The sequence below is a fragment of the Rhinolophus ferrumequinum genome, chromosome 6 (assembly GCF_004115265.2).
Source record: "Rhinolophus ferrumequinum isolate MPI-CBG mRhiFer1 chromosome 6, mRhiFer1_v1.p, whole genome shotgun sequence".
Taxonomy (NCBI): Eukaryota; Metazoa; Chordata; class Mammalia; order Chiroptera; family Rhinolophidae; genus Rhinolophus; species Rhinolophus ferrumequinum.
Window position 1 is genome coordinate 62,509,525 of NC_046289.1, and position 110,553 is coordinate 62,620,077.

At 41.8% G+C, this 110,553-nt stretch overlaps 5 protein-coding genes across 13 annotated transcripts in view; 3 read left to right on the forward strand and 2 right to left on the reverse strand.

Annotated features, from left to right (window-relative positions):
- Window positions 1-1,394, forward strand: part of TGM7 (transglutaminase 7) — a 21,302-nt gene extending 19,908 nt beyond the window's left edge. The window contains exons 12-13 of the mRNA XM_033107626.1: window positions 855-988; window positions 1,232-1,394. Coding sequence (XP_032963517.1) covers window positions 855-988; window positions 1,232-1,391 — 294 coding nt within the window. The 3' untranslated portion in view covers window positions 1,392-1,394. The remainder of the gene's footprint in view (window positions 1-854; window positions 989-1,231) is intronic.
- Window positions 1,395-4,983: 3,589 nt separating this feature from the next.
- On the forward strand, window positions 4,984-28,938 carry TGM5 (transglutaminase 5). The gene is made up of 13 exons (XM_033108148.1): window positions 4,984-5,131; window positions 9,420-9,614; window positions 9,718-9,963; window positions 11,108-11,226; window positions 13,432-13,560; window positions 14,159-14,336; window positions 21,150-21,285; window positions 21,923-22,026; window positions 22,132-22,371; window positions 24,823-25,188; window positions 25,670-25,830; window positions 26,959-27,092; window positions 27,283-28,938. Exons 1-13 carry the CDS (start codon window positions 5,122-5,124, stop codon window positions 27,434-27,436), a joined length of 2,172 nt encoding a protein of 723 aa, XP_032964039.1. The 5' UTR covers window positions 4,984-5,121; the 3' UTR covers window positions 27,437-28,938.
- A 660-nt stretch (window positions 28,939-29,598) lies between these two features.
- EPB42 (erythrocyte membrane protein band 4.2) lies at window positions 29,599-51,907 on the forward strand. Of its 3 annotated transcripts, none has more exons than XM_033108151.1 (13): window positions 29,599-29,737; window positions 35,653-35,838; window positions 36,453-36,686; window positions 39,623-39,741; window positions 40,644-40,748; window positions 41,716-41,893; window positions 42,477-42,615; window positions 42,899-43,002; window positions 43,755-43,997; window positions 45,112-45,411; window positions 46,558-46,718; window positions 47,865-47,998; window positions 50,755-51,907. In XM_033108151.1, the coding sequence occupies exons 3-13, from the start codon at window positions 36,533-36,535 to the stop codon at window positions 50,915-50,917; spliced, it is 1,800 nt and encodes a 599-aa protein (XP_032964042.1). In that variant the 5' UTR covers window positions 29,599-29,737; window positions 35,653-35,838; window positions 36,453-36,532; the 3' UTR covers window positions 50,918-51,907. The 3 variants fall into 3 exon arrangements, with proteins under 3 accessions (XP_032964042.1, XP_032964041.1, XP_032964040.1); XM_033108149.1 differs by lacking the exon at window positions 29,599-29,737 and adding an exon at window positions 32,915-33,172; XM_033108150.1 differs by lacking the exons at window positions 29,599-29,737; window positions 43,755-43,997 and adding an exon at window positions 32,909-33,172.
- Window positions 51,908-52,489: 582 nt separating this feature from the next.
- On the reverse strand, window positions 52,490-61,690 carry CCNDBP1 (cyclin D1 binding protein 1). The gene is made up of 11 exons (XM_033108152.1): window positions 61,476-61,690; window positions 61,249-61,308; window positions 60,888-60,973; window positions 58,037-58,118; window positions 57,102-57,198; window positions 56,854-56,927; window positions 56,195-56,271; window positions 55,596-55,864; window positions 54,493-54,553; window positions 53,214-53,260; window positions 52,490-52,962 (listed from the first exon to the last, which is right to left on the reverse strand). The coding sequence occupies exons 1-11, from the start codon at window positions 61,582-61,584 to the stop codon at window positions 52,848-52,850; spliced, it is 1,077 nt and encodes a 358-aa protein (XP_032964043.1). The 5' UTR covers window positions 61,585-61,690; the 3' UTR covers window positions 52,490-52,847.
- Window positions 61,691-61,841: 151 nt separating this feature from the next.
- TMEM62 (transmembrane protein 62) lies at window positions 61,842-92,926 on the reverse strand. 7 transcript variants are annotated; one of them, XM_033106882.1, is made up of 15 exons: window positions 92,500-92,926; window positions 92,119-92,230; window positions 90,855-90,992; window positions 87,740-87,785; window positions 84,212-84,353; window positions 81,528-81,652; window positions 81,259-81,381; window positions 78,899-79,054; window positions 76,292-76,451; window positions 72,279-72,392; window positions 69,631-69,715; window positions 67,177-67,281; window positions 65,221-65,339; window positions 64,556-64,578; window positions 62,490-62,649 (listed from the first exon to the last, which is right to left on the reverse strand). In XM_033106882.1, the coding sequence occupies exons 1-15, from the start codon at window positions 92,677-92,679 to the stop codon at window positions 62,625-62,627; spliced, it is 1,653 nt and encodes a 550-aa protein (XP_032962773.1). In that variant the 5' UTR covers window positions 92,680-92,926; the 3' UTR covers window positions 62,490-62,624. The 7 variants fall into 7 exon arrangements, with proteins under 7 accessions (XP_032962772.1, XP_032962777.1, XP_032962776.1 ...); XM_033106883.1 differs by having other exon boundaries at window positions 62,533-62,649; window positions 64,531-64,578; window positions 92,500-92,829; XM_033106881.1 differs by lacking the exon at window positions 64,556-64,578 and having other exon boundaries at window positions 61,842-62,649; window positions 92,500-92,821.
- Between the last annotated feature and the right edge of the window lie 17,627 nt (window positions 92,927-110,553).

A 110,553-nucleotide genomic window follows, 5' to 3' on the forward strand; every position in this document is an offset into this window, starting at 1 on the left:
ATATTTTGTTTGAGTTCCAGAGAAGTCAGGAGGTGTTCTTCCTTCTTGATTCTCTGGTTGAGCCAGAACATAACCATAATAGGATCTGGGTGGTCAGAGCTCATTTCATTTCCACATGTGTTTACCAAATATCCATCATTTGGCTGGCAGTACCCTGGGCACCAGGCTCTAGAAGTGAGTAGAATCTCTGCCGCCCACTCACAGGCCAAGGTCATGCTGCCTGTGACACAGACCTCACACGTGATCCATTGAACCCACGTGGAAAAATTCAGAGTGTGTCTGCTGATGTATATGAAGACAGAGCAGCATGGGAGGAAGATCCTGGCTGGGGTCTGGGACATCTGGGTCAGGTCTCGGCTCTGCCACGAATATGTCCTGTGACCTTGGCCTCAGAATGACATCACTGATAGCAAGTGGATGGCACACATGACACCATTTCCTAATCCCATGCCTGTGTCGGACGCTCCTAATCAATGACTCTCCCACTGACTCTGGATTTGTCCCAGGATCCTTGTTAGCACAACTTATTAGCCACGAGCGATGGATCGGAACTAGCACTGACATTGAAATCTAATGCCATCCTGAACTAGCAGCTGGAAAGGGAAATAGATTTCAACTTGGTACCAATTCCCAGTTGTTGGTGGCTTCTTGAAGCAATGTGACCTCCTAAGACAGGCCAGGACACGTGTTAACCTTGAGTACTCTCAGCTCATATTCTTTTCCCCCAACGTAGTGTCTTACTTCTAAATAAAGAGTCCCTGGTGGTCCACAGAAGGATGGGGAGTGAGGTTCCTGAATGGGAGTGCAGAAATGAGGCCAGCTGCCCACGATATCCCTGTTGTCTCTCCGCACAGGTGTCTGAGAGGGCTGAGGTGGGCAAGGCACTGAGCGTCCACATCACCCTCACCAACACCCGGACGGTGGCTCTGAGTCACTGCACAATGGTGCTAGAGGGAAGTGGCCTCATTCATGGGCAGATAGCTAACGAGTAAGTGTGATCACCATTCACCTGTCACATGCTGGTCTCTGATACGTGGTACCTCGTGGGGCACAGGATGGTCCTGAGTGTCCTGGATGGGGCCTCCTTGGACCCACTTTTCCACCCTCTTCGGGGTAGGTAGGCTCTGTAGTGTTGGGAGGTGGGAGGTGCTTACCAACCGAGAAGGGAAACCAGATCACCCACCCCAGCACTTACTCCTTGAGGCTCTCACAGGCTCTTTGTGACTTTCAGCCTTGGGACTCTGGCGGCCGGAAACACCATCCAAATTCACCTGGACCTCTACCCCTTCAAAGCTGGACACCGCCAGCTGCAAGTACTCATCAGCAGCAACGAAGTCAAGGAGATCAAGGGCTATAAGGCCATCTTCGTATCTGCAGCCAGGGCTTCCTGAGCCCACCCCCACTCTCCTCAGGCCCTCCCTGTCCCCCAGCCCTTCCCTTGGCCCCTCACTCTTCTGATGTCCTGCTAGTGCCCCCCAAGCCCTCCCTGAGTCCCACCCTGCCCTCCTGATGCCTTCCCCGTACCCTCAGCCCCTACCCATGCCCCCCCAGCCCCTCCCTGCCTTACCTTATTCCTAAAGGTGCGGTGTTATCTTTGCTCCTTCTGTCCTCTTCCCGGCCTGCCTGGGGCTGAATGAAGCTCCGTTAGAACCACTGTGCTTCTTGGGAAGAGACAATAAAGATGTCTTTATTGGTCACTGGTGTTGCCTCTTCTGTGTGAACAAGATACATATTGTTTCTGGCTGGTCCTCTTGGCTTGGCTGTCTGTTGTGTGGCTGGGCCCTTCCTGCTCTTCCTGTCTTTTCTCTCCTTTAAGGGCCCATGCACAAAATAAGCCTAACATGATCCCTCTAAATCAGCCTCTCTGGAATCAAGAATCACCATCTCTCCATCTAAACTGCCTTAGCCCGCAGGCAGAGGCTGGAGGCAGGTGTGGGGAGGAAGCTTGGATGTGCTGGGAGGACATTCCCTGCGGTGCTATGGAGACCAGCCAGAAGCTGCCCAGCAGACTTCTCTGCTGCTGGCCTGAGAGCATAGGGACAGCTGGGCCAGCCCCACTCAGGGTGACCCTCAGGATAACTGGGAAGCACTTTGTAGCTGGCTGCTCCCCAAAACAGCCCCTCGGTTTCCCTGACCCCATCTTTCCCTCTCTTACTCCCCCTAGTCTTTCAACCTCTCCAAGTCACCCTAACTGACCCCAGCCTCTCTTCCTTTGCATTGTTTGTTTTTGTTCTTTTAAAGACAGAGAGCTACTCTTTTGTATTTTCTGCCTGTGGTTCTCAGGATCATTTATGCTCATTCTAGATAATTTGGAAAGAACAGAAAAAGTGAAAAGAAACAAAAGAAAAATCACTGATAGTTCCCCCATCCCAGAAGAAATCTCTGCTAACATTTTGCCATATATTTTTCTGGGCTTCCCCTCGACTCCCTTCATTGTGTTTTTTAAAGTTATCATTACATGGCTATCATCAAAAAGACAAGAGATAACAAGTGTTGGTAAGGATGTGGAGCAAAAGGAACCCTTGTGCACTGTTGTTGGGAATGTGTATTTGTTCAGCCATTATAGAAAACAGTATGGAGGTTCCTCAAAAAGTTAAAAATAGAGCTACCATATGATCCAGCAATTCCACTTCTGGGCATTTATCCAAAGGAAACAAAATCACTATCTCAAAGAGATATTTGCATCCCCATGTTCATCGCAGCATTATTAACAACAGTTAAGATATGGAAACAACCGAAGTGCCAACGGATTAACGGACACAGAAGATGTAATACGTACACAAAGGAATATTATGCAGCTGTGAGAAAGAAGCAAGTCCTGTCATTTGCTACCACATGGATGGACATTGAGGGCATTATGCTAAGTGAAAAGTCAGACAGAGAAAGAAAAATACTGTATGATCTCACTTATACAGGTATACCTTGAGGATATTGTGGGTTATGTTCCAGACCAGCGCAATAGTGCAAGTCTTATCTTTTTTGCTGGTGGAAGGTCTTGCATTCACTTTGTAAAAAATGCAACGTCTGTGAAGCTCAATAAAATAAAACACAATAAAATGAGGTATGCCTGTATGCGGAACCTAAAAAAGCTGACCTCCTAGAAACAGAGAGTAGAGTGGTGGTCACCATGGGCTGGGGATGGGGGAAATGGGGTGATTTTGGTTAAAGGATATAAAATTCCACTTAGAAAAACAGTAAGTTCTAGAGCTCTAATGCACCGTGTTGTGATTATAGTTAACAATACTGTATTATGTATTTCAAAGTTGCTAAGAGAACGGAGCTTAAATATTCTCACCACAAAAAAGAAATAATTATTTGACCGGATGAAGGTGCTAGCTAGTGGTGGTAATCATATTGCAATATACAAATGTATCAGATCAATATGTTGTACACCTTAAATTTACACAATGTTATATGTCAATTATATCTCAATAAAAAAATAAAAAATGAAGTTATTACAAATTGACACCTCTCCATCCTGGAAAATTTAGAGGATCCAGAAACGCAGAGAAGGAGCATGTCCTCCCGTGGGTTCTCAGGTGTGGCCCTCGTCCTCTGTTCCTCACCTGCTCAGTGACTACACGTTCACTCTGTTCCTCTCACGAGCCTCGCCTCTTCCTTTTCCGCCTCCTCTTTGTTCTGTATTTATTTTGCTTTCGCAGGAAAGGCAGGAGTCTGCACACCCGCACTCCACCCTGTGTGCCAGGTACACCCGTACCCATTAAGTGGTATGGGCATTTCTGTGTGGCTCTGTCACTGCTTTGTCACTGCTGTGTTCCGGGTGGCTCCCTGTCCACCCACTGGAGACCTGGTTCCTGGGCTGGCTCCTGCAGAAATCTGAAACCTTGTTCCATTTGCAGAGTGCCCGGTCCTCCTTTGTTTAGTCATTGCCCCTACTGTCTGGTGGCGCAAAACTGCCTGGCTGTGTCACTTGTGTCACTGGAGGAGGACAGTGGGCAGGCTTTCTGCTGGGCCTCCCAGAGGCATGAGGATATTAGCTATCTCTAATTTTCCAGTTGACGTTTCAAATATCTCCTCTCGCCAACTAAAAAAATGGCTTCAAAAAAAACAGGAAACAAGAGGGTGAGGGTGTGTAAAGTAGTGAATTCTATATGTGCATGTATACACACACTTTAAAATCTGACTGGAGACAGAGAGATTTGAAAAGACAGGAGGGAGGATGGAAGCTGGTGACTGATATTCCTGAGTAAAGAGGATAAGGGACCCAGGAGGCAGGGAGAAACAGAAAATGTCCCACAGCAGGGAAAAGCAGGGTAGGTGTGACTGAGGGTCCTTTAGAGTGTCCCACCTACTCCCTATGAATAGCCTTTCCCTTTTCTTTCTCTCTCTCTTCTCCCATCTGTTCCTTTCTCCCTTACACACTCATTCCAAGGACTTGTACTTTTCTTACTAGAATCAAGGTCACTCACTGGCATCCCAACCCTCTCACCTATTTCCAAAACTCCTCCATGAATCTTCCCAAGTTTTCTTCCTTTAGTGCTTTAATTTGAGAGTCGCCTGGGACCTGGCAGGTCTCACCCAAGACAATACCTCCACCAAAAAATAAATACCAAAAAATCATATCAAGGTGATCCTGAGTGGGCTCTGTTTGCATTTGATATCCAGGAAGTGACTTTCCAGGATCAAAGAGAGGGCTCAGGTGCTGAGCAGCGTTCTAGGCTTAAAAGGCTTTCTCAGCTGTGAGCTGAAGTCTTGGGATTCTGACATTCCTCCCTGCAGGGGTGCAGCCCCTCTCCATCCCCCTAGAGGCCCCATGGCTCATCTCTCCCACATGGCCCCCCACTACAGCACAGCACCTGGCAGTGAATGCCCCATCGCCCAAAAGCTATCAGAGGCCCCCACGGTGCAAGGCCCTGACAGTTCATTGGGCCACACTTCATCAGATGAGCAACACTGCCAAGAAAAACCTGAGGGCAAGTAAGAAAACCAGTTGTGATCTGCCCAGTAAGCAGGTGGCAGTGCTGTAGCCAGCCCCACCTTCGGTGTCTCCTGGAGTCTTGGGGATGGAAAGGGAAACAGACGCTCCAGGACCAGTTTCCTGAAGCTCCAGGCTATCCAGGTGTTCTGTGGGGAGCAGCCCAGGAACCAGAGGCAGACACCATGGCTCAAGGTAGGGGAGGCCCATGGCGCTGCTGATGGTTAGGGACAAGAAAGACAGACTGACTGTGCGATGTCAAGAGAGGGTGGATTTAGAGGAAGAGAGGAGTAAATAAAGAATGGAGGTAGAAAAAGGAGAAACCCCAGGAACCTCAGAATTTGTTGGTAGCCTGAGAACCAGGAGACAAGGTAGATGCCAGCAGGTAAACAGCCAAACAGCTGCATGCCAACACGCTCGCTTCCGTAGCCTGGTCGGACAGAGCAGGGCCAGGGATGAAGGGGTCAGGGTTCCTGCCCTTCTCTTCTACTAGCTGACCCTTTGACATTGAACGAGTCACTTCTCTGGTTCCCAGCTCCTATGCCTGAAAAATGAGGGGAATTGGACCAGATAATCTTAAAGTTGTCTTCCAGCTCTAGAATTCTCTGAATCTTCATATTTTCTCTTCTTTTCCCCACTTCAGAGGCCCTGTTCCTCATCTTAGCTAATCTTCCCACCACTACCCTTCTCTCTGTATCAACTCCCCTTTTCTAGAAAGAGCTATTATGAAGATTAAAAGGTTAGTTGAAACCATTTATAGGAACGAGCTAAAACCTCTACAAATGTAACAGCCTCACCTTCATTTAATATGTTTTGTGTTTAAATTTTTATGTTTACATTTTTATAATTTTTAACTATACCAATATATAGTTGGAGTCATATAAAACAATATTTACAGATAAAGCTACAGTCCCCTTACGACCACCTCAACCCCAGTGTTATCTCCAGAGAAACCACTGTTACCAGTTTTTTGTCCACACATTTACATATATATATATATATATATATGATGAGCACTAGGGGTGGAATTGCTGGGTATACACACACACACACACACACACGCAATGTGATACATAATATTAGCATGTGTGAGTTCTTTTTTTGGGGGGTATATCTATGATATCATTGTGTTGCACATATTTTTGTACAACTTGATTTTTTTTTCACTCAGCAGTATGTCTTGGAGCTCTATTAATGCCATTCAGTACCTGTAGATTTACCTCAGTATTTTCCACATTGCATAGTATTTCATATTATGGGTGTATGTAATTTTATTTATTCAGTCCCCTATTGATGGGCATTTAAGTTGTTTCCCATTTTTCAGTTATACAAACAATGTTGCAGTGCACATTCTTATTTATGCCTCTTTGTGCTTGTGTGGGAGTGTCTCAGACAGATACTGAGATTACTTTAGAAGTACTTCCTATAATTTTCTTTCTATTTTATTGATCATTTCATCCCATTCTTCCTGTACATCAAGGAGAACAAAGATGCCCAGTACCTCTGATTTGAATGTCTGGTGTTTGGGCTGAAGAATAACCCCTGTGTGATAGGGAGAGATTAACTAGACACAGGATGCATCCAGAGGATGAGCTTTGGCCCCACTACTTGCTGTCAGGCAGATGCTGCCACTCCTGTGGAGTAGATTGGGTCACATGCCCAACCTAAATCAGGGCCAGTTAACAATCTATGTCTAGTCAATTTGTCTCCAAAAGGGATGAGCTTCTTTTACCACTACTAGGAAATAGCCAAGTGCTTTTCCAGCTTGCAGGGAGTCAGATGTCCTTTCTGAACACGAGCGAAGGCCAGCAACGGGCAGCAGCTGTTGGGTAATGGAAAGAGCACAGGACTTGGGCCAATCACCCCAGGTTTAACCTTGGGCAAGACATTTAATTTGCCCGAACCTTGGTTTTCTCAACTCCAAGTGTGGATGGCATGACATTTCATGCCTCCGCTGTTGTGGTGAGGACTCAGTAAGATAACTGTCCTAAGGTACCTAGGACAGTGCCTACCACATGGTAATCAGGCCCTTGAGAAGGTGTTCATTGAATCTGAAATAAGTACAGGGTGATTATGCAAAAGACAGAGAATTTTATTCAACCTGGCAAACATTTTTTAATACCTACAATGTGCTGACCATTATGCTTATATATCTTTTATAGGAAGCCCCGTACCCATTAGCAGTCGTGCCCCATTTCCCCCTCCTTCCAGCCCCTGGTAAACCCTAATCCACTTTCTGTCTTTATGAATCTGCCCAGTCTACATATTTCACATAAATTGAATCATATAATATGTGGCCTTTTGTGTCTGGCTTGTTTCACTCAGCATAATGTTTTCAGCTTTCATCCATATTATACTGTATTCAGCATTCCTTTTTATGGCTGAACAATGTTCCATTATATGGCTATACCACATTTATGCATACATTAATCAGTTTGAGGGACATTTGGGTCGCTTCCATTTTGGGCTATTATACACGGTGCTGCTATCAACATTCATGGACAGGTTTTGTGTGAATATGTTTTCAATCTGTTGGGTATTTCAATCTCTTGGGTATAAGAGTGAGCGCTAGGGGTGGAATTGCTGGGTCTATGGTAACTCTATGTTTAACATTTTAAGGAACTGCCAGACAGTTTTCCAAAGTAGCTGCACCACTTTACAATCCCACCAGCAATGTATAAGTGTTCCAATTTCTCTGCCTTCTCACCGACACTTGTTACCTCTTAGTGGGACCTCCTAGTGGGACCTTCAGTACAATGTTGACTAGATGGGGTGTGAGGGGACCTCCTCATCTTCTTCCTTATCTCAGAGGGGATGGCATCCAGTCTTTCACTATTACGTATGGTATTAGCTGTAGGTTTTTCATAAATACCTTTGTCAGGTTAAGGAAGTTTTCTTCTAATCTTAGTTTGTTGAGTATTTTTATCATGAAGGAATATTGGATTTTGTCAACACTTTGGTTCATATTTCTTAAATTTTAAATACAGCTGAGACAAAACAGCTAGGTCTCTATCCTCATTGGCTTACATCTAGTGATGGAAGGTAAACAAAAAAATAACTACAAAAATATCTGAACATTTCAGGCTCTCAGTAAAAGTTTGTTGATGTAAATGAACAAATGAGCATGATGTTAACTTGTGAATTAAGTGGTTAGATGCTCTGTGAGGCAGTTAAGTGCTGTAGCTCAGTTGGAAATGGGAAGAAGGGTGGGCCAACGGGACAGGCTTCATGAGGGTGGCTCTTGAATAGGCACTGGAGGACAGATGGGATTTGGTTAGGTAGTAAAGGGGCATTCTGAGTTGGGGTTATAGCAGGATCAAAATACATGGACAGGGAAGGCTGCCATTTGCTTGGGGACAGATTGGCTGGAGGAGAAGATCCATGCTGGGAGTGGTGAGAAGTGAGAATGCAAATGTAAGTTAAAGCCAGGTATAGAGGGTCATAAGTGTCAGGTTAAGGAATGTGCCGTCTGTATGGTGGGCTGTAGGGTATCTCAGAACTTTTAAAGCAAACGACAGCATGATCAAATTGTCTTGAGGAAAGATCATCTGGCAATGATAAGGGTGGGTGGTGTGGAGAGACAGGAAGCAGGAGACCTGCTGAAGGCTGTTACAATCACTAGGAGTGGGGTGAGAAGGTCAGAGTTATGTATACATGGAAAGGGACCGATGGACACCATAGACATTTGAATGGAAGGAGTGAAGAGATTTATAATACGTGAATAGATATAGACTGAGAAGGAGATGGATGAGCGAATTGTGATTTAAAAATTGTAAGCCCAGGTGCCTGGGGACCATGGCAGGACATGGTCAAACATGGAGAGGTCAAAAATGGTGCGTTCTAGGGGAGGCACACTTGGAAAACAGTGAGGTCAATCTGTGTCTTAGCAGTTGCTGCAGAAGGCTGGGTAGGAGTGGGCATTTCTTTGACTGTCCTCAGCATTCCAGCTACCAAAGCACTGGGCATTATTGTTAGTCAGAGGCCAGCAAATTGCTAAAAGCACAGCACGTAACCCAGTAACAGTTAGCCTAGGGGCAGCTGACCCCAGGACTTGCTTCTAGATCTGGAGGCTTGTACAGAGGCAAGTGAAACTCTTAACTTGTGTCCAAGAAAGTGGGTGCTGGCATGAATCTGAGGACAAGCTAGACTGAAGGGAACAATCAAACTTGGCCAGGCCTCCAGAAAGAGCTGGACAGAGAGAAAAAAACCCATGCACCTCCAGGAGGGTGTAAGGGAAGAAGGAACAGAAGGTCAGAGAAGCAGGGAAAGAAGGGATGAAAGAAGTCAGAAAGAGGCACTTGTATGCACAGAGTCTCATTTAATCCTCATATCAACTCTGTAAGGCTGGTATTATGGATTCTCTTTTAGCAACTTGGAAACTGAGGCTCAGAGAGGCTAAGCTTCTTTCCCAAGTTTGTACAACTAGTAAGTGGTGGTCAGGATCAGCCCAGGCTCCATAACCCTGCTCTTCCATCTGCCCCAGGCGGCGCCGTGGCAGGGTTGGAGTTGTCCGCCACAGACTTCCAGAGCTCCTGGAACAACAGGTGGCACCACACGGAGGAGATCAGCTCGGAGCGCCTCCTCGTTCGCCGGGGCCAGGCTTTCTATATCACTCTGTACTTCAGGAACCGGGGCTTCCAACCTGGCCTGGACAACATTATCTTTGTGGTTGAGACTGGTGAGGATCCCTGCTGGCACACAGGGCTGTGTGTACGTGTTGGGGGTAAATCTTGGGGGCTGGGAGATCACCTCAGGGAGCCTCAGCTCTGCTTCCTTCCTAGGACTGCTGCCAGACCTGGCTAAGGGGACTCGGGCTGTGTTCAGCATGGCAGGTGGTGGCGGTCCCAGCCTTTGGAAGGCCTCGCTGGAGACCAACAGGGCCGCCTCCCTGGACGTGAGCCTGTGTGCTCCTCCCATGGCAGCCGTGGGGCGGTACCTCTTGAAGGTTCACATTGACTCCTTCCAGGGGTCTGTCACAGCCTACCAGCTCGGGGAGTTCATTCTGCTCTTCAATCCATGGTGCCCAGGTAAGGCAGGGATTCTAGGTGGGAGTCCCTTACATCTGCCCCTTTGTCCATGCCACAGAGAGCCAAGCTCAGGGACTTCTAGAACCTCCTCCCTGGAAACCCACAAACCTCCCCAATCCCATGCATTCAGCATCTACTCCCAACCACCATCAGAGCAGGGAGAACTTGCTGTTTATTTATTTATTTATCTAGAATTTTAAAATTATCTTTACTTAATAGGAAAACTATTGCAATTAAATTTGACCACTGTTAACATTAACCTTCACCCTGCCTTTTAAAGTTAACTCAAGTTTCTTCATTGTAAAAGTATTAAGTACATTGTGAAATGGAATAAAGGGCAAAACCAAAAAAAAAGAAAGAAAGACAGTATAAGGTGAAAAGTAAAACCTATCCTAATCTCCAAGTTCCATACTCCAGAGGAAATCCTGTTAGCATTTTCTTGGGTAACCTTACAAAAATGTTTTATGCTTAATCAAATATGTATTTATGCATATACACATACATGTGTGTGATTATATGAAATTTCTATGTTTACATATACAATTTTACATCTTATATGAATAGTGAACAGACTTCCGTGGGGGAGATAACTATTTACCCGGTCCCCAAGAGTGGGGCATTTAGGTTGTCTCCAGCTTTTCAGTGTTATAAACAGCACTCAGATGGACAGCTTAGTACCTAAATCTTTGTGTACTTCCTGAATACTTTCCCTTAGATTAAATTCCTACAAAAGGAACGACGAGGTCAATGCCAACCCCTAAATTCTGGTTTGCTTTTTTCCAACAAGGATTAGTTGAGTACGGCAGAAAGAGCACAGACCTGGAGCCATGTGGGCTCTGTGTTCACATTTCACTCCGTACTTACGTGTGATTTGGGCAAGTTACTTATTACTCTGAGTCTGTTTCCTCAACCTCACCATGGGGCGAGGGTGTAAATGTGCTTTGCAAACCAAGAAATTCCCCCAAAGAGAACTTTTTACTGTCCCACCTCATGTTCACACTGAGCCTGCTGCTGCCCCTCACGCTGTTGCCCGGTGCCCTCCTCGGAGCTCACTTTCCGTGGGACTGAGCCTTCTGGGGATGCGAATGGGGCGGGCAGGGCAAGATGCCTGTCCTGCTTTGTGTCCTCCCACTTGGGTTCCTAGGGGACGCCGTCTACTTGGACAGTGAGCCCCAGAGGCAGGAGTACGTCATGAATGATTATGGCTTCATCTACCAAGGGAACAAGACCTGGGTGCGCCCTTGCCCCTGGAACTACGGGCAGGTACGTCTCGGCCCCACTCACGGCCCATCCAGGGGGGACGGTGGGTGGATGCCCTTCGTGCAAGGTTCACCCAGAACCGCTGACAAATGGGGACTAAACGGCACCAGGAAGAGGTGAGATGTGACCCCAGAGAGCTAGAGGAGCAGTCACAGAAAGTTGGAAGCTGTTCTTCGCTGATCATGTCTGATTTGGACAACAGAAGTAGAAAGGGAAGAGACGCGAAAAGTACACCCTCTCCCCCTACCCCCAGGAATTCCACAGAGTATGAGGGTGAGAATGAAGGGACAACAGTGACAGCAGCCATGATTTTTTTGGTTTGTTAACTGTGTTTCCAGTGCGGTATATGTTCCTCTACCTTTTGTTTTCCACACATGTGGAAACATGTGGTTTTATTTGTAAAAATAGCATCATATTAACCGCAAAACTCTGCAACTCCTACCTTGCTAAAAGCCCACCTCCCATGTAAAGCTCAGCCTACAGCAGTTGCTCCAAGGAGTCCAGAACCGGTCCAGGGAAGAGGGTTCTCGAGGCTGAGCCCCGGCACTGGAACCTTCAGGGGAAGAGGACCAGCCCTGGCTACCCAGAAGGGGTGTCAGCTGGGAAATCCTGGGGGTGCTTGTGAAGTCTTGTATCAGTTTGATATGGGTTCCTCTCCTGGACTTGTCCAATACTTGTGACCTTAGGCCCAGCCTAGGCCCCCCAGGAGGGTATAGTCTAGATGAGACACAGCAGCCTCACTCAGCATAGGCAGATGGGAGGCCTAGAGAGTGCCCAGACAGGGGTTTGTTGTCTTCTGTGAGAAACAGAAGTGACCTGTTGCTGCTTTCTGAGCCCTGGGTCCTCCCCGACTCTCTTATTCAGCGAACATATACTGAATGCCTACTCAGTGCCAGGCAGGGCTCTAGGTGCTAGAGATAGAAACATGAATTAAATACTGTCCCTGAGCCCACAGTGTAGTGGGGACTCAGTCACATAAGCAGGTCGCTTATCATGCAGTGGGATGTGTAAAGATTGCCAGGTAAGCGCAGGTTGCTCTGGGAGCCTGGAGGAAGAGCATTTGGTTGGGCATGGGTCTGTCAGGGAAGCTTCCTGGAAGAGGAGATGCTTGAACTGAGTTAGCCAAGTGAAAGAAGGCAGGAAAAATATCCCAGGCAGAGGGAAGGATGAGCAAAGACACAAAGGTGAGAAACAGTTTGGCCTGCCGCAGGGGTTACAAGGAACCTGGTGTCGCTGGAGGAAAACTGGTGAGGCAGAGGGTATGGAGACAGGGGACGAGAGAGGTAGAAAGGGGCCAGATCAGGGAGGGTCTTACGTGCCTTGTAGAGGAGGTTAGAGTTTTGATTCTGTAGGCCACAGGGGCCTTTGAACATTTTAAAGTAGAAAAGTGAACTGATCTAACTGTCCCCTGAGGAAAATGGATCAGAGAAGCTTCCTAACCCCGTTTTTTGCCCAGTGTTACATGGAATCACTGCATTCATTTACTCTCATTCAACAAAGATGCACAGAGTCCCTGCTATGTGCTGAGCACTGTGCCAGGTCTGAGGTGTATGATGGTGAGAAAACCTGGAGAAAGACAGAGCATACACTCAGGCAGGGAGGACAAACCTTGGCTACATCATTATAACTGAGTCTGAGGAGAGACATAGCCAGGGCTAAACCAGGCTCAGGCTCAGGGAAGGCCTCCGAAGCAGCATTCATACCCAGCCTGACGGACAGGAGTCAGCCTGCCTTGGGTGGGAAGTTCCCGTAACTCATATGCTATTAGTCAGTCCACAGGCACTGTGGCAAGTTGGTGTCATCACCTCAGCAGTAGCTGACAATGATGAGCTGGGTCAGCAGGTGGGGGTAGAAGGAGAAGCAATGTGCTTTTAGCAAGAACAACCCAAGAGCAACAAGCGTGTGGGGATTGAGGAGAGAAGAGGAAGAAACAGATTTTTCAGCCAGTCAGACACATTGGAAAAAACTCCAGGGATTTTATATTCAAGACATACAAACTGGGTGAGTTGTGACCACAGAGCTTGGAGACCCTGCACCTGCCCAGGAGGCAGTTCATAGCTGTGCTACTGGACACAGTTGCCTTCGAAATGGATTTGCATTCCACAAATACACACCATTGGAGAGCTGGGCGGGCTGGTTCATGTATTTCTTTCCATATCTACATGTGCCAAGCATGGGTGTCTTGCCTCTCTGCATTAACCCTTCCAGTTTGAAGAGAATATCATAGACATCTGCCTGGAGCTGCTAGACAAGAGCCTGAATTTCCAGGTTGACCCAGCCACGGACTGTGCCCTACGGGGAAGCCCCGTCTACATCAGCAGAGTGGTATCCGCCATGGTGAGCTTGAGTCTGGCTTTGTCCACCCAGGGTGTGTCCAGGGAGGGAGGAAGCTATGCCAGGGGAGCCCAGCCCATTCACAGCTGCCCCCTGCAATGAGGAAATGAAGAGTTGAGAGGAACAAGCCCTCTTGCAAAGCCATTTTGGATAAGGCTTGATAAAAGAATGTGGCTAACAGGTTTTCTCAACTGAGCTCTGAAATAGCTGGGTGTGGGCCATCACCTCTATTAATTCCAAATTGCATGTTTTGGGAAACGCTGAATGTAGCTCTGGTTTGTGAAATGGTCTTATTGTTTCTGAATTTCTTTTGTTCTGAAGTATTTTCAAAAGCTCTCAGAGCCCCGCTCTAGCTTTGCAGGGGATGGGGAAATGAGGGTTAAGGGTGTGTGTAGAAATAGAATAATAAAATAATTAACAGTGGAGCATAAATCAGAATAGCCAGCTTCCACTCTGACCCTTTCTCCAGCAGGTCTGGAAGTTCCCAGGTCAAATGAGATCTAAGCCTCCTCTGTGTCTCAGGCCCATGGGCCTTGCAAGGCAGCCCACACTTCACATCTTGTTGAGGAAAAGGATTCTTCTATATATGGCTTTTTTTCAGATCAACAGCAATGATGACAGTGGGGTGCTCAATGGAAAATGGAGTGAGGATTACTTAGATGGCATCAACCCTGCAGAGTGGACCGGCAGTGTGGCCATCCTGAGGCAGTGGCACGCCACGGGCTGCCAGCCAGTGTGCTACGGGCAGTGCTGGGTCTTTGCAGCCGTCATGTGCACAGGTAAGGAGTAGAAAGGTCCCCATGAACATCCCAAAAAGTGCAATGGCTCATGTATTAGCCCTCCAAATAACTCTTGTCCTAATCTCACACAGTTTCCACCAAAGGACGTTTGGAAGGAAGCCCTTTCCAGCAAAAATGTCTCATTACTAACCTCAGGCTTATTTCCGAGTATGGTTCTGAGGCAGAAATCGCACACTTCCCAGAACATGGCATCCTTCCCTTCTTCTGAGTGTGAACAATCTAACAGAATATTCCTAAGAACCTGGCTAAATATTGTCCGGTGCAAGATAGGAATGAGAAGAGAGGCCAAGTCATCAGAAAACTTACCAACTAACTAGCATAGAGAATGGTCTTAATGAAGATGTTCTAATGAGAGGAAAATGTGCATCTGAGCAGTGGTATGTGGCCAGAGCAAGATGGCAGCCAAAGTGTGGTGACCTTGAATTCGGAGTTGTCACAACTTCAGAGGACCTGGAGGCCTGGCTCAAGCCAGAGAATTAGGGGTGGTGGGAGATCAGCTTTTCAGATAGGGAGTAGATGGAACCTTAGAGGAGAAAAGCTAAAATATAGGTACAGGGGAAGGAAGGCAAAGGGAATTTGGTTTGCATGTGGCAAGAGGAGTAAGTAGAAGGAAGTGGCAGGTGAATCTTGAGAAAACTGAAACCTGGAAATGAGTCACACACTGGAGGTAGCAGGAGGAGGCCTTCTGCCTCACCCAGGACCAAACTCTTGCTCCTGGACCTCACCCTCACCCTGCCACCATGCCTAGGCCAGCTCTCAGCCTCTCAGCACGCGTATCTGTATACCTAACTTGGGTCACAATCAGGAAGTTGTTATTGTTACCTGGGGAAATAGGCCAAGTATGGCTTTTGCTCACAGTACTCTCTAGTCCGATCCAGGGAGGCAGATCAGCTCACAACTTGCTGTTTATGAAGAACTGGGGTCTTTTGCGTAGAAATTCCCTGTAAGGAAAAGCCTGGTGTACTCTGTGTGCGGGGCCCAGCTTCGGGCTCTTAGAACAAGCCTAGAGAGCCCTGGGCCACTGAGCAAAGGCCAGACCTCTCTCCAAGGGCACACGGAGGCTTTTGTCAACAACCACAGAGCGTGAGCATGGGTTAGTGAGGAGGAAGTCCTGAGCTGCTCGGGCCCTGCAGCTGCACCGCCCCATCTTGAGTTCGATGCTTTGATTGCTCAAAGAATTTCTGTTTTTCTATTTTGTTTTTGTTGTTGTTGTTGTTTTTATCTGAAATCTGGAATTTGACAGCGTTGACACCCAGAGTCATGGACATTTGAGTGAACTGGGGTGGCTGAGTCATCCAGGGAGGAGGCGTAAGATTGACAGAGAATGGATTGATCTTATGAATGATAGAGAGGGAACCTTCCTGTTCATGGAAAAGCCTAGTCTAATGGGCCAGGTGTATGTGTGTGTAGGAGAGGGCCAGGGGTTTGGGTGTGGTTGTCTGGATGTTTGGTGATGACAGAGGTGGAGCCAGTGAATGCAGATTATGTAACGAGAGCAGATCAATTAAAATGTTTATGAGAGTCATGGCCTTTTAGTAACCTGGAAAGCAAAGGGTTGGGCAAAGTGGGTCAAATGTGGGCTGGTCTCTCTGCAGCTCAGCCAGCACCGGACTTCCCCAAAAGGGCTACCATTATTGTATATTAATAAATATATGAATTTGAAAAATTCATTCATTCATCCAACAACACTTATTGAGTCTTTATGCTAGGCACTGTGTTTCAAATACTTTTGGATACAAAGATGGGTAAGACCCAGTCTCTAGCCTCCACTAAAAGTTAGGGATTTATCAAATTCCTTAACCCAATTCATCTGTCAAAGCATGTTTATTATTATTATTATTTCATAATCACAATAAGTGATGTTTTTCGAGAACTTCCTTTGTGCCAGGAATTGTGTTGAAAGCTTGACAGCTTAGAGTAATGGTGAAGCATGTGGGCTCTGCCTGGGTTCCAACATCAGCACTCCCCTATCATTAGTTGGCTGAGTAACCTCGAGTAAGTCACTTAACACGTGCCTCAGTTTCCTCAGCTGTATGATGAGGAAAATAATAGTACCTACCTCACAGGATTATTGAAAGGATTTGTATGAGTGTATACATGGAGAATGCCTAGAATAGAGTCTAGCTATAGTGAGTGTTCAGTATTAGCTGGGATCGCCCGAAATGACCTTATGAGGTAGGTTCTATCATCATCTCAATTTTGCAGGTGAGGAAATTGAGTGGTGCAGCTAATCTCTCATCCAGGTCTGGCTGGCTCTAACCACTAGTCTACACGCTGCACAAACATTACTAGCAGCTGCCATTTATCCAGCACCCCCCATACCTCCGTTCTTCCGGCACACACTGGGCATTTTCACTCTTTCTAATGCTCACAACCACCTGCAGAGTATATGTCATTACCATCACTTCGTGGGTGAGAAAACTGAGGCTTAAAGTAACCAAGTGTCTCTTGTCTGACTCAGAAGTACCTTCTCCCCCAAGTAGCTCTGCCTCCTGGTATTACCTTTTAATGTCAAACATATTGACTTCAACTTCTTAAAGAAAAATCACAAAAAATGAGACTTTGGATGCATCAAAGAATGTGTTACAATTTTTGGATGGGTCGTTTCCTTGACATCTATTTAGTTGGCTAGTACGAATTAATTGATTCCCCTCCCCCCATTTATCTCATAACCCGTTTGAGAATTTCGGAGAAATCCCTGGCTTACCTCTCCTATGCTCAGGGCCAGCTGTCTCACAGCTCTCAGTCATTGGGCTTTTCCTGTTCTGGCTGTCCACAACTTGTGACAAGGTCAGGACCCTCAGCCCTTTGCTGAAGTCTGTGAAGTAGTCTGGACGGCTTATATGTAACAAGGGAACAGAGGGGACAGAGATGTCCTCTTGCCTGAAAATTCTCCCCAAAGCCAGGTGTCCAAAAGCCACTTACTGTTTGATTCCATATATGTGAAATGCCCAGGCAAATTCATAGAGACAGAGAGTGGATTAGTGGTTGCCTAGGGCTGGGGGGAGGGAAGAATGGAAAGTGACTGCTAGTGGCATGGAGTGTCTTTTTGAGGTGATGAAAGGTTCTAGGATTAGATAAAGGGGACTGTTGTACAACCTGTGAATATACTACCAACCACTGAATTGTACACTCTAAAAGGGTGAATTTTACGGTGTGTGAATTATCTCAATAGAGTTGTTTTTTTAAAAAAGCCAGGCGTCCTGGGAATGTGCCTCGTCCTGGTCAGCTCCTGCCCACAGCTGCATGGGGTGGGTGTGGGGGCAGAAGTGAGAGGCCGAGGGTCGGAAGACTCGAACTTGTGGCCGTGAGTAGGTCTACGGGGCATTATTCCCTCCGCTGTAAAGTAGGGCCCTGGGCTGGGCGTCGTGGTGGGAAATGGCGTGGAGATGAAGAGGCTGAGTGCTTGGCGCTGGGCCCTCCTCTCTTCACCCGAAACTAATCTAAGATTTCTTCTCACTTGCTTGTATAAAGGCCTCCAAAAAGTACCTCATTATCTTCATTTTAATACAATAACTCTTGTCGTTGTTTTTACTGAGCCCTTTCCTTCCAGCCAAGGCCCTGGTGTGTTATTTTGCCTCAACCTATGGTTTAAACACAAATCAACCATTATTCTCCATTGATTAATGAGACATCAAGGATTATACGGAATGTTCCCTCACAGGGTTGTGAGTTAATATATGGCAAACACTTAGAAAAATGCCTGGCACATGATTAGTTTTACGTAAGTGTTAACTATTATAATTAGTCTGATACTGTTTTAATCTCTGACTCTTAGGCTCCAAAGGTCTTGCTGGCTCTTGTTTACAAGCTGTTTCTAGCTGTCCCCCAAACTACAGTTCCCTATCCTCTCTACCACTTTTTTACTTTATTTCCTTCCTTTCCTTCCTTTTTTTCTTGGAATGTTTAGAATTAAATTAATCATACTCCTCATGTCATGGTATTTATCATAATAGGTCGGCTTCAGGCCACTCTTTTTTAAAAAATAATTAACTAATTAATTGATTTTCTCCCATTTCTCTGCTAACCCATTTCTACTCATCTCCCCCCATGACAGGGAAACATTTTGATGTGTTTAATATGTAGCATTGTATTTGAATGTGTTCTCACAAAAAAGTATATTATTATATTTGTGTAATATTTTGTCCAGTATGTTTTTGTTTTATAGAATGTATTTTTCACCTTTAAAAGTTCCATTGGACCTTTTTTCTATCTTCCATTTTTCTTATTATATTCATGTTTTCCTTGTCTTCCTCTTCAGCATATTTATGGGATTTAAAATAGCTGTTTTAAGGTCCTTGCCAGCTAATTCCATTATCTGTCATTTCTGGATCTAGTTCTATTGATTGACAGTTTTCCTAATTATGGGTCATATTTTCCCACTTCTTTACATGCCTGTAATTTTTTTAAGTAGGTTTTATTTTTTAGAGCGGCTTTAGGTTTCATTGTCATTGCAGACAAGAGAAAATAGTTCAAATATGACCTTGTGATGACAAGTCTGAAAAAAACAAAGTAATATAAACATCTTGTTATAGGGGACAATTAAAGACATGGGAGGAAGAGCAGGAAGTGATGCTTTTACCACTTGGAAGCTTAGTGCATCTAGGGGTACACTAGGGAGAATGAAAAGATGTTAAAAATCATCACATTTAAATGCAATTCCTTTGACTCTATTAGCTGGGATTTGACCGTGTTCTTCAGCATAAACCATGGAAGTGTGGTAGCAAATGAATCTCAATAAATGAATTTCGATAAATAAATAAATTGAACTCTACTTTTCCACTAATTTCGCATAAAAATGGAGCTACATTTCCACATGAGGAGGCAGGGGTGGTGGTGGTGGGGAAGAACTGGTTAGAAGCCTTCATGGCCAGTCCTGAAACAGACTCCCTGTTTTAATACACCATCAGGACAGTGTCTACCACCAGTCAGAAATGAAGCTGCACTCCTTGAGAATAGATGTCTTTCATTTTTGTGTAGTCTCCATCTAACGCACTGCCTGGTTCATCAAAGGGGCTTGATACTTGTCACTGAATAAGTGCTAAATGGCGAAGTGAAGAGACATAATAATTCATGCTGGGAGTGTGGTGTTGTGTAATATACCTTGGGAACTCTTCAGCTCTTTCTCAACTCTGAGATCTCGTCTGCCTTTGTCCAAGCATCATCCTGTGAGTGTGCATGCCTGTGTGTGCACATGCACAAACATACCCCATATAAGTTTCTCTTTTACGAGGGACTCAGCTTTCACAAAATTACCAGTGAAAGAGTCAACGGAGTCTCATGTCAAACTGTGACATCAGGAGTGATAGCCTGCAGAAACCTTGTTCACAGGTTAAAGGTAACTCACTTCAACACAAATTTAATGAGCATCTATTCTGTGCCCACCCGGCCATGTTGAGCAGGAGTTGACACCACTGATACTTCAAGTGGCCGTTCCTGAATTCATCCATCAGATTGAAGAACAGAGTCTTGCTCTGTACTATCCCTGCCCACCCCTCCTTGGCACGTTCTCTTATTATTATAAGTGTTATCCACCCTCCTGACTGTAATCTTAGCATAAATCCTAGCCTGTGTGATGCTCTTGAGTCACTTGAATGCTCTTGCCTCACTCTTGTCTCTCTACTGAAGGTAGTGGCAACTCTTAACCTGTACCCTCCCCTCTGAGGCTGTCCTGTGTCACCTCCACCTACAACTCGCTTGTCAGTTCTGCTTACTCTCTCCCTTCATTCCTTGGCCTTATGCAGACCTACCATTCCAAGGAGAACTCCAGGTTCCCCTTTGGCCTTCTCTCCTCCCTGTCCTGGGCTACATCTAGGGGTGTGTCCACACCCTGGCCTGGAGAGAGCCTTTGTGCCAAAGTACAAAAAGGAGCCTAAACTAAAATCTATAAGCAATTAAATGTTTAATATAAATAGATACATAGTATTTAAACTAAAATGCATGAACATTTTAAAAAATGACAATGTATGTAAAGCAACACCATGCCCGCTGATTGATGATGATGATGGTTGAATTGGGTTGGCCATCACTGTTGGACTTGAGGGGACAGGGATTCCCAGGGCATCGGTGGTGGGATGGGTTGGGGGATACTGCTGTTCTTAAAAGAGTGCAGAGGGGGAGAAACATGGCAGAGGACAAAGAAAAGTTTGCTGGCACAGGGAAGGAATGCTTCTTCAGGAATAAAGACAACATTCTACCTCCTTCCCAGAATTTCTCCACCAGGTACAGACTCATTTTTCTAGGCTTATATCACAGTTTCCTTCCCTTCCTGGCTGAATTTGTGATGCTTTCCTTGAGAAGATTCCAAGATAATACACCCATGGAGAAAGGGGACTCCAAGCCACAGATCTCTTTGCTTAAGAATCTGATGTTCTTAGCCAACACTCCTTACCACAGGAAGGAAAACATTCCAGCTATTTGGCTTGAGGATGGAGATTTATAACCAAAAGAGAAGAGAGACTCAGTCAGGCTACTGATTCTTGCCAAAGGAGGTGTGCCTTTTCTGCCCTGCTGGCCCAAGCAAGGGAACCCTTGACTTGCTAGACTTCTGTTGGCCCTGGCAATGCTTGTCAGAGCAACTAGCAGCCTTTGCAGGGAGTCTCTTCTGCGAGCTCCAGGGAGAGGAGCTCAGGAAGGTGGGGAGGGAGGATGTCAGTGTCACCAACCCAGTACCCCAAACAGTTCCTTCTTGGTCCTGACGGTGACAAATGAATGATTTCCTTGGGCCCAGGGCCCTAAGTTCAGGAATCCAGGAATCCACAACCCACAAAAGATTTTCTGCCCTTTTTGCAGTGATGAGGTGCCTGGGGATCCCCACCCGCGTGATCACCAACTTTGACTCTGGCCATGACACAGACGGAAACCTAATCATAGATGAGTATTATGACAACACGGGCAGGATTTTGGAGAATAAGAAGGATGCTGTGTGGTGAGAGACAACCTTTCAGATCTTTCTAGGGCAAACCCCCACCAACAGAAAGTAGGGTGGGACTGTGCCCATGGGCCTCCTACCCTCTCATGCCTCCTACCCCCCCTTTTACCAGCCCCAGGGCTCAGTAATCCCACCCCTAAGGCTGGGACACAGCAGGATCCAAAAACAATTTTGAGTTTAGAATTCTCATATCACAAGAGCTCTTTGCCCTGGGTAAGGTTTTCCTCTTTGTCACTTTCATTTAAATTCAGCCTGTGACCACGGGAGGGCCTGAAGTCTCACCTCCATACAAAAGGACCATGATTGCTTCTCAGTGGTCAGCAGCACACACAGGAAAGGGCCATGAGGACCTTTTTGAGAGAGAGTGAAGGACTTTTAACTTCAGCTGGCTCTGGGAGCCTTCATTCTCTATTCACAAACAGAGGAAAGTTCCTTTCAGGGCAAGTCGAGGCTCACAGGAAGAAGAGCTATCACCACTCACCCACAGAGGTTTGAAGGCCTGGGGTGCCCTGTCTGTCTTTCTATCTGGCAGTCCATCTGCTCATCATCCGTTGTCTTGCTCCAGAAGGAACAGGAGCACTATAAACTCTCCCTTAGCTTCATTTGACACTGCCTCCTCTGGCTTCTTCCTCAGGAATTTCCACGTCTGGAATGAGTGTTGGATGGCCCGAAAGGACCTCCCTCCCGGGTATGGAGGCTGGCAGGTGCTGGATGCCACACCTCAGGAGACGAGCAATGGTGAGGCTCTCCAGAAGAAAGGCGGAACCCACTTCCATGGAATCCGCCACTGCCCCTACCTGACCTGCAGCAATGGTCCATCTTGGCTCTTCTGTTCTCCTTCAGGCCTCTACTGCTGCGGCCCTGCCTCCGTCAGAGCCATCAAAGAGGGAGAGGTGGATCTGAACTATGACACGGCCTTTGTCTTTTCCATGGTGAATGCTGACTGTGTGTGCTGGCTTGTCCATGGAGGGAAAGAGCAGAGACTTTACCGGGACACGAATTCCGTTGGCAATTTTATTAGCACCAAGAGCATCCAGAGTGATGATCGGGATGACATTACAGAGAACTACAAGTACGAAGAAGGTATGACTGAGCCAGACCCCCTGAGAGCCCAAATCCTGTAGCCGCCTTCCCCCTACCCCAGGGGCCCTTCCAGCCAGCTGGGACAGGCCTCTGGGGAACCAGAGGGTGTCTGCAAGGCAGGAGCCAGGTCCACTGTCTCCTCAGTTCTTCAGTTTTAAGGTCCCAGTTGAGGTGTCCCTCACTTCCTCATGCCGACCACTCCCCACGTCCCACCGGCCAGTGAGCAGCCCCCACAGATATTCACATTGCTTGTAGGGCCCTTGACAGGCATCTCACCAACAGTATATGAATCCCTTGCCCCGCCTTCCCCAAAAGTCAGCCTCCCACTGAAGATGGCGGGGATTTAGTGAACTCTCTTCTATTAATTAATTTGATTTAACTTATTGTTTAATTAATTGTGTTTTATTGCATGTTTGGAGGACAGGCCAGACCACCAGCCAGCACTGAGGCTGATGTAAGGCCAAAAGTTCACTCCCACGCCCACCCCCTGCAGAGGATGGTTCTGAGAGGTGGGAGACCTGACAGGAGCTTATTGCCCGAACCAGCACGGGCAAAGGGGCAGCTAAGCCAGTCGGGTAGGGACTAATTCCTGGCAATTGAGGAAGACCAACCACTAGGTTCAACCACCAGTGGGCCAAGCAAAAATATCCAGTCTGTGAGGACCAGAAGCAGGGGGAGGAGAAGACTCTGAGCAGGGGCAGATCAGGAACGCGTGAGGGCGGGTAAGGGGCTAGAGGAGGAATCACTGGGAATGCTGGCAAGTGGGATCTGTGGTTTGTTTCTGTGGGGAGCTCCAGAATCCAAGCCCGGGAAGGGGCTACACAGCAAGAGCCAAGCATTGAACACAACCCGGTAGTACTATCCATCACCAGCCACTCAAGGGTTATCTTGGTTGGGGCGCTCAGAAACAGATCCTGAGGCAAGGATCTACTGCAAGGAAGGAGAATGAGCGAGGGAGACGTGGAAGGGGAAGCAGTGCAGGGTGCCTGCCTCATCAAGCCTGCGGGCAGGCTGGAGCTCACCTGCTGGAGAGCTCTGCCAGGGAAAACACACAAAAAATAATGGTTTAGTCTAACCGTGTCCCCAGTTATTTGTTGTTAATTGGAAATTCAAATTAGATGGCTCTGTATTTTTATTTGCTACATCTGGCCATCCTATCAGCGAGTCGGTGTACAGTATAGAACACCACCTCAGATTTATCCCACCCAAGAGGCAAGGGGCTAGGCTGTTTATCCAACTCCTGTCAGTAAGGGGTTGAGGGCCGCCCCTAGGGAGTGTCAATTCCCTAGCACTTTTGGCCTGTCCCACACAGGGGCAGAGTCAGCTCTGATGGCAGAGAAAGCTTCAGACAAAGAGTAGCAGCAGGTGCTAGAATTTGAAATTAAAGCAGGAGGGCACTGAAATGGCAAGTGCCAAGGGGACATGGATGGGGCATTGACAGCATTTGCTACAGGGTCCATGGGGTTCCGCTGTGAAGTTGAGGGCTTCAGAGCTGTATATTGGTGAGTCTGAGTATACTGCTCAGTCAGGCAGTATTCTGTCTCCTCCCACCCAGCCTGGTAGGGTGTGGGGGTGGAACAGACCACAGATGAGCTAAATCTGATCCACATCTCCCTGGGTCCACTTTTACTGAAGCCAGTGTCTCAAGATCCCCTTATCCCCGGATCAGGGCTTAGCACGACCCACAGAACAAGGGCACAAAAGTGGTGTCTGCCTGGGGAGGTTGTGGATCCCCACAACTAAAGGAGTGGGGCTCGGCCCTGGAGACAGTAAGCGCTCAGTGAAGGCACCTGTTGTATTATTAGGGAAGCACAGAGAGTATTCCTGCATGCACATCCTGCCACAGCACCTCTCCAAGGCTGAGGTCTGGGTGCTCTGGGAACTTGGCTTGACTGAATTTCCTCTTTTTTCCCCCCACTGTGGCTTCTCAGTTTCTCAATCTCCAAGAATTAGTCTACAACTGACCAATAATTCGGTACTGGAACAGGAAATCACACCATACCCTGTTGTCTTTAAGAGGCTTGTTCTCCACATTTGTGGACCGTCTTTCCCATGGGAAGGCAAGATAGTCTAGTGGTCATGAGCACAGATTTTCAAGTTGGGTGGATTTGGTCTCCACCTGAATTCTGCCCCTTGCAAGTTGTGTGACTCGGACAACTGACATGACCTCTCTGCATGCCATTTTCTACACCTATATATGGAATAATGATAATAATAATTAATAATAATGATACATTTCTCTCATGGTTAATGTGAGGATGAAAGAAGTGAAGTGCTCAGCAGAGCCTGACACTTAGAAAGCAGCTGATGAATTGTAGGGAGTATTTGTTGTTGGAAATGAGGGTTTTCATACCTCTGCAGTGTTGGTGGGGCTATTGGGAAGGATGTTCAACTATGGCTTAACCTCTGGGTCAGCCTGGTCCACAGATGGTGCTGTCTCTGCCCTCCCAGGTTCCCCCCAGGAGAGGCAGGTGTTTCTGAAGGCTCTTCAGAAGCTGAAGATTGAAAGGTTCGAAGGCCCCTACCGAGCAAACTCACCATCTTCCAAGCCCATGCCTCTGAGCCAGAATAGGCCCCGGAGCCTACATAGGCCTTCCCTGCGGCCCAGTGATGTTATCCAGGTCTCCCTGAAATTCCAGCTGCTCGACCCGCCCAACATGGGCCAGGACATAAGGTTTGTCCTGCTGGCCCTCAACATGTCGCTCCAGTTCAAGGATCTGAAAGTGAGCCTGAGCGCTCAGTCTCTGCTGCATGATGGCAGCCCCCTGCCTCCGTTTTGGCAGGACATAGCCTTCATCACCCTCTCTCCTGAAGAAGGTATGGGCTCTGGGTACGGGCATGGGGATTCTGTGTACACAGAGTGGATTACAGAAATGCCAGTAGGGCCACCCAGCCACAAGGGTTCTGGGGCAGACCCTGTGACACCAGTGTTCCCGGTGTCCACTGCAGCACAGATTCCTCCTCTTCCCCTTCCCTAATTCCCTTGTACTCCTGTCTCTGTTTCCTCCTCCTCCCCTTCCTTTACTACCTCAAGGAAAATAGCCTGGTTTAGTGGGGGGCAATCTGAGCTTTCTAGTCATCCAATCTTGGGTTAGAGCATCAGCTCTCACATTTACCAGCAGAATGACCTTGGGCAAGCCAAATTGCTTCTCAGTCTCTCTGTCAGAAAAGCTGGTACGGGCTTCACTGAGGCTCAATAGATGTTGGCTTCTTCCTCTGTGTAAAAGGGTCTCTAGATCCAGCAGGCCCAGCTGATTTCCCCAGCTAGCCTCACCTCATCCTTGTGCTCTCTCCCTAGCAAAGACCCATCCCTGCCAAATCCCCTATTCCAAGTACAGCCAGTATCTGTCAACAGACAAGCTGATCCACATCAGTGCCCTGGGAGAAGAGAAGAGCAGTCCAGAGAAGATCCTGGTGGACAAGATCATCACCTTAACCTGTCCCGCTATCATGATTAATGTAGGCAAGAGCCCTGCAAGCGGCCTGGGGGCTCCTTGGGATCAGCTGGGAGGGGGTGGAACCCTCTGAGAGGCTGCTCAGGAGAGCACTCCTTCCTTTCCTCTGCCTCTTCTAGTACTTCCAGGTACCTCCCACCTGGATCAGGAGGTTTATCTGAAAACACTGGGTGAGGACTCCATCCTATTGCACCATTAGAGGCCTTATGTATGGACCTCGAGCAGCTGCCATGCAGAGATCACTCTTTTGTGCCACCTCTCAAGGTTGGCCTTCCCCAGGGTCAATTAAGTGTTCAAGTGAGTAGAGGGAGAGCACTGCCTGAAGGTCAGCTCAGGTTTGATTTGCCGTTTCCTGGCTGTGCATCCTTGGACAAGTCCCCGGGCCTCTGCTTCTGTCAAATGAGAGCGTTAGATTAGATGGCCTCTGAGAACACCTCCTGTTCTGACGGTCTGTGGTCCTCTGAGTGGGAGGATTTCATGGGTCCCTTCCTTTCAGTGCTGTCTCCCAAGGCGGAGCAGCCTCCTGGATTCTGCCAAGTGAGCCTGTGGGGACCCCTGCTGGGGTGCATCTGGCAAGCCCAGCCACCAGAGTCTGTTTCAGGGAGGGTTTCCAAAATGCCTCTATGTTTCCTGAGGCTACTTCCTTGTCTCTCTACAGCCTTGAATGAGCTCTTCACTAACACTGGTGTGAAAAGAAGTGAGCCAGTAATGATAAGAGGGAGGGAAGGGATGAGGTGGAATTGCAATCAGAAGAAACAAACAAAAAGTGCCAAAGAAGATTATATGTACTCAAATTATGCCTGAGAATCCTTTGGGAGCTCTTGATTATTTCACACTTGGATATAATCCTTGGAGCAGAGGAAACATCACTGGCGATTCCCAACTCATCAGACTTTTCCATATGCTAGATCAAGTGATGTAAAATATTTTACGCAAACATCCATACGTGTACTAATGAAGTAAAGATTTTACTTCAATATCTTGTGTGATATACACTGATATTTTCTTCTTTTCTATTTCATTTTTTTAAAAAACGTTAACAACAACCCATATGCCCTCCATAAAAGTGTGGTGAATTGGTGAATGAGACTAATTCTCTGCTTTTTCCTCTCCCCTGGATTTCTGTGTTTAGGTTCTAGGAGCAGCCATTGTGAATCAGCCGCTCTCCATACAGGTGATATTTTCAAACCCCCTCTCGGAGCAGGTTGAAGACTGTGTGCTAACTGTGGAAGGAAGCGGTCTCTTCAAGAAACAGCAGAGAGTCTTGTGAGTGCTAGGGGTACTCAGCCTTCACTCCTGTCTTATTCTGGGGTCAGCACTATCCTTTCTGAACACAGGCTCCCAGGCAAGGCTCTGAGAACACTGGGAAAGGGGAGACCAGCTTGCTGAGTAAAAAAGGGCTTTGGGGTGATTATAATGCCTACCGTTATTTGACATTCTCTTTTCTCTGCTGCAGGATTGGAGTCTTCAAACCCCAACACAGGGCCAGCATCACTCTAAAGACTGTCCCCTTCAAGAGTGGCCAAAGGCAGATCCAAGCTAATCTAAGGAGCAACAAGTTTAAGGACGTCAAGGGTTACAGGAACGTCTATGTTGACTTGATGTTATAAATTCTAGGACAAGGAGATAGATGCACTGATTTTAAGCTTCAGGAAAGGCAGCAAATTCAAATGCAAGCTGTATAATTCCCCACCACACCAGAGGCTTTGCAGGGCTCTTACGTGAGCAGCAGAGGAGATACCAGTGACGGATAGTCCCCTAGACCATTTGCACAGTAAACCCAGGACTCTGTTTAGGGCCCAGAGATTCTGTGGTGTCCTATCCATAAGTGTGAAATGGCACAGAGGTCCAATGACACTGGTTGGAGTTGGCCATGGCTTATTGCTCCCCAAGATGTCAAGAAACGAAGACTGGCTGAGCATTTCATGGTCATTTTGCCATTGCATAGCTAATTTCCTAATACAATAAACTCCAGTCCTGTTTTCATCTCCTTTGTGCCCATGTAATCACCATTTTCCCTACAGTAGCTCCTACTTGTTCCCTGGATGCTAGGAGTGTCCTATTGTTTCAATACCTGAACCTATTCAGTTATTCAAGAAATATTTACTGAGTGCCTAGTATGTACCAGGCACTGTTTTAAGTGTTGAAGATAAGGCAGTAAACAAAGCTCCCCGCCCCTAGGGAGCTTACATTGAGTGGGAGGGTGGGGGAAACACAGACAATAAATGTGTCAACAAATAAGGAAGGTACTTACATACTCGTATATGTATCAGTCATGATCCAGTTAGGAAAACAAAAACCTTTGTAGATGTTTCTACATACTACCTGCCATTTTGTGTCTTAGAAAAAAGCCTGGGAGATCTCTCACTTGGCCTTCATTTAAATCCCTTCCCCTATCACATCGAAGAGGAACTTGAGTTCTAACAGTTCCAGCCTTTTGGCTCCAAGTCCACCGGTGCATTGTGGTCCTGGATGGACCTGCGATGGCTGGCGTTCAGGGGATAAAGCCAATGACTAACGCAGTGAGGTCGATTTTTCAGAGGCAATGAAGTACTCTCAGATCTTTCTATTGGTTGCAGCTTATGTTTAATGGTCCTACTGAACACAAGGGAACTCCAGTCATTATCTCCTCTCGGACGCACGTGTTTCTTATGGCGCTGCAAAGTTCTGCATGGAGAAAGACATGATTCACTTGCCCACCAGGCACTGGCTATGTGACTGAGACAGCTGATTAGGGCATACATTAAATGCACACACATTAAGTAAATAAGTTAAATGCTTCTATTATATATCAACAAGAGGGTAAGCGTAGTTAATCAGAGGGAGAGAAGAGGGTGTGGTGGGAATTCCCTCCACATTGAGTGTAGAGTAGAACCCCTAGTGGATGGGCTGAGAACCAGGAGAACCCTGGCAGCAGGGAGCTGGAAGTACCTATATAGTAGTCCCTATTTATGTGTGGGGGATGCGTTCCGAGACCCCCAGTGGATGCCTAAATCGACGGATAATACCAAACCCTATATATACTATGTTTTTTCCTGTACATGCCTATGATAAAGTTTAATTTATAAATTAGGCACATGAAGAGATTAACAACACAATATAAAATAGAACAATCATGACAGTATATTGTAATTAATGTATGTGAATGTGGTCTCTCTCTCTCTCTCTCTTTCAAAATGTCTTTTGAATTGTTTCTTTCTGGAATTTTCCATTAAATATTTTTGGACTGCAGTTGACTGCAAGTAATTGAAACTGTGGAAAGTGAAACCAAGGTGGGGGTGGGAGGCTACTGTAATTATTTCATTCTGTAATTATTGCCTGACAGTCATGAAAAATGGCTTAAGGCAAACATCGTGGAGGGGACATCTTATAGAGACATGACCTTCAGAGTCCTTGGAATATTTCAGCTCCCACACCCTCGAACTCTTTCATGAATCCTGATTTTAAGACCACATTCATTAACTCTTTCACTCAACAAATATTCACTGAGTTTCTACTAGGGGCCAGGCCCTGAGCGAGGCACCAAGGATACAAGAAGGACCAGGGCCTGCTCTCAAGGAGCTCAAGTCTAAGCATGTGGTGAAGACAAAATAAACAGGAGGTTATAACACAGAGCCCCGAGAACCACCATTGGGGTACGTAAGTGCAGGGTGTTGTGGGAGCACTAGGAGGGGCAACTAGTCCCGTCTTGGGGTTATGGATCCAGCAAGGCTTCTAGGAGGGAGTGGCATTTAAGCTGAAAGATAAGCACTAGGAGTCCCCCCACACAGACTCCAGGTCGGAGGCTACAAGTCATGCAGATGGCTAGAGATCAGAGCAGGAGGGAACAAGGACCAGGAAACAAATGAGGCAAGCACTCGGGGATACAAGGTTTCAGATGGCAGTCTAAGGAGTTTGGACCACATTTTCAGGTATCTGTTTCCTCAAAGTCTTGGATCACAGTCATTGCCTGTAATGTCAGTGTTTAAAGGTGATTCTATTTGACAGTAACTGGGGCACTTGCAGAACTGAACAGACTTCATGTGATTTGAGAAGCACTAAAAGTACAAAGAGTTCTCCCCTCGGAGGCCAGCTTGAGCCTGCTGCTGTTTCAGGAGTACAGCCAAAAAGAATTTCATTGCAGAGTGCTCCTAGTTGGCCTTGGACTCCATAGGTTGGGACTTGTTTTCAGACTGTACAAGAGCATGGAGCTTCCTAAGGGGAGGCAAGCCATGTGCTGGACATACCAAGAGTGTTCAGGAAATGCTTGAGCTGGGGTAATGTATATGCTTGAGCTGTGGGAATGTGAGAAAGAGCTCTGTCATCCTCACCAAGGTAGAGGGAGAAGGATCAACATTAGAAACAGACGGAGAATCAAAGATTGATTTTAGAAACACATTGCTTACATTCCATATATTTGGGGATTTTCTAGTTATCTTTTTGTACTGATTTCTAGCCTAGTTCCAATGGAGTTAGAGAATATTTTCTGTCTGATTTTTCATCCTTTGCAATTTGTTGAGACATGTAGACCAGCATATGGTCCATATTGATAGATGTTTCACATGCTTTTGAGTATTTAGTCTCTTACTGGTCCTCTCCACTTTTGCCCCCTCTAAATATTTTCCCTATCTCAATCCCTGTGGTATTTTAAAAATGCAAATCTGATTGGGTTACTCCCTTGCTTAAAATACCATTCAATAGCTTTCCAGTGTTCTGAGATAAAATTCAAAATCTTCACCTCAACTCTGCCCTCAGTAACTGGGGCACTTTCAGAACTGAACAGATTTCATGTGATTTGAGAAGCACTAAAAGTACAAATAGTTCTCCGCCCTGGAGGTAAACCCTGCCTTACCTCTCCCTATCATAATCTATGCTCCGGTTCAAGGCTTTCCTTTAGTTGCTCCCTGCCTTAGGAGTTCTGCACACACTGCTCTGTTTTCTCCCACTCCACCCCACCCCACTCCTTGCCCTATGAACCTAGCTAACTCCTATTTATCCTTCCCCTTTCTCAGCCTAAATATCCTTTCTCAGGGAGGACTCTCCTAACTTCCACACCTGGGTCCTAGAACTTGAAACTTCTCTTTTATAGCAAGTAAATAATTAACGGTATAAGCACTTAGCGCTTAGTCCTGTATTGGACTATAAACTCCTTGGTGGCAGGCACACATCTATCTAATATATTGCTGTATGTATTATCAATGCCTCATTCAGTTCCTGATGCACAATAGTGCTCAATAAATATTTGTGTCAGGAGTGAACAAATGAATCCTTTTTTGGGTACACACAGTTGAAAGTTTGCTATTCTGCCAGAGGCTGAGGAGCTGAAAGGTATGGGTGCAGTAGGAAGCAGGACAGACCTTTTTGGTCACTCCTCCCTCCATCTTCCTCACATTTCCCACTTACCTTCCCCAGCTCAACCAAAATATCTGTCTCAACATAGGCTCCCCACAAAGTGGCCCAACTGATCTACTGTTAGATCATGGGTATCTGTGACGCTCCATGGGAATTGTAGCAGGAAAGAGGGGATTCTCTTCGCTAGTATCAGAAGTGGAACAAACCTCCAACAGGGCAATCAGCAGATGATCTCCCCAGTGCCTTCCCATGGGGAGTTCACAGTGGTGAAAACAGTTCTTCCAGTCAGGCTTTTTCTTCTCTTCCAAGTTCTTTTTTTTTTTTTTTTAAATGTTAACATATAATATATGCTCATGTTACAAAAATACAAAAGGATATATATGTATGTGTATATCCATATATATATATCCATATATATATACACACACACACACACACATTTACTCCTAGTCACTGAATTTCCCTATCCAGCAGTAATAAATTTCCAGAATATTCTATATAAACACAAGTAAATTCATATATATTCTCCCCAACACTCACCTTTTATACAAAGGTAGCTTACTCTTTAGACTGTTCTATAGCTTGCTTATTCCATTTAACAATATAGCGTGGAGATTGTTCCACATCAGATTATATAGAGCTATTTCATTCTTTTTCATGCCTGTATAGTATTCTTTTCAATGCATGTCCCATAATTTATCTATCCATTACATTATTTATGGTCAGATAGGTAGTTTTCAATATTTTGCTATTATAACTACCAGTGCAATGGATATAATTGTATATATTTCATTTTACACATGTTTGGTTATCTGCATGATAGAATATCTAGAAGTAGAATGGCTGATCCAAAAGTACAGACATTTAAAGTGTTGGTAGATATTACTTAACTTCCCTTGATAAAGCTGCATTACCGTGTACTCCTACCAGCATTATAAGAGAGTAACTATTTCCCCACATCTTCACTAACTCAGAAAGTTGTCAAACTATTTTATCTTTGCCAGTCTGATAGGTGAGAAAAATGATATCCCAGGGTAGTTTTATTTTGCATTTATATTAAATGAGGCTAGACATATTTTCATGTATGTAAGAGATATTTGAATTTTATTTTCTGTAAACTGTCCATGAGACCCTCACCTATTTCTATTGATTTGTTTTTTTAATTGATTTGCAGGCACCTTCTACCTTGTGATATGAATTCCAAGCATTTCCCCTCAGTTTGTTGTATATCCTTTAACTTTGCTTATGAATTTTTCCATGTAAAAATTTTTAAGGAATCGAATTTATCAGTCTTTTCTCTATGGTTTTTGAGGTTTGCATAATATTTTAAAAGGCCTTTCCTAGGCTGACTTAAAAATAAGGCAGGCTTGGAAGAGATGGTGGGGCTCTGGCTTCCGCTTTTAGCACATTTTTTTTCACCAACAAATTCTACCTCCTTATCTCTTTCACACAGATGAATCCCAGACATACATATTCTCTCTTTACATTATCAAAAGAACCCACAAACATCTAGCAATTTGCAGCACATGATATGTTTAGGGCCTGAGATTTGAGATTGGATGTGGATCTCCTATTTGGATCATCTCTTCCAGAGTCTTCCAGTGTTGTCCACATATGTCTCTGAGGGTCTTTTGAGGGCACAGAAGCAGCAAGCTAAGAGGTTTCTCCTGGGGTTCTCCAGCTGAAAGATCTTTCCTACTCCACCCCCTACTCCAGCCTGCCAGGCATATCCCTGCCTGGGCCACCCGGCACAAGAGATAAATGAAAAAGGGTAACTCCCAGCAGCTGTTTCAAAAGATACCAGTGGGGAGGCAGTAGGGAAGATGAAACTTGTCAGGGAGCTCACAGGAGAAGCGGAAGGAAACTTCACTATTTGCAGATTCTTAAGCCAACAAAAGTACCTCTATCACTTTCTATCTGGAAGACAGATTCAAAGAGGGAGCCCAGAGCAACAGTTCAAGACAGGCATTTCCGGTGGCCAAGTGGATAAGAGCAGCCTGCAGGCATGGGACAGGGTGAGCCAAGCCAGCTCTCCAGGGGGCTTGCTGGACTGTCAGCAGCCCCTCCATCATTATGTTTTCATTAAAGGAAGTAGGATGGTGGTGGAGGTGATGGTGGTGTGACTATGGCGAGGAGTGGTGGTGGGTGCTGGTAGTGACGAAGGTGATGGTGGTGGGGCTATGGTGTGGCAATAGAGTAGTTGGTGGGGGAAAGTTGGTGGTCATAGTTGTGACGATAATGGTAAGATGGTGATAGTGGTTAACGTGGATTTATATTCTTGTCCCAGGGTCATTAAAACATGACTCTTCTCACTGCGTTGTGATACTTACGGGAGATGACTCTGGGAAAGCATGAGGGTGTCATAGCTTCAAGGCTAAATGGGAGAGAAGAGGAAGTAAGAGTCAGGGAATCCTACTAAAAGGGGCAAAGGCAAACATAACGCAAAAAACAGGCAGACCCAGAGGATGCAGAAACATCAGGGGCCACTGCCTCAGTCTGTTATTACATTTACAAGTCTCATAAATTCTCATTGTAAAATGAGAATTAGACTGTCTTAATACTCTCAGGCCCCCTTCTTGTAGAGTTTTTCTGGGCTGCATGGTGCTGTGTGTTTGGTGAGCCTTTAGGTGAAACAGCCAAGTATGATCTTGGGAGAGGTGGTTCTACTCTCTGGGCCTTACTGTTCTCATCTATAAAACAAGAGAATTGGACTTAATGATTTCAAAACCACCTCTTCAAATTATTTGACTGTGGGGGCGGCTGGTTAGCTCAGTTGGTTAGAGCGCGATGCTGGTAACACCAGGGTTGCTGGTTCGATCCCGCATGGGCCAGTGTGAGCTGCGCCCTCCATAACTACCTTGAAACAACTATTTGACTTGGAGCTGATGAGTCCTGGAAAAACACTCTTAAAATAAATAAAAGTTAAAGAAAAACAACAATTATTTGACTGTGTTCTAAGAAAAAAATGAGTAGGGGTGAGCAAGATTCTGGATTTTATTCATTGTTTTTGGATTGGGACCAGAAAAGAAGGTCCACAGTGTGAACAAGCATTGCTCTTAATAATAATAATGATGATGATAATAATAATAATAATAATAATAATAATAATAATAATAATAGTGTTTCATTTCATGGGACTTACTATGTGTCTGACACTGTGCTAAGTGTATTACAGTAATCCCCACTTAGCCATGTTTCCATTTTCCACAGTTTCAATTACCTGTGGTCAAACATGGTCCAAAAATATTAAATGGAAAATTCCAGAAGTAAACAATTCATAAGTTTTAAGTTGCATGCTGTTCTTGTAAGGGTGAAACTCAGTAGATCAATGAAATTAAACTCAGTCAGTTTACAGTTTAATTTATCCTGATATTCAGCTGTTTTGTCTTTGTTTCTCCCCTCACTAATTAACTATCTGTTAGTTCCCTTTCTCAAGGCTACCCATACCTTACTAATTAACATCCTAACCTGAAAAAAAGCAGCTTAACTCTTCAGGCGCCAAGGAATCAGGACTCTCGATCTCAACTCCACAGTGATAACTTTCCGGCTGTGGACAGTAAGATTTAAGATAACACTGAGACAGACCTAAGGCCTTGGAAGGTGCCAGGGCATGACTTCTCAGCTATCAGCCCTGAAGCCTGCTTTCCTTTGTTCTTTCCCATTTACCTGCCTATAAAACCCCTTAATCATTTTGGCGCGGGGAAGGTGGTTTTTTTAGATGTGAGTATGCCATCTTCCCTGGCTGCCGGCATCTAGAATAAAGGGCGCTTTTTCTCCTCACCAACCCTTGTCATTGTAGTGTTTTGAACTCTTCGGGCGGCAAGCGGCACTGAACCTGAGTTTGGTAACCTTTTGAGTAGCATGATGAAATCTCACGCCATGTGCTCCATCCTTCCTGGGATGTGTATCATCCCTTTGTCCGGTGTATTCATGGTGTATGTGCTACCCACCCGTTAGTCCCTTAGTAGCCATATCTATTATCAGATTGACTTTCGCAGTATCACAGTGCTTATGCTCAAATAACACTTATTTTACTTAAGAATGGCCCCTAAACCATTCACACAACTTTTATTACAGTATATTATTATAATCGTTCTATTTTATTAATACTTATTGTTGTTAATCTCCTACTGTGCCAAATTTATAAATTAAATTTTATTATATGTATGCATGACAAAACATAGCATGTATAGGGTTCTGTAGTATCCACAGCGTCAGGCATTCCCTGCAGGCCTTGGCATGTATTCCCCGCAGATAAGGCAGGACTACTGTATATGCATTACTTCATTTAATCTCCACGACCCTGCAAGAAGAGTAAAGGAAGAGGAAATTGAGGCTCAGAATAGTTAGGTTTCTTGCTTGAGGTGGCACAACTAGTAAGTAAGTAAATTGAGCCAAGGATTTTTGAACGCTCGTCTCTCTGACTCCAGGGTCTCTGCTTTTACTTAGTTTCCACACTTACCTAGACACCTTGGTTTCTCTCTTTTCCACATAGCCCTGGGGATTAAGAGCTGTGACTTTCAGGCAGCAAGAAACAATGAAGAGCACCATACCAAGGACATCAGCTCCAGGCGTCTCATTGTGAGGCGGGGGCAGCCCTTCAGCATCAGGCTGCACTTCCGGGCTCCAGTCCACACATTTCTGCCTGCGCTGAAGAAGGTGGCCCTCATTACACAAACTGGTAAGTGGGGCAGGCCTAGACCCCTTTGGCAGCAGGATGGGGGGTTCTTTCTCTAGCACCCCCTCAGGGAACTAAGGGGCAAATGGCCCACATGGCACCTGGGCCTAAAGAAGTTTTGCTCACCCAGCAGGGCTGTTATGAGGAGGAGATAATGTACATAAATGTTGCTTTTCATGATTCAGAAGTTGCTCAGCATCATTACCACTAAGGGATTTCTTCTGGTTGCAAATATAATAACAGTTTTGTAGAAAAGCCTGAAGGGGATCTAATCCAGGCTGAATATCACATGCAATTGCTACTATTTATTGAATCTGTACCACACATCAGATATTGGGCCAAACGTTTTACATGCAAAATCTCACATTGGCCCGACGAAGCGGGTATTATGACTATGTCCATTTTATAGACTATGAACCTTTTGCAGATGTAGGTCCATGGGCACTGAGAACCTGTGAGCTCACATCACCCTTTACTGCCTCCCCTTAGTGGATGGGCCTCTTTTATTCTCTTCCAAAAACAATTTTTACCTGCTCCAACTTTGTGACACTTGGCTTTATTACTCTGAGTTGTGAGCAAGATGTCTAACTGACCAATTCGCCTGTGTGTGAGTTCAGGAGAGCAGCCTTCCAAGAACAACGGAACCCAAGCCACATTCCCGATTTCCAGTCTGAGGGACCAGAAGTGGTGGAGTGCGATGGTGGAGGAGAGAGATACCCAGTCCTGGACCATCTCTGTGACCACACCCTCAGACGCTGTCATTGGCCACTATTCACTCCTGCTGCAGGTCTCAGGCAGGAAGCCACGCCTCCTGGGCCAGTTCACACTGCTTTTTAACCCCTGGGTTCGAGGTGAGTTTGGACTTGGGTCAGTCTGGGCTGCACAGGGTACTCAAGGCACAGGACCTGGGTGCAGTTCTGGCAGGGAGCGCCTGCCCCAGGACCCAGTGGACTTCCTCTAAGGGCGGCACCAGCAGTTGTTATTGTGGTGTCTGCTCCATGGATGAATGGCCTCTCAGACCCTGGGTCCTGTCTTGGTGTCACCTCTGGCAGAAGCAGCCTTTCCCACTAAAGCAAAGGCTTATCTCACCACCAAACCCTGGTGCTGGCTCAGGCTATTTGGTTACAGGAGTTGAGACTCACTGAGATGACCCTGGGAAAGCTACCTTTTACTGTAACAGTACAGGGGGTGAAAACTAGAAAGTGCTTCAGGAATGGAGGCGACTTGAGGAACGGACTTCTCTGATTCCTTCCTGGACTCGCATAGTCGATCTCCAGGTGCATTCAGGTTTTATGGGTCCTGAGGTTTATATAATTTGGGGAATTTTTTAGAGAAAATGAATACAAAACTTTGAATTGCTAAGGCCCTTTCCAGGGCCTAGGGAGGGCCCCCAAAACTTCACCTTCATCAGCTTCACAGTAAATCTACCCTGTTTCACTATCTCTGCTTCTCTCCACTTGTTTGTTTTTTTCTTACTACTACAGACTGTGGGTCCTCTGCATACTGATCTAAGTACTATCTGACTGGAGCCACAAATTAAATGGCCAGCTTCCTGTAGCTCAGCAGTCAATGGGTGGGCTTTCTTGGGATCAGGTGACCTCCTGAAGCCCCACCAGTGGCCACCTCTGGCAAGGCTCAGCCCAGGCTGTTGGGGCTATTTCATCTAGGAAAGGTTGTCATGGTTGACATGGCCCAAACAGGAGCCAACAGGGCCTCCCTTCCCATTCTGAAGACTGAGTCTATCTTTCTTTCCTTTTTTTAAAAATCTGCCACCACGTACCTTCATTCTCTGGGCTTCTTGAAGGGTTGTTTAGGGGAATAGAAAATATTTTCTCCTGGCTTTCCTGTCCTCGCTACTCCAGATAACAAGTCCATAGCCTTTTCATTTCAAGAGTTTCACTGCCAGCCTGAAGGGGCCTCATTACAAGGCAGGGCTGGGACATGAGAGGAAACGGGGAAGTAGAAGAAATCTTTCCAGGCTCCTGCAGCCCTTGTCTTTGGTCCCGAGTTCCTGACTCCCTTTCTAAATGGCACCTGAATCCCAATGAACTTCCTCTCTCTACCTTTCTTGCCCACGATGGAGCTGACCAATCCCTCAGATGGCCCTGACTGTTCTCAGTTCAAGGCTTTTTTTCAGGCTCCAAGGGGGTGGGCAGGTGGAAAAATAGATAGGAAGTAAAATCCATTCAGGCCCCTGCCTTTGTGGGTGAGTGTGGATTCAGGGCCCCTTCAGGTGGGGGAGGCCCCATGGCTATCCACATGCTGACAGACTCTCAAACCATTTCGTTCCAACACGGAGGCTTAGTGTATTCGCCTCACTGACTCTGAGCCCACATCCAGAGTTAGGCCCTGGCAGCCCGAGCAAAGACAGTTCTGGGAAAGTGCTCAGTTCAAAGGGAACCCATAGTCTTAACTCCAGGGCAGGATTTCTGCCTCCATGCTTGGCTAGTAGGAACCTGTCTAGGAACAGCCTTTATATGAGTATGTGTGGAGGTGTCTCCCTGAGCAGGAGTGAGTTATTGCCTCTGTTCAGCTAGGAGGTGATTAAGAGATTTTCAGAGATTATCTGGGACTCAGTCTCATTTTAGCATACTTGGAAATGGGGCTTTCCTAAATTCAAAAGGAAACTTTACATCCTATAATGAAAGTCAGAGTCCTAATCATAAGCAGGAACTTTATGAAAGGGGGGCTGCACCCAAGTAGAGAAGTGTGGAGGGTGGGGCCACCTGTGCTCTGACAGTGTACTTCTCAGAGCCCTGCAGAGCCTGGAGCCCAACACCTCAGTATGAAGTGATTTCCAAAGAAGCGATGTCCAGATGACTTCACAGAGAGTACTCAGGACGGAGGGGCAGGAGCCGAGGGCTCCTTGGGCACCTGGCTCTGTGATTTTAGGCCCCATGTGTTTTAGGGCTTTCTAATATCCTATCTAATATCAAATCTGTTGATTTGAATACCCTCATCCCAGCTGGATGCCTAGGGGCTTGGGGGGAGAATGGTTGGGAAAATGTTTTTTCCTTCTAGTCCCCAGGAACCAGTCTAACCACCCCCCAAACTCCACTCCCAGTACTAGATTCAGGGAGAGAGACTTGGCAAGCAGAGCAGATTCCCTCCCACCCTCCATCCCAGCTTCCTAGAGTGGTCAATGGCCTCTTTAAAGCCCCCATACTCCTCCCCAACCCAACTCTCGGATGAGGACTGTAGGACAGACACCAGGAAGAGACCTTGGGAGGCCTAGACCCACTTGGACACCCCCAGGACGAAAGCCAATGCTCTGGCTTCCACTTTGCCAGCCCCACTGCTCCCTCGGACCCTGTCTCGCTAAATGCTTCTCTTCTCTTCTGCTCACTCCTGTCAATCATTTTTTAAATTTTTTTTCTGAAATACTATTTCTTTTTTAAAACATTGAACTTGTGAGAGAGACATGACAGGCCCACGGGAAGCTCTCTGGGCTGCTGCAAAATTCTCTTAGGTTGATAGCACTCTGGATACACATGTCTTCTGGGAACCAATGGGCTTTCAAAGATTGGCTTGCTCCTGTCTGCCTGGCTATGAAGACCACCTTGGCTGACCCAGAGGGGGTCTGACCCCTTTCCCCACTCTCCATCAGAGGGGAGGCCAGGTCCCAGTGAGGACAGTGAAAAGAAGTTCTTCCTCGGTCCTCATCAGATCCCCGGAGCTGAGGGAGAGACCTGCAGCCAAACCTGACCTGGACAGGGAGGGCAGAGGCCTGGATGTGGAAGGCAGGCCTATCACCCACAGGCCCTCATCCCTGCCTGCTTCTCACCAGGGGATGCTGTGTTTCTGGAGAATGAGGCTCAGCGCAGAGAGTACGTGTTGAACCAGAACGGCCTCATCTATCTGGGTACTGCTGACTGCATCCAGGAGGAGTGCTGGGACTTTGGCCAGGTACGGGGGCCTCCGGGGAAGGTGAGGGGTTACCCCGTAACTTTCAGTGTTCAGGCCAGACAGAGCTGGCAGATCCAAAACTCCTGATCATGAGGCCATGTCTCTAAGCAATTTCAGCTCAGTGGTGCCTTTCTTTCATCAGGGCCACATCAAACCAGCCTCCAGAGTTATCTTCCTAAAGACCATACAAATTAAACCTCTGTTAAATCCCCACTGTCTACAGGGCAAAAACCAAATCCTCTGGCATGACACACAGGCCTTTCACAGCCAGGTCGCTGCTTTCCTTTCCCCAAGAGCCACCCATGCTGCAGCCCCTGGCCAGCCCCTGGCCATGCAGGCTGATTGTTCCCTCTGCCTGGAATAGCTTTCCTTCTTTATCCCCTAGGAAGCATCTACCCATCTTTTAAGACCCTCTGAAATCCATCCTCAGCCGCCAAAGGCAGAGTGAATCTCTCCACTGTGCTCTCTGCTCTGGGTTGGCATCTCTCCTAGAGTCCTGGTCATGTTGCTAAGATCTACAGTCTATGTGGTTACATGTCCCTCTCCACTCCTAACCGCGGGCTTCTCAAGAGCAGGGGCTGCCTTGATATCTTCCACACGTGTCAGTACCAGCAGGAGCAATAAGAGTGCATGAAGTGGGTAAAGATAGAAATGAAAGGAAACAACACAGCCCTGGTCTTCAAGAGCTCACACCCTATCAGGAGAGTCAGACAACAGAATAGGCAAAGGACTAGACTTCCAGGCCCAGAGACCGGGTCGGGGGGGGGCCGGAGTGGGGGTGGGGGGCAACAAAGCCAGGGCAGAAGGAGGGAAATCTGAGTCTGGGAGAAGGACCAGGTGATGGGGATTGACTGGGGGGGGGGGTGCAGACCCTTTGTCATGGCCCTGTGTGGTCCTTACAGTTCGAGGGGGATGCCATGGACCTCAGCCTGAGCCTGCTGAGCATAGACAAGCAGGTGGAGAAGTGGAGCAACCCCGTGCATGTGGCCCGAGTTTTGGGTGCCTTGGTGAGTGAGAGGAGGGGAACTGTGAGCCCTCTGACAGAGCTGCCCCCCTCTATGGCGCTGGATATCTTCAAAAACACCAATGGTTCCCTCCTCCCAGGGTACGGAGATAGTTCCTGGAGAAGGGCATGAGTGAGGAGGGGAGGACAGTAGCATCTACAGGGGCGATAGAAGCGAAGGGAGATATCATCCTTTAGGATGTAAGCCAGCGAGGACTAAAACTGGCCTGGATTTCCTCAGAGCACTCCCCTGTCCCGCTTCCTCCTCACATCCCAAACTGGAGGCCTAGATCCCCCAGGGAGAGACTAGGGTTCATCTTACTCAGGGTTTGCTGCTAAGGTGGTCAAAGGGACGTGTTTTTATTTTTAAATGTTTTCTACAAAAATGCTGACCATAAAGCTACCTTGGTGCGTTCCCCATTGTCCCTAAAAGTGCTTTCACAGGAGTAATGTGTTCCCCATTTCTTCTTGTGCCATTGGACTCCCCCCTGAAGAGGTGGTGAGAGATAGGAGCAGCCTGCGAGGAAGAGGAATCTTAGGAGGAGTGGGCCTTGAGGCCCCAGGTGCAAATGCCCTCGAAGGAGTTAGGGCCTGGCAAGTGAAGGAGCAGGGAGCCCAGCCCCCGTGAGGGGCCACGCACACTCCTCTTGTGGCTGGAGCTTTCTTTGCCAGTGTGGTCCACAAACCCCTTGCTTTCCGAGGACTTGTTAACAAGGTGGATTCCTGGACCCCACCCCTAGAGATATAACCCAATGGGCTAGGGTAGAGTCCAGGAACATGCAGGATTAACAAGTTTTAGGTGAGTCTGATGCATACGGTCTGTTCACTATGCTTGGAGATCTGTGATGGGCCCTCCTCAACCTCCATCCTTGCCCTATGCCCTGCCCCCCCACCCCGCCCACAAGTCCCTTCCACCACGGAAGCTATCCTGGGCTGGGACTCCCATAATAGCCACCCATTTGCCCAAACAGCTGCATGCTTTCAAGGAGAAGAAGGTCCTGCCCACGCTGCAGATCCAGGCCGCCCGGGAAGGGTCCTTGCTGAACAAGCACAGAGGCAGCATGCCCATCCTGCGGCAGTGGCTCAGAGGCCAAGGACGACCTGTGTATGATGATGAGGCCTGGGTGTCCGCTGCTGTTGCTTGCACAGGTACAGGTACAGAGCAGGCTTGCCTGCTGCACCCACAGGTCCCCTTGGCTACTGTACAGAGTGTCTGCCCTGCTTCTCGGCTTGCCCTGGGGTTCCATGTGGGCGGGACATCTCCCAAAGCAGGCACTTCCTCTACTCATACCTGGTTCAGGTACACCATCTGGCCAAGAACCTAGTTCCTTGTCCTGGACAGCTCCTCCTGACCATCTTCTGCTCCTTTTCCCCCTCGGCAGAGTTGGGCCCATTTGGCAAACTCTGTTCCCAAACTCACTTTCTCCCCCAAACTTGCCCTCCCCTGTCCCAGTAGAGAAGCCCCCGGTGCTTGGCTGTATCTTCTGTCAGCCTCCCCCTGCTCGATGCTCTGCCCGCTGTGTAACTTGTTTGTACCTCATTTCTCGGCTTTATAGGTCCTGTGCCAGGTGTCAGTTCTAACTTCCTGGTGCCCATACCCCTCTTTTTCTACAATGTCACCTGGCATTTAAGACAATGACTGCCCTGTGGATCACTGAAAATGCTAGCCATGCTGCTCCCCTCCCAACCTTAGGCGTCTCTGGTGCCCTCTGACTCTGCCCCTTCCACGCAGTGTTGCGGTGCCTGGGAATCCCTGCCCGAGTCGTTACCACGTTCGCCTCAGCCCAGGGCACTGGAGGGGGCCTGCTTGTGGATGAGTACTACAATGAAGAGGGGCTTCAGAATGGAGAAGGCCAGAGAGGCAGAATCTGGTGAGAAGCCTGAAGGTCACAGATTGGAAGGGCTCCAAACCTGCGTGGTATGACCCATGGGAATCCCCGCACCCAGTGCCCCAGGCACCGAGAGGAGACCTTCACGATTCTTGGAGGCAGGACACTGATGGTCAGTAGTGGCAGGCACACCCCTTCCTGGGAGTGTCACAGCCACTTTTACACAGTGTCCTTCCATCCCCCTGGCAACAATGACTGCCATTTCTAGAGCCTCTTCAGGATTCCCTTTTTTCCCCACTTAAATTGTTCCTTTTGCTACCTTCAGGATCTTCCAGACGTCCACAGAATGCTGGATGACTCGGCCTGCTTTGCCCCAGGGTTATGATGGATGGCAGATTCTGTACCCCGGTGCTCCTATAGGAGATGGAGGTAAAGCTGGGGGTAGGCCCAGGGCCACCCTGGGCTGCACAGAACTGCATGGGCTGAAGGAGTCCCTCAGAGAGGAAACAGGAGCAGCAGGTGGTCTAAAGGGGCTCTGCATCCTCTAAAAGAGGAGAAGTGGAAAAAAGGATAGTGGCTGGCAGAATGCCAGTGAGCACAAGGGGACAAACGTGTTAGTGATCTCAGCCCCAGGCTGTGGGGAGACTAGCCCCACCACAGAGCAAAAGGCAAGAGCGCTGAGTCTCAATGAAGGGCAGAGAGTCTTAAGAAAGTTGATGGATGGGCTGGGTCAAGGTCTTATAGGGTAGGACTTCTGAGGTTCTAGATATGGATGAAGAAATTACCAAGACAGGCCATAAAAGGATGGCTCTTCCTTTCCCAGGAACAGAACAGTCACAAGGCCTGGCATATAATAAGTGCTCAATAAATGTGACCTAGTCCTATCGTATCTGTAGCAAAACTGGCTTTGGAACTCCTGTGTACTATGTTCCTCTGAGGTTCTACCTGCCAGTTTCTGAGAGGGATCCTGTCACAGGCCATAACCAAAAAGTATTGCCACTAAACAGTTGTGAGTTTCATCTCTACAAGGCCCTTGTGGAAACCCTGCCCAGGGCCCACCTCTGACCTTGATCCTGGGGGAGGGAAAATAGAGTCTAGGATGGGGACTGAGGTATGCAGCTCTGACCCAAGCAGAGGTCTGGGCGTGGCTCCTCTTGCTCACTGACCTTTCTCTCCCTCAGTCCTGAGGGCCTGTGATCTGGTCCCAGTCAGAGCAGTCAAGGAGGGGACACTGGGGCTGACCCCTGCAGTATCAGACCTTTTTGCCGCAGTAAACGCCTCATGTGTGGTCTGGAAGTGCTGTGAGGATGGCTCACTGGAGCTGACCAACTCCAACACTAAGTATGTTGGCAACAACATCAGTACCAAAGGTGTGGGCAGTGACCGCTGTGAGGACATCACTCAGAATTACAAGTATCCTGAAGGTACTGGGCAGGGGAGGGCCCCAGACTTCTTAGCCCCTGAACCAACAAAGGGAAGGGAAGGGATGGGCCAGACGGATGCAGGCCATAGAGAATTGCCGTCCTTTCCCCATCATATCATATAAAACGGGGTTTCTCAACCCCCTTTGATACTATTGCCATTTGGGGCCAGGTAACTTTGTTGTGGGAGCTATGCATCATAGGACATTTAGCAGCATTCCTGGTCTCTGTCCACTAGATGCCCCACTAGCACCCCCCCCCACACACACCACCACCACCAGTTGTGACAACCAAAAACATCTCCAGACATTTCCAAATATCCTGAGGGGCAAAAATTTCCCCCGGTTGATAACCACCACTATAAAACCACCCCATGAAACTGCTCGAAGATGTTCTCCCTCTCCCCCTCTTGTCAAGCACCCCTTAATCTGTTCCTCCTCATTAGTTAATGGCACCACCATCCAGCTCTTTGTCCAAATAAGAAGGCTTGCACTCGCCTCACCTCTTCCCCGTTTACCATCCCACGTTACTCTCACACCTGTCTTCTCATCTCCTTCCCCACCGTCTATGGGTAACCGAGGGCCTCATCAGCGCTTGTCTGTAGTGTTCCAACAGCCTCCTAACTGGAGCCCCCGGCTCCAATATCTCCATCATTATTCCCTTTCCAACTTTCAGTTTCCAGATGAGCTTTCTAAGACACAAATATAATTATGTTACTCCCCTGCTCCAGAGTATTCCTTGACCCCCATTGACCTTGGAATAAGTCCAAACACCTTCATCTAGGAAGATTCAAGTCCCTGCCAAAGTGTCCTCAGAGACAGTGTGACTTGTCCAAAAGCTTGCTCTCCCAACTGTTCAAGGGGCAAACTCATAGCACTTGAAAAAGAACTTTGTCCTTGAGTGACTTAGAAGGGACATGCTTTATATGAGGTAGATCTTTCTAGCACAGATTTTTTTTTTTTTTTTTTTTTAGCTAAATACGGCCTTAGAGGTTTGCAAAGCTCTTGTGACTTTGGCATTGAGCAACAGTGGGTAAATGAATCTTAATCCTGGGCTTTTATTAGAAGGGTCTATACCTGCTGGGTAAGAGGTCTGCCTTGATTCTCCCCTTCTTCAGGATCTCTTCAAGAAAAAGAGGTGCTGGAGAGAGTCCAGAAAGAGAGACTGGAACATGAGGAAGACAGTGAAATCCATCTTCCTAGTCTTGAGACTGCCGACCCTCTGTACCTGTTTTTGGAAACGCCCGGCTCCCTACCCCAGGGAGGCGACATGCAGCTCTCTGTGACCCTGGTTAACCTCAGTGACCAAGAGAAGGAGGTGCAGCTGGCAATTGGGGTACAGGCCATGTACTACAACGGCATCCTTGCTGCCCATCTCTGGAAGAAGCAGCTGTCTTTGACACTCAGTGCCAACCTGGGTAACTCTATGGCCCCACCAGAGGCCCATACACCCAGCTCCCACCCTGGGCAGACAGTAGCTATAGGGCTCCCCTTGCAGGTCTGAATAGGTGGCTTCTAGCCCCTGGGGTCCTCTCTCCCTCAACATATATTTACTGCGCTTTGCACAGAAGAAAAACCCCACAAAAAACCCACAATTCTGATTGCAGTAACATAAGTAAATAGACCATAGCAGCAGGGTACAAAGTGTTTGATAAGGTAAACAGAGTACAGTGGTAAGGCCGTATCGCACCCAGGCTGGAGCAGGCTGCCCCCAAGTAAGTCAGACTGCACTTGTTCTTAACAGATGAATAGGAAGGACAGCGATGGACAGAAAAGTGAGTCGTGAGCATTCCAGGCAGAAGGAACAAGTGCACAGGCTCCTCCTCCCAGAAGTTCTTATTTAATTGATCTGGAATGGGGTCCAGGCACTGGTATTTTTTTAAAGCTCCCTATTATTTTAGGGTTGAAAGTCCCTGGACAAGAGCAGAACAAAGGTGCTTCAAACTTTGCTGCGATCCGAATCACCTAGGGAAGTTTGGTGCTCAGCCTGCACCCCAGACCAATTAAATCAGAAATTCCATGGTTGGAGCCAAACATCAAAAACAATTTTAATTCCTTGGGTGGTTCCAACATGCAGGCAAGAGAGAACAGTGGAACAGAGCTTGCCTACATTATTGCAAAAGCCTCCTAACCACCACTCCTCACCGCTGCCTCCAGTCTCTCCACCACGTTTCCTTTCCAAGGGGTTGGGAGGAGTGATAGGGGAGCTGATGGGGCCAGATCACGCAGGAGCTTGTGTATCACGCTAAGCAGTTTGAGTTTTGTTCTTTGGGCAATGAGGAGCTGGTGAAAATTTCTAATGAGAGAGTCAATGTGATCAGAAATTCACTGAAAAAAAAAAAAGAACTTTTGGCAGAATGGAATGGAAGGGGTCATGTTAGAGTAGTGGTTCTCAACCTTCGCTGCACACTGAATCACCTGGGAATTTTAAAAATACTGTTACCGGGGCCTCATCTTTCTGGCTTCAGTGAGGTCCCGGCGCCTGTGCATGGTGTGTGTAACTATTGCTTGTTTTGGGGTACACACACTCGGCCCTTTGCACTGACTCCACCATCACGTTTCAGTTAGGAGGATCACCACCAGCCTGTCCTACTCCAATTTTGAGCAAAGCCCACCTGAGAACAGCTTCCTCAGGCTCGCGGTCATGGCAACACACTCCAAGTCCAGCCTCAGCTGCTTTGCTCAGGAAGACATCGCCATTTGTAGACCATGCCTTGTCATCGAGGTAGGCAGCCATCTTCCCCCAAACTGCTCTCATTTGCCACTACTCAGGTCCCCATTTCAGAAGGAATCAGAGACCTTCAATCTTCAGAGCAGGTATGTGCAGCAGGATTGCCAGAAAATGCTAGGTTGAGAGATCCTTTTCTTGAAAGAGATGGTTTTTTCACATGTGCTACTTGAGTTCAAATCTTCCAACTTTAGTTGGTTAAGGAAAGGTTTCTAAAATCGGGGTCTTCCCAGTTGCTGCCTCCAGACTTATAGAGATAATAGTCTACGTTTACTTAGTACTTTATACATAGGCCAAAGTATTTTCATCTCCTTTAATTCTTTTAATACAAAAGCCCTGTGAGGTGGAACTGTCCCCATTATTCAGATGAGGAAACAGTCCTAGAGAACACCATGCCCAAGATCATAAAAATGGGACATTTTTAGAATCTTATGGCTCTTGGTCCAGTACTCTTTCCACGTCTACCCTGGCCCAAATGAATGTGATTTGGTCCTTGCCCTCGAGGAGTTTATAGTTGGGTAAGCGAGACACAACATTTGGTCATCTGTGTAAGTGCTTTAATAGAGGTACAAAGGCACTATGGGATAAGTGACGTAAAGGGGATTAATTCCATCGGGTGGATTTGAGGAAAACTTCATGGAGGAGGTGGCATTTATACTGGGCCTTGAAAAATGGGTAAGCTTTCTGTGCAGAGGTGGGAGAAAACCCTGGCAGGCAGAAGACTGAGCAAAGAGGCCCAAAGGAAGGGAACCTGAGGAGTGTGCTGGGGATGGGGAAGTACCCGATGTGGCTTGGATGTTGTTTATTCAAGGGAAGGATAGATGAAGTCGGAGAGGTGGTTGGAGTCAGACCACAAGGGCTCTGAATGCCAACTGAAGCTCAATTCCAGACATAATGGGAAACCCCCCAAGGTCTCTAAGTGAAGGAGAGGCACCATCAGAGATGGTCAGTGATGGATCAAGGATGAGAGGGAATGCAGGAAGACCAGGTAGAGGGGTAAAGAAGTCAGCTGTGATATGTGGGTCAGGGTATCAGCGGTAGGAGAGTACTTGAGGAGGGTATGGGGAGGGTGCCTAGGAGGCGAAGGAGTGACTGTGGCTCTGTGCTCTTGGCCTTTGCACCAAGTTTTGCTTCTTCCCACAGATGCCAGAGGAAGCAGAGCAATATCAACCTCTTAAGGCCTCAGTCAGCATCTGTAACTCCCTAGATGCAACCATGAAGGATTGTGTAATCTCCATTCTTGGAAGGGGGCTTATTCACAGAAAGAGGAGATACAGGTAAGAGACCACAGCTTCTAATCCCACAACACATCTCAACTGGTCAGAAAGGCAGGGACCCAAGATTAATGCCTGTCCTTTTGCTATATCCATAGACAGAGCAAATATGCTCTGAAGTAAGGGATTAGAACCTCTCTCATCCCGGGGCCACCATGTGGTTAGGCGGACAGGAGTGAGGGAGGCTGTGTGCTCCTTAAGCATCCATCTGACCCTGTTTGCTGTCCTGATCATGCAGGAAGAGCAAGCATATTGGTGGTGAACGCAGGTGAGGGGGTTAGGGCTAGGTTCTAGAGAATATCACAGGGAGGGTAGGCTGCATTCTACTAATGCCCACCACAATATTGAGTTTTATTTAAATATTCTTTTATTCTTATTCCCTACTCCCATGCCCACCATCCTTCATACTCTTTTGTTAGTATGTGTAAAATGTACTGTTGCTTCATGAACCTGTATTTTTAACTTACATAAATGATATTCTTTTTCTTACTTTTAACTCAGATCTGTTTTGAAGATTTATCCACATAAGTCAAGTCCGTTGTTTCTGCTACATAATACCCCATGGTCCCATCCCCCACTTCCTACTGCTTTGCTTCACAGTGATGGTCACCCAGAGTGCCTCCAACTCTCGGACGCCACAAATACTGTGGCAATGAACATAACCACACATGCCCCCTTATATACTTATTTGAAACTTCCATGGCCACGAATGGAATTGCTGAGTCATAGGATATGACCTGTTTTGACCAGGTTCTATCAGATTTGTTTGCAGAATTTTGCTAAATAGAACAGAAAAGTAGGAATACAGAAACTGTCGTTGACTGCTGGAGGGAGTGTTTGTACTCCCTCCAGCAGTCAACGACAGTTTCTGTATTCCTACTATTCCTCCATTCTTGGCAATACCCAGCTTTCTCTTTCTTCCAGTCTAATAGTAATAAGGTAATCTCTCATTATTGTTTTAATTTGCAACTCTTCATATGCTTATTAGGCTTGTCCATTTCCTCCTCTGCAAAGTTCTTTGCCCACCTTTCTTTCGGTGTTCCTGCTTTTTTTCCTTTTTGATTTATAGGCGTTCCCTGTATAGTCTAGGTATTAATTCCTTGTTGGTGTTAGATGTTACAAGTATCTTCTTTCATTATCTCTCCTCTGATTATGTCCACTGCATCCTTCATTGAATACGAAGTATGAGCAAACGGTGAATGTTTAAATAAAAAAGAAATTATTACAGTAAAGGACACATTGCCATTAATACCCCTCAAAGTACTCCCCCTCACTTCTAACACACTTATACCATCGTTCTCACCACTTTCTGAAGCAGTTCTGGAAGTCCTCTTTCGTGAATGTCTTTAATTGCACTGTCATGGCTGCCTCGATGCCCTGAATCATTTTGACTTTGGGGAAGAGCCAGAAGTCGCAAGGTGCCAATACGGCAGATGAAGACACACTGTAATGTTTTTATTGGACAGAAATTGCCGTATATCAGAAGTGATGTGTGACACAGAGCATTGTCATGATGGAGGATGATTTACGGCACACTTTAAAACACAATTTACAGATCAATTGTGTTTTAAAGTGTGCCGTAAATCATCCGCTTTATTCTCTCAACCGTAGCTCACACCCCACTGACTGCACTGAACAAGTTGAAACTTGTCACACACAGTTACTAAGGTTTGATGCATCGCTTCCTGTACTGAAGACCCCTGCCTTTCTGTTGGATGGCACTCGACAGCAGCATTCACTGTATTTTGTGATCACAAAGGAAAGGCTCCCCGTCACACATCGCTTATGGTATATGACAATATCTGTCAAATAAAAACATTACGGTGTGTCCTCATTCACCTTGTTCACCAAATCCGGCACTATGCGACTTCTGGCTCTTCCCCAAAGTCAAAATGACCGTGAAAGGTAACCGTTTAGAATTGAGGACATCAAGGCAGCCACGACAACGCAACTAAAGACACTCATGAAAGAGGACTTACAGAACTGCTTCAGACAGTGGCAAGAACAATGGAATCCGTGTGTTCAAAGCGAGGGGGAGTATTTTGAGGGAAATTAATGGCAATGTGTCTTTTACTGTAATACATTTTTTTAATTTAAACATTCACCGTATTATTTGATCACACCTCGTACACGGTATACAGTTTAGCATTCACAACGACTATTCCTACCATCCCTGAGGTCCCTGACAGGTTGTCTGGTTATTGAGCCACTGCCTCAGCCTCATGAAACTCAGTGAGTCATTCTTGCCAGTAAGTTGAGAGGAGGGACTGCCAATATTTAACCAGACTTTTGTGGTCTCCCGGATCAATTGTGGAGCAAAGCTCCACAAAGGAAATCTGCACCATTCCCTCAGTCACCATAAGAAGGTCCATAGGCAGGCCACAATGCAACAAACGCCAACTGTTGACACATTGACAGCCCAATATGCCTGCCATACCAACTGCATTTAGCAAAACTACAGCCTTTCCGAACATACCCCAACACTGTTACCAAGAGTAGGACCAGACTGATGTCACAGGTGATAAAAGAAACAACAGACGCAACTTGGATGCCCTTAGCATAGGACTTCTCTTCTCAAAAACGCAATTGCTCACCATGGGGAGGCTCCTGTCTTCTATCCCCTTAAAACATCCTGTTTCAACAGCAAGGTGTTTATTTCATCACAGCCTACCTCTTCAAGTAGGGAAGGATCAGAGTCACTGGGACCAGCAAAGGAATGAACCTGGGACAGAACTAGCACCTGTCTTTCTTTATTTCAGATTAAGTTCAGTGCGGCCCGGAAGTACCTTGTGCACCCAATTCCTGTTCACGCCGACGAAGGTGGGGCTCCAGCGGCTCACTGTGGAGATGGACTGCAACATGTTCCGGAACGTAACCAACTACAAAAGTGTAACTGTGGTAGCCCCTGAACTTGCGGCTTAAACTACCAGCTCTAGTGTATCACTCGCCTCAAACACACCCTTGAATCTACGATCTAAAACCAAATGTGCTGGAAAGGGAAACTTTGCTTATCAGACAAATGAAATCTCCATTCAGGTTGAGCAGAAAAGTAACTAAGAACAAAACTAGATTCCCAGAAATCATTAGAAAAGACATTCATTTTTGTCACCCCAGCTTAAGCAGCTCTGAAGACTAATTGTCTTAGAATAAAAACTACTGGGCTTGAGTGATAAAAGGAAGCCTTTGAAAAGGTACTCAGATAAGTACGTTGATATTTTTCTGGTTCAGGATTTTTCATATTACTGCTAACTAAAACATTCATTAACTCATAGGTAAGGAAAAGAACCTAACATTTAAATAATTTTTATATTTCTGATGAAGTGGGACAATTATTTGCTAAAAATGGAATTTTTAGATAATCCTAAGATTACACTGATTAGTGCTACCCCTGATCATTATACTTAAAGATCCAAGAAGACTGAAAAAAGTTATAAAATATCCAACATAGTACCTGAGAGAATGATCTTCTAGATTCAGCTATAGATAAGCTTTTATGAGCGATCTATATTCATAAAGTATTCCACAATTAATGTCTGATGTTAATGACCTGAATTTGGTCTAGTAGAGAATTATGAAAATTATTAAGTATATAGAAAATAGGCCCTATAAGAAAAAATAAAAGAATCGGATTGCTTTTGTACAAAGTTATGATTTTTTGTTGTTGTTGTTTACATTCTTTTATTGCTTTGGCACTCTCTCAGTTTGATTTTAGTTCCTTCTCTTTATGATAATTCTTAAAAATACAGAACGACACTTCGTAAAGGTAAATCAGAACTCTTCACTTAGGAATTTCAACCCCAAGTATATACTAGTTGCTCAAAAGAATGGGGGTGCAGTTGCTGAGCTTACCTAAAGAGAACATAGGGACATCAGAAGGGCAGATGTGATAAATTACACCTATACAAAGAAAAGGACTGACACTAGAGGTTGTGGAGATCTGTAGTATATACTTAAGGCCCAAGTCAGGTCACCAGAATATACATCACTACAGGTTTACCTTGTTTCCAATATACGATCTTCCAGACTGATGCAAAAATATAATTAGATGGTGATGGTTTTGCGAAAGGATTAACTGAAGAGCCCCTTAAAATTATATAAACTCTATATAAACTCTCTTATACATTTAAAATTTTTTGATTTATAAAAATTTTGTATTTATATTTGGGGACACGTAATATGTTAACAGAGAAAACAATATAGGTATATATAAAAAACAAATCTGGTTCAATGAAGTGAACAAACCTAACCGATGAGCTCAATACCACAAAGTAATTTTAGAGGCATGGAGTGACCCAGAATAATACTTAGAAGGACCTATCAATAAGAATAGTTATATAACATTTTCAAGTATTAAAAGGGATTTTAGAGTCATCTTCTATAAATAAAGTGTTTTGTTCTAAATATACTTCTGATCAGAATCAGATTTTTAGATCTATAAACCCGAATAAAAGCAATGTTCTAGTCTTGCTGATAGAAACTTTGGAAGGGTACTCATTTAACCACTGGCAGGTTAACATTTTATTGAGACTATCAACATCTTTAACAAAGAAACAACACACTTTATTGAAAATAGGGAATAAGGCAGCTTCCCCAGGAACCTCTGAGAGGTGATTCAGGAACACAAACTCATGCTATTGTATTTTGTATCTAGCACAGAAAAATATATCACACATATGGTTTATAAATAATTGCCAGTCTGGCTTAGCCAACAATCTTTAGTAATAGTGTCTCTTGATCGACAGGAACTCCCTCCCTTTCAATCCAAAAAGCATTCTAGCCCCATTTTAAAAGCAGATATCAGACCCTGGATGTAATAGTAAGAAAGGGAGAGTGGACAAATGAGCCTGAAAACTCATAACTCAAGTTCATTCTGAGTAAGTTCCTTGATTCTGTTCATGCAATGATCAATGGCATTGATGAGTAAAGGGATCAAACTATCTTCTGGCTGTGGGGTCACATGACTCGCTCTGCAAAAGGAATGGGGAAAAAGGCAAGTCAAATTTATTAGACTGTCAGGGAAAAAAACCTATCCTCAACAGGGAGCACAGAGGAAACTATAGTAAGAAAAGGCAAGTTTCTTTGCAGAAAATCAGCTGCTCCAAAACTGAAGCTGAAAGAAAACACCACACCCACTCCTTGAAATGGGCGTTTGGGAGTTGAGAATGGCTGGGTGGGTTTACTCTTAAAAAGCTCTTTGGGGAGAAGTCCTCATACTCACTTTGTAATTTCAAGTGCCTTCTTCAAAACAGACACAAGTTTTGCAGACTAGAAAAGAAACAGAGAAGTTTTATTTTTATGGGAAAGGCTCACCCTGATTATGGATTCTGTTCTATTTAGCAAAATTTTATTAATATTGTTGCTGTAACACTTTTATAAGTTTTTAAAAATATTTTTAAATTTAAAAAAACAGCAAAAGGACTATAACCTGAATTTGTCTCAATCACTGATAGCTCAGAATGTATAGTAGAAACAACTAATGTTTCTCTTCTATGTACAGAATTTTAAGAACATCAATGACAATATAACATGAGGATGTATGTATGCTACTAAAATATAGTACATATTTAAAATTTTTATTTGTGGTAATTAACAAGGCATATTGCCAAAGATATTTATTTCTTAGAAAGTCAATTTTTAAAAAGTGAATACAAATAAAAAAAGTTAATGCCCAAAAGGATTCTATTCTACTTCAAGGTGTTTGCGCATTGTGAAGATACATTTAATGAATCTACTTTCCACTATCTAATTTATCAAATATTATTAGGATTGAAACATCTGATTGTAGAATACAAGCCATTTGGCAGTTTTACTTCTCTTATCAATAACATTAGAGAAGAATTTGAGTTTATAAAAATAAGAGATTAGAACTCTCTCTAGTACAGGACCCAGGACTTGAAAGAATACAATAAAATCAGATTTTTAATGAGGGCTTGATCTTCCATGGTTAAATCACACAATGTATTTATATTAGAACAGAGTATGTTTCTGGAACATTTATTTTTGCCTACAGTAGGAATTAGAAACGTATGACTTCAGGTTGAGAGGATCTGAAAGCACTGCAATAATTAAGACTTTCTTTTCTTCTTTTCTTTTTTTTTTTAAGGGTGGGGGGCGCAGTTCATACTGGCCCATGCAGGGATCGAACTGGCAACCTTCGTGCTACCAGTACCAAGCTCTATTCAACTGAGCTAACTGGCCACCCCAAGACTTTCTTTTCAAAGCAGCATTTTCTAAGTTCTTTGGGTTTTTCTAAATGATCACCCAAGTGGTTATGGAAAAGTACTATCAGAGCTAATCATTAGAATAAGTCAAGTTCAGCAAATATTCATCAAGCAAAAACAAATGTAAGAACTAAGACATTACTGTTGTACTTACATCCAAGTGTAACAAATAAATATATTCCCGATAGCTTAAGTATAGCTTAAAGCAAATACTTTAGTATTTAGTATAGAATTAGTGAAATTCTACCAATTAGGTCTACCAATGCAGGTACTCACATTGAGTCGCACAGTCAGGTGGCACATAGGTGGATATATGCTCAGAACCAAGTCATCCACACTACAGATAGAAAGCAAAAATAACCATTAACAAAAAAAGAAACAAAGCTCAGCTAGGTGGTTTCCAGCACACAACTGAGGATGCAACTAGTAAGAAAATGACTCTCCCAGGAATGCCTATCAGTTCCTTAAATTGGGCAACCAATAAAGAATCAATTCAACAGTATTTACTCAACATCTACACACCCCATTTTCACTAGGAAATGGCGGGGGGGAACCACTTGGACTGTAGCACGGGACATGATTAATTCAGTTAAAAATGTGAGGATCTGAAACCATCAGTTTAATAACTAATACAGGTGGGGTTCATCCACACAATGCCACGAAAATGAGCACCTCTTTAACCAAGTGATCGAATTTAGTCCTACCAATAATGGGACAAACTAACATCATGCGCCTCCCCAAAATGACACAATGAGAAGCACAAAACACTTAACTGTGATATTCTTGCCAAAAAAATGTTTAACCTGAATATAATCTGTAATCATGAGAAAACAATTGTTAAATCCAGACTATTGGCTATTCTATAAGACAATTGACCTAGATTCTTTAAAAATGTCAATGTCAAATAAGACTAAAAGGGACAAGTACTGTTCTAGTTGCAAGAAACTAAAGAGATGACAACCAAATGCAGTGACACCTTCACGAGCCTGGAATTTTTTTTTAAAAAAAAGGAGCTATGAGACATTTTAGAGACAACTGGGGAAATCTGAACATTAGATAATATTATATTCAGTGTTAAATTTCTTGGATGTAATAATAAGAAATATTTAGGGGTAAAATGTCTGCAACTTACTCTCAAATGGTTCCCGGGAAAAAATGGTACAACTATCTATAGAGAAATAAAACAATATAGAAAATATTGTGAACACTAAGTGAATCTAGATGAAGGACGTGTGGGTGTTTGCTGTGATACTTTTTCACCTTCCCTGTAGGTTTGAAAAATTTCAAAATGAAAAACTGGGGAAGAAACCTTGGGATGACAGCACAAGCTGAGATCAGAATGCTGCTGCTCAGATGTTTCAAGTGGGGTTCACACTCACCTAGGGCTGATCTCATCAGAAATATCCACAATGTCATCCAGCTGGGCCACCTGATCCTTCTTCCCGTTTTCTGCCACTGAGATCTGGATTTCCTTCAGGCAGGCTTTGGATGTTCTCACCAGTGCAAGGCACGGGATCATGAGCTCTTGATCTTCCTCTGACCAATACAAGTCCTGATTGTTTGGACACCCCCACACATCACCGTGATTGTCAGAGTTGTCCTCAATGTCATTCAAGAGCCCATGGTAAGGGTCACATTCTTCCACAGCCTAAGACATATGATGATTTATGTAAATGCCAAATAATAAAAAGTAGATATTGTACTTTCAGCATCATGTCTGAGTTGTCCCAAAACCTCTGCCAGCTACTTCACTAATGGTTGGATCACTTCATCAACCCTCTTGCTCTCCTAGTCCAGCAATGGAACAGAGGGGAATGACACAAAATCACACACTGGCATGGGGTGGGATGTGGGAGACAGGAGTGAGGAGTGGATCTGTCTGGTCAATGTCAGGACATCTCTTCTCATTATAACCAATTCTCATCTACTGGTCACAGAGTTGCCTTCCGAAGACCAATAAAGACAGAGGTCCTCTTACCCGCTCCACTTCCTCATGTGCGTCCTTCACTAAATCCACACTCTTTGTCAGCATTAAAAGGGCTGCAGCTTTGTTATCTGGGAATGAAAAATCATAAGCACTACAATTAGAGGAGAAACCCAACAATTCTCTTAAGTCTGCAAAGGACAACCAAGAGTGTTCCCATTTGAAGGGAGTGTCAAGGACAGTCAATAAAAGCGGCAGTTTAAAGTAAAATTCTGACCTATCTTCTAGGTACCCAGAGAGGGGACTAAAAAGCTCTTCATCCTTCACCACAGGAAGAAGTAAAATGGTCACATGGCGTTTCTCATCGTGGTCCTCTTGGACGACTACTGCTTTTGGCCTAGCTGGCTCTACCTCGTAACCGCTTGTGTGTCCCATAATACTGCTCCTGGGCAGGACCAGGAGAACAAACCACATTTGTTCAACGAAAGACAGAGGGGAAAAGGGAGTTAGAATTTAGAAGTATGAGAACTAAAAAGACTGGTAGAAAGTATTAATACTTACCTTTTGATGTTGGCAATAAACCATATATATTCCACTAAATTCTTTTTATAGGTTAAATATGTATATGCATGGTACAAAATGATGTATAAGAATCTAGTATGAGGGGTCTGTCTGCTACTAGAATCAGTGGCCCACTTCCCACTCTTACCCACCTCTTGGTATCCGAGGCACCTGCCTGCATGCAACCCAGACGCTGTTATAGGAAATAAGGTCATTGTTCTCGGGCCTGAGGAAAGGAACCAATAAAGATACGTTAATAATCTAAGTTCCTGTCTCCTAAAAAGATCCTTCTTGCTGGTCATTATTCTCAGTTACTAGTAACTTTGCTGTTGAAATGAAGTTTCTCCCTCCCTGAAGCAAGGAACCCCATTAATTAATAAGCCAACTGTGGCATCACTACCTCTGAGCTGGAGGGATACACAGCACTTCCACAAGCTGAGCCATGCCATCGACGATGTCCACAGTGGCACTCCGGACCAGCTTTCTCAGGGTGGTTCCTGTAGCCAAACCCAAAGACTAAGCAGCCTGGTCTTCTTTCCAGAAGTCACCACCTGCTTTCCTGAGAATCTAAGCACTACAGAACTTGAGGTAATATGTACCCACGTGCTTTAACTGGAGTGCCAACACAAAAGGCAGGTCTGACTTATATCCCCATGTCATTTTTTTGCTCCTCCCACCATTCCTGAGTGCTGTTCTCCAAAAGAGATCTGGAACAAAATCTTTTCATGAGAGCATTTCGTTAAGGACAGTGGTCCCTTGACACTTGTGCATAAAACACAAAGGTTAAACCATTTGTGATAACCCTGAAGATCCAGGAGACATGTATTCATTTATAATTTTGGCATGATTATAATCAAGGCATGGATCTACGGGCAGGGCTGGAGGCCACTTAACCTATAAGGGAGCTGAGAAACACGGTGCGATGTAATGTGGGTGAAGGAGACTGGGGATAGCCCAGGCCTGAGTATTGGCTGAGATTCAGTCAACATCTGTGGTGGTTAAAATCGGTTAGAGAGGCAAGAGCCAATAAGAATTAAAACCTTAGAGTCAGGCAAGGCAGGGGAGATGGGAACACAGCACCTGTATCTAAAGGCTTATTGATGGAAGTTACTTACATTATAAAATTATTAGGTTGATGCAAAAGTAATTGCAGTTTTTGCAATTATTTTTAACCTTTTAAACCGCAATTACTTTTGCACCAATGTAGTATCTTTGCATTTTGTGGGATAAGTTACCTCACATGATCAAACTGAGGAAAAGGTAAAAGTCTCCGAACACAAACCGTCATGTTAGCAAAGATCTACTCTATACATTCACGTGTACATAGTGGCTTACCCTGATCCTTGGGCAGTGAGTAGTATACTGCAATAATTGCCTTGATGGCAGCACGGACCTGTTCACAGAACCTCTGGGTTTCCTATGAAGCGATAGACCAATTTCAGAATGGAAAAAAAAATGGATTAGATATGGTCAACCCTTCTACTGTGGAAGAGAGACAAAAGAGAGCAGACGTCTGGACAGCATCATCAAACACTTTCTGAAGTCCTATTACGAGTTAGGCCTTGTATTATTCTCATACTATAGAAGAGTGAGCTAGACACCAGCTGCTGAGCTGGTAACTCAATAAAATATTAAGTAGCTGGAAAAATGTATTCTTGCTATCTGCTATGAAACAGTCACCTTATCCTAGACCAGGAGTTGGCAAACTATGGCCCACAGGCCAATCAGGTACACTGCCAATTTTTGTAAACAGTGTTACTAGGATAGCCATGCTCTTTCATTTACATATTATCCATAGTTGTGTTTGTACTACAGAGTTGAGTAGTTGGCCTGCAAAGCCTGAAATATTTACTATCTGGCCCTAGACAGAAAAAGTTTGCCAATCCTATTTTAGACCATTAACCAGGTATCTTGTCTCTCTGTCTAACAGGATCACAATATACCTAAAGATAATTAGTATGGACTCTACAATGCTCAATGTTGACTGAGCAGTCACTGGCATTCTCTTTTCTTCCTTTTCCTCACTTTGCTACTCAATTCTAAGCTAGTTCTATGTAAAATGTGGTCTAGAGATTGGTGCCAGTCCATAAAGCGTTTGTTACCAGTCTGGGATGAATAAGTACAGTGATTGAGAGTGTTTAGAAACTTTTATGGTAATCTGACATTGCTTCAACCACACACATAATTTTATAAAAATACCAGTCCATGTGGAACTGGAATTAAAACAAACAAAACCATTCATCATTAAGACTAACATGCTGAGATTCTAAGAAAGCAATTGAGATTCAAATATATATAATTCAAATAAAAAGCAAATTCTAAGTTTTCATCTGAGTGAAACCACTGACCTGAACATGTATGGAAAAATAGTCCTATACTGCCTCCTCATGGTATTTTACTAACTGTAAATTTTAGGAGCAAGTCCTAAGTGTATCTGAAAGAAAAGAGTTGGCAGATAAGAAAAATAAGGTAATATTACTACTCCCTTTGAAAAAAATACTTTCTTCTGCAAAGCTTTTTTTTTTTTTTTTTTAAAGATTTTATTGGGGAAGGGGAACAGGATTTTATTGGGGAACAGTGTGTACTTCCAGGACTTTTTTCTAAGTCAAGTTGTTGACCTTTCAGTCTTAGTTGTGGAGGGCGCAGCTCAGCTCCAGGTCCAGTTGCCATTGCTAGTTGCAGGGGGCACAGCCCACCATCCCTTGCGGGAGTCGAACCAACAACCTTGTGGTTGAGAGGACGCGTTCCAACCAACTGAGCCATCTGGGAGCTCAGCGGCAGCTCAGCTCAAGGTGCCGTGAACTGTTCAATCTGAGTTGCAGGGGGCGCTGCCCACCATCCCTTGTGGGACTCGAGGAATTGAACTGGCAACCTTGTGGTTGAGAGCCCACTGGCCCATGTGGGAATGGAACCGACAGCCTTTGGAGTTAGGAGCACAGAGCTCTAACCGCCTGAGCCACCGGGCTGGCCCTGCAAAGCTTTTAAAGTGCTCTTATACCATTCATCTCTTGTTCCCTCATCACAGATCTCTGAGTTATGTAGGGGGAGAGAGTTTATCATTGTAGGTGCAGCAAAGATATTTTTCCATTTCAAAACATCTGGATGTATGGACTGAAAAAGAGAATGAAACTATTGACTATGAAAATCAAATAAGGCAATGAGTATGCCATTTTTAAATAAACTTATCCCAAATTAAGTATACCTCGCTCTAGAAAAACTGGGCATAGGGCATACCTGATCACAAGTCAACGTTTATTTTCATTCGTTTTATAATAAAGGGTTATTAAAAATGTATAAATTCTTTGTTCTAGCAATTCCACTCCCTGGATTTTTTTTTTACACACATACTCAAATATTGTATTAGGCAGTTTATCACAGTATTGTTTATAATAGCTAAAAGTTGGAAACAGCTTAAATATCCACATAGAGTACTGGTTAAATAAATAACAGGCACATGTACTCTACTGAATACCATGCAGCCATTACAAAGAAATGAACTTTATATGTGCTGCTGAGAAACAATTTGCAAGCTATATTGCTAATTTGTTTCAAAAAGAAGGTTCAGAAAAGTGTTTATGGTATCCTATCATTTGTGTGAAAAGCAGCAGGCATACACACATAAATGTGCATATGCTTAGAATAGATATGAATAATCAAAGGAACTGAGGAAGGAAGACAAACTTTTTAGCACACTTTGATATCTTTTGAATTTCATACTGTATAATTGTTACTGGTTAAATATAAAGAATAATTCAAAAGGGTAAAAAGGGTATTATGCAATATAACAAAAAAGGTGCAGCTCCGACAGCAGATAGATCCTAATTTAAAATCTAATCCCACTGCTTATTACCTTAACCTGAGCCTGTGAGCCCGCTTACTCATCTGTCAGATGGGGATCATATAGCTGAAAACAAACTGCAAGTGCGTAAAAAAAATTATCAGAAAGGAAATAACCAGGATGCACTTCAAAATGAACCAATACAATTTAGATGACCTGCCTACTCCATGCCAAGTACTGCACTTGGCAATGTAGTCTTCACAACAATCCTGTGGGATGAGAACTGCAGTCTTATTTATGACAGATGATAATAAATCCCCTGGTTTGAGTGTAAAAGGTGGAAAGAAAATGGAAGGATTCCTGAAGAATAACAAGGCAGCGCAAGGATTCCAGGAAAGTAAAGCCCACCTGTGAGGACGGCAGTGGCAGTGGAAGTCTAGAGAAGACTTCGGTCATAGTCGTGGCTTCCCTTGACACTTTCACAGCTGCCTCATCTGGAGGGGGAGGGGGTGTGACAAAGCAGGAAGCAGGAGGCAATATGTTAGTGCCAAAAGGATAAGGCTGCAGCTGCTGCACGGACTTTAAAGATAACGCGTTCTCTCTACACCCTTAGACGTAGAGAAAACACCTCCAAAAATCAATGTTTTATATTTCAACCTCTGAGGGTATATGGTGAGGTATCCCCGCAGAGAGGATGCAGCGGGGGGGGGGGGGGACAGCGGGGGAGGGAGGGGTTGGGACGCTGGGAGAAGACAGGAGAGGCACTCACTGAGTCTCCTCCAAAACGTCTTCCGATTGAACTCCTTGGTGGTCTCCCGGGCTTCGCCGACTGGGTGTGCGTGGCGTGTGGGCCGCCAGGTGGCAAAAGAAAAGTAGAGGTTAGCGGAGACACCTCCGGCCCCCCACCTCCTCCGCCCGGGTCCCCGCTCCACAGCTTGCCCGCTTCCCGACCCAAGGCTGCCCCTGCGGTCGCCCGGCCCAACAGCATCCGCTCACCCCGCACTCCGGGCAAGAGCAACCGCAGCTCCCCGGCTAAAAGCCGGAGCTGCTCCAAAGGCGGAGTCAGGGTGGAGATCGCGGCTGCAGGTGCACCTGCGCCCGCCATCTCAGCAGATCGCCTGGGGCCTGCAGACAAAAGACGCCACAGCAGCGGCCAGAGGCACAGCGGTAGTTGCTCCACTTCCGGGCGTCACAGACCTGGGTTAGTTTCCGGCAACAACCCGCCCCGCCCCAGCGGCCCAGCCACGCCCCCTCCCTCCCCAGAGGCCGGGTCACGCCTGACACCCACTCCCCGCCCCCGACCTCCTCCCTCAGGCCCAAGGCCCGGCCGCACACGCAAGGACCAGTCCGCGTTATTTCTTATTTATCATTCATTTATTTGATTGGTTGAAAACACCCCCGACTAAGGAAGCAGAAAAAAGGGACTGGGAGCTATAATAATAGCTCAAGGGTAGTCAGGGTCAGGCTCAAGTTCACACTGGTTCCCTTTCCCTAAAGTGGCACCCTTGACAGCTAGGTACTGTGCTAGGTACTTTACATGAGGTAAACCTAAAAACACTGGGCTGCACATGCGCCCATACACATCCAGGCCCTCCTGTAGATCTAGATGCAGGCTTTCTCTTCACAAAAGTAAATCAATCCTTTGCTTTCTTGAGGAAGGAAGGAATCATGGCATTATTTAGAGACTTTTCTGCACTCCATTCTGCAGGAATGAATAGTGGGTAATTTCCCCAACTCCCAGGCGTCCAAGGAGCAGCAGCTCCCCGAAGCGTGCCCACCAATACTGGCTTTCCACCTGCTGCTGGGGCAGAGGCCTACAGAGGTGGATGGTGAGACGTGGCTTTCAGGAGCTCAAGTGGCTTTTTAACTGCACTGTGAAGGTTCCAAGCTTGTCGGAGTTCCGTGTCCACACACAATGAATGAGAATAGGTGTCAGCAATGTCAACCAGGTCCTTAAAGGGGAGAAGAAAAACGCTAGAGTTCCAAATGTCATATGAAGAAAGTAGCAGGAATAAATCTGCCAGATGTACAGCAGTAACATAAGAAGGTGAACAGGTATAATTTTCAAGCGTTTTCCTTGATGGAGATGAGACCTGAAGTTGTGACCAAAGCACCGCTGCAGCAAGCTCCAACACAGGTAAGCCATCAAAGGGATGTTAAAAAACGCCAACTGGAAAGAAGAGCAGAACAGAACCACTAGCTTACCAGCAAGTCCTCCAAGGGGTCAGGGTAGGGTCTAATACATTATTGGTGGCTCCTAAGAATATGTTGCTTTCTGTTTTGAGGGTTACCTCTGATTCTGATTCGTTATGCTTTGATCACATTTGGTTATAACACTAAAAACAGTTGACTTGTAGTTAGTTATATAGCTGCCTGTATCCTTTTCTTCCTCGTAAAGGCAGGTGCCCTTGATAATGTTTAAGGTGGAAATGAATTGATGTGTATACACATACACATACTCTTTTTTTTTTTTTTTGGCAGAGTGAGAGGGTCATGGGTATCAATATTTCTTTTTCTTTGTATTTTTCTTTGAAGTAGCATGATGAGTACTGGAATACAGATTAGAAGATTTAAGTTATAATCCAAGTTTAACTGCTGTGTCATTCATTCATCACCCATTAGGTGGCAGGCACTGCTATACTCTAGGCTTGGGACATACTGGTGAACAAGTCAGAAAAGATGCATCATAGTGTTTACAGTCTAACAGAGAGAAGCAAAACCAAATAAATAAATAAACAAATAAACAAACGAACAGGAAAGATAATTACAGACTATGAGAAATTCGATGAAGGAAATAACTGGGTCATGAGAAGGCAACTGGGAAATGGGCTCTCTGAAGCCCGAAGGACAGGCCTGAGTCAGTGGAAAGAACTGCATTCCAGACAGAAGAATCAAGTGAAATCCCAGAGGTGGGAGAGGTCTTGGCCTATTTAAGGCCAATGGGCCTGGAACATGATGAGCCAAGTGGAAATTGGGACAGTCAGCAGGACCAAGATCATATCACTGCTCTGTTTAAAGGGTTTTAAGCTGAGAAGTGAGCTGATTAAAGTTTTGAAAGGACCACAGTGGATGCTCTGTGGCAAACTGACAGTAGGGAGGCAAAAACAGCAGTAGGAAGACCAGTTAGGGGGGTCATGCAGTAACCCAGAAAAGAAATAATTATGATTTAGACTATGGTGGTAGCAACCGGGATTGAGAGAAGCGGTGGATTCAAGATATGTATTGGAGGTAGAGCAAACAAGGTATTACTTGTTGATGAACTAGATACAGGGTACAAAGGAAGGAGAAGAACTGAGGATACATCCTGAAGAAACTGGGTGAACTGGGGAGCCATTTATTAAAATTGCAAAAACTAGGAACAGTTTTGTGGGTAGAAATTAAAGGTCCTATAAGAGATATACTATTAAGCTGAGATGCCTATTAGATATCTAAAGGAAGATGTGAAATGGTAGGTGGAGATATAGGCACCTGAAGTGCAGAGAAAAGGTCCAGATCAGAGATATAGATTTAGGAGTCATGGGCCTAGATCAGGGGTGTCAAAACTGCGGCCCGTGGGCAAACTGCAGCCCGCAATCCATTGTTAATTGGCCCGCAGCAAATTCCAAAAATATATTTAGTTTACTTAAATAAACCAGGTGAGGCAATACGTACTTCACCTTGAGTGAGTGGCCCGGCTGTTTGTGTATTTTACCGCATATGGCCCTTGGTGAAAAACGTTGAAAAAAGTTTGGACTCCCCTGGCCTAGATGATACATAAAATCCATTACCAGTGTACTACTTATTCAAATATGAATATAAACCCACCCTTTGGTAAGACTCAGGTTTTACTTAGTGTAAGATTGCTCCTGAGAGACAACCTCCATTTACATAATAGAAAATTGAACTGGATCCAGGACATATGTACATATGAAATACTGCTATACAGAGAATGTTGTGGCCTATGGTCAGTGATTGCAGAGGTCTTCTCTATTTGTTTATCTCTAATTCTGCTGATCATGTTTTACTGTCCTGTTATGAGGCTGTGAACTCATTTTGAATAATGTTTTTGGACCTCTTCTAAAACTTCAGATCATCACCTCCAGATTTTGGTCCATTGGTCCTACTAGGTGAGTAAAATAAATAGGTAAATAAAATAAAATAAAAAAGTAAATACCTTTCAAACTGTTTAGAGATTTGCTACAGGTCAGGATTTTGTGTGTTTGTTTGTTTTAAAGGCATCTCAATCCAAATGTAAACCAATATATCAGTGTTTCTCAAAGAAGTGTACTAATAAGACATTACTAGAAAGCCCAGGTCTGGTTTTGCCCAGGGCAGCTCTCACTGGATAGCTAACCCACTTTTTGTGTATGTCTATTTTTCCTTTCCTCCCTCTGAACTATTTTCCTTCTTCATTATCATAATCAGAAGTCTATCATTTATTCTATCATGAGTCCCTTATTTCATTTTTTTGTCAATGAAAAGCTCAGTGAAACAAACAACAAAAACCAAAATCACTTTCACCTCTCCTAAACCCTGCCTGCCAAAAATATATTTTAGATGTTTAAACGACAACAGTGGAAGAAAGAGCTTAGGAAGCACTCAAAAGGCAAACAAAACACCAGCTATTAAAGTCTTCCCTGCCAGTAATTTAGGAAACATGATTTATGGTGTTCAATTTGGGATTTGGGATTTAATGCGTATGTGTTATACAATTAGTCCAATAAAGCTAAGGTGTTCTTAAATTGCATTTCTGACTTCTTACCTGGAGAATTCCAACCATAAATGTTACACTGCCTTGTAGGAAATGGCCATCAACAAAGATCCCAAAGGAAAAGCAGCAACCTATTTTGCCCTTAGTAATTTCACCAATAAACCATGGTCCTAAAGAGGCAATGGAGAAGAAATAAGAAGCTTAAATAACTATGACTCTGTAATATAACTATTACATACATCACAAGATGCATTTACAGGAATAACAAAGAAATATGAGACCATTCATCTGTAAGCATTTTATTTGCATAGCTTTTCTTCTTTGCTAACCTCTATGTTGCACCCAGTGTCCTAGCTAACCAGCTATTTGCTCCTCTGCTCCATATTTCTCTGATTATAAAATTATCTGAGTACATGCTATACCTGGAATAGATATGTAGCTTGTAGATTCCAAAAACATACTGGAGTACATTCATAAAGATTAAGAGATTCTGTTGCAATAATAACTTCAATACAAGGCATTAACATTTCCTTTAAGAAGCAAAGGGGTAGTCCTCAGAAATTAATTTTCCGGATAACTGAGATTTACTGCTTTAAGCCATAAAACTTCAACCACTTTCATCTTTCTAAAATGCACTTCTCTTTTTGATTAATACTAACGAATGATTCCGGCCTTTTCTTGCTGAACCATAGGCTTTGCTTTGTACGTCAACTACGTACTCAGGGTGAATATGTGCAGAGTTTAACTTGCTTCTTTATTTTAATTTTTCATCTGTAATGCCAGAATGACTTCTCTTCTGCCTACTATTATTCACTGCCCCTTCTCAGTATCCAGGTTTCTGGAACTACTATGTTGCTAAGGATGATTAAAGAACAGTCAGACTTCCTTTTCCAAAATGCAAATACCATAATTTCCTGGTCAGAGTAGAGTTCAGCTTTAAAAAGTCATACATAATTTTCTCAGAAATATATCATGTAAACTCCATTAGATACAAATTAGCCTAAAAAGAGTGTTTTTCCTTCAAGTTTCAATTTTTAAAAGAGGAGGAACTTCTCCCCTCTTAATGTTTTCTTTTACAGCCAGGAACCAAATCACTTGCTTTGCCTCCTAGTGTAAGACAAGTGTCTAAAACAGCTTCAATCTATCTTCCAACAAGAAAACTGGCCTCCAAGGGGAATCTGTCACAGCTTGTTATACATTAGTGTAAAATGTCATATTTCTTTTTTTTACTACTTTGTGTTCTCTGGTCAGAGTTACTAATGAGCAAAGAAAAGTCCAAAGGTAGAATAAAAGTATGAAACAAAAACTAAACAACAAATAGCCTAACTGACTTTTATTCCCTAAGGTACATTAGTAAAAAGCTTTAAAAAGAGACCCACCGTGCTTTCTGCTTCCATAAGTGGCTAAGTGACTTTGTAAGTATTGGGTATAATAATTAACATAACAGCAGAGCTCAGACATGCCTACGTGCACTGCTCATCTCAGTTTCTCTCTTTTCTCCGCTGAGTTTTCAGGAGCCACGCATTAGTAAATTATTCACTGAACAACATACTCGGTAGGCACTGTGCTTAGTACTGAACATTGAGGTGAACCAAACAGATAGGACATCAATGGATATGCTAATGAGGGGAGAGGTGATAAATACAGAAGGTAATCATTAATTGCGATAAAGTAATGAAGGAAATAAAAAGCATGATGAAATAGAGGGCAAAACTTTAAGGTAGTCAAAGAAGGCTGCTCTGAGGAGATGGCAATTAAGCTGAACTTGTATCTTCTGTTCGATTTCCATGCAAATTCTGCAATGGTCTCAGCACCCGTAAGTTAACTAAATGTCCTTTAAACATGGTAGGAAAGAACTGAATTTCCCAAGCGCATATCCCAGGAAGTGACTTATGAAGGAACCATGTGCCGTTTGTTATGCTCTCCAGAGCCTAAATGATTCTATTGTCAAAATTCTCAATATATTCTATGGCAGAATTCACAATCTCAGATTTCTAATGGACTTACCCAGCATTGTATATAGAGTCAGCAACAACACAGAATAGTAGAAGACATTTATTTTGCTCAAGACATGAAGGGAAAATGAGGTCAAATTAATAAATCCTGGAGGTCCTAAAGAGAATATATATTGAAAAATACAGTAAACACATACAAAGTTCAATTTCTTTATAATATTTTCTAGAAGACTTCCCTGGGTAGCTACTATATATAGTCAACAAATAGTTTGTTATATGGTAACTATACAGATGACAGCACTTTAAATTCATAGGTTGGCAGGAATTCTGATAAGCCGATTCACTTAGAATTGCAGAGGGTAGGAAGTGAATTTCATACAAAGCCTGATAACGCATGATTTTTCTCACTTTGTGTGTTACATGCTTGCTATTCATTCCTCTCTCCGCTTCTTTCTTGTTCTAGCCTGCTACTTCTCAAAGTATTAATCTACGTATCCACCTGTAACATTTATTATTCATTTCAATTAAACAACCTTTAGCCTTAGAGGAAGCTATGCTTTAAACTTTAAGCAATGATTCTCTACTTTGGCTGCACATTAGAATAACCTGGGGGAACTTTTAGAAAATACTCATGCCCAGGTCTCAGCCTCCAGAGATTCTGATGTAACTGGCCGGAGGAGGCCGGGAGCTTAGGCAGCAACCCAAGTGATTCTAAGCCACCAGGACTGAGAAATACTGCTTTAGGGCCATGCTTCTCAGACTTAACTGCGCATTGGAACCATCTGGGGAGCTTAAAAAATCCTGAAGCTTAGGTCCTACCCCTATATATTCTGATATAATATTATTAGTGCTGTGTAGATACTGAGATTTTAAAAGTTCCCCAGGGGATGCTAAGGTGTCATCAAAGTTGAGAAGTGTTGTTTAAAGAAAAGAACTGATCTGCGGGTGGAAGAAGGGTTTTGAGTCTCTCCTCTCTCTCTTATTAGCTATGAGACTATGAGACGATATAACCTCCCCAGTCCTTAGTTTTCTAATCTTTAAAATGGAGATAATAATACCTACCTCACAGGATTGTTGTAAAAATTACGTGAGATAATACAGGTAACAATATGTTGTAAATTTTAAATAACTACACAAAGATATTGGTATCACCACATGAGGCTGGGACCCTCCCTCAAACATTTATTTATTTACATTATGAGCAGGAAAATATATGTGTTCAATAATGTTTCTTGAACTTTTTCATAGAAGTTATATATATATATATATATATATATATATGCAGGAAAACATTCAGTAGGATGTGTATACTACCTATTCAGTTAACCATTTTACTGTTTAATCATTACTATAGTACTTCCCTCCCCCATAATCAGTCCCTGATCCCAGACATTTCACCCAAGGCAGGAAGGGATAAGGAAAATTTAATTCAATATAAATTATATTAACTTTTGCTCTGAAAGACACATTAGAGCTAATTGTCCAGCTAGGTATTATTTTTAGGGAAACATGGTATGTATCAATTAAACATCAAGAAGGACTATAGGAATTCAGAGAAGCAACAACAGCTCATTATGACCTGGAATGGTTGCAGAAAACAGTACAGAAAAAGAGGGATTGAGGAGGGTTTCAGGTGAACCCTAAAGGAGGAACCCTAATATATTCTACGGCAAAATTTAGATAAGTTTAGAAAAGTAATTTAAATTAGATAATAGCCTGGGAAAAAGCACAGAAACAGAAATGAACATGGTATGTGTAGGGAACAGTGAAAAATTATCTAGGCTGAAATATAGGTAACTGGTTGAAGACATGGCTAGTTACCATGTTTCCCCGAAAATAAGACCTAGGCAGACCATCAGCTCTAATGCGTCTTTTGGAGCAAAAATTAATATAAGACCCAGTCTCATATTATATTATATTATAAGACCCAGTCTTATGTTATAGTAAAATAAGACACATTAGAGCTGATGGTCCTCATAGGTCTTATTTTCGGGGAAACACGGTAGATAAAACCAGATTGCGGAAGATCTTTAATGTCTGGCAGAAATGCTTGATCATTTTGAGCTATATTGTGATTCCCCCCCCCCCCATTTTGGTTGACCCTAATTTTACTGCCAGGTAGCAGCAGAAAATTGAGGGGGTTTTTTGTTGTTGTGGTTTTGTTTTTTTGTTAAAGTTTATTGGGGTGACAATTGTTAGTAAAGTTACATAGGTTTCAAGTGTACAATCCTGTAATACATTATCTATATATCATGTTGCGTGTTCACCACCCAGAGTCAGTTCTCCTTCCGTCACCATATATTTGATCGCTTTTACCTTCAGTTTTTTTTGTTTGTTTGTTTTTTTGTTTAAGATAAGAGTACTGTGGGAAAGGTATGATAGTTTGAAGGATGCATCTCACAGAGCTCAGGCAAAGACAATGTGTATTTATCAATTGGTGGTAGTGAGGACATTACGTGATAGTTTAAAATAAAGTATTCTAAGCATAAAAGGAACCATGTCTAACCTTTGAGCTCTAGACATCTTTGATGCCTAAAAGTAATGAGGATGGAGAGCTGGATCAGCACTGTCATCACAAAAAGGACTCGGGCCTGCAGAGAAATAGATGGTAATGTGAAACAGATACAAGGATACAGCTTCAGCTTCAATTAAAGTTTTTAAAATGGCCTCCTTAGCAAAAATGGAAATGATGCCATTAGCAGAAATGACTATAGGAGAAAAATATATGGTCAAAGAAAATCAAACATCTGATCCACCAAAAAACAAAATTATAAGTTGTTTCAGCATTACTCTTTCAGAATTTGGATACTTAGACAAAAGTTAAAACTAAGTAATTTTATATAGTTATATAAAGTGATCACATTAAAATAGTCTACTTTCATTGTACTAGAAGCATAATTTGTTTTGTTTTATATAAAGTGGTATAAGAGTAAAGAAAACAGCACATTGTAGCTGAGTGAACACAGACTGCATTTTCTTTTTGCTTTCTCCATCAAGAAGTCATTCACTTGGTGATTAACTACCAGTAAAGAGACATGTAATCTAGGTCCTTGTTTCTCCAAGTACTTGTTTTCATGTTTCCCCGAAAATAAGACTGGGTCTTATATTAATTTTTGCTCCAAAAGACGCATTAGGGCTTATGTTCAGGGGATGTCATCCTGAAAAATCATGCTAGGGCTTATTTTCCGGTTAGGTCTTATTTTCGGGGAAACATGGTATGGTCCCCAGATCATCATTGGAATCACCTTGAGCCTGTTAGGAATGCAAAATCTTAGGCCCCACCTCAGCCCTACTGAATTAGAATCTGCCTTGTACTAATATTCCCAGGTAATTCATAAGACATCAAAGTTTCCAAACCCTGATCTAAGTGACTATTAAAAATCTTCAAAAGAAAAATAAATGACACCGAAAAAATTGTAAAATTGAGATACAAATGTCCATTAGTCATGTTTTTAAAAAACTCAATAACACAAGTAATAAAAGAAAGTTAAATAATAATCAATGCACATTTTAATTTCACCTCTCAGGGATAGCTTTAGTGTATATACTCACATAAAGTGTATCTGTACTAAAGCCATCCCTGAGAGGTGAAATTAAAGGAGGTTTAAATTTTTTTTTACATTGTAGTGTATATTATCTTTTGTATATTTTATTAATACCCATGATAGGTGAGATCTGAGGTAAATAGACTATAAATTGTCACAGCTTCTCTGGAAGATAATTTGACAATGTATATTAAAAACTGATGGTTGCTAGGTGGGGGGGGGAGGGGGAAGGTGAGGGGATTAGAAAACAGTCAGTAACCACAAGATGGTCATGGGGTTTTGAAAATTAATTTGGGGAATGTAATCAATAATGTTGTACAGATTTTGTAGGGTATCCAATGGACACTTGTCCCATTTGGGAGACCACCTCAGGGATGATGTAGATGCCTGATCACTGCACTGTACACCTGAAGCTGAACAATAATGAATGCCAACTATAGTTTTATATATATATGTGTGTGTGTATATATATATATATATATATACACACACACATATATATATGTATGTATATACTTACAAGAAGCGGAGTACAGCATTAGGAATAGAGACAGTGGAAATGTAATGGCTCTGTGCGATGTCAGAGGGATAGTGGATGGGGCAATGGGAGTTCACACAGTGTGAGGGATATAAAAGATAAACGTCTAAGTATTAAAAAAAAGAGAGAGAATCACATTTAAAAAAACTAAAAAAATACAAAATACTCATTTGTTCAAGAAATATTGATTGTGGGCCTACTCTGTGTTAGGTATACCATACAAAGATCCCTGCCCTCATGGGGCTTATGTTTTACGGACAGAAACAATTAATATAATAAATAATAAGTAATTTGTGCAATTATATTTATTAAGTGAAATATATAATGTGTCTACTCTTTCATTCAGCAATTCACTTCTAGGAATATATCCCCCCAAAAACTAATATATGTAAAATCTTAGTCTACAAGCAGTATTTATATAGTAGAGGGAAAAACTGGAAACAAATGTCCAACAATAGGGAAGTGGTTAAGGTATATCTACGACAATATAATGCAGCCAATAAACATCATGTCATAAAATAATATAAACTGATGTGAGACAATAGTTAAAACAAATTCCTCAATGGAAATAAATCAGATAACAAAAGAGAATTAAAAGTATATTTATCACTTTATATTAAAAACTCATATACAAATGTATATAAGAAAAATAAATACAGAGTATCATAATCACAAATACAATGGTTATAATGCGTAATGTGATAAAAGAATTATGTGGGACTGATTTCACTTTATTTCTAAATTTTCCAAGTTTTCTATATTTAGCACTATTATTTATGTAGAAAGAAACAATATTTTTAAAAGACCCTAATCCAACTTAGCACATTCCCTATAATTATCTCAGTTAGCCTGGTTTTATGGTATTGGTTAGAACTAGGTCCAAAATAGGTATTACTTATCCATGACTTTGCTTCTTTTAATTGAAATCAACATAAAGGATTTTATTCTTCTAGATAAATAACTAAACTTTTCATTTTATAAGGGTTAGCATTCTCATCACACGATTATTTATGACTCTGGACCTACCAAACCTAGTAAAAACACTCATAACTTTTAGTTGAATTTACTTACCACCATGCAGTGGTCAGTAAGAAGAATAAATGATGCCAGAGGGTCAAATCGGAGATGAATATCCTCTTGAAGAGAAAATATGTGGTGAACACTCTTACGTCTTCCAGCAGAATCCTAGTTAAAAGCACAGCAGAGAAGTAACTCTCATGCTATTTTTTCATTTACTTTTAATTCTTCCCATAAGCACCTTAAATAGAACTTCTTTAAAACCTTATAATTCTAGATTTACATTGGAAATATCACCATGTACTTTCTCTTAAAAAAAAAAAATCTGTATTTCCCTATGTTCAATGTAAAGGCGTAAAAGCAACAAACCAACAGCAATGAGCTAGCTAGTGCCGACTGTGTCCTTAAAATACTGTTTTTCACTACAAGGAACCAGTGCTCTTTAGAGAAATGGCTGATTCCAGGTCTTGAATAAGAAGTACACAAGAAGGGTTGGGAATATCTTGTCATACCAGAAAGCAAGAAAACTAATGATGACTACTAGGATTGTATCAAAGGACGTAGTGGCCAACTTGGAGAGGCTCCCACTAGCCAAAGATGGAACAATTCAAGCATCCAAAAGAATAAGTGCAAAAAAACCCCAAACAAACCAGAATAAGTGCAATGGATTGAAACCTACCAAATATGTTTTCTTAAATGTTGAATTCATAATGATATTAAAAATAAAAGACTCATTTGGTTACCTTTGGCAGATGCTAGAAAAGCAACTCATCATTCTGAAAACTGGTTTAGAAAGGGGAGGGTGGGGGAAGAATTAAGAATTTATCTTGCCTTTCTTGTATGAACTCTATATCGGGGTACCAAATAGATGAGGGAAATGTTTTCTTTATAGGACTATTCTAATTAATACTCCTATAATAAGGAGTGACAATTTGAATGTTACCTTTTTATAACTCTGATGAAATAATGGATTTAGGCAAAAATCATCAATAGCTGCGAGAAATCCTTCAGTGAAAAGCTGACTGGGTCCTTCATAATGAACAGAGGGATTAGCCAGCAGTGTGCTGGAGCTGACTTGACTTGTTCACAGTGGCCAATTGGTACATTTTCAGGAATTTTGCAGGCTGGTTGATGTTGTGTTGGTAGTTTAAAACCAGCTGTGGTAGGAGTATTTATATTATGAAAATTGGTATAAATCAGGGAAACACTCCAAAGCCAGATCCCCCTCCTCAAACCTTCCCCAAGCTGATTGTTAAATGTTTACCAGCACACTATTGGATAAGGTTAACAATACCGGAATACATTGGTCACTCTTAACATTACTAAAAGAGAGACAACCAGATATTACAGTCTTCTAAGGAAAGCATAAAACACCAAATGAAGTATTCTTGCTAAAAAAAAACAAACAGACTCAAATCAAACAGCAAAAATCCAGAATATAGGAAACTCTTCAAGATGGAAGATCCAGTTTCCAAAGAAAATAAATTGTAAGGGGAAAAAAAAGCAATAGGGATGGGAGGGAATCTACAAATTAAAAGAGACTGAAGAGACAAATCCACTAAATGCAATATTTGAGCCTTGTTTGGATTCTGATTTGAACCAACCAAATGCAATATATATGTATGTGTGTGTATACATATACACACATATATACATACATATATGACAAATTGGGAAAATTGAACACTGCCTCAATAGTTTGATATTAAGGAATTACTGTTAATTTTTCAAGTGTGATATAGTATTATGGTTACATTTATAAAAATAGTGTTTATCTTTCAGTGATTCATATGACATATTTACATATAAAATGACATCATGATGCAGGGAGAAGTGGATGGGGTATAGATGAAACAAATTGGTCATGAGTTGATAACTGTTGAAGTTGGCTGATAGATAATGGGAATTCATTATAGTATTATCTGCTTCACATATTTAAAAAATTTCCCATCATAAAAAGTTTATTTATAGTGAAAAGAACTCGTACTGGTGTTTATCAAACTTTGATTGTTCAAAATATTCTTATTTTAAATAATAAATTCTTGTTTTAAAGCAGAGATTTTAATTTTCAGATATAGAAATTTCTAGCATCTCTAAATTGGCAAAGTAGACACAATCTTCTAAAGTACTGGTTCTCAAACTTTGTACATCAGAATCACCTGGAGAGACTGTTAAAATAGATTGCTGGGTCCCATCTCCAGAGTTTCTGGTTCATAGGTTTGAGATGGGACCTGGGAGGTTGCATTTCTAACCAGTACCCAGATGATGTTGATGCTACTAGTTCAGGAACCAAACTGGAAATTGATCTAAAGGTCTAGTTGACACTATGCTGCCTGGAACCTATAGATAATTTAATAAATGTAGTGGGCAGGTAAAATACAAGATAATAAATTGATGTCGCCTCTCACAGATTTTTTTCTCAAACTTATTTATATAGTATACTGTATTTAAAAGGACAGAACTTTCCCACTGATGAATGAGGGGACCAGGTACCCTATTTAATATTCAGTAGATTTTTTAAAGTTATACACAGACAGTAAACATATCATTGGTTGCCTGGAAATGAGAGTGGAAAGAAGGCAGTTACAAAACAGCACAAGAAAAGTTTTGAGGGTGATGTATTGTATTGATTGCAGTAATGGTTTCAAGGATGTATACGTATGCCAAAACTCACTAAATTGGACTCTTTAAATATGCAGAGTGTTTTGTATGTAAATTATACTTCAATAATGTTGCAAGAAATGTTAAACATATAAAAAGGATATGTGTTTCACATTTTTATTAAGGATTCAACTAAGCAGCCGGAAATGTCTCAAGGAATGTGAATATGATTTTTTCCTCATAAAACTACAGAAGCTGGGGTTCTGAAGCAATCCAAGGATTTGGGAGTTCCCCATTCCTAAAGTGAGCTGATCTCTTATAGTTGCTCCTACTTCTCCTCCATGACTATAAAGAGGGACTATTCTACGTAGGTGCACTTGTACCTCAAGCCTTTTTTAAATGACCTACTTCTAACATGAAAGACATTAAGAGTTCATCCCCAGCCGTCCCTCCTTCCACATCCTCCCTGTGTGTCTCTTCTTCCTCCTAAGCAGAACACTGCAAAGATGGCTGGCATTGCAAAGTGCCTTCTCTTGTTTCCTCATGAATTGGGGATAAAACTACCCACCATATAGGATTGTAATGTGATTAAGTAAAAAATGTTTAAGTGTCTGGCATCTCCTTATGGGAAGTTAGTAAGCTGCTCCTTCCTGCTCAAAATCCTTCTCTGACCAAAAAACAAAACAAAAAAAACCAAAAAGACAATGAAAATAATTTCATGTGTTTCCTGAAGGATTACTTCATGTTTCATACCGACTTAATATTAGAAGATTAAATAGTTAAAAACTGTCATCAAATCATAAAGTGGTAGAAATTAACAGATTTTTATTTTTTTTTAGAAACTAATTTCTGAGCACAGTATATCTCCTAAGAGTTTCATAATGTTGATGAAACTGCTCTATTTTGGTAACGATGACCACTTTCTACTCTGGCAGATGTTAGTGAATTAAATGCCACGCAGGTTGAAACAGAATATGGCCAGGCAAACTGTTAACTGCATATGCTATGAATGCATACTCCTCAAATAAAAAAATCCTTTGATGCCTTGCAAATTCTCAGACCTAGAGCTTTCAAAATAATGACACAATTTTCCCATAGTTGGAGACATCAATCAGAGGCATGGATACATAAATACATGTTTTCTGACTTATTCTATTATCTTTTGGTATATCAGGGAATTTTCTCCCATTATGCAAAAGTTGGAAGAAAACAAATGAATGATTCCCTGGGATTAAAAAAGGGTGGACTGTGGCCATTAGCTACGCACTCCTCTTTTCCTCTGCCAGATTTTTGTCTAATAGTAGCATTACTTCTGAGTGCCCATTTTCAGAACATACTAAATCGAATGTATCCAAATTTTTTATCAAACTTAGTTTCATCTTTACCCATTAACTGAAAAACAAATCAGAGTTCAGTGTAGTTACAACCTAATCATGTATACAGCAAATTGAAAATTACTAACTTACCTGGACAATTACTTCTATGTTATGTGTCCTATTATTGTAGTTTCTTGGGTTCCACCTCAGTGTGAAAATAGGACCAGACAAATGAACAGCTTGCCCTAAATGAACTCCATCAATCTTAACTGTGACAGAAGTAATGGAGGATAATGAAAAGGCCAAGACTCTAAAATGAGAGCATATATAAAACACATGGTTTTAGGTATCTGCCATTGTTTTTATAAAGGAGAATAACCCTATAATAACCCGAAAAGATATAAGTATAGGCAAAACCATTACATTATACTGTAGGGACCATTGTTCATATGATGTGGTTTCTTTGTGAATGGTGGCTTTTGGAGTTGTATAATTCAGCAAACCTGAATTGGTGAGAAATTAGGAACTCTTCCTTTACTTTTTAGAAAAGAAAATCAATTTTCTTTTGACAAATCAAACTGGAATAGATCCAAAGTTCTTTCTGAAGAAACTCCTGAAGTCCTGGTTTTTCTCATAGGCAGAGAATATAGGTTAGACATCTCACTTTGTTAATTTAATGTCAAGCCTACCTTGTACTCATTTGGTTCCCATCCACTCATTTGGTTCTTCTATCTACCCAGAAGAAGGAATGTCACAAACAAGGCTAAGTTTACCAGGTCCCAGAGATTATAAAACCTAAATCTGATATCCAGCTCCTACTAAAAAACCTGACTGAATGAGGTACGCTTCACTTTACTAGTGATCAAAAGAGTATATTAGAACAGCTTGATACCATTTTGTCCAGATTAAGGTTTAAAAGTACAATATCCAATAATGACAAGAATGCTGTGAAATTGGCAATTGTATTACCTGGTAACAGGTAGTATGTTTTGTTTTGTTTTGTTTTTTTAATTAAAGTTTATTGGGGTGACAATTGTTACTAAAGTTTCATAGTTTTCAGGTGTACAATTTTGTAATACAGGATCTATATATCACATTGTGTGTTCACAACCCAGAGTCAGTTCTCCTTCCATCACCATATATTTGAATTAGTATCTGTTTTAAAAAGTAATTGGGGACCTTATGCTCTGCTGGTGGGAATTTAAAATGGTACAGCTGCTATGGAAAACAGTATCGCGATTCCTCAAAATTTTAAACTTAAATTAGCATATGATCCAGCAACTCCACTTCTAAACATATACCCCAAATAATTGAATGCAGGGATTCTAACAGATATTTGTACACCTGTGTTCATAGTAGCGTTGTTCATATGGGCATTATTCATAGTAGCCAAAAGGTAGAAGTACAAGTGTCTATTGACAGATGAATGGATAACAAAATGTGGCCTATACATACAATGGAATATTACAAAGGAAGGAAATTCTGACACATGCTACAACATGGATGAACCCTAAGGGCATTATGCTAAATGAAAGAAGCCAGTCATAAAAGGAAAAAGGGTTCCTCTTATATGAGGTACCTAGAGTAGTCAAATTCATAGAGAGAGACAGTAGAATGAATGTTGGTTGCCAGAGGCTTGGGGGAGGAGGGGACAGGAAGTTACTGTTGAATGAGTAGAGTTTCAGTTTTGGAAGATGAAAGTTCTGGTGGTGGATGGTAGTGATGATTGCAAAACAATATAAATGCACTTAATGCCACTGAACTGTGCACCTAAAAATGGTTAAAATGATAAGTTTTATGTTATATATATCTTATCACAATTTTTAAAAAAGGAATAATGATTTTAGTTACACAAAAAAAGTAAATGGACAATCTTTATCAAAAGTCATACAGGAATTCAAACTCTTTCACTTAGAATCCCACTTCTGGAACTCTAAAGAAATTATTCAAATGAAGGAAGACTCTATAGATATTAGATGTTTATCCCCAAATTAGAAAAAATATAAAAGATCACCAGTAAGATAGGAAAATGTTTAAATTGTGGTGCATTTTCTCTGTTGAAATAAGAAAAGTAGGAATTAGAATAGATTGTGCCCTATGATTACAGCTGTATAAAAGCATGCCTAAAAGAGAATACCTGAAAAGGAAAATTAAAAAATGTTAATAATAGTTCTATTAAGGGGTAAGAGGTGGAGGGGGATGATATGCATATAATCCCATACCCTGTTTTCTAAAGGTAGTTGTTGTATTACTTTTCAAAATAAAATTTAACAGAGTATATATATTAAAAAGAGTGCCCTCATGTTTATAAGTCTCTAATCCACATTGTCAAATTCATATGGCAACTATGAGGGTATATTCAGTTCCTTAAGGATTATGTAGCTTTTGCTTTTTTGGAAGGCTATATAGCAAAATGAAAAAAATATGTAATGTAAAATTTTAAAAGTAGAATACAAAAGAATATGTACATTATGATGATAGCAATGTAACAACATGCAAATAAAAAGGTGGAATACACAAAAGTAATAATGGTAGGATTATGGGTTTCTGGATGGTTTTTAAAAATTTAGCAGCTTAAAAAATACATTTTTGTAACTGAACTGGAATAAACAATAAGCAATTTATCTTTATATAATGTTTAATTGTTGAGACAACTAAAGTGGGTAATCTCATAGCTGTTACATGGTAATGCAGTCATAATGATTTATTCTCCATCAATATCAAACTGAAAGTAAATTCTGAGAAATTGCTACATACCTGATGTGGGTTGAGTGAAGGACTCTTTCTAGTGGTTCATGTTTAGCACAACTATAGAGGAGGGACTTTGGATTTGTGATAAGAACCACAGGCCACTCGCCAAAGATCAAATCTGCAAAGCTAAAGAGGTCATGATCGAAAGCAAAGATGCGGTACCTAGAGACCAGAGGACAATAGGGCAATTTAGTCTCTTCATATTTTAAGAGGCATAAATGTTATATAAGAACCAAATGTAAAAATATAAAACTATACTTTCTGAGATCATGAATTTGGATACAGAGTAAACAATAGTTTCTGTCTTCTTCCTTTGCCCTTGTCATTTTATATTTCACATTTGTCAAAACAACTGGGATCTAACTGAAGCAACGAAAGGAACTGTGCCCTAGAACACTGCCTGGTACATAGCATGCATGCCTTAATTTTTAAATAAATGTTTGTTGAATTAATTCATTTGACTTCTATACTTTAAAACTGTTTTGAACCTGAGACATTTATCAAAAACCTAATACCTGACATTCTTCATCCCATCAACAAAGCTACATAAAATTTTAAAATAAACACAATTAGAAACCTTTTCCTCATCTTTTAAATCTTTATATCTATAATTTCAAAGAAATTAACAAAAGTTATCTTGATTTTCTAAATGCACAATAAAAGGTTAAAATACTCATTAAAGAATAACCGAAGTTTTGTATTTTCTAACTTTTAGAACTGAAATGTGACTTTAACTATGGCAGAAACAATAGTGCTCACCAAATACTCCACGTACTCCCCTGCATTTCCCAGTCTCCCTGGTATTAGGTTGGGACCATGTGACTAGTTCTGGCCAATGGGCTGTGAACAGAAGTGACATGTATCACACTTCTGGTCCAAAGTATTTAAGAATGGGTATGAGTTCTCCATGCTCTCTTCTCTGCCCTGGAATTGAGGTGTTGAAATAATGGCCTTTTAAAATGGAGGAAGTCTAAATCATTGTCACCCAGTGAAATAGTTACCCTGACTCATACCAGATTTACATAAATGAAAAATTAGACATCTGTTGTGTTAAGCCAAGGACATTTCTAGATTTATTACATCCACAACAAAGCCTACTGTAATATTACTAATATATTTTTTAAAAAAAACTCTTCTATTTTACTAATACAACTTAAATGTTTAATAAGAGCAGGTAAAGGTTAGGTCCTTTCAGTAAAACTCCAGATAAACCCCAGGGTTGGAACACAGGAGAGCAGGTGGAAAAAGAAAGAAAGAAAATGGTTACACAATTAACATCACTTAACTTGTTAACTGTAGTATTTATAAGAAATAAAGAAGCTGATCAAGGGTTAGGAAGGCTGTCTGGTAAAAGGTAATCCCAGCCCAACCCACAGCCTCACAATCATGAATAGACAGGTCTTAGCTCAAAGTAATTACAGTAGCCAACTAATTACAAGCTTCCAGCGTAGTTCCTACACGGATTCTAGAAAAGCCAACTGAAATAAGTGAGTATCTTCTAAAATGTAAAGCTGTTTTTTAATTAACAGAAGTAGTTAAAAATGGAAAGAAAACATTCAGCTCAACAAATATTTATTGGGTGCCTAATATCTTCAGAGCATTGGGTTTTAATAAATTAAACAGCAATTGATAATAGTTAAATGACACTCAGTGAAATGATACTCACCTATACTTGAAAAGATTTCATTTAAATAGTTTTTTCAAAATGTACAATGAGATGATACTCATCTATACTTAAACTACTACACTTACATAGTTACTATCAAAATATATATTTAGTTCTCTCTATATATTTAACTAAACTGTATGCTTTTAACAAATAAGTAATGTTTTTTCTTAGAAAGACTTTAACCTTAAACCAACTATCATCTATTTTAAGAACTTACATCACTAACATCTTGTAGCAATAACTAGAAAAGTAGATATAAAATTTAGGGGAACGATAACATATTTCTAGTCCTACTGTTTCTCAAAGTGTGGTCCATAGAACACCTAGTGTGCCTTAAAAAAAAAAAAGTAGTTTCTCGGGTCCTAACCCAGACCAACACAATCAAAATCTCTAGAGGTAGGACCTGGAAATTTTTATTTTTAATAAACTCCTCCATAATTCTTGTGCACACTAGAGTTTGAGAACTACTTCCTAATGGATGTGTCTTGAAAATCCAACATAACCTAGTAACAGCAAATATAACTGTTGCAACAATGTTTCTGCACAAAGATTGCCAGGTATATATATTCCTTCAAAAACATAGCGATATCACAGGTTTGCCTTAATTGGGATCACCCGTGATAGCAATAAAAAAACTATCATTGATTTAGCAAAACTTAACATGTATAAGTTTTATTCTGTGGGGTAGTTCCTTTACCTTCTGTTCTGCTTCCAGTCTCCCACCTCAAGTTCCAAAGTGCCCTGGAAGTGACGAGTGTGCAAAACAGGCATCAGTCCACCCAGCGTATGGAGGTGCCCACACAAATAAGCTGTAGCCGAGCTAACCAATGAAAAATAAATGGAATAATGAACAGAGATAACTTATAGTGCTAAACTAATAAAAATAGCTCTTCAGGAAAGCAAGATAGGTAGAGCAACAAAAAAGAATAAAAAACAATTCATTTTGATTTTGGAAACCTGCCTCACCTCATTATTGACCGAATTCCTGGTGATGGAGAAAGAATAGTGGATGTTGTAAAGTGTCCAAACCAAATACTATGGTTGCTCCTACTACTTTCTTTGGCCAGTAATGAAAGCTCCTGCATCCGTTTCTGAAATGGAAGAAAAATAGGAGGATCTTTAATTAGGGCTCAGGCTGAAATCTAACATCAACAGATTAAACAACTCTCTTGAAGCTTTATAATAATAAGTATATTTTGCCTAGGGCTTAAACTCTATTAATTAATGACCTATATGTACCTTTGTAAGTTCCAAACTATTTTCACATACATTATAATTCACCTGATCCTAAAAGTAAGTCTGTGCTAAGTAAGGAAGGTATTATCCCCATTTGATAGATACGGAAACTGAGAAATAAAGAATAATCTTTAAATTACATAAATTTATTTATTTATTTATAAATTTCTTTATAAAAATAAAGAACCACTGATCTCTTCAGCCCTGTATACCACACTGCAATTAATAAAGAGGACACTGAAACTAAATTTCTAAAACAAGGTGTACATATGTCCACAGAAAGCCTATACCTGAATGTTCATAACAGTTCTACTCATAATAGCCAAAAATGATAAATCTTCAGTTAATTGCAGTATATCCACACAATGGAATACGACTCAGCAAGAAAAAGGGAAGAACTACTGATACACACAATAATATGGATGAATCACAGAGACATACTGAGCAAAAGAAACCAGACACAAGAGTACATACTGCATGATTTCATTTACATAAAATCCTAGAACAAGCAAAACTAGATCTATGTTGACAGAAAACCAATCAGTGGTCCCCTAGGACTAGGGCTGGAGACTAAGTACACAAGAGAACTTTATGGGCTGATGGAAATGTTCTGTCTTCATTGTGGTGACAATTACACCAGTTTATACATTTGTCAAAACTCTTCGAACAGTTGAAATGAGTGCATTTTACTGTATGTAAATCATCCCTCAAGAAGTTGATTTCAAAAATAACTTGTACATATATAAATATACATTAATGTTATTTATAAAGTGCTTATAGCAATGAATTCCGGACCCGCCCTCAGGGTTTCTAATTTGATAAGTCTCAGGTAAAGCCTGGGAATCTGCATTCTATAAGACTCCAGCTGATTTTCATGCACAAGATCCTTGAATCATACCCTAAAAAACATTATTCTAAGAAGTACATTTTAAAATAATAAGTGAATCAACTCTATCTAAAGACGCTTGGTAGATCAGAAATAAAATAGACCTTCATTAAAGAAAAAGCCTCACGTAACACAATACATCTAACAATATTCTGTTCACTTGATTTCAAGCTCGTCTGAACCCTCATATCACTTTGAATGGCTTTCAGCACTTAGCAAATTCTGCCTTTTACTGTAGTTATTTCTGCACTGGTCTTACGTCCCACCGCTAGATTAAATATTCTAAGAAGCCAGGAACTTGATCTTACCGCCTTTGGATTCTTACATATGGGCACATATGTCATGCATATGGGCATGTGCTCATTAAATATGTAATAAGTTGACATTTGTTGCACCAAGAAACAATGAAAGGTTCTCAGAAGTGACTTTCCAGACAGTTTCAATCCAGCAACAGTTTTCACCTAGCTTACAAAAAAATACTTTAAAAGAAAGTTATTTACTTCAATGGTTTCCCTTCTCTCATTTAAAAAAAAAATATAGGGGCAGCCGGATGGCTCAGCTGGTTAGAGCGCAAGCTCTGAACAACAGAGTTGCCGGTTCGATTCCCACATGGGCCAGTGAGCTGCGCCCTCCACAACTAGATTGAAGACAACGAACTGCCGCTGAGCTGCCGGAGGGGCAGCCATTGGCTCAGGTGGTTAGAGCACGAGCTCTTAACTAAAAGGTTGCCGGTTCAATTCCCGCATGGGATGGTGGGCTGCGCCCCCTGCAACTAAAGATTGAAAACAGCACCTGGAGTTGGAGCTTAGCTGTGCCCTCCACAACTAGATTGAAGGACAATGACTTGGAGCTGATGGGCCCTGGAGAAACACAGTGTTCCCCAATATTCCCCAATAAAATTAAAAAAAAAAAAAGACATGTATTTCTTAACACACACACACACACACACACACACACACACACACGGTGCCAAAAAAATGTATACACATTTTAAGAAAGGAAAATCTGTATTAAAATTACGTTGATGGTAACTCTTTGAGCACCTCTTGTAATTGCAGAAGTCAAACACGACTTGTAGTCATCTTTTGTTACCAGTATATATTGAGTATTACAATTTTAATACAGTTTTTTCCTTTCTTGAAACGAGTATACTTTCTTTGGCACCCTCTGTATATACATAGATATATCGATCTTTAGTTAAAAATGGCAGCTGTGGGGATTTAGGAATATACCATATTCCTAGTAGTATACAAAGCTGTATGCCCTGTAGTACATAATAAATGTTTTTTGAATAAATATAAAATGTGAGGTCCTGCTTTCGCAGACTTTGGTACAAGAACAGGAATAGCAATAGTAGTGCTGAAGTAGCCGGTAATTTCTTCTAGCAATAACTGTAACTACAGTAAAAGTTTTCTCAAGCATTTCTAGGCAAGAACTTATTTACCTAGGGTATCTTTAAGTCAGCCACATGTATCTGAGAAAAAAGAAAATAGGTTAGCTACAAAGGGAAGTGAGATTTTTACTGTACCTCATCTAAAATTCCAAAGAAATTAAAGGGTCTCTTAGGCCCTGGATTTGGGGTGGCATCCAAAGAGATGAAAGAATAGTTGCCAAAAGGAGTACTGTGGACATAATGGAAAGAACCATCCCTACGTACGGCAGAGTATTTCCTAAAAAATACAAGATAATAAAGTTTTAGTGCAATCATAAAAAGACAGAAGAAGTTTAAATTTCTTCCCTAATATCACACTATATTTTGCTTCCTTTGAAAAGGGAATTTCCTGACCTGACAGAGAAATACACTAAACTAGATCCACAATGGATAAACTGATTAAAAGAAATTTTAAAGATTTTCTCCCATTGTCTCTGAAGAGCCAGGCTAATTCATCAGTAACCAAAACACAAAGTCGCCAAAAAGTGTGTTAGTGGGGGGGTGAGGGGTGAGGCTAATTTAAGCAGTCCACTAAACATTTAAAAAAAGATCAATCAGAATCCAGTGAAATGGTATTTACCAATCATTAAAAAATTTAGTGAGTCCTACCAAGTACCTACTAGAATTCTTGGTGCAGTGAGATACACAAGGTGTTTACTTCTTGAAACAGGACTCTAGAGGCATAACTCACAATAAAGCCCTGTAAAGATGAAGTTATCAAGCCAGCAGAAAAATGATAATCTAAGCTTGGGTCAGTAAATCTTTTTCAGTTCCCAAAAATATATGGATAACATACACAGGGTCCACATCCAATAATTAAAGTCCTCACCCCCTTAAGTGTCAACAGTGTTCAGGCGTCCATAGAGTAGGAGAGTGGAGTAGGGAGAAAGGGTTGAGAACATAGTACACAGGCTAGGCACTCGTTAGGTGTTTGTTGAATAAATGTGAAGGGAAGTCTAGATTACATTGGGGTTTACCTAGGATAATTTTATGTGAGCCCCATGTCAAACGTCAGAACATTAAAATATCTAAGCATCCTAAATGATGTTTTAGCCACCGTGTTTCCCCGAAAACAAGACCTAACCAGAAAATAAGCCCTAGCCTGATTTTTCAGGATGACATCTCCTGAATATAAGTCCTAATGCGTCTTTTGGAGCAAACCTTAATATAAGACCCGGTCTTATTTTTGGGGAAACATGGTAAGAGGATATGTGAAAAAATACAAATAAACTTCTGAAACTTAATGTGCTATCAGGGAGCTATATTTAAGCCACAACAGCCATCAAATATACCATAAAATAAATATATTATTAAAGATATTACAATTAATAGTCAATTAATTATATTGCCTCTTCTCTTGATATTTTTAAAATTTCTATTTCAGGACTTTTTCCTTATACAATTTTTATTTATATTTTTCCTGCTTAATTTGTTTTCAGAGTTATTTTCTGGATATAACATCACATGTTTCCTTTCCTATATTTTTGACACATTAAAATCCAACTACCTAAAAATAAATCCAACTATTTAAAAGAAGAGACTAAAATATATGATAATAACATTTTTTGAATTCTGGATTTTGGCATTCTCTGGAGCATTCTTAAGATCGAGATTTAACTTTAAGATTTTTTTCCCTTCACGTTAATATTTCTATAATATCTGTATGTCTAGCAAAATTCCATTTATTAAATTCAGATAGTTTAGGTGGTTAGAAACAAAAATATAAAGGTAAGAAACTTTAAAGTGACTAACAACTTTACTTTGCCAATAACCGGTCAGATCCTAAGTCCTATTAATTCTTTGAAAACATTTCTTAAGTCTGTTCCCATAATCACCATGAAACATACAAACAGTTAATAGGAAGTAAAAGATTTCCATCTCTGTCCTTTTCCTTTCTCACATTAACAAAAAGGACAACCTCCTCTTCCAAATTATGGTGACTCTAATTACGTTAACCAATTCTTTTTGACCCATCCATCATCCTCAAATTGATGTCACCATCCCCATATCCAGGAAATTTGTTCAGATGGGCTTGCTCTCTATTTATTCATTTCAGGCCCCTTCCATATTATAACTGGTCAACTGAAGGACGCTCCTATTTGGTCTACATAATTCCGAACTTTTTTCTTTTTTATCCCTATCTTTTTTTTTCTTTTTTGTTGTGTGATTGCCTTCATAAAATACTATTTTCATTATGTTATTTTTCTCCTTAGGAACCTATACTGGATTATGAACTATTACCCATCACATCTAAATTTCTATGCATGTCACTTAAGACCTCCATAAATTGGCCCCAAGCTACCTATCCAATATCATATCAGTACTCAATATGAACCTTTATTTTGGTGATACCAGTTTCCTTACTGCCCCCAAAGCTCATTCTAAAGCACTTTGGGTTTTTTTGCCTAAAATATAACCCATGGAATTTCTTACTTGTCCAAATGCTACCCATCTTTTAAGACTGGACACAATTTTCATTTCTTTTATAGAGTCTTCTCTAACTTGCAACTAGTAGATAAACAAGTTCTGAAGATCTAATGTACAAGATAGTAATTATAGTTAACAATACTGTATTATACACTTTAAAGTTGCTAAGAGATTGATCTTAATTGTTCTCACCACAAAAAAAGAAATGATAATTATGTGACCTGATAGAGGTATTAGCTATGGTGGTAATCATATTGCAATGCATAAATGTATATCACATGAATATGCTGTACACCTTAAACTTACACAATATTATATGTCAAGTATATCCAATTAAAAAAATTGTTTAATTAAAAAGTCTTCTCTATGTCCACCCCAAGCTGACCTCTGCCTTTTCTGATTTCTCATAGTGATTATGTATAACAAATAATCTAACATTTCATCAACTATTCCTTCATGTTCTTTTCTAATTGTTTCCTAAACAATTTGTATCTCCCTTAGCTAGATATCCTTGAAGGTAGAGGGTATATTTTTTAATATTAATTCTTGTATCTCTCATACTATCTAACTAATGATGGACTTTCAATAAATACTTGTTACTTGATTGACTATGTAGAACAAAGCTATTGAATGAATACCCAGAAACTGAAAGTGAAATTACAACCAAAAGAAGAATCTTAATACTTTGAAATTAGAGAACTGGTTTTCTAACTCAAAGATTCTTTCTCATTCACTGCCTTTTTCATACTCATGGCACATAAAGAAAATTTTCATATTTGTGTGATATGCTGGGATAAAAGGACAAAGTGCCAGGAGTGACTAACTGGATCCTTCAGCCGCCCCAGAGGCTGAGAGAATCAGTATCTCAGCATTCCTAAAACCCACAGTAGTCTAGTTGACAAGCTCTGATCTAAATGATTTCTGCTATGTATCAATGGAAAAAAAAAAAAAAGTCTGTATGGAATATTAAAAGTACAGCTAGCCAACAGAACGCATTAAAGTATATGAAATAAAAAGAATTAAAGGAAAGAAAAAGTTCTGAAACAACTGAATCTGTCACACACACACAGAAAGTATCCTTTTCTAAATTTCTGTATATAGATATTTTATCTGTTAAAAAATGTTTTCACCCATTCATTGAATTGATAGCTCCCTCCTTGTAACACATCATGGTCTGTCTTCTGTTCGTGATAGTACCTGTAATAATTCTCGACACTCTCCAGACTTGGAATGTTGAACACATCTAATTAAAAAGAAAAGAGCAAACATCATCTACATTAAAAAGAAAAATGCAAACATGTTAATGACTGAAGAAAAATGACAATTCTTTCAGTAATACTTTAAATGGTAGAATGCCAACTAATTACATTGATAATTTTTAAAACTTGATAATAGAATTCAGATTATCTGGAGACTTATTTAAGGCACGGAGCATACTGGAGAATAATGAATACTTTGAATTATGTACTATTCAGAATATAAATCAAGTTGAAGTTAATAAAATTGGACAGTTGTTGCTGCTATTTTTTTTAAAAGAATTTATTGGGGAAAGGGAACAGGACTTTTTATTGGGGAATAGTGTACTTCCAGGACTTTTTTCCAAGTCAAGTTGCTGTCCTTTCAATCTTAGTTGTGGAGGGTGCCGTTCAGCTTCAAGTTGTTGTCCTTTCAGCCTTAGTTGTGGAGGGCACAGCTCAGCTCTAGGTCCAGTTGCCGTTGCTAGTTGCAGGGGGTGCAGCCCACCATCCCTTGCAGGAGTCGAACCGACAACCTTGTGGTTGAGAGGATGCGCTCCAACCAACTGAGCCATCCAGGAGCTCAGCGGCAGCTCAGCTCAAGGTGCCGTGTTCAATCTTAGTTGCAGGGGGCGCAGCCCACCATCCCTTGTGGGACTTGAGGAATTGAACTGCCAACCTTGTGGTTGAGAGCCTACTGGCCCATGTGGGAATCAAACTGGCAGCCTTCGGAGTTAGGAGCATGGAGCTCTAACCGCCTGAGCCACCGGGCCGGCCCCTGTTGCTGCTATTTTAATCATGTGATTCCGGAAGTCAGAAAGGAGTGGAATCATGCCTGATATATGGATCCATGCCAAGTGCTTCTAAATTGATCACTTTGATAACATGGCCAAAACTCCTCTCTTCTTAAATCACAAAGAAGATTCAATAAGAAGGGAATTATATAATGCTAGGGTTAAGGTTCAGGAGATCACAGAACACTTATCTGGAAATATAATGATTTCACAGAGCTTGACTGACTGGTTGCAATAACTAAAATTGTTTGACTTCCAGGATCCACTACATTTCTAATGACCTTAGAAAGTAAGCTGTAAGTAAAATTTAGGTCAAAAGAAATATTAACGTGTATGTAATCCTCTTGCTAAGTAAGAGAACAACTCCGTTATAGTTAAATTTTAGTAAAGATTAGTTTCCCATCTTAGCACAACATACAATTATTATACCCATACTACAAGCATTTATTTTTCTGCAAGTCCAATTAGTTTAGTATGAACTCCAAAGGACTATCCAAATTATTTAATCATGAGAGTCTGTTTGCTATTTATTACTTGAAATAAGTCAGCAGCTTAGCTTGAAAAACTTTTTTTTTTTAATTGGGGAAGGGGAACAGGACTTTTATTGGGGAACAGTGTGTACTTCCAGGACTTTTCCAAGTCAAGTTGTTGTCCCTTCAATCTTAGTTGTGGAGGGTGCCGTTCAGCTTCAAGTTGTTGTCCTTTCTGTCTTAGTTGTGGAGGGTGCAGCTCAGCTCCAGGTCCAGTTGCCGTTGTTAGTAGCAGGGGGTGCAGTCCACCATCCCTTGCTGGAGTCAAGGAGTCGAACCAGGAACCTTGTGGTTGAGAGCCCACGCTCCAACCAACTGAGCATCCCTGGAGCTCAGCTGCAGCTCAGCTCAATGTGCCATGTTCAATCTTAGTTGCAGGGGGCGCAGCCCACCATCCCCTGTGAGAGCCGAACTGGCAACCTTGTGGTTGAGAGGACGTGCTCCAAACAACTGAGCATCCCTGGAGCTCAGCTAAAGCTCAGCTCAATGTGCCGTGTTCGATCTTAGTTACAGGGGGCGCAGCCCACCATCCCTTGCAGAAGTTGAACCAGCAACCTTGTGGTTGAGAGCCCGCGCTCCAACCAACTGAGCCATCTGGCCACCCAGGAACTGAGCAGCAGCTCATTGACTTCATTCTAGTTGCAGAGGGTGCAGGTCGCTGGTCCATGTAGGAATCGAACAGGCAGCCCCGTTGCCCAGACCTCGCGCTCTAACCAACTGAGCCACCTGTCCGCCCCAAAAAACTTTTTAAAAAATACACACATATTTGCTATTTATTGCAAAAAAATTTGACCTGTACCACTAATTAGGATCAGGAAAAAAGGGAAATGGAAATATAGCAGAGAAAGTTGTAAGTCAGATATCCTATTTTCAATTTATAATTCCTAGTTGCTTTGTAAGAGGGCATTTTCTGATAAAACAAATAATTGTGTATTTCAAACCAGATAGAATTATCTGTTTAAAATGGTAGTTTTAAAAATGTATAATTAGGTGCTCATCAGCAATGAATAATCAAATGAACAGACAAATGAAGTAATTAATCAATAAGAAAGTCAACCTTTATAAAACAAACAAATCTACTACCATCAGTATACATTTAGAGGCGAGTTCATTTCCTTACTAACACAACAATGATAATCTAAAACATGAGAAGGGATTATCCATTTCTTGCCCCATGTATATGGGGATTTATTTTCAATTTTAATTTTTTAATGTATATACAGTAAAATTCATTCTTTGTAATGTACAGTTCTATGGGTTTTGACAATTGTTATAGTCATATATCAACCACTACAATTAAAACAGTTCCATCACCCTCCAAAATTCTCCCATGATGCCTGTTTGTAGTCAACCTCTTCCCTATCCCCAACTCCTGGCAACTGCAATCTGTTATCTGTCTATAGCTTTGTCTTTTCTTGAATATTATATACTGGAATCATATAGCATGTAGACAGACTTACAGGTTTGACTTCTTTTACTTAGCAAAATGTGTTGTTTTTTTTTAAACATTCACCTGTATTGGTTTTGCTATCTTTTCTTCCATGTAAAGAAGAAAGGACTATAGCAATGGCAAACAGTGACATCAGGAGTTTTAAAAGCACATATTATCGTTGTACTTCAGAGTTGTAGTCTTCAGTATATCTAAACCTGTTACAATGTCCTATTTTATAATTTTACAATCTAAATTGGAAAATGTAGGCGCCTGAAGAAAATAAAAATATAGTCTTAATTATATGTGGGTTTTGACTCTTACCATGATTTCCTTTGATATCAAGCCACTTGGTTTTTTCCATGACCCTTGTCTTCTTCAGAATACCATGGTAAGTTTGCCATTCTACCTCATGCTGCCTAGATCCCAACAGGTCTTTTGTTTTGGCATCTGTCAGGTCTCCTGTAGATTTACATAAGAATTGAATCACAATGCAAAATGAACCCCAGGGGTCAATTTATTTTTAATGCACACTGAAGGAACAAAGATACTTAAAGTACTCAACATGTGTAAGCATAGCCATTTGTGTGTCCATTTATATCCAAAGCAAGCCATCTAGATTTTCTCAGCAATGCCTTTGTTTTTTTACAGGTCAACAAGTGCCTATATTACCTCCTATGATATTAGAAATGGGCTATGAAAAAATATATCTTTCAAGAGAGCATGAGACTGTGATAAAATGAAAACTCTTTATAAGAAATTCCAACAGTCTGGGCAAGTGCCTGATATCTATGGCAACCATCTTTTCCAAACCCAATATCAGAATACGTAATCTGACCAAGTATTATTTTTACAGCAAGAATCAATCTGGAAGGTATAGTTTGGTCAACGAAATACCAAAATTTCTAGAAAACTAGACAGCCACTTAAAAACAAGGTTTTCCATAAAATGAGGACTGCTACTCCATCATATCAGCCAATACATTTCAGTAAGGTGGATGGGATGAAACACCCAGCAGACAGGAGAGATGCTTCTTTCGCTTCTTCTCCAACACAGTTTGGGAGCAAATGGTTAAGGGCTCGAAGACTCTACAGAACCCAAGTCATAGAAGTGCCAAGGGATGAAGGAAAAATGACCTGAGTCATTTGAAGCCTCAAACAATTGACAATATAAGGTTAACTAATACTGCAAAGAACATGAAAAAGTTGTTAGTTTTTTTTTAAAAAAAAGATCTTTTGATTTGTGGTTAAAGGGCTTTCCCTAATTCTCTCTCAAATTCAGAATTGCAACAACAACAAAAAAGATACAAATATAGCATTGTATCTGTTGAAATGTATCTGAAATGAAAACATTGAGTCTTGCTTCTACTGCTTTAACAAAACCTTGTTATGGAAAGTCTTTTAGCCTGGATCTTGACTCCGTTATCCATAGGCAAAGGGAATTCTAATGTGCTTCTCCTGTACAGAAGGACTCACCTGGGCTGTGGCTATGGTGTTCCCAAGGTCCTCAAGGTGAAAACCTGCAGCCCTGGCTAGCATTCTGCCTTCCAGACCACAGACCAACAGGACAGCACAGCAATCCTCCCTACCTGTTGCTAGGACGAGAGCTGGTTGGATGATGTCAATAGTTTCAGAACAGAACTTCTCTAAGTCTACAGCTCTCCCTGGATCGTGAAACCTGCTCACGTGAATGTCGGATATCTGCCGAAAGCAGGTGTTAAACAGAGATCTGAGTCAGGAAGAGGCAGAACGGACAGAGTGACTTAGCAGCTCTCTCCGGGGTTAGGAAAAGATAAGATGCAGTACATCAACGAACCTCCACCCCACCCCCACCCCCAGCAAGCACCGAGCCCCCAAACCTGGAGCTTGGGGACTGAACAGGCACGGGTTGCGCCCCAGCGGAAACTGCCCGCGTCTCACTGAGTCATGCCAGCTCTGCACCCACCCCCGTCAGGCTCCCGCTGCGTCACCTGCAGACCCCAGAAGATGTTGGTGGCTCCGAGGCCCGGCGCCGGGTGCGGCCTCCGGGGGACGTGGGGCCGGGGCAGCGGCGAGGGCGAGCCGGCCAGGCCGTAGTGCTCCAACAGCACCGCAGCCAGCGCCGCGGCCGCCAGCCCGGCGACCACCCTGATGGCCAGTCCTGCAACCATTCCGCCCGCCCGGGCGCGGCCCTCGCTGGTCCCGGGCGGACACCGCGCAGCACCCTGAGGAGCTGCTCTGGCCGCACTTCCGGACTCTATGGTCGCAGAACCTCCGCGCAGCTGACACCTGCGCCTCCTTGAGCACCTGACGCTTGCGACAGCTCACGGCCGCCGGTGGCTCTGGACTCGGTTTGCAAAAGTCATGCGGCTGAAAAGCAAATGGAGACCTCAACGCCAATCGCGGTCACCGAGGAGTGACAAGGAAGGTGCCCTGGTCCGAGGGGCGGAGGCTAGAATTCTGACTCCGCCTTAGTCAGTCATTCCTGACGTCGGTGAGTCGGTTTCCTTACCAGTAAAACGGAGTTAATAATACCTCCCAGGAGTACTTCACAGGGTTATTGTGAGAATCAAAGTATACACGAGGACGCCTGTTAAATTGCAGAACAAATGTGACAGGTGGCTTTCTCTGGCCCCTTCTGATTACTGACGATATACTTCTATAGGTTTTTCTGTAGATGTAATACAGATGTTTTCTGAAAGTTATTTTTTCCTAAACTTGATTTCATATGTATTTGGTTACATAATATTCCAATCCAATGGTATACCATTCATTCAATACATTTTAAATACTTCTTATAGGCCAGGCACAGGAGAAGAATTAGATTCAGGCTGAGGCAAAGAGTGAAGAAATAAAATGGAGTCACTATAATTAAGCTGCTAAATTATAAAAATCAAGTAGGCTGAGACAGAGAAAATAATTCTATTCTCGATTTAACTAGCCTGGAAACTGAAACTTTTGAATTTTTCAGTTGTGCATCAGTGCCTGGATGTACCTAAATTCCCTAGATAAACCACTAAAAGACTTAAGAAAGAATGTTCATGTGCTAGAGATGTATGTATCTCTTACAGCTAACCATTTGTCATGCTTAAGAAAGAATGTTTCATTATCCAGACCACTGGACATCTGGAAGATTACTATCCTGAGTCAATCCATGGACTAATAATACAGGACTGACTTTTTTCAGACTTTGTGCTTTTTGCTATGACAGCTCTCACATTTTCTTTCTCATTTGGAATACTCTAGGTATTGCCCAGCTGTATTTTCAATTTACAAATCCTAAGCCCCTTGAATAAAACATTGTCATTTTTAATTTTAGCAAAGCCTCCTGATTCATTTACGCTTGGTTGACAGGGTCTTGTCCTTAATTTATCTAATCATTCCCTTATTATTGAAATTTTGGATTATTTATTATGTTCTGAATGTTATGCATAAGCATTTTTATACAAACAGCACTCTTTTTTTTTAACCCCTGTTGAAGTTATTTTCTTGGGATACATTGCCAGTATTGGAGTTACACCGATTTCAATTCATAAAATACTTTTTGAGTACCTTTGGAAGCAAGACATTGATCTAAGCAGAAAATATAAAGAAACATAATGGTAAGTAGCTAAAGAGCCATGGTTCATTATCTCAGAAGTTTATTTAGCAGAGAGAAATACACAAATACATTTCATATCAGATGAAAATGCCATTTGCCACAAGAGACAACCAGATATAAAAGGTTAGAGGAACGTTTAAACCTAGAGAGATCACATCTTTGAAGAGAATCAGGAAAAGTTTAATTAAGGAGGTGGCATATGAGTATAAAGGCTGGACAGTATTTCTGAGTGACAGAGATTAGTGTTGGGGTAGGGAGAAGCACTTTCCACCAGGACCTAACAACATGAACCAAAGCATTAAGGTGAGAACATGCAGGATATGTTGAGGAGGCAGTGAGTACTTTATTTGGCTGGGTCTGAGTTATGCCTAGAGGAATAGTAGCAATTAGACCAGCCCCTTGCTTTGAGCCACATTGTAGAAGGCCTCTGTAAATGCCAAGACTGAAGATAGATCTGGCAACAGCATAGGGAACCGATTGGACAAAGGAGAGGTTTAACAGAGGATTATGTTAGAGGATATTGGAATAATCCTGTGTTGTGGTCAGAATGTATCCCCACAAAATTAATCTGTTTGCAATCCTAATACCCAATGTAGAGGTGGGGCCTTTGACCCTGCCCTCGTGAATGGGATTAGTGCCCTTATAAAAGAAGACTCTAGAGAGATTCCTGTCCCTTTCATCATATGAGGACACTGACAAGTCAGTAGTCTGCAACCTGGAAGAGGGCTTCACCAAACCTGACCATGCTGTCACCCTGATCTTAGACTTCCAGCCTTCAGAACTGGGAGAAATTTCTGTATTTATAAGCCACCCAGTCTGTGATACTTTGCTAATGAATGGACTAAACATCCAGGTAGTTGACTATCCAGGTAGTTAACAATCTGAAGAAAGAAGATAGGGGAGTGTGACATTGAAATTAGAAAGAAGAAACAGATGTAATATAATTGTAAAGACAGAGAGAACAGAATTTGACAGCTGATTGGATATTTTAGGAAAGAAAAAAGAGAGAGTTAAAAGTTAATGTCAAAAATTGGAACGCTATTTTTCAGGGAGAGATCCAAGATGGCAGAGTAGATAAACTCTGTGCTTGCCTCATCCCGTGAACACATCAAAATTACAACTAAATTATTGAACAACCAGCCTGGAGAACCATCTGAATATAGCTGAACCATCTGAATCTAGATATAAAGAAGCAGCCACATTGTGACTGGTAAGAGAGGCAGAGATGTGAAATGGGCCAGCCTTAAACCTCTGTGTGGCGGTTGAAAATCTTGGCCACAGAGGTTTCCCCTCAGAGGGGCGACGGACCCTAGACCAAAACCAGGCTCCCCAGCCCAGAGTACTGGTGCTGGGAAGACGATTCCCACATCTGGCTGTGAAAAACAGTGGGGATTTTGACTATCTGAATGGGATGAAAGACTGTGGGAAACCCAGACATCCTCTTAAAGGGTCCATGCACAGAATCATTAACAGGCACTCACCCTGGGCTCTAGTAGAGTGACAGTGACTGGGGAGTATCAGAGACATATGGGGATAGACTGAGGTGTGTGGCTTCGTGGTGAGGACTGTAGGTACAGTTGTCATTTTCCCTGGGTGGGGTTCTCCTCCCATGCAGCTGGCAGGCAGGCACCATCTTTCCTCTGCTATATGTGTGGAGAACACTGTCCATATAAATAAAATTTTTGGTCTAACAGTCCACCACTAGAAAATATCTGGATGGATATCCTTAAACCAGATTTGGAAGCTATGGTTGAGATGATCTGGTTTAAAACACAGGCAATGTGGCATATATAAAATGCATTTGGAGAGACCTTGGAGGAACCTCAAAGATATGAAAATCATTTTCCAGAAATGGAATACCACAAGAGGCTGTGTGATAGAAGATAGGAACAGACATGCTGTTAAAAAATTTTGAACAGAGAAACATGGCTTAAAGTCACACAGGCCAGCAGTCTGAATTGCAGACCTGAATTGTCACCAAGTTGCTTCACTCATGGTGCTCAAAGTGAGTAGAAACAGGAATTTATCTGTTTAAGGATGGTTAATGATCATCCAGGGAAATACTGGTTTGGCCAGCTAAGAACTACAGATCAGCATAAAAAGTGGCTCTCAGTTCCAGAGAGTCAAAGGAGAAAGGTAGATTTCTTAATATCTCATAAAGAGAGCAAGCAGCAATTCACCATGAAAGTAAACTTTCCTAGAACTAAAGTCAAGGGAGAATTTATCACTTGGACATTTCACAAGTCCAAGTGTACACAAACAAGTACATTGTTATCAGTAATCATAAATTGAACTCTTCATATGTGACTCTCATCAACATAAGATGGATGTAGAAATTGTCTTCAGATCACTTTTTCTTATACTAACCTTATTCTAGGTATGTAACATAAGTGGAATCATACAATATTTGTCCTTTTGCATCTGGCTTATTTCACTTAATGTTTTCAAGGTTCATCCATGTTGTAGTATGTGTCAGAATTTCTTTTTCAAGGCTGAATAACATTTCATTGTAGGAATATACCACATTTTCTTTATTCATTCAGCTATTGATGGACACATGGATTATGTCCACCTTTTGGTTATTGTGAATAATGCTACTATAAACACAATATGTATCAGACATTTTTAAAGCTTTTTAGGGAGCACTCCATTTACCTCATTAGGAAAACAGGAACTTGAGTAGAATTTCATCTAGTAGGTAGTTAAATCTCTGTACTGTATAGGGAAACTGAAACACCTGCAAAAGTAAGAAATCATAGATCAAGGAAATTCTGACATATGTTACAATATGAATGAACTTTGAAGAACATTGTAAGCCAGGCACAAATTGACAAATACTGCATGTTTCCACTTATATGAGATACTGAGTGTAGTCAAATTCACAGAGACAGACAGTAGGAAGGTGGTTGCCAGGGGTTGGGAGGAGGGGGAAATGAGGAGTTAATGTTTAATAGGTACAGATTTTCAGTTTTGCAAGATGAGAAATGTTCTGGAGATGGATGGTTGCACAACAATATGAATGTATTTAATGCCACTGTACACTTAAAATGCATATTTTAAAATGGTTAAATGGTAAATTTTGTTATGTACCTTTTGCCACAATATTTTAAATAAAAATAAGTAATAAAAAATAAAGGTGGGAGGTTTGATATTATGTCACTATTAAAATGATCACATTTATAAGTCATTTTATTATTAAAAGAGACAAGAACCATATAGCCACTTTGGAATTAGTTATTCAAGGCAAGTTTGGACAACATCAAATCCATTCTTTACATGTATTTAAATGCATGAGACAGATGGGAAAACAATTATAAGATTGTCAGCTTTCACAATCCTGTGATACAAATGCCATTTTGCTATATCCCTGCAATGAAGCATGAATCCACAAGCCTTTAAAAAAAGAAAATGCAAAGAACTAATGCCCCCATCAAAAATTAGAAAAAGCACCGAACTCACTAATTACAACTAAAAACTACCAAAAACATATTTTTGTTACATTATATGTTTTTAAGTATTTAAAGTTAGTCTTCCAGGAGAAGCTTCTCTCTTCGAATTGTGTGCAGTCATAGTTGTGTCATACAAGCCAGAGTTCTCTCCTGAGAGCAGGATGCCGAGTGAGGGCTTACAGTTATGAACTGCAGACAATGAATAAGTATCGTTCTATATGTGGATCGCACTTTTTAGCTCCTGGTCTTCTCTGTAACTAGTGTTCTGGATAGGAGTTTTGTGTTCAGATATTTTTTATGAAACTTGCTTTTTAAAAAACCTATTGTACCTCTTTGTCAAATAGAAACGCCCCCAACCATCCCCCCAAAAAAGTTAGCCTTTATTTCTTATGCTGAGAGTGGACACACTGGTATTCATTTTATTGTTAATCCTTAACTTGTATATACCCAATCATTACTAGTATAAAATATTTACCACAAAATTCTTATCAGAAACATTTCATCAAAAATATAATAAATTCATACTTTATTTTATCCATTAAAAAAAGAAAAATATGCACTCTAAAAATGAAAAATGTGTACTCTATTTGACCTGGTATTTCTATTTACAATAACTTATCCTAAGGAAAAATATGGATATTTACAGAGATTTTATCAATATGTATGTTTTTTAAAGCAAAGTTTATAATAGAAGAAAATTGGAAACAAACTACAGTAAATGGTCCACAATGTCTTAAAAATAGAATGACACAACCATCTAAGAGAATGCCATGAAGCAATCTTAAATAATATTGAAGAAAAATACTAATTATATGGAAATGTGTTAACATGCTAATGAGTATTTTGCCAGTATAATGCCATTTTGCGCACACATACACACTCACACCTGGAAGCATATATACCAAACTTTGGGATAGTTAGATTATATGAGATTATAGGTTATTTTCTTCTCTTTGCTTATCCATATTTTCTGAGTTTTCAACAATGATCGTGTAAAGAGGAAAAAAAGAACTCTTTTGGTTTTGTTTTGGGTTAGCAAAGTTTTCTATAAAGGACATTTAGTAAATGTTTTAGGCTTTATGGGCCAGACTGTCTCATTGCAACTATTCAACTCTACCATTGCGCAAAAGCAGCCATAGTGAATACATAAGAAAATGAGGTTGGCAGTGTTCCAATTAAACTGTATAAACACTGAAATTTGAAGTTCATCTAGTTTTATGTATTTCATGTATTATGAAATATTCTTCTTTTGATTTTTTTCAACCATCTGAAAATGTGAAAACCTTTCTTAGCTTAAAGGCTGTAACAAAACAGGCAGGCGGTGGATTTGGGAGCCATATTTTGCTAACCCCTGTTCTAGGACAACTATCCTTTTCTTGCACGACTCATGTTCCTGCGGTGATGAATTATCTTGATTTTTCTATGTTTAGTTTTCCAAGTTCTTATCACTAAGTCAACTTCCAACTCTCCACCCATTAGTGTAAACCTCTACTTGGTACTTCTAAACCCTTCAAGTAGTGTGTCATTTTTATTTTTCAGAAGCAGTCTCTTCCAGAGTTTTCTGACTTCTCACCTGGCCTGTTTGTTCACCATGTCTACTGCACAGCTGTTATCCTGGTATCTGCTTTCACTCTGTGCCTTAGGATTCCTTTTCCCTTTCCTCTCTGTTAGTAACACAGTGTTTTCTGTATTTCTTGTACTCAGCTCACCTCCACTTTTATTATAAGTTTTGTTTAACATTTTCTCCAGAGAACCTTGCACAGTGCCTAGCAAAGGATGCTCAAAAAAATTTTTTTAAGGAAAAAGTTGCTTTGATAGAATATATAGATGGTTGGTGGGCTGCCCTAACAGGTACTCAAACCAGTATGGATCCAGCTTGGGTCCTCTTCCCAGACTTCACTCAGATCCTGAACAAATACATTTGTTCATGTCTATTTAACCTGTTCACCAAACCACTTGAATCCTATGATTGATGCAGTCTACTGCAAATTGGGGCTTATAACTCCTCCCTAGACTTGGTGGGAGAATCTGCTTTGTCTCTCTCTAAACTAGATTTTATTATCCTGGTAAGTTGAGCCACTTACTTCATGTCTAAACAAAGTTCCTCCCATTGAGCATTCAGTCTCATTCTTTCTCAGCTGCATACATCTTGATTCACTTCCTGACTCTCTTTTCCTACTTTTATTAGCTTTGGCACATACTTTATCTGTGTAATCCTCTTTTTCCACAGCCTTTTCCGCTCCACCAGAGCTGAAATGCTGTTGTGGTTGACTACCTGCAAGGACAGAATCCTCTGACTAGCAGTGCCTTCAAATGAAACCTTTGGATCCAGGCCTGAGTGTGAACCCAAGGTCTAGGCCTATTTATGACCCCCAACCTAGGTCTGACTCAATTTGAACCAGCAATCTGAGTTTCACTCCAGAAATGACCCCAAGTGTAGAAATCCTCATCTCTAAAATGAAGCTAACCCCCAAAAACCTAGGTCTCCAAGCCAACCCCAGAAATAAAACCTGTGAACCTAGGACCGATTCTTCCAAAACTGGTGCCAAAGCCTCCAGCCTTTACTTCATCACATTCTCAGGACTCTCCTGGTTCTAACATAGGGCTGATCCTCCCACAGCTGTGAGAATGACCTTAGTCCAAGACTGACAACTCCTGTCCTAATGGGGACCACACTCTCCATATCCTATTTTTGACTCTATTGACCTCAATGACCCCTGCTTCTCAGAAAGGGAGCCCCTTTCTTCAAGTACAATCTACCCCCACATGGAAATGTCATGCTCCACAGACTCCCTGAGAGGACGGACATATAGCCTTAGCCCCTTTCCTCAGCTCAGAAACCAGCACTCTTGGGACAGGTAGTAACAGCAGTAGAAACCGGGAAGGAATTGGAGTCAGAAGATGAGGATAGTGGTACCATTCAATAATTTTCTTTCTTTGTTGTTTGCTTCTTTAATATTTGTATTTCCTTTAGTAAGCACAAAAATCAGGTTTATGTATTGTTTTGTTTTCTAAACTAATCATGAAATAAGGAGTATCTCTCTCTCTCTGAAGAGTCTGGGTTAACTTTTCTGCCAAATACCCCAAAACAAACAACCATGAATTAAGCCAAAAAGCACTCCCCGTGCTGTATAGACCTTTCCAAATTTGCAGAGAACATAGGATTTGTTTCTGAATGAGTTCCAGTTTTACACCTGTATTCCAACCCTGCAACATTCAAGTTGCTACCCTTTTAAAATCATACCCAACGACTTGCCAATATCTACATATCCAACAGGTCAAAGATTAAGCAAAAAAAAAAAAAAAAAAAAAAAAAAAAAACACACCATGAAAAACCCATCCCAATGTTAAAAAGAAAGGAACTATTTCTTGACAAGGAACATGCCAGGCCCAACTGAGACCACCCAGGAACTCTAATCAATGAAAAAGCCAAAAAAAAAAAAAAGAAAAAAGGTGGGTGAAGGGATTAGAATTCTCGCACAAATAAAATGAAGGAATAACAGGAAGCTAGGATAATTACTAGAATTGTAAAAACACGTTGCCTGCTTCCACAAATGGAAACTTTCAGTTCAACCTACATGCTTAATATATACACACATGTACATATATATTAGTGTTACCTAACCCCTGAAGGGATTAAGAAGTGCAAATTGGTAGTTACAAAACAGTCATGAGGATATAAAGTATACACGGGGAATATAGTCAATAATATGGTAATAACTATATATGGTGTCAGATGGGTACTAGCCTTATTGGGGTGATCACTTCGTAAGTTACATAAATGTTTCATCACTATGTTGTACACCTGAAACTAATGTAATATTGTATATCGACGGTAATTGAAAAATAAAAAATTATTAAAAAAAAAATTCAGAGTCGACCTCAGTGTGACTGTATCATCTCTATTCAGAGCAGAGTTGTATTATATTCTAGGACGGGGTAGATAAACGTTTCCTGTAAATAGTCAGATAGTATATGTTTCAGGCTTTGTGGGCCATCTGGTCTCTGCAGCAAGTACTCAGTTCTGCTGTTGCAGCACAAAAGCAGCCAGAGACAAGTGGCAGTATTCCAGTAAAACTTTATTTATGAACACTGAAATCTGAATTTCAAATAACTTTCCTATGTCACAAAATATTATTTTGATTTTCCCAACCATTTAAAAACTTAAAACCATTCTTATGGTGGTACAAAAATAAGTGTTGGCCAACCATAGTTTGCTGACCTCTAGTATAAGCTTTTGGCAAATTGTTGCCTTAAACTTCTTTATCTTATCAAATTACTGTGAACTGCTGTGAACAAAAAGGTGTATTTTATTACATGGAGGTGATCATATTCAAAGATAAATTATTTTGAACCTCAAAAGCTGATATCTGAAATGCAGTATTTTTGGACCTAATTAGTTTTCGAACACTACTAGGTCCTTTAAGGAAAAGCCTACAATGAACATAGGAGAAAAATAGTTAAGTTTACTCTTAATAGTTACTAAAAATTTTGGCATAGCCAACCAATACAAAAACAAAATAAGCCCCCCCAAAAAACAACAACAACAACAACACAAAAAACAATCCTGATTTATAAAGTATGGGACAAGACCATTATAATTCAAGACTAATTATCTTTAATTTTAAAGCATCTTTGTACCCTCAAAGAAAGATTTTCATATATGTTGGTTTCTTAGGAAATTGGATGCCTAGAAAAAGGTTGTATGAGTTAAATGACATGACATAAAATAAATGATTATAATATGCTTTCCTTTATGATTACTATTCGGATTCATAGTAGTTCCTGGGATTGTCATTTAATTTATTTTAGTTTTACTGTCTCTTAATGTGACAAAAAGTGTATGTATATGTATTTTATGACAGGAAGAGGATCTTCGAGTACATTTTTCCAATTGTCATATCTTTTTTTTAAAGTCTAAAAATAAGTAAGGAATGTCACATTCCTTTTCTTCCTTATCATGTTAAGAGCTTATTTTCTCAATTTCCACTAATTTTCCTTTATCTTCTTCTTCCCTTCACTCTCATCTGCTTATTTTCCCTCTCCTTATTTTGTCTCTTGACTAGAAAGAAGGGCATTAGACTCTTCTATAACCCAACTCCCCTTGCGCTTTCAAAGAGGTCACAAATCCTTGTTTTCTTCATGCCCTAGTTCTTTCACTCAGTTCTTCCTTTCTTCTTTTTTCCTCTCCCAAAGTAACTATTGTGGTCTCACTTATTTCATTCTTTTAACTTCTGACCCACTGTTATCTTACCTCTAAAATGGGGACTATAGTGGTCTCTGCTTCACAAGATTGTTTTAAGGAGTAAAGGAGATAATACTTTTTGGGTTAATGGATTTTTCTTATGGGCTCACTGTCTGAGCCGTTTCAATCTCTGTCAGCTCCGGGTTTTCATCCCCTACCATGTTTCCATGAAAATAAGACCTAGCTGGACCAGCTCTAATGTGTCTTTTGGAGCAAAAATTAATATAAGACCCGGTCTTATTTTACTATATTATATGACCGGGTCTTTATAGAATAGGATAAGATAGGATAGGATAGGATAGGATAGGATAGGATAGGATAGGATAGGATAGAATAGAATACCAGGTCTTGTATTAATTTTTGCTCCAAAAGACACATTAGAGCTGATGGTCCGGCTAGGTCTCATTTTCGGGGAAACACAGTACATTTCTCAAAATCTTAAACTCTTCTGTATCTCTGTCCTCTGTCACCCTCTTCCTGACTTCGTAAACTTCCTTCTGTTCTGAGATCACCAGTTCCCACCTGTAGAACTTAGTATAAAGGCCATAAATTAATGATCTCCCTAGAATATGTTAACATAGTATGGCTCATAATTCAATTACATTACAATTCCTCTGGCCCAAGACCAAATCCTTGTGCATCTTTGGGGAAAGAGTTTACTATACCAAATACAGTAAAAAGTTAAAAAAAAAAAAGTAAAAAAAGTTCTAGAGTAGGCATCTTGGCAGCCTCTTGAATCAATGGAACACACCCAGCAAGAACTAAAGAGGAAACTAACAAAAAAGTGTATTAGGTGATGCTTTGCAGAGAGCAGTCAGAATTAGTCTGAAGAATTGTATTTCATCTTTCCTTACCATCATTGTGAAACAAGGAAAAAATCTAGCTTGGGTTTCAGCCAACCAGATAGCAGTTTTGCTATTCCCACCACTACTACATTTCTGTTACCTTTTAATACTAGTTTTTGAAAAGAGGAGTTAACTTAATCAATATATTAAATATGGTAACAGCGCCATATATTTGTATGGCACTTGATAATTGACAAAGTAGTTTCACATACATTTTCTTTCTTTTTTTTGGGGGGGAAGGGGAACAAGACTTTATTGGGGAACAGTGTGTACTTCCAGGACTTTTTTCCAAGTCAAGTTGTTGTCCTTTCAATCTTAGTTGTGGAGGGCGCAGCTCAGCTCCAGGTCCAGTTGCCGTTGCTAGTTGCAGGGGGCACAGCCCACCATCCCTTCTGGGACTTGAGGAGTTGAACCGGCAACCTTGTGGTTGAGAGCCCACTGGCCCATGTGGGAATCAAACCAGCAGCCTTCGAAGTTAGGAGCATGGAGCTCCAACCTCTTGAGCCACCGGGCCGGCCTTCACATACATTTTCTTGCGACCACTTAATCAGGCAATTTTTTTAAATCACAGTTACAGATGAGAAAATTGAGGCTCAGAGACTCTATGTGATTTGCCTAATACTTTGCAGGTAGGAAGGGGTGAAATTAGGATCGAAAGCCCAGGCATTTGGGATTCCACAGTCTTTCCCCTGTATCACACAGCCTCCCAAGAGTATAGGCTAAACTGAAGAAGATAAGATTTGCCTTTGGACTTTATAGCTGCCTTTTTTCAGCCTTTCTTTCTAACCATTCCTTTGGTGGCAACTGATGTGCTGCCCAGATTCCCCCTTGGGAACAAAACACTTCCATACTCCCCTAGCTGTTGGGAGTGCTGCCAGCTGCATTCCGCGGCAGGAATTGTCTCTACTGAAGAGGGCTGCCTTGTTCAAGGTGACCCCTCTTGCCAGGGCTGCCACATCTAATTACTCACCAACACGAGTGTATAAAGGCCTTCTCTTCTTGGTCCCAAGTCTGAAAAGCTAGCCCAGCTTCAGAAATCCCTAGAGAGTTGGTTGAGGCTTTCATTCCGACTGCATTGCCGCTCAGCTTCTCCCTCAGTCCAATCATGTTTCCTTCCTTTTCTTTCTATTCCACAGGTGTTGATCCCAAGAACTCTCCCTAATAAACCCTAAGCTAAACTCTGCTTCATAGTCAGCTTCTTTGGAAACCCAATCTCTAACACGATGTACAATCCCAGCATCTGTTAAACTAATCCCCACTGAAAGGTGATCTGATAAGATATTATCCTCCCCAAACATAACTTGCATTTTAATAAGGTCTCAAGCTGAAAACTCTTAAGATCCCTACGAAGGAGCCTCTAACAATGAAATAATATAAATGCTCGTTTATAATCTGGTTTTGGAAATTATGTAAGACCGATGCATATTTTGTGAGTTGATTTTTATTGTCTTTAAATTTATAATTTCAATTCCAATAATTTTTATCTGTGTTGTATTTTAGGTTTTTTGAGGTTTTTTTGTTTTTTGTTTTTTCAGAATATCGAACATCCATAATCTGGTAGGCAGTCACTGTGTGCTATGGATGTAAAGCTGAGAGCGAATTCTTGCTCTCACGAAGCTCACAGTGTAGCAGGTTCAACAGGTGTCTAAATAATTAACTCTAGTGTGATATAAGCCCAGAGCCACTTAAAGTGTAATGAAAACACAGAGCGAGCAATTCTGCTTATTGGAGAATGAGAGAATCTGAAAACTTTTCAAAGGGACTCGTATATAAACTGATCTTTAAAGAATAACCGGAAATCCCTTACTAGAAAGAGGTGTGGTGGGGGAGTGGCACTCTAGGCCAAAGGACGGACCAACCTATGCAAAAGCACAAAAGTATGCGACTGTATGGTATGGGCAAGAAATACAGTATGGAAGTTTAAGGTGAGGGGTGGCAAAGGAGATTAGACTGGCAAATATTTTTTCAAGCACTGTGGGGACAGAGCCCCAAAAAGCAGTTTCCAGGCTCTCGGCCTCACATAGAAAGGTGCTGGCTCAGGTAGTAAATGGCCGTCGACTGTGATCAAATGGCCATCAGCTGTGGCTAGTTGGCCGTCAGCTGTAACCAGTGAGCCATTAGCCATGAATATAACTGCCGTGGCTAAGCTAGCAGAAAAACGGGGGAGCTAGCAAGGAGATGGTGGCTGAGCCTGCAAGTGGAGCAGTGAGGGTTGAGAATTCTGTGGCTCCTGTTTCCTGTGTCTCCAACAGAGCCGCCAGCGAGAGTATAGTGGTGTGACTCCCCTACCTATGGCTCCGTGGGTGTTCCTTTTTGGCCTAGCCATATCCTGCATTCTTATGTGGGGAGCGGGACCAGAGACCCCGCCTGACACCCTGCAGGCCGTCCCGCATGACAAGCACAGTTGTTAAGGGCTTTCAATGCCATGCTTAAGGGTTAAATTTTACCTTAGAAAGCAGTTATCCAATACATTTAGGTAGGAGAGTTACATGACCAGATTTATATTTAAGAATAATTCTGGCAGGAGAATAGAGGATGAGTATGAGCAAGAGAGTGGAAATAGGGAGGCCAATTAGGAAGGCTGCTCTTCTGTAATCGATGAGGAATATCAAGGATTTGTACCAAGCAGGGGGAATCAGGCCGGCACTACAATCATCCACATAAGAAAATATCCCAGAAAAACAGGTCATTTGAAATGGAATCAGCTACAGGTTCTCCACTCTTGATTGCTCATTAGGGTCCTTTGGGAGAGATTGAAAAAAAAAGATACTTAGGTCCCATCCCTTTCTTTCAATCAGAATCACTGGAGTGAGGCCAGGCATTGAAATTTTTTAAAAGTTCCCTGATGATCCTGATGTGTAACCAGGGATGAAAACCTCCAGCAAAACCCATAAATGAGGAGTCTAAGGAAAACATAGTTCTGAGCATGGCTGTCCCAACTGTGTCTTTCTGGGGCATTGAGAAAGCTAATTATGCATATTAGTTGTTGATAATACTTCAAACAGTAAAATGGCACCTGTAAAATGACCTCGTAGCTTATTTACACACAAAGGTTACTGTGAACTGATGCTAATTAAAAAAAGTATGCCTTTGCATAAGAATCAAACAAATTCATAATCTTGTTCTAAACTAGGCCAATATACCACACTTAGTCTAAAACAGAAAAGAGCAGTGATAATTCATAAGCTTTTTTATCTATTTCATTTGGTTTATACCCTATAAAATATCTAATATAAATGTCCTAGGATATTAAATGTGTGCCAGATACCTGATGAATATTTTTGTTTATTTAACAATAGACATTACAACATACCAAGTGGTAAAATAGACTTAAATTTTTATTTTTATTTTTTTTACAGGAGGTAGGAGAGTGAAGTGGTTAAAGGCACAAATTTTGAAGCTAGGCAGACCGAGGTTTTGAATACAGGTTTTGTCACTTAGCAATTGCATTTCTTTAAACAAGCAACCTCACTTGTTGAAGCTATAATTTCTTTGTACAGTGACGATAATAGGAACTAACATCACAGGATAGTTTTGAGAGTCATACTTTAAAATGTTTCTAAAGTCTTTAACATAATAGTTGACATGTGTATGTATATGTCTTGGTTCTTATACTCAAGGAACTGAGATAAGGTAGGGCCATGACAGACTGTAACAGAAGGCAGTATTAATGCATCAATAAAGAATCAATAAAGAATCATTCAGTTTCAAAAAATAAAAACCACTTCTAGCTGTCTTAAGCAAAAAGGATATCTATTGAAAGGATATCAGGGACTCAGATTCTGCAGGAGGCTGGGAACAGCTTAGAAAGCAAGGCTTAGAAACCCAAAGAACTGCAGAGGACCGAGAAGCAGGAGACAAAATTGTCTTTTAACAAGAATAGTCTGAATGGACCTTGCTGCCTGAGGATATCAAGAAGAAATGAATTCTATCAACATGTTTGGGGACACTGTGTCCTGGAAATGACTTCCCACAGTGGAAAAACCTCCTCCCTCCCCTGCTGAATTGAGAAAGTGCTACCGGATGCAGGACAGCCAGAAAAAAAAACAAAAATGTCCATCCGGAATATTAGCACACATTGTACTGAACAATGCCAGGCACTGAGAGCTTTAGGTGGTGTCTCATTAACCTTCATAACCATCATATGAGGAAAATAGTCTCTGTTTTACAGATGAGGAAACCAAATTTCAGAGAGGTTAATTCATCTAAGGTCACATAACCAACAGCGGTAAAAAAGAAATTCAAATCCAGAAAGTTTGATTCCAGAGGCTAGGTATACAGCTACTAGTTCCTCTAAGAGGAGGGAAAGATCTCACCACATCTGGCTAGATCGGGGAAGATATTATCAAGGAGGCTTTCTGAGCTGGATTAATTGGGCATTTATCTATCTATCTATCTATCTATCTATCTATCTATCTATCTATCTATCTATCTATCTACCTACCTACCTACCTACCTACCTACCTATCTATCTAATCTGTGTGTCCACCCATCCATCTATCTAGGCACTGGGTATTTTATCCATCTTAAAAATGGATTAAAAAAACATTTTATACAATAAATATTTATGTTAAGAAAAACTAAAAAATACAGTTAAGTAGTAAGTAGAAAAAAATTTCCGTAATTCTGCAACCTAGGGATAACCAAAAACAGAATCATACTGTTTTAGTAACTTTCTTTTTCCACCCAACAATATATAGTGAATGTCTTCCCAAGTCATTAAGAATGCCTCTACAAGAGTGGCTCTCAAATTGTATGGTCTCAGGATCCTCTTATACTCTTAAAAATTATTGAAGACCTCAAAGATCTTCTGTTTATGTGGGTTATAACTGTTGTAATTTACTGTATTAGAAATTAAAACTGAGAAAAAATTTAAAATCGATCAATTTAAAATAAGTTATCAACCCAATACATGTTAACATAAATAACATTTTTGGGTAAAAAAATTACTGTTTCCCAAAACAACAAAAAATATTGAAAAGTGTGCTAATGTTTTACATTTTTGCGAATCTCTTTAATGTCTGACTTAATAGAAGACAACTGGGTTCTCATATCTGCTTCTGCATTCAATCCATTGTGTTATGTTTTTTTCAGTTGAAGTATTGAAGAAATTCTGGCCTCACACAGGTAACATAGTTGGAAAAGGGAGGAGTACTTTAATAGTGTTTTCAAATAATTGTGGTTCTTTGAAACCACAATTGATGCATTCTTTGAAACGACACCAGAGTTGGGCAAATACTAAGATTATTTCAATGTAGAATATGAAAATTTACCAATAAAATTTTTGTACTCCATTAACATTAAATTCTATTGATCTATTTAGCAATGTGAAAGGACCTTTTACTCACGCTTGATTTTGTAAAATCCCACATTTGTCATTTGGAAAATATTGATTTATTGAGTTATACAGATCTTCCAAATGTCAATACATTTCATTATATAAAATACCACCCCCCCAAATTATGTGTTAACACCACAACTGATTTCATCAGGTTGCAAACTAGGTTGCAAACTCATAGTGGCAGATCAAGTTCGCCACAAAATGTTCACTTGAAAGCTCAAATTCTTTTATAGACAACAAAAACTGTTGTTTTCCTTGAAGAGAAAAGCTTACTCGTTTATATTTAAGAAAATCCCTGCCATATACCAAAGTCTGAATAACCCTAGGGTGTCTGTCAGTTGTTCTTTTAAGTAAAAATGGTATTCCGTGAAAAAAGTGGCTGGTTCAGCTAGCGACTCGGTCACAGAAGTGCTTCTCCTCAAATCAACCATCATACTTTGGTGCTAAGTCACCCACCATGACTTCTGCACCAATAAGTACAAATACCAACATAGTTAAAAAAAAAAAAAAGGCACATAACTACTCTGTATTACTATAGTTTTTATCTCACAGACTTCCTGAGTCTAGGGAACTCACAGGGGGTCTGTGGACCACACTTTGAGAGTCACTGTTCTGCAACATTTTTAACTGCTGCAGAGTATTACATTGTATGGGTGGCCACAGTTTGTTTAGCCAGTGTCCTTTATTGTTGGACATTTGAGTTGTTTATAATTTTTCTCTATTACCAATACTAATATAGTTAAAACTTCACTTGCATCCTGAATTATTTTTCTAGGATAGTCCTAAAAACGAAATTGCTGGGCCAAAGAGTATGCTTTTTTTTTTTTTTTTAAAGATTTTTTTTATTGGGGAAGGGGTACAGGACTTTATTGGGGAACAGTGTGTACTTCCAGGACTTTTTTCCAAGTCAAGTTGTTGTCCTTTCAGTCTTAGGTGCAGGGGTCGCAGCCCACCATCCCTTGTAGGAGTCAAACCGGCAACCTTGTGGTTGAGAGGATGCGCTCCAACCAATTGAGCCATCTGGGAGGCAGCTCAGCTCAAGGTGCCCTGTTCAATTTTAGTTGCAGGGGGCGGAGCCCACCATCCCTTGTGGGACTCAAGGAGTTGAACTGGCAACCTTGTGGTTGAGAGCCCACTGGCCCATGTGGGAATCGAACCAGCAGCCTTCGGAGTTAGGAGCATGGAGCTCTAACCAACTGAGCCACCGGGCCGGCCCAAGAGTACGCATTTTTAAAAAAACAGCTTCTGAATATTGCCACATTGCCTTCCCGCAGATTTACCAATGTACACTTGCATTTTACATAACAATAAGTATCCTTCCAGCTTACCAATGACAGTTATCTTTAGAAAAACTTACCAAATTTACAGGCAATAAATGGTATCCCATTTTTAATTTGCATTTCTCTGCTAGTTAAAAACTAGTTAAGTTTTTTTCATGTATTTATAAAAATTGGTGAGTTGCATATTTATGTATTTTGCCCATTTTTCTTTTTTTTTTTTTTTGGATTTTAACCTTTAGTATGTCATGTAAGTTGAAAACATTTCTTCCCGTTTTTAATTTTAT

Excerpts from the sequence above, each read along its gene's own strand:
- EPB42 (XM_033108149.1), top strand. Across the intron at positions 35,839-36,452 it reads GGCCCTCATTACACAAACTG|GAGAGCAGCCTTCCAAGAAC; the intron begins GTAAGTGGGGCA and ends GTGTGAGTTCAG. Across the intron at positions 41,894-42,476 it reads CGCTGCTGTTGCTTGCACAG|TGTTGCGGTGCCTGGGAATC; the intron begins GTACAGGTACAG and ends CCTTCCACGCAG.
- TGM5 (XM_033108148.1), top strand. Across the intron at positions 13,561-14,158 it reads GCAGAGTGGTATCCGCCATG|ATCAACAGCAATGATGACAG; the intron begins GTGAGCTTGAGT and ends GCTTTTTTTCAG. Across the intron at positions 14,337-21,149 it reads TGCAGCCGTCATGTGCACAG|TGATGAGGTGCCTGGGGATC; the intron begins GTAAGGAGTAGA and ends CCCTTTTTGCAG.
- TMEM62 (XM_033106881.1), bottom strand. The coding sequence starts at position 92,679 with ATGGTTGCAGGACTGGCCATCAGGGTGGTCGCCGGGCTGGCGGCCGCG. Across the intron at positions 76,452-78,898 it reads CTTCACTCAACCCACATCAG|AGTCTTGGCCTTTTCATTAT; the intron begins GTATGTAGCAAT and ends CTCTCATTTTAG. Across the intron at positions 67,282-69,630 it reads AAGATGTCTAGAGCTCAAAG|GACCTCCAGGATTTATTAAT; the intron begins GTTAGACATGGT and ends TATTCTCTTTAG.
- CCNDBP1 (XM_033108152.1), bottom strand. The coding sequence starts at position 61,584 with ATGGCGGGCGCAGGTGCACCTGCAGCCGCGATCTCCACCCTGACTCCG. Across the intron at positions 57,199-58,036 it reads CTCACTGCCCAAGGATCAGG|GAACCACCCTGAGAAAGCTG; the intron begins GTAAGCCACTAT and ends GTTTGGCTACAG. Across the intron at positions 56,928-57,101 it reads TGTATCCCTCCAGCTCAGAG|GCCCGAGAACAATGACCTTA; the intron begins GTAGTGATGCCA and ends TCCTTTCCTCAG.